The 144,179-nt window shown below is 41.0% G+C and overlaps 5 protein-coding genes across 7 annotated transcripts; 2 read left to right on the forward strand and 3 right to left on the reverse strand.

The window, feature by feature from the left end:
* Positions 1-10,226: 10,226 nt before the first annotated feature.
* Positions 10,227-16,598, reverse strand: LOC120728360 (glucose-induced degradation protein 4 homolog). The gene is made up of 6 exons (XM_040023195.1): positions 16,236-16,598; positions 15,788-15,847; positions 12,824-12,931; positions 12,627-12,728; positions 12,408-12,538; positions 10,227-11,673 (listed from the first exon to the last, which is right to left on the reverse strand). Exons 1-6 carry the CDS (start codon positions 16,425-16,427, stop codon positions 11,610-11,612), a joined length of 657 nt encoding a protein of 218 aa, XP_039879129.1. The 5' UTR covers positions 16,428-16,598; the 3' UTR covers positions 10,227-11,609.
* A 162-nt stretch (positions 16,599-16,760) lies between these two features.
* On the forward strand, positions 16,761-24,861 carry atpaf2 (ATP synthase mitochondrial F1 complex assembly factor 2). 2 transcript variants are annotated; one of them, XM_040023193.1, is made up of 9 exons: positions 16,761-16,981; positions 17,098-17,159; positions 17,252-17,296; positions 17,416-17,564; positions 17,804-17,901; positions 18,685-18,765; positions 23,236-23,348; positions 23,589-23,704; positions 24,050-24,861. In XM_040023193.1, the coding sequence occupies exons 1-9, from the start codon at positions 16,950-16,952 to the stop codon at positions 24,185-24,187; spliced, it is 834 nt and encodes a 277-aa protein (XP_039879127.1). In that variant the 5' UTR covers positions 16,761-16,949; the 3' UTR covers positions 24,188-24,861. The 2 variants fall into 2 exon arrangements, with proteins under 2 accessions (XP_039879127.1, XP_039879126.1); XM_040023192.1 differs by having other exon boundaries at positions 16,761-17,159.
* A 401-nt stretch (positions 24,862-25,262) lies between these two features.
* tom1l2 (target of myb1 like 2 membrane trafficking protein) lies at positions 25,263-39,476 on the forward strand. Of its 2 annotated transcripts, XM_040023183.1 has the most exons (15): positions 25,263-25,391; positions 25,794-25,878; positions 26,612-26,690; positions 27,006-27,155; positions 28,459-28,593; positions 28,723-28,869; positions 29,680-29,796; positions 29,983-30,116; positions 30,286-30,337; positions 32,520-32,688; positions 34,074-34,200; positions 34,310-34,385; positions 35,155-35,214; positions 36,624-36,660; positions 36,763-39,476. In XM_040023183.1, exons 1-15 carry the CDS (start codon positions 25,340-25,342, stop codon positions 36,909-36,911), a joined length of 1,569 nt encoding a protein of 522 aa, XP_039879117.1. In that variant the 5' UTR covers positions 25,263-25,339; the 3' UTR covers positions 36,912-39,476. The 2 variants fall into 2 exon arrangements, with proteins under 2 accessions (XP_039879117.1, XP_039879118.1); XM_040023184.1 differs by lacking the exon at positions 35,155-35,214.
* A 5,277-nt stretch (positions 39,477-44,753) lies between these two features.
* foxl3 (forkhead box L3) lies at positions 44,754-47,357 on the reverse strand. The gene is made up of 3 exons (XM_040023194.1): positions 47,108-47,357; positions 46,186-46,354; positions 44,754-45,880 (listed from the first exon to the last, which is right to left on the reverse strand). The coding sequence occupies exons 1-3, from the start codon at positions 47,212-47,214 to the stop codon at positions 45,407-45,409; spliced, it is 750 nt and encodes a 249-aa protein (XP_039879128.1). The 5' UTR covers positions 47,215-47,357; the 3' UTR covers positions 44,754-45,406.
* A 4,778-nt stretch (positions 47,358-52,135) lies between these two features.
* Positions 52,136-110,438, reverse strand: fam20cb (FAM20C golgi associated secretory pathway kinase b). Its single transcript, XM_040023182.1, has 11 exons — positions 109,134-110,438; positions 108,771-108,946; positions 104,209-104,287; positions 61,267-61,359; positions 57,244-57,359; positions 56,527-56,707; positions 56,115-56,224; positions 55,809-55,890; positions 54,750-54,809; positions 54,392-54,542; positions 52,136-53,958 (listed from the first exon to the last, which is right to left on the reverse strand). Exons 1-11 carry the CDS (start codon positions 109,643-109,645, stop codon positions 53,842-53,844), a joined length of 1,677 nt encoding a protein of 558 aa, XP_039879116.1. The 5' UTR covers positions 109,646-110,438; the 3' UTR covers positions 52,136-53,841.
* Positions 110,439-144,179: the final 33,741 nt, after the last annotated feature.

Consider the following 144,179-nt stretch of genomic DNA (forward strand, 5'->3'; position numbering starts at 1 on the left):
ACAGAAGAAAGCTAAGAGAGAGAAGAAAGCTAAAGGCAATGACCTCCAAAGGCTGGTCGCAGAATTGCAAAAACAAGAGACTGCATGAAAAAGAGAAAGCTAGGCTCATGTTTGCTTTCTTATTCACATAAATGAGGTATTATGAGCAACAGCAGGACTTCCCTAAAGTGGAATGCAGCACCATTATTGCGGTGAACAAGGAAAAATGTTTGCGTAAGAAAACGGCCTATGATTGAACAATAGCTCTTTGACTGATGATGACATAAAGCGATCACCTATTTTCTTTGGAAACTCCCATTAATCTGGAGGCTTCTAGAAAAACTTCCCACTTTTAATGCATTCCTCAGGACAGAGGCAGAGGTTAGTCATCACCTAATAATACCCATCGGCTTACAGGTGAGGAGTATTTTTGCAAGAGTCAGTTCATAGTTCAGCAGTGCCATCATCGTCATTATCAGCAATTATCGGTGTGCCGGGATTTTGAAAATGAGACGAACAGCCCATTCTCAGGAAAAGTGCTTTTTTTTTTAGCCAGAATTTTCCACACAGTGTCACACATCAGCATTTCCTATGAATTCGATTGGCGTCACAATCCTCTTTTTGTTTGGTTTTACTCTAAAACAGAGAATTGAAAGGAGAGAGCAAATAACCAGGTGCACGGCTCATACCTTTTGCTTTCCCCTAAGTTACTGGAAGACGTTTACCATGGTTTTTATGTTTGTGTGTTTTTAACCTGAGACATTCTTTCAATTTCAAACCTGTCAAATGTATCTTCACTTTAATTTCAGATAGTTTCCAGAGGGAAACATCTTATTTCAGTTTAGTTTTTATTGTTTGAAAATTATTTGTTTTGGTTTAGATTTTATTAGTTTTTTAGGTTTGATATGTCAGATGCAAGATTTAAGAAAATAGATACAAGTATTACAGTATAAAAACAAATAATTTTTCTGTAGAAGTTTCATAAAATCTCAAGAAACATGTCCATCAAGGCGAGTTAAAATGAAAATCCCCCCCCAAAACTAACAAACACTGATTTACCTCAACAGCCCACAACGAAATCTTTCCATAGCTGGATCGGTATTAGAACAGGTCACCCAGATTGAATTACTTGGTGTTACCATAAACCACCACCTTTCATGGTCTCAGCACATCAACTCCGTTATTAAGAAAATGGGACAGGGCATAGCTATAGCTAGGAAATGCTCTTTTTATATTACTTCTTCAATTATGAAAGATGTCATTAATGCACTAGTATTATCTCATCTAGAGTACTGCTCAGTCATTTGGTCAGCAGCTAATAAGACAGATCTGAACAGACTTCAGTTAGTCCAAAGTAGGGTTAGTGTTAAGGTGTTCATATTATACAAGTATTGATAAAATGCACGATAAACTTTCTTGGCTTTCTGTACAAGCTAAATTATACTATGGCTTACTTGTATTTTTAAAGAAAGCAATACTGGTAAACACACCACACTTTTTTTATGCTCAGTTGCAGTATCCAGATGAAATACATAATCATGCTACACGATTCTCAACTAACCACAATTTAGTAACTCCTCGAGTTAAAAGTAACTTTTTGAAAAACTCTGTTATATTTAGAGCATCTTTTCAGTGGAATAAGTTGCCTTATGCAATTAGAGAATTGGCTTCTATTCATAATTTTAAAAATCACCTAAAAGCCTATTTAGGCAGTTTTTAATTTATTTGTAAAAATTGTAGAGGGTAATGTCACTTGTAATGGAAATTGTGTATTTTGTTTGAGTGGGTTTTTTTTTTTTTATAATTTTTAATATTTACATGTTTACATTTTCAGAATTGTAAAACCTTATTGTGGATGTAAGAGCCAAATTATGTGGACATTTTGCATCCAACTCATTGCGTAACATTTTATTTGGTGGTATTTGATGGTTTGGGCCCCAGGAAGACTAGCAACCACTGTTGTGGAAGCTAATGGGGTTCCTTATAAATAAACAAATAAACAAATAAACAAATAAACCTCTTTATTTTTATGTCATTTTAGTTCACAAAATCATTTTAGTTGGTTTAAATTTTCCTCAAAAGTCCATTTTTTTAATTTTTATTTTTATGTTGTTTTTGTTCACCTCTCGTTTCAGTTTAGTTTCCATTAACTACAGTACTGTAATAAAATGCAGCACAAACTGAAATGCATGAAGAAATGCATCAACTGTCACACAGCCAGGAAACAAAGTGTGGACGTGCCAGTTGTCATGCTTTTATGACTTGCAGCACAACCGCTAACAAACACTGCCAAATTCTTCAAGCAGAGTAAACATGTCAGCAGAGCGAGGCATAAGAATGCAAACGCAACCTCAGGAAACAGCTCGACCTAGACATGCAACTTAATGTGAAAGCTGCTTAATGAAGAGCCTGAAACATGTTCGTGATGTGCAGCAGATGCTTTGTAGCTTACATTCAACATAAGAAGGCAGAGTTGGTTCATAAAAGCTTTTGGAAGTTCCTTACAATTGTTAATAGAGGAAGCTGCGCTGGAAGGAAACCCGTTACTGTAATTATATAGCCACTGCCGAGAAGTCACAGGTACGCCCACATAAGGCATTGTACGTAACATATGCTCTTAGGATAATGACTCCTCAAATGTAAGGCAATGCTGGCATTACCCATGTAACTCACAGCTCCCGTATTATATCTGTCTGCATCTGTCTCCAGGCAGAGTCATCTGTGAAAGCAAATTCCTCTGTTACAGCAACACATTAATCAACAGCCCCACCTTGTTTTTGTTTGACAGGCCAAAGGCTAAACCCTTCTTGTTTCAGGAGGAGTTATTTTAAACCACTTTTATCTCCATTGTTGTAGGCGTTTGGTTTAAGCTGAGAGTGCAGATGCTCTATTTATGGTGCATTTATGTCCCTCTGCTAAAAGGAGATCATGCTTACTTGCAAAGCTGCTGCTCTGAATGCAAAAGAGTAACACAGAAATCCATGATATATTAATACATCATGCAGTTTGCCTGCAGACATTTCATTTGAACATTTCATTTGTAAAATTTTAACCATTGTGAGCTCATAAAGGTGACAGGCAATAAAAAAAGTCCTTCTTTAGTTATTGTTAAAGACACCTCCGCTAATCTGGATTGTCAGTGCAAGTAGAGACATTATAACATAATCGGGCTTGTGTCACTTGTGGTTGTGCAAAGCAAAAATCATCAGTTGTCGTTTTATGAGGACGGCAACATTGCCTCGTATTGTTGACCCAGATGCTGATAATCACAGATGATTGAGCGCTTGGGTGTGGCTGTTGGTTTGAATGAAAAAAGAAGAAAAAGTCCAGTTACTTAGACAAAGTTTGGGTTCAAAGCCACAGATTGGAACTTTTGTGGATTAGTATGAAACTGTCCAGACGATGCTCACATTCCTGCCCTAAGACAGTTTTTTAAAATGCCAGGTAGGTCCAATCAGAGATGTCCTGGACTCTTAACTATACAGAGGAGTGACACTTTTCATAATCATCGTTATCTTCTCTTGCTGCCAACTTTAAGGCAGACTTTATGTCTGAGTGAGTGGGAAAAATCTAAGAATAATAAGCCAGTGTCACTGGCTCACATCCACCTACAGCATTTTTTGTTCCTGTCTTTGTAGGCGCTTCTTTTCCTAGAGTCACAACCACAATTGCGCAACACCAAGTCATTCAATATTTAGTTTAACAATACGCACAATCCTAAAGCCACTTCTTATCTCTGCATACATCACCTTTAACTTTTTACCCATTCAGTGTTTGCTTTTTCCTCACATTTTTAATGGTCTTTTTTTTAAGATTTTCTGAGAAAAGAGACTTAACCCTACTGCTTTACACCAGTGAGGCCTTCCAATCTGAACCTGTTGCTCCCCATGACAATGTCAGCTGCTAATAAACAACCAGCCACACTTTAAATCATGTCACCATGTACAAAAGGTGGCAAAAATGTGTAATGTGCAACCCGATTTGCAGAATTTTATTACTGAAACACTTATGAACATATGGATATGGGATGTTTGGCTTCTTTGGCCCCCCCGGAGGTCACTGCATTGGATTAAACATATGGGAACATGAACCTGAAACCCTAAATCACCAACCCTGAGTCCTCCTGACTATCTGCGATACTGTGGGGGAGCATACACGTTTTGGAGCAGCATTTCAAATCAAATCACTTTTATTGTCACATCACATGTGCAGGTACACTGGTACAGTACATGTGATGTGAAGTTCTTGTGTGCGAGCTTCACAAGCAACAGAGGTGTGCAAAAAATACAATAACATAAAACAAGCAAAATATAAGAATGGCTAAATCTGAGAGTAATAAATATATGTACAATATAAGAGTGTATGCATTACTGGATGTGTATACTAAAAATGTTTTTCTACGTGTGTGTGTGTGTGTGTGTAGTGTATATATATATACATGTTTTACAAATTAAATAGAGTAAACAATAAATAAAATATATAAAATATACAGCTACCTTTCAAATGCTGCTTTCTTATCAGAGAAGGCCTTGATTCATTTATCCAGCAAAGACAATACCAGGCTATAATTATGCATTTAGTGCAACATAATAGAAAACTGTGGGCGTTAAAAAGAATGCCTTGGATGATGACCAACTGCGAAACATTCAGCCAATTACGAAATAGTTAATATAACACGGGAGGCTTGTTGTAACATGTCTCAAAAACAAAACCGCATTGTTAATTGATTTAAATTAGAGAGAATATGCTGCAAAATAGAACGACTATGGAAGAAAACCAAACTTGACGCACACAGGCTCCATCTTCGAGATCTCATGCTCTCCTTAAATGACACGGTGAAAACTGTTAGATCAGAATATTTTTCTAGAGTCATAACAAAAAACAAGAGAAATCCCAAGTTTCTTTTTGACAAAATCAGTGCTATTGTCTCCCCAGATGTGGTACCTTAGATGTACACTCTAAAGTAGATAGTAACAAACTCCTCCGATTTTTTGTTGATAAGATTAAAAACATCAGTGCTAAAATCTCCCCAAAGCTTTCTTGTTCTCCAAGTCAGGCACTCCCTTTGTACTCCTGGTCGACTTTTACAACTGTGACATATGATGAAATAGCAGCCCTGGTTGACAAAATGAAGCCATCCTCAAGCCCCTCAGACATTATACCCACTAAGCTTTTTATTAATGCCTTTGACACCAATGGTCCTTGGGTTGTGAACCTTTTTAATGTTTCTCTTCAGACTGGGGTGTTCCCCAGCTTTTTTAAACATGCCATGGTGGAACCAAGGCTCAAAAAACCCAACCTGGACCCAACACGACTTCAAAATTTAAGACCTATGTCCAAACTCCCATTTATGTCAAAACTCCTTGAGAAGGCAGTAGCTGTCCACCTTACGGCATACTTGGAGAAATATAACATCCATGACTGTTTTCAATCTGGGTTCCGTAAATTGCACTCCACTGAGACAGCACTACTGAAAGTTACTAATGATATTATGATGTCAGCAGACTCCGGAGAATACAGTCCTAGTCTTGTTAGCTTTACCTCAGCCTTTGATACAGTCAACCATACCATCCTGATAAACAGACAGAGACCTGGTTGGGATGTCTGGCTCTGTTCTAGACTGGTTTTCATCTTATATATCTGAAAGGAGTTTTAGCGTGTCTGCAAACCAGATCATGTCGGAATCTACAGAGTTGTTGTGTGGAGTTCCTCAGGGCTCTGTGCTGGGACCTATTCTGTTTTTAATATACATTCTTCCTTTAAGCCAGATAATACAGTAGTTTCCTGAAGTATCGTATCATCTTTTTGCTGATGATATTCAGCTACCCGTATATTATTCTTTTAAACCTGCTGAAGCTCATAAGCTCTCCAATCTGATTGACTGTTTAACCAACATTAAACAATGGTTCAACAGTAATTGCTTACAGCTAAACCCAGCCAAAACAGAAACTTTGATTATTGCACCAGACAGTGCAATACCCGATATTAAACAGCAACTGGGTGACTTAGGTTCCTCACAGAAACATAACCTTAGAAACCTGGGAGTTATTTTTGATGAAGCTTTTTCTTTGGAGGGACATTTAAATCAGATAGGAAGAACCTGCTTTTTTCACTTGAGGAACATTTCTAAACATAGATCCATCGTGTCAACAAGTGAACTCGAGATGATAATACACGCTTTTATCTCTACAAGACTCGACTACTGTAACAGCCTGTTTACTTGTCTAAACATGAAAGGGCTAGCCCGCTTACAGGTTGTTCAAAACTCTGCAGCGAGGCTACTGACCCGCTCGAACAAGGGTGCTCATATGACCCCTGGTTTAAAGTTGCTCCACTGCCTACCAATCAGATTCAGGTTCGATTTTAAAATTTTAATTAGACCAGGGTTTTTATGATGTATTTTATGATTGTATTATGTTTTTACCTTGTAAAGCACTTTGTGACATATGTCTGTGAAAGGTGCTATATAAATAAACTTTACTTATTTAAATATATTCTGCATATTCTGATAAGTTGCATTAAAAAAAAGCTTCTGGGAAGCCAGAAATGTAGCTTTCACAATGCTAAGTGGCCTGTTGGACAAACCAAAATACTCTGCTCGATGAAATGAGTAGAGAAAGTGTGAAAGGAATAAAAAATGTGAAAGTGACCCAGCTCCACTCCTTCAGGGAAAGAATTCTGCACAACACATGCCGTAAAACAAATACTTTGATCGCATATTGCAAAACTAGAATGGAAATGTTATTTGGTAACAAATCCCTGCCACTATTCTCGGAATTCTCAGGCACGCAAACCGCCCACATAGGTCAGGGTTCTCAGCCCTGTCCACCCTCAGACGGTATGCAGTCTTGGTACCAGACAAAGGATCTACAGAGCAGAGCAAGATCGTAAGTCACAATTATTCCAGCTAGCAACAGGGATAAAGAAGTTTTTTGGGGGTTTTTTGCTTCCAAACAACCAGGCATTCATATACATTTTTAAAAAATGCACTTAAGTGGCAATTCTTGAGGCTTGTTTCCTCATTTTGGATCCAGTTCTTGTACCTAACCTCTTTTTTTTTTCATTTAAAATCAATCAAGCATAGAAAAGTCACCTACCTAACTCAGGGGATGAGCCAGTTTTAAATTGTACATTAAGGCACTTTGTTAAAGCAGGCTGTCACAAAAACACATCCATCCATCCATCCATCCATCCACCCTATCAAAAAATCTGAGAATGCACATTTTGTCCTTTAGTTGATTCTGTGCAAAAAAATTGGAAAAAAAATTGGCAAAGATAATATAGAGTGACAGCTATAACCTCGTATTTTATAGTATTTTTGCACCATCAAATAAAATAATTCCTTGTTGTCTATCTTGGCATAGTTCTGCTTAAAAAAACTGGGATGTAGCATGACTAAAAAGCTATCTAAACTATCTACAGCAGAAAACAGTGTCCGAATGTCCTTAAAAAGGGGGGGGGGGGGGGGAATCCACTAAAGACCTGGAACTTTTTATTAATGAATCTAAAGAAGAATTAGCAGGTATCGCGTCTTACAGTGACTGCAATAAATGCGCAAACAGCAAAATCAAGCTACCAAACTTCAAATAGGTCCTTTTATTTGGCACTGGTTATGGAAATTTTAATAATCTGTTTTTTTGACCTTGTTATGTAATTAACAGTGGTTTCCATTGTAGTGGCTAACTGCAAAATGGTGTCACTGGTATTAGGAAATGTTTTCTTACAACAAGATATTCATTGTCTTTGGCTGATATACAGCTTTGTCCATTGCTGGTGATGCTTAAGGCGAAGGAGCAGCAATATCTGTACCGGCTGCATAATAAATCACAGATGGGATGTAACGAATGTCATGCCGTGGAAGAAGAAGCAAAAAAACTGGATCACCTGAGGTTATGAAAACAAAAAAGGTCCCAGCTTCCGGATGACAAGAATTGGAACATTGCCAAAAAATGTAACATTGTCTACATTATTCTGAAAAACTGAAAGTTCAAAGCAGTGTGTTGTTTGGCTGTAGTCTGTAAGTATCCAAGGGCAATAATTAAAAGGTAATAATGCATTTTTTTTATTGCTTTTTGCCTATTGACATGTAACAGTGATCGCATTCAGCATTTCTTTTGCATGGCTTTTAGCACCATCCAGTGGCAGCTGTAATTAACAGGATGGGAGAGGAGTCGAGCTGGTGGTAAGGCGGTGAATACAGGGAAGGGTCTCTGAGGAAGCTTTGTTTGTGCTCGTGTGTTGATAGAGGAAGCATCACAGTACAACAATCCTTTGAATCTGTGCTCAAAACACCACAAAAATGGCTTCATCTGTATTGTCAGTTGCATTAACATGTTAGTTTATCCATTTTTGGGGCTTGAGTGCCTCTGATGGTGGTGGTCATTTGTATTATAAATATTTGACTATTGTAATAACACTTATCTTTTTTCATATTTTTGCTTCTGTTGACAGTTTGACAAGTGTTCGTATTTTTCTCATCTATTCTTTGAAGGATGCAATGGTGAAGAATATAATGTTTAAATCAGGTGCACTACATTACCTGTAACAACAACTTTAGCGAAAGCAAATCTTTTAGATTGATGATACTACTCATTATTTTATTTACTCTTAGGGGAACCTAAAACATGGTGTTGGGGGATAACACTACAAAGTGCTGATAGGTTAGCTATCTTTCACCATTTCTAGTTTATTCCAATGAACACCTGCTTCTCACTGCAGTCACGTAGTGAAATGCTTTTGTTTATTCTGGGATGCTGTGGCCTCTAAACTAAAGAGAGGATAAACTGGAAAATGCAGTCCAGCCTGAGCTTAACACAACTACTCAGTTTCCCCATTTCTTAACCATCCGTAAGGCTTTCCTCTGTGTACTAACTGGATTGCTAAATTGCAAGAATTCAGGCCAGCAGACAAGAAAAACAAACAATAATAATAATGAAAGGTGGGTAAATGTTAGCTAACAAATATATGTAATTAAAGCAGCTGCTTGATTCTCCTTAGGTGAGTAGAGCGTCTCTTTCTTACTTTTCAAACAATACTTTCTTTTTCAATAAAGGATGTGTGTTTGTCTCAGTCGGCTGAAAGCTGGTTTCTTTGCTGGGAAAATAAGAAATGAATACAGAAATGCATTCAAACATTTGCAAACATACAAGGAACAACATGTTGTGAACTCACTGAGACAGGTTTTCTGGTACTTTCTTTACTAATCTTGAGGAACAGTTCTCCAGGCTTTGTGTTCTTCATCCAGATGATCTCACACCGTTTCACAAATGTTGAAGTACAGACTCTGAGGAGGCCCATCCACAACCGACAGTGTTTGTTCTATTGTGTTTTTTTCCTATCCAAGCATGATTATACTGTGGAAAAGTTTAGGATCATTGTCACGCAAAAATCTATCATTCCTCCGTTTTTCCTACCTGCTTTCCTTTCATTGAGGCTTCTTCCACTGAGACCATTTCTGATGAGGCTTCGGTAGATGAAACAAAGGATCAAATGGATCTCTCAGATCCTGCGTCAGGTCTTTGCTGGATTGTTTTTTCCTGTTACTTACAGACATGACATTCAGATACTTTTCATCATCTGCGGATCTTTTTTAGTCCTGCAACTTCTTATTTTGTCCTCTACTTGCCCAGCTTAGTCAGATTTCTCACAGACACAATTTACACCATGCTGAGAAGTTTGTAGCTTTTTGTGAATCCTTTTGTTGGTGCAAAAATACGGTTTCCTCTCAGCCAAATTGTGTTTTAAATTCACATATTTATATCGATTCAACTAAAGAAATGTGACCAAAATGTGTTTTTTTAACAGACTGCCAGTAACAAAGTGTTTAAAGATTTTAAGTTGTCAACTGTTAAATTAACTGTGTTCGACACAACACTGGTTGATCCCTTGACTTAAGTGCCTTCTTTGTGCTTATGATTCATAGGCCAGTGGCTAAACGAACAAAAACAACCTTCTCTTAAAAATGGTTGTTTTTGCAGCCAAGCAGCCAACGTCCCAAAAAAAAAAAAAAAAAAAAAAAAAAACCTTTAAAAGACCTTTGCAAGTGCGTCAAGACCTTTGCACAATGCTTCAAAACAAAGTCAGGGTCGATAAATCCTCAGGAAGGCTGCAACAAGTGTTTAGCGACACTAGAGGGCACCAGAGGGCAAGATGATCTTCCAGTTTATCACACCTTTCATCAGAGTTTGAAATGAACACGTACCACAACTTATTGTAAAGAGGTCAAACACATAAGACAGAACAAAGGGTGTTTTGAAATTGTTTTTTTAAAATCCATATTCCACTCTTTATAGTCACACCACCAATCAAATCCAATGTTAGTCTCAAACAAACACGTTTTGTTATAATACAACTCTAATAAGCTTTAAAAAGATGGCACCATCAAATAGAAGGGGAACATGATTAGGCAGGAGAGTGTTGTCACATATATTTATAACAAAAATATTTCCTTTTAATTAAGATAGTTCTTTTTCATATACTCTAAGGATAGAATCAAATTTTCCCTCTCACATATCAGGGCCTTACTTTTGGGGAGTGCTATCTTGAAAGTGTTGCATAGTTGAGGAGACAAATGTAGGGTGGTGGGGGGGGGGGGGGGTCTTAATTTAAAACGACACACGGGGAGTAAAAAGCTTTTCGTTTGATGCAGAGTGCAGGATAAAAAAATACTCTCTTCTGAATACTGTTATGGGATTGTACTGGCTCTAAAGCCTTCATGTAATAAAGAAAAGGAAAAGTGTGAAACCTGCGGCCTTGAAGCTTGTGTACTGGGATGTAAGTGTAGAACGCTAACTGCAAGCATTTTAGTAACAAAAACAAAAGCTGTGCAAACATAACTCAAAAGAATAAGATCCACAGCAATCCTATGTGATGATCTCCCAAGCGGTTTTATAAACACAGGGGAAAAGCTTGTGTCTCTCAGATTGTATCCATTTTTAAAAAAGAAAGAAAGAAAAAGTGCCGCTCAGTGACCATCATTCAGAGTAAAACAACATATACTCTTGGCAGGCAAACAAAGAACCAGCTTAGCTTAAAAATACTGACTTTCTAGCTTATGAGCTTATTAAAGCTCCAATTGTAAAACCTGATAAACCTAACCTTCTGTGTTGGCTTTCCTCCACCGACATGGTGATTTACTTCTTTAGAGATTGTGTTTATAAGAACAGAGTCCTGCAAGGAATCCTTGTCCGACGGTCGCCGAACCTGTTTATTCTGCTCATTCCAAGTGAATGAAAGCTGGATACGTTTCGATTTGCAAAATAAGAAGGGGAATTCCCAACTCAGCTTAAAGTGTCTCGAGATATTGTGCCAAGCATTTTTAAAGCCAGACATTAAAAGAAATGAAGAAAGGGGCACACTATATGAACCGCACCCAGTCTTTGCTGCTGGTTCTGACTTTACAAGCTCCAACCAGGGAGCACACCTGCACTTTCTTCCTTTCCAGCATTTCCATGCGTACATTCATTTGTCCCTTATATCCTGTATACTCATCTTCGTCTGTCCACCCACTGGTTGAGAACATGTAAAAGTTTGTACTGCTCCAAGTCCAAATCCCTAGTAGCGTCTGCAGACCTCTGCTTTGCTTTTAAGTCTTAGTCCAACAAAAGAAAGATCCACAACGCCGACCAGGGTCACCGGAACTCGTAGATTGCTGCACTGTGCTCGGGAACATGGGTGAGGTTCAAAGACTGGTACCTGGTAGGAGATAGTATATGTCAGCATGTATATACATTAGCACTATGTGAGAAATACAGACATAAGAGTGAGAAGGCACATTTTTGTAAGTACAGGCTACAGAGCAGTGCTGCACTTCTGCGAATGCAATATTACAGCCAGACCTATATCAATCACCTATCTGATACTGGCTGGTCGCAAATATATTGGTATTGGCTTCAATTCTGTATAATATGAGGCAATATGAACATTTTTGCATAGGTACAACATACAGAAAGACTAAGGCAATGGTGCTAACAACCACAACTCAAAGACTTGGATGTTAGTTTAATTGGTGGCTGTAAATTGACTGTAGGTGTGAATTTGGTGAGATAAAAATGGCTTTGAGACTATTTTGAACAGCAACAGTTAAACTGCTACCACAGAATGCACAAAAACACTAGAGATGGAGTAAAAGTGGGGCAAAGTTTGCTTATAACCAGGCAGCATAACCACATAAATTAAACAGACCAAACTGCGGGTTGGACTCTTCTGCTTTGTGTATATAAAATTACACATTTTAAACTAGAGCTGTCTGCTAATTATCTGAGGAGCCACAATTGAGAAAACTTGAGAGAAGCTGACTGAATGAGTTTTCCCCAACCAGATTTTCAGCCAGTCTAGGATAAAGCAACTTTTCAGAGGTGAGCCAGCTGGTTAAAGCTCCTAATACAAGTCAACCTTGAATCACAATAACTTTTAGTGTGCTGCATCACCATTCGGAGCTCCTGTGGTAGTAGTAGCCCTCAATTGTTGCTGTGGATTTCTGGAAGCAGATGTAGTAGAATCCCGCAAAGGAAGCGCCGCTGATGTCCTTAATTGTGTGGTCAGGAACTAAAAACTGTTCCTAAGGCAGGCAGGTGAGAAAAACCAACAGAAATATAAGAGGCAACCTACTGCAGAATATAGTTAAGTTCACTGTTCGGTAATCGTACCTTCCACCTCATGAAAATATAGTCAGAGTTCTTCAGATCCTCGTAGTCAAAATCGTCAGAGTTGAATGTCTTTGCATACTGGTAGAAGGCCTGGAACTTGCCCTGGACACAAAAAATGTTTACAGGATAGGTCAGAATAAATCAGTCTGATGGAGAATAATTTTTGTAATTTACAAATAAATGCGGTTTCGCCATACCCAGTGCTTACGATCCACATCCTCATCTGCATCCCATTTCCGAGTGAGAAATGGCCGTTTCCTACTGATGATCTCTCCAGCAAAGAAAGTGGTCAGTGTTGGATATTCCTAAAACAACAACGAGAAGCAACTGAAGACATATCTGGTCACTTCTACTCTTTGTAATTAAAAAGAAAGTAACATTAAATGATAACAAACACATCTGTCTACTTAATGTTCAATTATATAAAAGACACTTCAATTCTAAAACACTACAGAAAGTGATCATTTAGAGAGTGACAAATAAGAGGTATGTGTAATAAGCCAACACAATGTCACAGCTAGTTCACCACTGCATTCATACAGTGGGAATGTTCTGGATGCTCTGTACAGCAGGAACACAAAGAAGTGAACTGTTACCTAGTAATTACTTCTGTAATTCACTCGACCCGCTCCAGTTCGCATACAGAGCTAACAGATCAACTGAAGATGCCATTGCTACAACGCTCCACACCACCATCTCTCACCTGGAAGTGCAGGGCTCTTACGCCAGGCTGCTCTTTGTTGACTTTAGCTCTGCTTTCAATACGATACTCCCGGACAGACTAATAGTTAAACTGCTGGAAATTGGACTTCCTTCCACCACCTGCCGCTGGATCAGAGACTTCCTCTCAGACCGTGTACAGAGAGTTAGAGTGGGGCCTCATCTTTCCTCAGCCCTCAGCCTCAACACCGGCTCTCCATAAGGCTGTGTACTGAGTCCCCTACTGTACACTCTGTACACACATGACTGTGTTAGTTCCCACCCAGACAACACAGTCATCAAGTTTGCAGATGATACCACCGTGGTGGGGCTCATCTCAGGGGGAGATGAGACTGCGTACAGAGCTGAAGTTCAGTGGCTGTCAGATTGGTGTGTAGATAACAACCTGGACGTCAATACCACCAAGACAAAAGAACTGGTAGTTGACTTCAGAAGGAGGAAGTCCGAGCTGCAGCCTGTCAGCATCAACGGGGAGTGCGTGAAAAGGGTCTCCAGTTTCAAGTTTCTGGGTGTGCACATAGACACAGACCTCCAATGGAGCTCTAACACCTCTGCGGTCTTAAAGAAGGCCCAACAGCGTCTCCACTTTCTGAGAATCCTCAGAAAAATGGACCTGAAGAAGGAGCTGCTGACCGTCTTCTACCGCTGCTCCATTGAAAGTGTGCTGACATATTGCATCAGTGTGTGGTTCTCCAGCTGCACCACAGCACACAGAAAGGCACTCCAGAGGGTCATCAATATGGCCCAAAAAATCATTGGACATCCTCTTCCCTCCCTGAAGGACCTGTACAGCACTCGCTGTCTCTAGAGGGCACGCAGCATCCTACGGGACTCCACACACCCAGGACACCGGGTGTTTAAGCTGCTGCCGTCTGGCAGGAGGTTCAGGCTGCTGAGGTCCCGAACAAATAGACTCAAGGACAGCTTTTACAACAGGGCAATAGCCCTGATCAATGTAAATAGCTGACCTGACTGGCTACCTCCCTGGACTTTTTTTTAGGGGGGAGGTAACAATGTTTAAAACAATAACAATAATAATATTTATATTTATAACAAGGTGCAATAATAATTAATGTGCAATAATAACAGTGTGCAATACACATACACTTATTCTTCTTTTTTATACTAAGTTAATATACTGTGTTGTGTTGTTTGTTGCGTTGTGATGTGTCATATCGTGTCGTGTCGTGTTATATGTAGTGCCGACGTAGGACAGTTTTCCAATTTCATTGTACTACTGTACTATGTATGACTGTGCAATGACAATAAAGAGTTATCTTATCTTAATAACCGAGGACACTAATTATAGCATGTATTGCGTTAGCTGTAATTTACTCTGTGAAATAGATTTTAACACACCTCCTGCAGAGATAGTGTTATGGCCATTTTGCCAGTGTGCTGATAACATCTTATTCACACCATCTTTAAACGTTGCTATTAAGGCATGATTAGTAGTATAACATCCACCAATCAGAAGAAAGTTGAATTAAAATGACAAGGAAGAAGCAGAGGATGAACTAAAAGCCTAAATATAAGTTTTCAGGAAGTCATTTAACTTAACTACAGTCTTGTTTTGACTGTTTGTTTTCTTCTGGTTACGTGTGGCCATTCGAGTTCAACCTGTGATAAACGTTGCCTTTCCCGACACCTAGTGCACACAGCCTCAACACAAACTTAAACTGCCTGTTTGTGAGCTCAAAATGTAGCCTACTGAATAACACATGTTGGGTGTCTTATATCTTCTCTACCATTGCCATGAATCTGTCTGTGGCCGATCCCGACTACCCGCTCATTTCTGTAGGTATTAAGGTGTTCTGACTTTAAGCCGTTAACAAATTAAAACCTACAGGATTTTAAGAACCTGTGTGACAATCTCAAAACTACTTTTAAGTATTAACCTAACAACATTTTTTTTATTGATGAGACATGCATATTAGAACAATGTGTTCTCGACAGGCCAATCAAAAAGGAGTCGCACGGCCACAATAACTGGTGCGATCTGCCTCAGGGGGAGGGTGCAGTCACTGATTCAACTATTTCAAAGAGCACTCAAAGAAAAAGGTTCAATAGTTGAAATTAAACTAGAAATGTATATTTTATAGTGACCAGCAAATGAATTAGTAGATGTTTAATGGAAAGTGTGGACAGTATGTGCAAGAAAACCTTTAAAAAAATGCAAAAAGCCTTCAAGAAGTTAGCCCTTCTACTCCTTTTGCTAAACAGCTGTACTTACGTTTCCCACTGTTTTAACATCAATTGATACTTTGGTTGAAAAGCCCAATAGTCTTTGTGTTGTCTTATGTTATTGCCTTTTTCTCTTGGCACTGTTAGACATGTTTGCTACTACAAAAATAGTCACAACAATTTCCATGACAGCTGTGGCCAGACATGGTATAAATTATTTATGCTCATGCTTTAATGAAGGGAATCACCTCTCTCACCTCTGTTAGTCCTTTTATCTTCAGGTAGCCACATAAGTAGGAATCCTCCATGGTCACATGCTTTAAAAAGAAAGCAAGACATACTATAAACTACATCACATTGACATCAGTTCAGATCAAGTTATGGTTTTACAAAGCCAATGCTAAATATTTAATTTCTAACAGCAACCTCAAATACAAATAATTTTCTACTGAGGTAAATGTTTGTGTAGGCCTTTACACCAATTCTGAATGTCCTTATTAGTATTTATAGTAATAAATTACTTCAGCTGCATTAAAACATTGACAACAAATTTAAAATGTTTGTTTGTATTCAGTCGTGGGCACTGCTACGGGACAGGACAGGCTGATTTTACCACCTGTCAATCATCATGCCGCCCGTTTGACAGATGACCAAATGCCTCTGACATCTCGACTGAATAACGAAATAGCCGCTTCACTGCCCCACCTGCAAAACAACCTCCACGTCATAAGAGTTTCCTTTGCTTTTCTGGTGGCCTCTGAATTTGGAACCGCTGTACAGGAGCGAAGTGACAACACCGGGCTGCTGCGTGTTTATCGGGGGCGGCGGGATAAGTGAGGCCGAGGATGTGAAGGCCGCGGCGGTGGAGTCGCTGAGGTATCCAGCGGGGACAGGCATGGCTCCCGCTTCGCTGACCGGGCACCGACCACGGGCAATTGCCGTCGAGGAGAGGTACTCTGTCGGCGTCTACGAGGAGGTGGCAGAGAGCCGAAGAGGTCCAACAACATTCAAATTCCACTTAATTCCGCTACAGTTCAGTTTACCAGCAACCAAGCTCCCAAAGAAGTGGACTTCGACGCGGTGTTTTAGCGAGAAGTATCCGCCGCTCTCATTGGTCAACTGAGTCTGGCTTTCGAACATCTTCGAAGCTCATTGGTTCGACATGCGGAAGGTTTCGTGGAAATATTTGGGTGTAGTTTTCCAACTGTTGTGTAATGGTGTGTAGCGCACGTATAGAAGCGCTTTTTAAACTACATTTCCCAAAGAAACTAGAAGCCTCTACGCTGCTGTCAAGCGCCGAAGGTCACACGCGTGTTTTTGAACACAAGCGATGCTTAAGAATTGAGCAGCTGATAAATGGATTAAAAATAAGACTTGATGCTAATAGGAAACTATGCGTGCAGTGCTAACTCTTGTTAAATGAGGACGTTTCAGACACAGACATCTCGCAGGTGTGTTTTCTTCTCAGTCAGCCTTACTTAAAAGCATCACATCTTCACATACTTTCCGCTATGCTTAGGTGTATAGTTAGACTTCAGAGTCAGGTTGGGAATGCTTTTTCTCTCAGTAAAGTGTGCCCGAGAAATCAGTACTACGAAGGTGTTGCGAGATACTCCGCAGCCACAGCAGGTAAGAGCAATAACCACATTGAATGAAAGCTCCCGTCATCTACAGAAGATTTGTGTCATTTCACCCTGATGTGGCGTTTTTCTGTTCACCAGAAAGGAAGAGATTTTATCAAGATGTCAGCATATCTCAAAGTGAAGGTATCTGTAGTTTTGTCATTAGTAATCCAGTCAAGTATAGTATTGTAGTAGCAGGTTTTCCTGCCCCATCTTTATGATTGTGTCATTCTGGATATCTTTTGAAAAATATCTCTATATAGGTGGTTTATATGAGATAAACCTGGACCAAAGGAAGCTGAAAACTCCAGGAGGGAAGCTGTTCACGGTGCCAAATGAAGCCTTGGCCATCGCTGTTGCAACTGAGTGGGATGCTCAAAGGGACACACTCAAGTTCTACACTATGCACTTGGTAAAGCATTTGACATGGAGTTGTAGCAAAGTACTGGTGGCACCTACGTTATATAAAATAATGTTCAGAGAAAAGGAAAATTTGAGAGGAGTTTTATGATTTGATAGGTCATATTTATAAAAGGAATGTTACCCAGATCTTCCAACAACTTGCAGGACGTGTACCTTTAAAATAACTTTGCCATGATATTTATACAAAAATTTCACTGTAATATTAAGTTTGGGAAACTCTTTCCTCAGACTACCCTGTGCAACACGGCTCTCGACAATCCCACCCAACGCGGCAAAGAACAAATGATCACCGCTGCTCTCAAGTTTCTGGAGACTGACACCATTTGGTATGGCACTTGTTTATTTCTATTTATTTTAGGTTTGTTTAATTTTCTGAAACTTCAAACATAAACTCATATGCAAATGCATGTATATACATCTACATAGTCCGTATATCCTGTGAACGCCCATGTGCATTCAGAGATCCACGTACGCATCTGATAATTATTTAAATTTGAATTTATACAAAATAAGACAGGAAATGAACTATTTTATGGTATTAAATACCATAAAATAGTAACACTTATACTCGCCTTTTTCATCTTGGGAAAAAAATGTCTCTTTGCAGAGTGCTATGATACTTTAAGAACAGTTTGATTTGCACTACAGTTAATTGTTGTTTCTTTATAGCTTTAAATATGTATGCTTTCCTGATCATAATTATGATGCTATTCAGGTGTTTTCCTTAAACAGCGTCACTTAAATCACAATTAAAGCCAACATTGTGTTGAAAGACAAATATGAAAAATTCTACAATTTGACTTAAAAAGAAAATTATTTTGTTACAGTAGCAGAATAAATGGATAGCTAACTCCTGTATCTGCTTATAAAATCTACTTGTGTTACACTGTTAAATATCACATTTTTAAAGCATTTTCCTCATAGGAGCCACTCATTTGTTCATTTTATTAATAAAAAATCAGTGTTTTAACACCTATAAAGAGACATTGACACACTGTAGACAAACTTAGCTGGTTATTTTCCGAGTTGATGTTTTTATGTTGCTTAGTTGCCACCAATTGATTGGAGTTATTGTGACTTTAATGTTGTAGGATTTGTGTTTTGTGTAGTTACAGAGTAGATGAGCCCCATGGTTTAGTCGAGCTGCAGAGGAATGAATGGGACCCTGTGCTGCAGTGGATTGAAAAAAGGTAAGAACAGCTTTAGCTCTTGTTGTACATGCTGCAGTTTTGAAGGTAAAAATTTCGTGTTCTTTTCGGGGTATCCTTTCTTTTCCTAATAACAATAATTAGGTGTAAAAGGCCTCATCTGTGGTGTTCACATTGCTGTACTTAATTCAAAATAGTTAAAGAAAATCGTGTGTATGTTCTCCTTATTTTAATAGTGATTTTTGTAGAAATACAGGCATTTAAAGATTTTGTGTAATATTATTAACAGAATGTTACACAGATGATGTTGTGCAATAACATAAGCCTTATAATGAGCAGCGTATCTGATACACATCAGTTCAGTTGTATTTATATAGCTCAATTTGTAACAGTTACCATAAGACACTGTTGTAAGATAAAGACCTTGCAATATTAGAAAGAAACCCCAATAATCATGCCCATTGACCAAGCTCTTGGCGGCCGTGGGAAGGAAAAACTCAGTTTAACAGGAAAAAACCTCCTGCAGAACCAGGCTCAGGGTGGAGCAGCCATCTGTCATGTCAATACTCTGGCTGTGATATTCAGCAACTGAATGACTTTTCAAGGAACTTTTAAGGCAACCTTATGATAATAATGAGTACAGTATCAATAATAAATAATAATAAATTTGTTGGGATGTTTCTAATTTTAGGAATATTGCACAAATAAATGAAGTCATTCCTACATTTTTGTTTAATGTGCTCACTGAAGCACATGCTGTGATCAACAATGACTCCAAGATTCTTCATAGTGTTACCGAAGGCCAAGTTAAAACCATCTCAGAACACAAAATTGGTCCAAAAACCTCTCATGTTCAGCTGGGGGTTTTTTTGTAAAAAGATAACAATGTTAGCCTTTTCTGCAGCTATAGGGCATATATGGCATTAGGGATGGGTATCGTTTAGGTTTTATCCGATACCGGTGCCAAATCGGTACTTTTGAAACGGTGCCGGTGCTTAAACGGTGCTCGAACCGGTGCTTAAAGAATGGAGAACACAAAACTTTGTCCAAAAACCTCTCATGTTCAGCTGGGTTTTTTTGTAAAAAGATAACAATGTGTGCCTTTTCTGCAGCTATGTGGCATATATGGCATCACCCTTGGCTGGAAGCAGTGCTTAAACAATGGAAAAAAACACAAACTTTGTCCAAAAACCTCTCATGTTTAGCTGTTTCCCCACTTTTTCTTTGGTCATTTTAGCCTTTTTGGCCAGGGTGAAGGGAGTATCTGCCATCAACAAGAAGACAGCTGCATGTAGCTATGATGATGTTTGCTAGTTCACCTTACATGCATTAATGTAATAACGTGTTTAGCCTACTCAACGTAAATTACACACGAACAACATGAAGCTACTCATGCAGAGAAGAACGGCTGCTGCTGCATCATCATCCTCATCATTTCTGCTACACTGGCAGGGCTAGGGGCCAGGACTCTATTCTTCGGGTTTTTGGGGGATGTTGCTCCGGGTCCGATAACTGGCAAACCCACCCGACGTGCACGTGTGTGAGGTCTCGCAGCAAGCTATCAAATAGGCGCATTTCTCGGCTTTTAAAAAAAACGCTATGCGTGGCCAGCTGTTTAATCGGATTCTTGGTGTTACCTCCTTTGACAGTATCACAGTATCAGCTTAAAGCACTTGTTGCAGGCTGCTGAGTTTGCATATTTTGCTGTGAAGTACAGCCAGACTTTTGACCGCTTCGCCTTGGACATTTTTAATCTGTAGCTCTGCTCTAACAGAACGTACGTACCTGGCCCCGCCTACTATCCTCGGAAACGTAAAATGATTGGCTAGAAGTGTATCACAGCTCAGGAAAAAAAAGCACCGAAATAAAGCACCGAAATGTGCGCTGCTTTTCGGTCTGGTTACTACCGTTTATGTCAGAACCGGTGCCATCATGGCACCGGACACCGGTACCCATCCCTATATGGCATCACTCTTGGCTGGAAGCAGTGCTTAATCAATGGAAAGGGTGAAGGGAGTATCTGCCATCAAACAAGAAGACAGCTGCATGTAACTACGACGGTGTTTGCTAGTTCACCTTACGTGCATTAATGTAATAACGTGGTTAGCCTACTCAACGTAAATTACACACGAACAACATTAAGCTACTCACGCAGAGAAGAACGGCTGCTGCTGCCATCATCATCCGTCATCATTTCTGCTACACTGGCAGGGCTAGGGGCCAGGACTCTCCTCTTCGGGTTTTTGGGGGATGTTGCTAACTCCGGGTCCGATAACAGGCACCACACCCGCAGTAGATGTGCTATCAAATACGGCACATTTCTCGGCTTTTAACGTCGCCAGGTGTTTCATCAAATTCGAGGTGTTGCCTCCTTTGCACAGTATCAGCTTAAAGCACTTGTTGCAGGCTGCTGAGTTTGCATCTTTTGCTGTGAAGTACAGCCAGACTTTTGACCGCTTCGCCTTGGTCATTTTCAATATGTAGCTCTGCTCTAAAAGAACGTACGTACCTGGGCCCGCCTACTACGCTTGCAAAGGTAAAATGATTGGCTAGAATCTAAAGTGTATGACATCTCAGGGAAAAAAAGCACCGAAATAAAGCACCGAAATGTGCGCTGCTTTTCGGTCTGGTTACTACCGTTTATGTCAGAACCGGTGCCATTATACCGGTACCCATCCCTATGTATCACCTGCATAGATAAATGAATTACTTGCTGTGGGGAGTAAATAAGTAAAGTAATGCAAAAAAGTCAACAGCAATTTCTAGTAATTATTTATTTATTTGAATACCAACCTGAACACTGGCCAGATTTGTTTCATGTTTCTTGACAGGTCTGGACTGTAGCCTGGCCAGTTTAACCAGTTTACAATCTTGCTACGGAGCCAGGCTGTTAGGGATCTCTGTGTTTCATTCATAACAAGCTGAATGAGCTTCTATTATCCATTTGGTCAGATTACAGAGTGTTTAGTGCTGTGATTTCTGGGAACTTTAAGCCATTTCATGTTGTTCTTTAGCCTTGTGCCATATATGCGGGTATTCCTTCTCTTCTAAGCAGAAAGTTATGCGTGAGAATGTGATATCTTTAGATACTGTAAATCTTTTAAATATGCTATATAACTGAGAAGAAATCCTGAGGTAGGTTGGCACGTTCGTCTGCTCTCTTATCTCCCAATGGCGCACCACACCAGATGTTAATTTGGCACAGATCTTAAATGGATGCTGTGATGACACAATACTCCCATTTGTCTGGTGTTGGGAGTGACACTAGGAGTATGTTAAGGGTCTCCTTCTGGTCTTGAAGCGGGGATCTTTTGCATGTAAGGCAAATGTGTTAACCACTAGAAAAATTACAACATGTTAAAAGTAGAAATTTGAAAATGAGTGCTGTTTTGTTTTTTGTTTTTTTTAAAGAACAATATTTTTTTACTCATGTTCAACACTCGATACTTTGTATTTGTTGTATATTTCAGTTAAATCTAAGGAGAAGTGATTCATATTTTACATTCTTTCCAACTTTTTAGCTTTTTCACCAAAGTGCCGATGAGCTTATGCTATGATGACGTCTCCATCTGTTCGTCTGTACAGTCATCTGCTCCCAGTTCACAAGAATCACTATTCCTCCCAGAGTGCTTGTTAGCATTTAATTGCTTGTAATGTTCATAAAATGAGTTTTGTCATCTGTAAATGCCCTTCTTCTTCTTCTTCTTCTTCTTCTTCTTCTTCTTTTTTTCAAAAATGTAGTCTTCTGAGCATGCTCAGACCACAAAATCATTGCAGTTATGTTTTAAAATGATAAATTATAAAAAACAAGCCTGATGATTGAAAACAAGAACTAATAGCATGCCATCTGGCAAATTTCAGATGCTCAATTTGGGATTTCTCCAGTGTAACCTTCATGCACAGTGCTTACAGTTTCGCTAAAATCTCACTCCTGATGTGCTGAACAATATTCAGTTCGAACCATTTAGCGAAGCCGTTAACTTAATATTAAAGAAAGGACTACATGAAACACCATGTGATGTAATAGCTTGAAATATTGCTTAGTTGTGCACCACTTGTATCTTTTTAGGTGGTGCTGATCATGATCTTGTTGGTCATGATCAGGGAGGGAGTTGGTCCTGTTGGCTGACTCCACTCGAAGGTGTGGCTGGAACCTTTATAACACCATAAAGTCAGCATTATGATTAAATCTATGACATGCTGATATTTAGTCATGCTTTTTGTGGCCATAGTTACTACTGACCATGTAGTCATGGTACTCTTGAGCTCAAACACACACATTTGGTGCAGAATGAGACAAATTTTCCCTGGATATGACTTTTAAAATCTCATTAGTTTGTGCAATAAAACCAACCAGTGATACAGAAACGGCATCACTTTCTCACACATTACACTGACCTATGACATGTGACGGCGCGTGAGCTTGATGAGCTCCTACATCATCGACGTTCTCGTTTGGAAACAGTTGAAAGTGCTTTACTAATTTTTATTTTCCCCACAACTTCGCTGCAGATATAACGTCACTATTGGCTCCTCAGCCAGTATTTTGGGCCCTGAGATTCCAGAGGCAACCAAAGACACCTTACGGCAACATCTCAAGTCTCACAACTTCTGGTCTCTGACAGGTAACACACACCTATATGCTTTTTTTGTTTTGTTTTGTTTTTTCAGGCTTTTGACCTTGTTTTAGATGGGATTTGCCTGTATCTAACATGTTTTGCTTGTTTGGTAACTGTAAATGGCACAGCTGATGATGAGGAAGGGAAATGCTGTTTGAAGTGGAGATGGTGTGATGTTTAAATCACATGGTTTGGTTGATATATGATTTGACTAAATTTTACATGCGTGTTGTTGTTCCTGTGCAGGACTTGAATATGTGATCACCCAGCTCAAGTCTATTGTATTGTCACTGGGCATGATTGACAGGCACCTGAGCGTGGAGCAGGCAGTGTTGCTCTCCAGACTGGAGGAGGAATACCAGGTAGGGAATTGCTGAGTCATATGCTTTTTTTTTATATTACTTGCATGAGGATTTTTGCCTTTTTCAGTCAGTTTATGTATTGGCTTAACTGAGGAGTTGGACAAAACTGGTTTTGAACCGGATTTGTCATTACGAGAAGCTTCTAAGATTTGTTGTTTTAGCTTCACTGACACTCTTACATGACACCTACCCTGGCAGTATATAATGTATAAAACGTGAAAGTTTTGCTTGTTTTTTTGCAAATGCCTTGATTTATGATGCTCTTCTGGCCAACACTCTTAACATATTCTCTATTTAATCCTATTAACGTATTTCTTTCTTTCTTTTTCTTCCCCCCCTTCACAGATTCGACGCTGGGGAAACGTGGAGTGGGCCCATGACTACGACATGTATGAGCTGAGGGCACGGACTGCTGCTGGTGCCCTTTTTGTTCACCTCACATCCGAGAGTTCGACTGTCAAACATAAACTTCTGCAGGACTGAAAAGGATTAGGATCAACTACTGAGAACATCCCCAGCACCTATGTTGTATAAATGTCTCTGCATTCATAAAAAGGCTGCATATTCTGTCTGTTCTGTTTAGCAGTGACAGCTGCTCTGTTGTGATCTGTTATGCAGTCATCTCACTCCAGTTAAACATGCTGGCTCTCCTTTTTGCAGTGTTTACATGTAGCAGCTGCCAAGTGTGACACCCTTCACAGAGTTTCCAGTGGGTTCTCAATCACCCGTGACATTTTGGACAGCGACACATTGCCTCAGAAGAATAGTGAAGGTTTTTGTTGTCTCTGTGGCAGTGGAGCAATAATTCTGCATTTGATTTTGTTTTGTTTTTTTTGCTTTCTTTGAGCCACAATGTCACTACTGGAAAGCAGATATGCTCATCTTAACTGCACACTATTCAGTCTGTACTGACTGCACTGTGTGCTGTCTGGCTCTGGCAATTACATGTGAAAAATATAAACTTCATTAAATTCTGAATTCTAATTATTTTTTGCTAATGAATTAACTATGTTCTGTATGTCACGGTATTTTTCTTTGCTGGTGAAGTGTAAAACTGAAAATGTAGAGAGAACGCCATTATTATTAAAGCTTCTCTGCAAAGAGCAGTCTTCACAGGAATTGTTGTTATTACAGTTGATATAAATCAAGGAATGACATCATGCTTGTGGATATGATTCATATTCTTTTTTTCACAAAACATTTTCCCTTATGTCATATTTATCTGATAATGAACTTTATATAACACTTTTATAGTGATAAAGATAACTAAAGACAAATATTTTCTATAGTTAACTAATAATTATCATCATAATAAATTAAAATAAATATATAGATATATTTTTTAAAAATACCAGGAATGGGTAAAAACGTAAAATAACAATTCAAAGTTCGCATTAACCAACAGAAGAGCTAATGCTACTTCCATAAGATATCAGTTTGGTTTATAAAGGGAATTAAAGGTTCCCTTTATTTACAATCGCCCAACTCTCATGATGGTTGTTCTTGCTGTCCAATCACACTGGAGCATAGGATTTTTTCACCCAATTACGTTGATGCGTAGGCGGGACTTGCTGGACGTTTCCTCAAGTATCATCGTTATCAACCCATGGACTGACTTGTTTGTTGTCGGGCAAGATGGAGTTCATTTTGGGAAATCCTTACACTACGCCAGTGGGACATTGCATTGGTACGCAAATAATTATTTAGGGGAGGACATTGTGGAGAGATGTATGTGTATATCTTAGAGAGGTGTCTATTTTATGTAATAGTCATTTACGGGTTAGCTACCTTTAGCATGCTAATGTCCCTGAATGAGTTCTCTACAGCTGGAAAGCCACCGTTAGCCGCCTAGCTAACTATTACAACATTTGCTGTCACTGTGTAAGCTCTCTCGTTAACAAATTTAATGTGTGCTTTGTGCCATTACGCCATTACCTGTGTCGCACAAGCCGTTTACGTGTGCATCTGTAATAATGACAAGCAGCTAAGTTAGCTAACAGCTAGCCAACAGCCATCGTCATATATTCGGGGCGCAGTTTTTAAGACGTTATTAAGATGATTTCCTTATGTAAGTACATGTGTGTTTTAGAGAGAGCCACTGATGGATCCCTACAAAGTGAAGACTGGACTCTCAACATGGAAATATGTGACATCATCAATGAAACAGAGGATGGGTGAGTACCTTGTGAAAATCAATGAATAACCGCATAGGTGTTGATTAAATTCTGTTTAAACTGTGCACTGGTTTGGTTTTACCGTTTTACCGGCCTGTGATTTTTACATTGTGGAGTGCTGCAAACACGATCAAGTACTTCATCTTTTCCCCTTTTCTCTACCATCGAATCATAAGTGAGCCAGTCTAGCCCTGGCTGCATGAGGAAGATTTATGCGAGGCCTCACTTCTTATCTCTGTGCTTCATTAACCTTGTACAGAACGTGTGCAACTGGTGTGTGAAGTCCACGTTTGATCAGTGGATTGCACTTAAGATTAGGTGGCTCTAACCTACAGAAGTGTACTGTAATAAGAAGTCTGTTTGTCTTTTGTCTATGAGGAATGCAATGGGTGTAACACATCCACTTATGCAAGGCGTGTTTGCTCTGTTGGAAGTAGAGACAAAGTTAATAATTTACTTCTTAGAGCAGAACAGCTACAGCATCAAAGAATTATTGGCTCATGCTTCTGATATTCAACTTTCTAATGTTTGTCACAGTATCTGACATCTTGTCAGTGCCACTGAAAATGGCAGCTAAAGCTTTAATTTATCAGCTTATTAGAAATCATGTGTCCTTCCCTGTGGGACATGTTTTCGTAGTCCATTTAAAAGCACACCAGGCAGGCATGCTATAATGTGGTATTTTTGTGTGTTTAATGTGGGTTTTGACTTGTGTCTGTATGTGTGTATGCAGGCCAAAGGATGCCATTAGAGCAATGAAGAAAAGGCTAAATGGCAATCGGAACTATAGGGAAGTAATGCTGGCTTTAACGGTAAGTTCACATGAGCAGGAGGAGAGCAGCTAATGTATGCTTTTTATATAATATATTAGCATATAACGTTAATATCAGTTTTCCTTATATAACAGTCAAATGAATTGGTCAAAGGTGCTTTGTTTTGGCATTTATCGGTAACATAAATAAAAGTATTATGATTGCATTTATCAGTACTAAGTTGATTGCATAACATAATTTGCATTTGCAGTTTTTAGTCCAACACATTATGTCCATTTTGTATCTTGGCTCCAAAACTTCTGAACCTCTCTGTAAGAGGAGCTATTTCAATGATGGCGTCTGTGCATCTGTCAGGTTCTGGAGACGTGCGTGAAGAACTGTGGCCATCGTTTCCACGCTTTAGTGACTAGCAGAGACTTCGTTGATGGCGTGCTTGTTAAAATTATCTCTCCCAAGAACAACCCACCTACCATTGTTCAAGATAAAGTACTCGCCCTGATTCAGGTAAGCACGGCAGAACTGAATGCACAAAATTTGCATTCTCGTGTATTTGTTTTTTTCCCCTGTTTTTATGACAATATATAACTTCCAGAGAGAGTGCACAGTGTATGTGGAGCTCTGCACAAAGGGAAAGTAGCATGTGTATATATGGGGGAGGACCAAATTATGTTTAACCTTGTTTAAATATTGCATTTTAATAAGATGACCTAGTAAATTCCCAACAAATATTGAGATTCACCTCAGCTGTGTTATATATGTAGACGCTATGTGGTAGAAACCCTTAAAGAAAACTAAATGAGCATCAAATTATTATTTAAAACATCTGTATCATAAGGGCCCAAAATTTCACAAACCACGCATCCTTAATATATTTGCTTCTGCAACGATGTACGTCACTGTGAGAGACCTAATCATTTGTGACTCAGTCGGTTTGTGGATTTTGTTGCGACTGTGGTGGCTGCCCAGGTGGTCTTTCATCCCCAGGCACAGTCTCGGGTAAGGCACACTGTCTCCAGGGCTTCAGCCAGTAGCAGCTCTAGTTACCTGTCAGAGCTCAGATAACCCAGCAAGGTTTGTGTGTGTTGCTGTTATTGCCATCAGGGATGCTGTATGACCACAGCTTACAGCATGGAGGAGGAGCACGAGCATACAGTAGTTGTGAGAGAGAAGCTTGATGATTTTTTTTTTATTATTTTTTTTATTTATTTAGTAGTCAGAGAAACCAGTTTGACTTGAAGGTCAACTGGGAAAAATGCATGGGAAACATTTATAGCGTAACACTCCCTTCATGCAGCAGCTGGAGTGTTGTTGACATTTTCATTAGTAAGAGAGGTAAAACCCAGCTGGGCAGCAGACTGTGGTTATGCTGGTGCAGCTCCCTAACCACCTGTTTCATCTCTCAGGGATGAATGTGTGCACTTTGGAGTTGATAAAAGTTGGCAAGTGTGGACATTTCATAGCTTTTACAAGTTTAAAGTCAAAAGCTCTATGATTATTTTGGTAACCTGCATTTCTTTCGGGCTGTTGTGTTGTCTTGTATTTAAGCTGTTGTAATGGCTCGAGCCCAATTTACCCTCTGGTAAGAGCGAAGCCAAACGCTTTGTAGTTTGTTCGCCGAATGTATTCAGGGAAGACAAACAAATATCATCAGAGAACAGACTCCTTTTACTGTCTGCGCATCATTTGCTTTGTTTGCCTTTTCAGCCTTCCCTTTTATCCATTGTTTAAATTTCTTTTTTTTTTTCAGTCGGTCACGCTCATTTCTCTTTTCTTTTAACTCTTTTTACTCTCTGTTATCTTTATCCAGGCGTGGGCCGATGCATTCAGGAGCAGTCCTGACCTCACGGGTGTGGTTCAAATCTACGAGGAGCTAAAGAGAAAAGGCATCGAGTTCCCAACGTCAGAGCTGGAGACGCTGTCACCTATACATACACCCCAGCGTGTAGGAGAGCTCATGCTTGGCAGCCTAGTTTGCTAAAGTTTCTTTGCCAGAACTATTTGGTGTGATTACGTTCCCAGGTAACATGTTGCATAATGATATGTTTGTTATCACCTTCTCTGTTGTTTCTAGTCAGCTACTGCTCCGGAGGGTGACTCTACCTTACACAAGCACAGCAGCACTACTCAGCCCACACAACACTCTGTGCCACCAGTCTACACCACCCCTCAAGTCCCCAACATTCATGCCTCCGGAGCCATTAATCCCACACCCGAACAGGTACAGTGGTAATCCTATCCTATTCCTTTTCCTTTTAATATCCGCTCTCAAGTGTACGCCATGAAGATTCCAAGAATCTGCCCAATTAACGATCTTTCTGTAATTTTGAATTGCCTCACCTCCAGTTTTCGAGGTCATCTTCTTATGCACCTCTGGACTGGTTTCAGTGCAGGTGATAAATATAGATTACTTCCTAGAAGTCCTTTTGTGTCCCTTTGACTTTAAGCCTCTGCTGGGCTCCTCCACTGTGTCGCAGTGGTCATCCTTAAACTTGATTGTCAATCACATGGAGGTATATCTGGTGAGTGATGAGTCATGAGTATGTGTGTATCCAAAGGTCCCCCCACCCAACTTGAAAGCACGTTCACCATCATTGCTGTTCAGCCTGTTTCAGCTGAAGGTTACTATGCAAGGAATTCCCTGTTTACAATCTAATGAATGTCAGAAAAACAAGCACGTGTGCTGCCCTTCAAATGAAAACCACTCACTCTTGAAACAGAGGTTGGTGTTTGCTTTCAAAGCCCAAGAGTGAACAGTGGAAGCAGAGTGCAGAAAGCAGTCCAAATGTGCACAAAGAGATGATCTTGAAGGGGACACACCTTTATACTTTCGCAATTATCATTCTCTGGTGGTTTTCCTCGCTACCACAGTAATACTTGTGTTTTAAATTAAAATGTATGGAAATAATATAAAATTGACTTTTACTTAAGGTAATTTATGCTTTACTTTTTTAGTTTTTTGTTTTGTTTTTTTAAATCACCCAGTTTCCAAGTGCTAGCATTTAGGCGAACTTGCACTGTTATCATGTAGATTTCCCGGCTACGCAGTGAGTTGGACATTGTTCGTGGAAACACTAAAGTGATGTCAGAGATGCTGACAGAAATGGTGCCAGGACAGGAGGATGCTTCAGACTACGAGTTGCTACAGGCAAGACACCACTTACTCACATAACACACAAATAAAAATGTATCTGTAAATTAACAAATGTAAAAACTTTATTTATTACATTTTTTTAGGCCGGCATGTACAAATGTGACTCAAAAGCAGACTGGGATCCGTTTGCATACGTGTGTTTTTGTAAGCATTTGTATTGTGTACATTTGTTTTGTGTAGGAGCTCAACAGGACTTGTAGAGCTATGCAGCAGAGAATAGTGGAGCTCATCTCCTGTGTTTCTAATGAGGCAGTAACGGAGGAGCTGCTGCATGTCAATGACGACCTCAACAACATTTTCCTCCGCTATGAAAGGTTAGAAAACGCAGGCAAACATGTTGCGCAAATGCAGGTGTAAACTTGTCTTTGGGTGCAAGAACGTGCACGTAGCCAAACCTGTTTTTACCCTCTCAGCACAAATTGAGTTTGGTAAACTACAGGTGTTTTGTTCCTTCCTTTCATGCTATCTCTTTGTTGCTTTTAGGTATGAGAGGTTCAGGTCTGGAAGGTCCTCAGCTCAGGGTGTAAACAATGGGGTGAGTCAGCTCATAGTGTGATCGCATCACACTTAAAATTCCTGGATTTCCTCTCCGAATGTTTTGAGCTAATTTGCACTGTTTATTTTGTGCATTCTTGGACATCCACACCTTTCAGTGTCTGCAGTGTGGATGTGCATGTTAACATTACCAGTCAGGCTTTCCTGTGCCGTCTTTATATGTCAAAACCTGTCAGCTGTTTACCAGATGTACATGCCTAATTAAATGGAAACCCAACAAAGACACATGCAGTTGGTTTCACAGTAAAATATAGAGACATCTTTGAAGACTTTTTATATTTAGTTTAGATTTTCTGTTCTCATTCGAGTGTCAGATTGCATTTCTACACTATAGTTCAAGCAGACCTGCTGTATTTAAGTTCTGCGGAGTAAGTGAAACAAAGACCATGATTATACAGCAGAGAATGCAAATTTAATTGCTGTTGCGCTGGAGCTGGGCTGCTTGTATTTTATTCATTGCACATTACAATAAAACAAGCAGCCCAGTCATTGCTTTGCAAGACGCAAAGCAGTATGTTCCAGAACAATTTCTAACAGCAGTGTGTTGTTTATTTAAAGCTTGCATGTGTCTATAAATTACTGCCTTGCTGTGTTTCAAACCTATCAGTAAAAAAACCCAAAAAAACCCAAAAAACTGTTTAAATAGCAAATTTATTTTCTGCTGCTTCCTTAACTTAATATGCCATCGATCACATGACTGGACCTGCTTATAGTAGAATGTAGGGTTGGGCAAGTATTGACACGATTGCACATTACGTTTAGAAACATCATAGATTTGTTCAGTTAAAACATTAAAAATATATCAAAGTGAATTAATAGACGTTATAAATGAACTGAATTAAACATAGAGCGAGTTTAGGCTTTTAAGGAGGGACACAAACAGTTGTAAAGGTGCATTTTTGGGGCACAGTGAGTTAGAACACTATTGTGAAACAGAATAATAGTTTATTTTTCATTAATTATAATCAATGGGATTCAAAATGAGAGCAGTGTGAGGCTGTAAACCACTGCCAAAGCTGGAAATTTCCTGCATAGAAGAAATCATTGAATTTGGATTTGTTTATGTTTTCTGGAGAATTTCACATGATGTGACTTGAAATATCAAGTTGTTAAAAAGTCCTTTTGAATTTCCTGGATCCTGATTTATCCCAAACCTTTATTACACCCTCTAACTTCCACGCAAATCCTACTACAGTGACTAACTGACAGATCTGATAACGTAATATTTTGTGCTTAAAAAAAAAAAAGGGAATCTTCTGTTGGAGAAGTATCACCACCTTAGTGGGTTTCAGATCGTTTAGGCATGATATATCTCCCACAGCCATCATGCCTTTACAGTCTGTCCATACACAGGCATGTTAATGGTATTCACTGTGTCTTCCTTTTCTGTTCTTTTCTGTTCTTCTGTTACTTTGGCTAGCTGAAACAGGCAAGTATGAAAATATTGTCACCTCCCCCCCTTTAAATGATCAGTCACCCAACTGTGACATTCAATACATGACTAAAGAACATGGGGCCAGCATTCAGCGGTACCTTTTTAACCATATGGTATGTTTTCAGTCTACAGCCAATGATATGTGAAACCTGGAGGCAGGCTGACAGCGACATGAGCTTAAGATGGCACCTAAATGAATGTATGCCCTAGAATCACTGTCATGTTGGCTTTCCGTCATCTCAGACCGTCAGGGTTTGAGATCTGCAAATTGGTCTTAACAGAGAAAGTTTCACAGAGCCCAAAGATTCAGTCTACCCTCCTCCCTGCCCGCTGTATTTCTGCCTTCTTAAGGGGGTTGTTTGTCATCACTCTAGGTTCATGATAAATGGCCTGATTGGCATTTGTCCTATATGAAGTGGAATTGAAGCATAACTATTTCTCTAGAATAAAACTGTATTGTTTTACCCCCTTAAGAAACTGTTTTGCAGAAATTGAGTTGATTTGCTGCTGCCCAGAGTCACAGACATTTTTCATGCTCTCCTGAAGCTAAACACTTTCGTTTTTTTTTTCTCCACATTTGTTCTGTTAAACTAAAAAGCTAAGTACTGAATAACCCTGCCTTTAATAGCCTCCCCCCCCAAAAAAATTATTTTGCTCCTCATATACGAAAAATCATAAATCCTTTGATTTTTACCTGAAACTGTTTCATCATTTCTCCTTCATCCAGGTCCTCAGTGAGGCTACAGAAGACAACCTGATAGATCTCGGCCCAGGCTCCCCTGCTGTGGTGAGCAATATGCCAAATGCAGCCCCAACCAGCTTGCCTCCCACTGTCACAGCCCCTGCAGGAAGGCCCTCCTCCCCAGCTACTCTGGCCTCCCGATTGGCTGGTCTCGGTATGCACTAAATCCCTCGAAACAGTCAATAGTTACATTTTTAGCTACAGCATTACACTGTATATTCAAATACAAACCTGTTCAGAACATATTGCTGAATTCATGTCAGGTAGTCATATGGGCTTGGATTGGAGCAAAACTCAGAAACTTAATTTCCAAGTTAGTGATTGGTAGGTGGTTCAGCATCTAAAGCTTGAAGTATGGGGGGGGGGGTCTGGATCTGTTAGAGTTAATGTTGTTCTTCAGATAAGTGCTGTTGATTAACAAACTCCCGGTTCTCTTGTAATAATTTACACAACCAAATACAGGCCAGCCTCCGAGCAAAGAACAGGTAAAGACATCAGTCTAAGGGCGATCGTGGCTCAAGAGCTGGCAGTTCGCCTTGTAATCAGAAGGTTGCCGGTTCGAGCCCCGGCTCGGACAGTCTCGGTCGTTGTGTCCTTGGGCAATACACTTCACCCGTTGCCAACTGGTGGTGGTCAGAGGGCCCGGTGGCGCCAGTGTCCGGCAGCCTCGCCTCTGTCAGTGCGCCCCAGGGCAGCTGTGGCTACAGTGTAGCTTTGTGTGAATGACTGAATGTAGTGTAAAGTGCTATACAAATACAGGCCATTTACCATATAGTTATTTTTCTCATGTTGTGCTTTATTTAAATTCACGTTGGCCTAGTGAAGTTGTGACACTGTGGGTGCAGTGGGTACCATACCCAGGGTTCCTTCAGGTAGGTGTGCAGAGAGTGACGCTCCCCTTCATTGTGTGTGCAGAGAACTTCAAGCTGTCTCAGTAATCTCTCTCTGGAAAGACTTGTAGCTCACCACAATGTTAACAGTGTAATTCAAGGAAAAGCCCATTGTGTAAACCACTATAATATGGAGCCGTTAACAGTGAAATTCAGTAACTCACAAAATTCGAGTTATCACTAATGTACCATATAACTCTTGTTCACTGTCAGTTGTTTTCCTGTACCTGCTGCTGTCAGTGCCACCACTCAGTCATGTGGGTGTCACTGAAGGCATCACTGCTGAGTCCACACACTCTGCTCTCCTATCTGCCTCGAAACAGAGGCAACTTTCTCCTTTATATCTTCTGCAGCTTTTACTGTGTATACAAGCTAAAGCTTAATTTCTCCCATAGCACAAAGGGGTCTGTGTGGTCTGATGTGATGGTACATGCACACACAGAACAGACAGTTAGTTTGATGTAAGACTGTCAAAAATAAATCAACAGATAACTTTAGTTCTCGATTGTTTGGATCCAAACTGTTCTTAAAATGAATCTCAGTAGAAACAACCTTTTTCTCTTTACTTTTATTTTTGTAAAGTCTGATTCTCTTCTGTGCAGTTTGTTAACTTGATGTTAAGGTGGTTTGTTTGTTTTGTCTCTTCCAGACATGGGAGCAGACAGTGTGAGCAGTACTCTGAGCTCCCTGTCCAGCTGTAAGCCTCCACCTGCCCAGGATGACTTTGATGTGTTTGCTCAAACCAGAACCGGAACCATGTCAGAGCCACAGAAGGTGTAAGAATCCAATGAGGAGTGGCAAATTTAGTTTGGCATTTAACCTACTTCCTTTTTATTTCTGTTAAAAGTGGGCAAATAACATTTGCTTGTATGTGTTTTGTCTCAGTACTGCATCAGAAAACACCCAGGCCGCTGAAGGCCTTCCTCCCACTCTGGATGTTCTACAGACAGCTGCTGGAGGGGTGAGTCTCAGTGACAATTTGGGTCTTAATTCAAAGTCGGTGTTGTCATAGTCTGTCGGAGAATTTTGATACTGAATATTTGTGTTTGTGCGCTTTCTGACCCTGACATGCTTTTTCATCCTTGCACTGTTGCTGCTGGATGCGACTAATCCCTTGATTAAAAAAATAAATAAATTGAGAAATATAGTTTCTTTGTTTATTTACATCTTACAGCTTAACAGAGAGGGTTTGAACACTGGAGCTGTGCATCGTCTTCTTAATTTCTTTGATAAAATCAATAATTTTTCAAGCCGTGCGTAGGGAGATGGATCTTGTGTTTCATGCAGTACTAACTAGAGTTGTAAGTTGTTTTCAGCTTTGTCATCTTCTGAGAAAAAGGAAAGAAATGCTATGCTAGCTGTATTAATAGCTATGCTATAGAGCTTCCAGTTTGATTTTATTATTATTATTTTGTTATTTATTTTATGATGGGGTTTTTTTTTGGCCATGGTGTCTCTGCACCGCGGCTTGCTTTATTCATTTTCACCAGCATGGCTCTGTCTTCCCAGCTTAACCTGCACTTAGATTTGTTTTTGTATGACTTGCGCACTCATAGCTTTATCACAAACACTGATTTCGGTTTATTCATTTGTTTTTCTCACAACTGTATTAAGCTGCATTTGAGTTACCACTGACGTTCACTTAAGTCATTTTCTGTTGTGTTTGGGGCGGGATTTCATTTCTGTTTTTGTTCTGGCCACCTGTGGCGGTCTCGATGCTGCCCCCATAGGTTGTCGGAGGCCAGTCCTCTGTCATGGATGACATAGAGGAGTGGCTGAGTACTGACGTGGTGAGCCCATCATGATTTTTTTTTTTTTTTTTTTTGGTTCATTTATGCTTGCTTCTTTACTTTTTTCACTCTGTCGTATCCCTTTTTAAAAATTTCATACTGGCTTTTGAAGCCTGAAATTAACACATTTACTCGATGGTGTTTTCCTGACTGATCAATCACATTTTAATTTAGTTCACTGAAATTTTACTAACAGCGTTGTGTGAGGGGTGACTGATATAATTATGGGAGACTGTGGCAAAATGGCATGAGGTCTTGAATGCAAATAATGTATGCAACATTTTGTTTATTTTGAGCTAAAGTGGACCTATTATGCATTTTCTTTTCTTCAGCATTGTTACTATACTTAAGTAGCTTTGCATTAGTTACAGTCACAAAATCCTTATTTAGCTTGGACTGGCTTACAGATATCTCCTTAGTTCATCTACTGTCCCTGAGAGCCCATCACCTGGCAGTGTGGCAGTTCAGAAAAAAAACCTGATATAAAAACAGTTTCTCATCTTTAAAGCAAAAGTCATGCTGTAATAAACATACTGCAGTCAACCCAGAGCCTTTTCCACCTTACTGAAGGTTTACTAGTGACATAAAAGGCTGCTTAGATATAAGCTCAAACTGTTTTGAAAGCTAAAATAGCCACACTAACAATACTGTTTAACTGCCTGAACAGTGATTTAAGCTACGTTGTATATGCCCAATTCAAATATTATTTAAAGTTTGGGCAACGATGAGGAAACAAAACCACAATCTTTGAGTCTAGCCGGTTGAAAACGTTTGTCAGGCCCATCAGGTGTTTGGAGGGTGCTGAGCTCAAAGCTTTTTCTTTGCTTCAGATGACTATATGAGGAAAACTGAATTTGTTATAGTGCAATCTGAAGCGTGAGCATTTGGCTCCAAGGATGACCTGTTTGTATGTTAACCTCATGATTTAAAAAACTTTTGCTATGCTATATATGACAATCCATCAGAATAGGTCTGCTTTAGCCAAAACATCTTAACTGCCAGAGCTGTTATAGAGCGATATTATTTATTTATCTAATCTGGGCGAGTGTTTGTGACCCAGAATGAGTAATAATGCATTCCAAGACTTTAGTGCTTATTTTGTGCAAATTTGTGCTTATGTTGCACAAATTTATCAGATTGTGTGCCGAGTGTTTTGGTTGGGGAGCAATGAGAGTGTATTAGAACTTCTAATATTACCTTCACAACCTTTGGTCCGTGCTAATGATGGGTAAGTGGCTCTTGTTATGAGTGAAATTTGACGGGTAAGTCAGTTTTGGGGTTTTGTGTTTTGTTTGTTTCTTAATGTGGTTTGAATCAGATTATTGGTAAAGGGGTCATAATTTGGCTTTTGGTTTGCAGTGGGTAATGTTTGTCACAGCGTGACATGATGGGTTTTCCTTTTTCAACAGAAGGGAGATGAAGGTGAGGAAGGCGTCACAAGTGAAGGTACGACACTGTGATTCTTCTCTTCTAACACTTCCAGCTCCCCCAGCTGTATTTTGAACACATTTTTTTTTTTTAAAAAATTTTTTATGTCTCTGCCCTCAGAATTTGACAAGTTCCTTGAGGAGAGAGCCAAAGCTGTTGAGAGGGTCCCCAGCCTACCGTCGCCCCCGAGTGGTAACCCAGGAGCAGTGCAAGGAACCCCTAGCCGCAAAAAGCCAGAAAGACCCGAGGACACTTTGTTTGCCGCGTAGACCTCCCAGCTTTGACCTCCGATTTCCCCTCCAGCCTTAGACCCGACCAGCTATGCAGCTTCACCTTAGGAGAGACCGACCCGACACTGAATCACACCCACCTCTGCTAACGATTGATCGCAGCGCTACTCGACCCACACTACAGGAAATTGCACATGAAATCAGTAGAATTATGTTAAGGCTCTCCGTTAATTTCTCACGCAAAGGGAAAAGAAAATGTCCTATTTTCATACGCCAAAATGAGATGGATCCCACTCGATGAGCAGTGTTAGAGACGGTGAGGCAGCAGGTCCCCCCCCCCCACCCCTCTTTGGTGTAAATTATCTCCTTCAGCCTGGTGTGGACTGCAGATGTAGATTTGTATAAAAAAAAAAAAAAGGGGGGGGCAAAAAAAGAATCCTTGTCATAAGTAGGAATTCGTTTCCTATCCAATCCCTCAACTCAAGACAAAGTTTGTACTGTTAAAGAAACCGCTGCAGAAACATTATGGATGTTGTTGCAGACTTATCCCCCTTAATTGCAGAAGCACTGATCATACCTACGAGGCTCTGGTTTTGGTGTTTGTATCGGTCCCTTTGCAAGTCTGTCTTAAGTTGAATTGTATATCTGTAAATGACAAATGTCGGGTTTATTAGTTGTGTGTGTATATTTTAGCTTACACAAGTATGTAAGAGATGGTAATTTAATGTAGTTTTTTGTTTGTTTTTTGAAAAAGGATATATGTTGCCCTTGCTTTGACAGTAGGGATGTACCTCATTGGGCTGAGCTTTTTCAAGAGAAGGGACAAAAATTGTACACGTGATTATTTACAAAAGCTAAAAGAGACGAGGGTTAAGAAGGGATGTTGTTTTTTGCGGATTGGCGTCGTGGCGCACCGTACCCAGATACGTGTAGTCTTACCTTGCCTTCTCATTCCCCGTGACAGACGTACGTGCAGTTTTTCGGTGATTTGCTGGTCACAACAGATTTATTGAGATTATTTTGCTGAGATTCATTAGCCTGAAAGCTGCTATAGTTTTGTAAACTAAAGTTTAATTTTCATGGATTCTTAAGGTAGTGTCATGGAGTTGTGGATGGGAGTGGTTTTCTGATGAGTGCTGTCCAAGGTGCACGCTCGGAGCTGAAGAGACGTTTGCTGTCGTTCAGGAGTTTTTACTCGCTGTAGGTTTTAACTGCGTTTTGAGGGAAGATTGTGCTGTATGTGTTTTTAATTTTATTTTTTTAAGTTGGAGCTTAGAGGACCAAGTTTGTGATCTCATTTGGAATGTGGAAGGAAGAATGTCCTAATAATTGTGTTCTTGTGTTTCATTAATTTTTAAAATCAAGGGTTTTTTCTTTTTTCCAAATTCACAGATGTCCTAAAGAATAAAAACAGAAGCAGTTTGCACATGATTTTTGTGCATTTCTCCTTTTTATTTCTTAACGCTGCCATCTTTAAAGGCCTGACCTTTCAAGCGTGATTTGTTTTTTCAGAAATGAGCTCGCTGCAGACGTCAGGCTACAAATTAGACTTTTTGCTCTCGACAATAACAAATGCAACATTTTACACAATCGTAACAAGTGTGCACTTTGATGGCCGCGTTTCAACTCGTACTGTAAATCAGCTGAATCTTAGCCTAATTTAATTAATGAGCATATGAATAATTTATTCAGCACTACTTCTTTTCCTTTGTTTTTGTTTTTTTTTTTTGTTTTTTTTCTTAAAGATCAGTATTTTAAATCACTTTATTGTGAAAATTTTAAACGGGAAATGAGCTGTGTTAAGGGATGAGATGGGAAATTGTGTATGTTTTAGTGTTTCTGGCTTCTGTTTATGTAGTTAAGTTTTTTTGTTTTTTTTTTCTTGGTTTGTTTTATACGTTGTTGCTGGCTTGTGTATTTAATTTGTCATGATTGGGTTTATTGGGTATGTGGATATCCTCGGCGGCTGGAAGTGGAGGATGGTAAACACATGGAGGTGTTTCATCACTGGTCTGTAGCCGTTAAAGAATTACACTACTTGTCTCATTTTGTTTCATGAAGGATACATATTGAATAGATTTTATGTATTGACCAGCACGTGGGGGGGGAAACTGACACAAAGTAACTTAGTTTGGACACTTTGAACAAAGCATCATCATTGCACATTTTGAAAGGGAAGCTTCCTTTCTCCCTCCTTTGTCTCCTTGTTTTAGTGTTATGTGTCTGTTGTGTGACGCTGAAACATTTTAATCTCAGTTAATTTTTTTTTTTTTTTTTTTTTTTTTTTTTTTTTTTTTTTTTAATTAAACTAAGAAAGCTCCAAATGTGAGCTCAATGAATACATGTTATTCTCCTGTTTGGTTTTTTTCAGCGTGAGCTCTGTCAGTGATTTGTAACTGAACCCCAGCGTACTGATAACGTTGCCAGAGTCATCTCAGACCTGCTTTGCAGAAGAACAACGTGTTTCTTAGTCACTGGAATATACGAAAAGCAATGCCGATAATGGAGGCTGTGCTGTACGACTGCTAATTTTCCTCAGTTGCCTCATTTCTCTTTGTGTTGTTTGACTTATGCATGATCTCTAATAAAAGATTAGCAGTGTGATCTGCTGTGTGGTTTTTGTGTCTGCTGAAAATCCAGCACCTCAATCTCTTCCTAGAGTGCAATGGGCCCCACACTAATGGGGCTTTACCGCTGTTCATAGGGAATCCCCTCATCCCAAAACATGGCCCCTCATATTCTGCTTCAGTCACTGGAGCATTTCCTGGTCAAGAAATAAGGGTGTGTCTGTCACACAGTACACTGAAATATACGGGACGTCTTTGTAGCATTTTTACAGTGAGTGGCTAACTAACAGTGGATTTCTCTCAGAGGCAAATGGATGTTTTTGTGTTGGAGACCTCTGGCTACACTTCACGACAAATTCACTGAAAAAATGTGGAAGACAGATATTCTAATATGGTGTAAATCGGTTATTTTTGTCAGTAGCACATACATGTGTTGGTCTCAGATGGTCATTTGTTTTGTGTGGAGACATGTCACTACTTTGATTATGTATTTGACTACCTTTCGAATACAAGCTAAGAGTTAATTATGCCAAATACCACATTCACTTACATTTTTTTCCCCACATGCGTTGCAGAGGCTCTGAGTGTGTACAGCCACTGGGTCGGAAAGCTGAACTGAGGATCCAGTTTTCTTGGACTTAGCTGGCGTTCAAATCTCCACAGACTGTTAGCTAGCACACCCTGGTGGCTGCACCATGGAACCTCATGGCACACATGAGGTCAGGGCACAGGCAAAACCACTAAACGTCCACTTACCAAGAAAACAAACGCAAACGGTGGTCTGTTTAGCCGTATAAATTGCAGGAAGTGCTGACACAGTGCTGTGGCATGTTGTAGTTCCACTGCACGTTACAATAATCTATCACAAACATGGTTATATGATAGCTCAGTCATTTTGCCAGCTTTATTTTAGTCCTCTTGGACCGTCAGCTCAGCAGCACTTTTGCTTTTTTTTTTTTTTTTTTTTTTTTTTAAACTCTGGTCCCTGCAGTGATGTGGTGTAAAGTTTATCTTGAGGACAAATTCAAAATAATGAACAACCTGTGTACTCTAGGTTCAGAATATATTGTATTCCAGTAAGCTGGTATTAATCCATTTTCTCTGTACAGTTTTGTTTCATAGACACTACATTAACAGTATTAAGTGGAAATATGATGTAATTTTCCACATTCTCAAATCCCATTAAAACAAAAGTTAATACTTGTCTACAGCTATTAAAAAAACATTACAAACTACATTGTTGCTCCTTCATTATCTGAAGAAGTCTGTCCCAGATGCTGCTGCCTTAACAGTCATTAGAGACTACTGCTGCTGAATATGGGCTCCGTAAATGCACAATTTACTCCCACTACAGTAACATTTGCTTAAAACTACAATGCCTAGCTTCTTTCTTAATTATCTCGCCCTTGCTAAAAATGACAAACAGCATCTATTTTTAAATGTCTTTAAATGCTTTCATTTAATGTTTATATGTATATGAAGAAAAAAAAAAGATTTAAGTCTAATTTAGCATGTTAAGGGCTGATGTTTGGGACAGCAAATTTAAAATAAAAAAGAGAGAAACATGCGTATTTGGAAAGGTTACCAGGAGAAATTAATCTTTTGAGCATTTCACCAAAAGACTTTGGAAACCAAAGTGGAAATGTTTGGCCATAATGCACAACACCACATTGGATTAAAATGCCTGATATTGACTGTCCAGCACGGTGATAGAATGGCCACATGACCCGGACACCTTGCCACACAGAGTTGACCGTGAACTCCTCTGTATGCTATAGTATTGTAGAATCAGATGTGAGGCCATCTGTCCAACAGCTAAAGCTCGGCTGAAACTGGATCATGCAATAGCATGGTCAAAATTCAGACCCCAACCTGTATGAAATTTTGCATTGGGGCATTTACAGAGCTGTGCATGAATAAATACCTGCAGACATCAATGAACTGAAGCAATGTTGTAAAGAAGAGTGGGCCAAAAATCCTCCATAGTGATGTGAGAGACTGCTAAAAGTCAAATCATGCAATCATCATGCATTCTGCATTTTAGCTCAGTTCTTGTGAAATAGATAATGATCCAGTGTAATATGCCATGTGTTGTTGTTCATGTGAGTTTCTGTTTAAATGTAAAACCTCATAAGAACCAGATGAATTTTTTTGTTATGTCCTCATACATAAAACCTACCTACCTAGCATACTTGGGTGCAATGCAATGCACCCACTTAGTGCTACAAAACAAGCGTATAAATCGGAAGAATTTAACTCATGAAAAAGCTTCCAAAGGGACCAGCAGCACTGTGGCTCAGCAACTGGAATAAGCAGAGGTGAGGCCTTGCAGACAGCAATCGGCAAAGAGCTCCCCGTGTACTGGCACACTTACAGCAGACACACCCCTAACTTGAAACCCTGACAAAAATCTGAGAAAGCGATTAAAGACACCCGGTGGTTATTTAACGGGGGCGGGGTGGATTAGGTATAGAAACCAAAGATATTTTTATGCAGCCTGAAGTTAGACGTTTAAGCCTGTGGGGATTGACTTACTTTTGGAGCCAGCCACAAGTGACACTTAAAGTAACTGCAGCTTTGGCCATTGCTTCTCTCTTTTTTTTTTTTAAATTTTAGCACAGGAGGTAGGTGTTTGGAGTGCTAAAAATTACAGCTTTAAATAGTACCTTAGTTAGGTTTAAAGTGTTGCTAAACCGCTGTATCTGAACACATTGTTCTCGGCTATGTCAAAATGCGCCCTGTTCTTTTTTATTTGTGCAATTTGTGCATATTTGTGCCTCCAACCAAACCTTTAACCCCCGCTGTCCCCAAAACTTCACTTAACTTGGCATGCATGCCACATGAGAACTGACATATTTAAACAGATATATGGAAGATTCATGGCTTGCATTTTCATTAAAATGTCAAGCCCTTTACTACATTAAATTGCCTATTTTCCATTTTCTTTCCAAAAACCCTCCCGGTCACTTCCAGTCCTCCCACTTCTGCTGTATTCCTAGAAGGGGCATGCAGCCGAAATATAAACACGTCTCCCAACTGCAGCTGATTGACACGATATGTTGATTTTCTCATTGCTGACACTCACTTGAAGACATTTGAAAATAATAGCATATTCCAGTCTTAAAGCAGCTCTGCACGCGTCACGAAACGACAGAAGGCAGAGGTGTGTGTATGTGCAGGTCCTCGGGCTATTTCACTGCTTTTCATTAGTTAGTATACCCTAATATGTCTTGGAAGTGTTTGCCCCACAATTCATTTGCACTTCTGCAACCATAGCTCAAGGAGAGTTTAGACAGCATGGTGCAAAATGCATTTAGATCAAAACACCTAAATTCATCCCCAATCCCATAATTCCCACCACAGCCTCAGTGAAATCCAGTCGCTGCGAACACTCAAGATTAAATGACCTATTTGTGTTTATAATTCACTTGTTACTGATGTTGCAGACCAGTGGTTTCCCAATTTCCTCTACCTGCAGTTCCACTGTTTCTTGCCCTCAGCTGCTCATTTCACCTGGCAGTATGGGCATAATGAAGTTTCAAACAAAATCGTACTTTGTAAATGGAAAATATTGTGGAATTAATTATAAATGACTGGTGCAAAATATTAAAAGGACTGAATGAGGCAAACAGACGGATTCAGATATTATTATTTAATAGAGGCCATTCATTGGGACACCGCGCCAGTAGCTACACTTTCATATATTCACTGACAACATAATATGTGCATTGACTTTTCGGGCCTCACTGGTGCCTTTCTCTTTCCTCAGACTCCCTTAGCCTTGAAGCACTTTATGCTAAGTTAATTTACCCAAATATATCCGCGGCATCACGGCAGCCGCCTCAACATCAACAACTTTGTTAATGGAAACTTGCTGATCCATAAACGTTTGTGCCGCCACAGACTTTTTGCTGGGGGGCAGCTCACGTATGAATGTTAAAAACCATACAGATCGATGAGGGGCATTTGCAAAAGAGGCATAAGGTGTGTTTAATTATAACTGCGTCAGGGGTTTGTGGGTGTGCGCACGCTGCTGGGGGTGGTGTTGCCGTTTAAGCTTCAGAAGCAAGGGGGGTCTGGTATTTAAATAGGGTCACTCCTGGGCCTCACCTTGCAAGTGTTATGCTATATTAAATGCCACTCATGTTAAGTGTGTTGAAACCCTCCTTTGATGTAGTCAAGACATAATATAAAGGTTAAATTGAAAAATGTCCCCTTCCACAGCGCAGGAACATGCCATGATTGATCTCTCTTGTACAGGAAAGAAATGTTAGGCAGACCTGTTTAGTTAGGCCTCCTTTAAGTGTATGAATACAATATGCTGTATTAAGTGAGCGGATTAGAATTTAAGTGTCAGTCAATCAGGATTTCAAAAGGTCAGTGAAAACAGAATTTGCAAAATGCAGGCTGAAATTAGGTTTAAAATAACTGAATTCCAGCAGAACAGGCTTACTTGACAGCAGACACTTATCATAGTTGGGAAACCTTAGCTATTACTAATTACATTAGCAATGGTGCTAATCTAGTGCTTGTTTTTAACCCTTAAAAAAACATTTAAAAAAATGCATATTAAATGTAAGCAGGTCTTGAGTGTACATACAGATAAACTGACCAATTAAAATGGACAGAAATCGGTGCCACGGATGCCAACAATCTACACAATGACTATCCAATGACCATCCTGTCTCCTGATAGGGTGTAGCATGTTAGCACGCTAACATTTAGCCTACTTAGCAACATAAAACTACGGAATACAATTATTATTTAGTGGGTATCAAAGCAATAAATGGAATATAAAATCAAGTTAAGTTTTTTTTAAATAGTATATGAATCAAATTTAAGTGTATGAAATTGGGTATTTGTAATCTGGATTTGTTTAGAACACAAAGGATCCTGAAGCTAAAGCTAATTTGAGCCTAGCACTTACTTATTTACACCTATATGACTTTCCGTGGTTATACTAAGGCCTGTTTGTAACTAAAAGAAAGACATTTTTTAGAGAGTTCACAACAGATTTTTTGAAAAAAAAAGAAAAAAAAAGAAAAGAAAAGATGCTCAAAAATAAATGTTTTTTTAATCAATATAAAATTAATTTGAAAAATGTTAACATTTCAACCAGAAATGTAATATACTTATTATTATGTTTTTACTTGGATGTTAGAGCTTCTCTGACCAGATCAGTTTTTATGTAGTAAATAATAAGATAATTCATTAATTGAAGGTATTAAAAAATACCTATATTAATAAACATTTTTATTATTATTACTGATTTCAAAATATTTTGGGGATTAGTATTATTATCATTATTGTTATTTTCTTTTTGGGTAGGGATTTCAGATTGAGCTGGGGTGTAAATAGAGAAAAACAAATTGTGTAAGCCACATTAAAGGGTGTAAAAAAAAAAAAGGGAAACGCTTCAAAGAACAAACCATACAATTTTGGGTTTTTTCCCCCCTTTATATCAACTTTTGATCTGAACATAATCCAATAATTTCCTTTGTCTGATCCATTTTAAAGCAGTTTTACACACATCATAATTGTGCTCACAATTTCTGTGTATATACAGACAGACAAAACTCTATAAATGGTAAATGGCCTGTATTTGTATAGCGCTTTACTAGTCCCTAAGGACCCCAAAGTGCTTTACACATCTAGTCATCCACCCATTCACACACACATTCACACACTATAAACCTAGTCTATGTCAGCACTAGACACCACAGACAGTATAATGATAATATCCTTTGCTGAAAGTTCAAAGTTAATCTCTTGGATGAATTCCCACATGTATTCTTAGACTTTTCGTTTAGATTCCACCACACAATACTGTACCTCCTTATTTTGTTTCTGCATTTACATTTTCAAGTAAAATTCCTCTTGGAATTCCTGTCCTCAGATGCCCTTGTACTTCCCAGTTTTAGACACAGACCGTGATGAAATAAGTTTAATGTCTGTTTCCCTCTCCTCTTACAGAGTCCAGAAGTGCAGGTTCAGGTGCTGTGGCTCCAGAACGTGTATCGGCGGCCCTGGGGGCCCTATATGCACGGGGCCATGGGAGGATCTAAGCCCAGACAGGGGCGGATCTGGAGTGGATAGGATGTAGTCAATGCTGAACTTGATCTCTGACTCTGGTTTCCCTTGCTGGGTGGGGTTAGGGATAAGGTGGTTATGTTGGGGACCGGGTCTTGGTCTCTCGGGGTTTAATGGGCAGAGGGTGGATTCGGGCTCAGGACGTCGAGCTGAGGGCGTGTGCTGGTTGCTGTGGCTCTCCAAAGAGTGGAAAGGGCTTTCTCTGGAGTCACGGAGGCCAATTTTCATGTTTCTCCGGCGTCTGCGACGGCGAAAGTTGCCGTTTTCAAACAAATCGAGCATGGATTCACAGCCAGTGGCAAAAGTCCAGAAGTTTCCCTTTCCCTTCTCATTGCCCTCAGTCCGAGGAACCTGCGGAAAATAAGACAAAATATGTCCTTATTTACTATAATAATAATAATAATAATTATAATGATAATTGCAAAAGTAATTCTGCTGCTGTAATAGGAGGAACACATCTTCTGTCCTTCATCAGGAAAGTAAAAAATATGTATACGGAAGCTTCTTAATCATGACAACAGAACTGAATACAACTAAAACCAATGATACAAATAACTGATGATTTCTTTCTTGAAAAAGCCTGATGGAAACTAAAAATCTGTGTGTGAGATGCACCATTTTTAGTTCTCCCTGCACGCTGTGCTGTGGGTCCTTACCTTGATGAAACAGCTGTTGAGAGACAGGTTGTGTCTGATGGAGTTCTGCCAGGCTCTCTGGTTGGATCGGTAGTAGGGGAATCTCCTCATGATGAACTCATAGATGCCGGACAGAGTGACCCGTTGGTCGGGGCTCTGCTGGATAGCCATGGCTATCAGAGCGATGTAGCTGACACACAAACACACACGCAAACTTTCATTAGGTGAAACGTAGTAAGACGAAAAGAGGCAATCAAATGGGGAGAAGAAAAAATATTGACAATATTTTGTCAATATGTAAAAAAAAAAATTTCAATATATTCAATATTTTATCTTTGATATTTTATCTTTGATATTTTATCTTTGATTTTGATTTCGTTTATTTTACAAAGATCAGAAAGTACATAGATCCTCCAAGTGACCCTTTTTAGCAATGATTCTGTTAAAACAACAGTAATTTATATTGGAGAATAATAGTACCGTAAGCACCAATCATAGATGGCTGTGAGCTCAACAAGACAAAATATAGTTTGTTTTTTCAGCTCTGCTGAAAAATAAATTTAAAAAATCCCCAAAAAAAGAAGTCTGGTTTATTTTTCTGAGAAACATTTTGAGTATTATAATGAATTTCACTTTAAAGTTGCAGTTCTAGTTAAATTAAACCAGGTTATCATCAGTTTTGTGTCAGATTCGTAGCACTGGGGAAATAAAAACAACAACAAAAAAACACAAGGCATTTTTCTAAGTAGCATTTTGTCTAACGCGCTATTATTAAACTGCTTTTCTATGACTTTACATTGTAAAGAGAGACAAAAAGTCCCACTGGAAAACTGAACTGGACCTAAATGTAAAATATGTCTTTTTGTGTGTATGATTGTGTGTATAATGACTAATACACAAAAAATGGGGGAAAAGAAAAAGATTTATTAATAACCCTCCATACCTGTACGCCGGTCTGCACATTTTCTTCTCTTCGTCCGTGCTGGAAGAAGGGTATCCGTCACCATCGTAGTTGAAACAGTTGAAGGGGTAGTGAGAGTTGTCAAACATATCTACACTTTGACAAGTTTGACGTGTAATCCGAGGTGTTTGGCTCCTCTGAGTGTCCTGGCCAAGGCCCAGCAGCAACACCCTGTCCTGCTGCTCTGCTCTGCCACCATGCTCTGCTCAGCCGGCTGACACTCACTCCGAGCCCTGCTGATGACGGCTGCCTCCAGCCCCCCCCCTCCCTCTTTCCCTCCCCTCCTGGTCCCAGCTGCTCTCCAGGAACTGCTGCTGATCTCGAAACTCGCAGCCTCCTCTTACGAGGTCTTTGAACCCTTGCGACCCTCCGTTGTAACACCAGTATTTTCGGCAACCTCTTGAAAAGAACGCTTTTCCCCACCTTTCTTGTTTTTATTTTTGGGTCAGGGCCTGTTTCTAAGTCAGTCCCCTACCTCTGATCGCCGTTTGTTTACACACTCTGCTTTAAGTGGTGGGTGTAGCACTCAAAATCTATGCAAACTCAGATGTAAATCATGCACCTGACTACACTGCAACAGTGTTTCTACAACACAGAGTAGTAGTTGACTTTTCAGAATAATGACTGGAGACTTGAAAGCACATGAAAGAGAATTATAGCTAAGGAGTTATAATATATACTATCTAAACTATATATTATACAGCAGAATGTTTCTCTGTATCAAAACTTGCACTCTACCTTTACCCCTAACCTCCACTCAGTTGTCCTGCATCTGGACACAGCCAGAGATGATGGATGCCCTGCAGGGTATTAAAATCTTTCAAATTTACACTCCCAGATTTTTCCTTGTAATCTCCAGCCCCATCTGACACAGACAGGCAGAATCTTGCGGCTCATTTTGGAGCAATGATACATATTCTCCATCACTTATTAGCAGACCGGTGTGTAAAATAAAGTTTAAATGTAACTCACTTCCAATCATGTAGGACAAATCGACAGCTCCTGGTTGGGGAACTAGTAAAGTGCAACTTTAGGTTTTCAGGTGAGCTTGGCTGTGTTTACTCACTCCTGCGCGCTCACGCAGAGCCGCCACGTTACAGTGAGAATAACGTTGCTGTGAGCGAGATTCAGAAGAGACCGTCAGCTGTCACTGCAGCTTGACAAGTGTTGCAACTCGTACACAATCATATAAAATCAGTGCAACCTTCTGCTAAGCTCTTGCTGTGCTGATGCAGTCCACCCAGCCTCTCGCTGTACCCGGAGAGAACATACACAGGACAGACTGCTCCTCTCCCCCCTCCCCACCTTCAGCAGGATTCTGGGTGGTCTGCAGGGCTCGAAGGCCGCCTTCATGTTTTATTTTGCTTCTTTTTATAGCTTAATCTCTCCAAATGTACTTAAAACAGCAAAGCCCAAATCAACAAACAAAATCCTTTGCATCTTTGTTTTCTTTTTCTCTCCGTTAACTCTTTAGGGTGCATGTGTGTGTCCACTCTGGCAGACTTTTTAGCCAACAACGGGAAGTATTGTAGATGCTATCTATAATGTTCTTTAATGGCCATAAATTGTTTCCGTGTCTTTAAAACAGGGAGATGTGTATTCTGAAGGGCTCTTAACGGGGCAATTGGAGCTCTCCTGTGGGGCGACAGAGGCCGGGAAAACAGCCCCAAGGTCTGCCAAGCCTCTGTGTGTGGCCTTTCTGCTGCTGGAGTCACATATAGGTACGCTGGTGCGTACGCACAGACGTTAAAGCAGTGCTTGTGTTTATTTCTGCCGGCTGATCGAGCAGCTGAAAGGTCAAAACCGTGCTTAATTTTCTTGGGAAAAAACGTTGTTCTTTAGTCTTCATCCACAAAAGGATTCACAGTTTTGAAGTGAAGGTAAAAGCAAGATTAACCCTTGACGGTCAGTGTAAGGTGCTGAGCAGCAGATGCCAAGGCGGCACCTTTGTCTCATTAACAAATGTCCTTAAGCAAGTAAAGATATTGCTCTAAAACTTTTTTAATGTCCCCTCGTGTTTTTTTTTTTTAATTGTATGACTGATTTGAGCTCATTCAGGAGTAGAGCCAAGAAGAAAACACAGAGCAGTTCAAACATGGCTGTAAACAGGACCGACAGAAGAAAAGGGGCGCAGAGGAGGAGAAGGAGAGGTCACAGTATCAGGCTGGTTTGAACTGAGATCTGATAAGCACCTCGTGGCTCGCTCCCATGACTAGGCTTCCTCTGGCGTCCTGTCTGCGGCCGGCCGCGGTGATTACGGCCCTCAGTAGTTCTCCTCTGGTCACTCTCTGTCCCTCTGATGGTTGTCTCAGATGCAGCTTCCTCCATTCATCACTCTGTCTGCCTCGTTCTGAGTATCTGCGTGTGCGTGCATGCATTTATGTAAACCAACCGAAGAGCCTTTCCGGGGGCTGTTCTGTGAGGAAAGGTTATCAAAACACAACCGTGCACTGGGAACTGTAAACATGGTTATGCACAGATCTGAGGCTGAGGGCCATTTTCTTTTGCACTGCACTGTGCAGCCATCCTCACTGCCACCACCTGACAAATTACACTGGATGATGTGGAGCTCTTCAGTATCACAGGGGTGCCGATTTTCCCCTTTTTGCCTTTGTCAAAAGTACTTATTGATGGTATAAACTAGTTATTATTAATCATTTTTATTGATCATAACACTATATATTAGGTATTATTAATCTCTGGCTCTCTTCCATGGTGTGTCTTTTGTCCCATTTTCCTCCCCATGGCTGCCTCTAAGCCTGCTTCTGCCAGAGGTTTCTTCCTGTTAAAAGGGAGTTTTTCCTTCTCACTTTCACCAAGTGCTTGTTCATGATGGGGTCATTAATTTTTGTCTTTCTATGTATTATTGGTGGATATTTATCTTACAATATAAAGCATCTTGAGGCAACTATATAAATAAAATTGGATTGAATTGAATATTAACATAACTGGTACAGCCCTGCGACAGACTGGCGACCTGTCCAGGGTGTACCCCGCCTTTCGCCCTATGACAGCTGGGATAGGCTCCAGCGCCCCCCGCGACCCTGAAAAGGATAAGCGGAAGCGAATGGATGGATGGATAACTGGTACATGCATATTAATTATTTGCTTGTCTAAAGCTCTTGTCTACAGATGTGATGTTATTTACAAACAAACAGTTTTAAACTTTTAACCATAATTCCACAACTTCAACATCAGTTTGAGGGACCTCTTTAATACCTGGATGTCATCAGTGGAAGTTTTGGAAAGAAAAAAAATATTTTGTTGTAAATAAATAAATAAAACGTCATTGAAAGAAGGGTTAAGAAGAAGACAAAACACACACAAACACACACTTCCCCCGCAGACTTGTGCTCACACACTCACTATCACATTTATTTCCCTATAAGATAATTGCCCCACACTCAATTTGGGGCTTATGTGATCACAGAGATCTGGTGGCTGTAACAGCCTAACATCAATTTAGATGCTTATAAACACAAATGCTTGGAAGTGATTTTATTTATTTATTTATTTAAAGGAATAAGCCGATGGTAGCAGCCTAATCATCTGTGTACAAGAGGAAGACAACATGATTCACAACCAGGAAGGCTTTTTCCGTGATGATGTGACATGTCACTATCATGAGCCTTCCTGCCATTAAAGATCTACCTCCAGCAGTGCCTGCGTAAGGCCCACAGTATAATCAAGGATCACAGCCGTCCATGTAGCACACCAGCTATTCTCAGGCAGATGGTACCACCCACCCCATGTACTTTCAAGAATTTTTAATTATTGATTATTTTTTAAATCTTATTTATCTGACTTCTCGCTACTTTTCTCATCTTAGCTTTTAAACTCACACTGCTTTTGTTTTTTTTATTTATTAATTTTTACCTTGACTTGAGAGCCGAGTTATTATGGTTGTAACTGCTTTCACTGACGAGCTGTGCCCCTCCAAATACACGTCACCAAAGTGGACTCCTAAAACATGTTTGTGATGCATGTTGAGCATTTATTATTATATTTTTCAGAATTACTCTTGCCAGTTAAATGACAGGGTGCTCTGTGTTTAAATGCATTTACAAACTGCAATTATCCAAATATAAAACATTCCCTCCACTCAAAGTTGGAAGGAGGACACTAGACACAAGTGGGAGTTTGTGGGGATTGATTTCTTTTTACAGCTCGCCTCAAGCAGCATCTAGAGCAGGGGTGTCAAAAATAAGGCCAGTGGACCAGAATCGGCCTAGCCAAGACTCAAATCTGGCCCACTGGACGTCTTAAAAATTTGTATGACGATATACATTTTTTCTACAATAGGAAATTCGTTTTTTTACATTGAGTTTACAGTAAAATAAATCTTACACATGTATTTATGTTTTTTACAATTTAAGCTCAAATAGTCATGTTGATAGATTTCATTCATTAAATAGAGCAGCATTTCTTTTGTGTAGTAAAACTGAGATGCGCTGCTGAAATTGCACCTCTTTTTTTATATTGAGACGTTTCAGGGATGAAATATACAACTACACTTGTTTACACTCACAGAACTGTGTTTTTACTGGTCTGACCCACTTAAGTGTTTGTGGCACTTGATGTAAAATGAGTTTTACATCTCTGATCAAGAGGAACTGCAATTTACCCACTTCTGCCTTGGCTTCAAATAAATTTACTAACTTTCACAGGTCTCGCAGGTTTGGGGCATTTTCAGGTAAAGTACCAACCAAGGAACATTTGCACATTTGTAACGATTTCTGAAGATTTTTAAATGTTGTTGAACCACATTATGTGTTTCGTGTAACATGAAAAGGAACAGAAATGACTCCCACAAAACCAAAGGATCCACATTAAAGTTGAACGGGCCAAATCTAATCCAACATCCTATCCTAACTATCCTGAGGACTGAAGGTCAGAAGAAAAAGAGAGAGCTCAGAAAGCTGCGAGGCACTGAGACGGATGAGGAGGTTCACTCTTCTTCTTGAGCTGAGTCAAAATGATCTGGCTCACTAAAAAGAGGCGGAAGAGTGCTTGCATATGATTTGTTTAATGACATTTCACATTACGTTGCTTGCTTTGCTTTAGAGAATGAAAAAGACACATTGTTACTGTCAGGAAGAAGTGTGTACGGAGGGAAAAAAAGACTCAAATTATGCTGATTTTGTTTTATTGCACTTTTACCATGATGCAAAGAAATTCAAGATAAAATCCACAGAAACGATGAGCGGAATAAAAACAAAAAGAAAGAAAAAAAAAAGAAGCATTTTCACTTCAAGGACACCATCTAAGGTTCTCCGTTGATCCACCCATACATCCATACACACTGTACCGCCCTGACACAGGACTATGGAAACTTAATAAAAACCCCTTATGGAACAGATGGAGTCAGCACACATATGTAGACCTCTGTGTCTTATCTATAGCTCGTACCCAGGAGGAGCTTAACCCTTTCTGCTATGAATCCAGACATTCAAGTATTTCTATCATTGCACAGGCACTAGATTTTTCCTAATGTAATATATTAAACTTTCAGCCAGTGACTGAATCATCGACACCAACAGTTAAGCTATGAGCTGCTGGTAATGAATGAAATATACATCCTGAAAAATAATCTCTCCACAACAGCAACATCTGGACATCAAATATATATTACAAAGAAACATTAGTGTCACATTTGGCTTTTGGTACCGTAACTCTAACCGCATGTCTGTTGCGCTGAAGGCAATAAAGTTGGGGGAACAAAAAAAAATTGTAAATGCTGTAAACACAGGTGGCGATGTGTGGTGCCTGTAAAATGGGACTGCCAGTACCCGGCAGCTGGCCACCCTTTTCGCACGTGCTCAGGTTGCCCTCTTGTGGACAAATTAAGGAAATTCAGCTTTAAGACAAAGAAAAAAGGAAAAATATGTTACTGATTAGTATTCATTTTGAACAATAAATAATAAATACTCTCTTAAGGGCATGTAACATTTATGGGCAATAATTCATGGGCTAATCCAGGAGTAAACCTGTACTCCACTCCAGTCGAATATTTTTCATCGTCCAACTATGAGATGCTGAAACGGCTCAGCAGGAATAAAGTTAAAAAATAAAAATCGCAGCAAATCAATATCATTTTCATAATGACGATAACAGGAAGTCCCCTTCTACCTCTTCCAGCCACCCTGATTGGTTAACCATAACGCTTGCAATATTCAACAGCAGGTAGAAACACATAATTCAGCATGTGAAGAGGAGGGGGCCGGATTCTTTTACGAGTCCCTCGGAATTCACTGAATTCAAAAAAACGGGTCCTGAACCAGAAAGGCGAGAGAAGGCGTCCTTTGCAAGACTTTAGCGGTTTGGTTGGTCGGCGGGGTCGGCTGTGGTGGTACACTAAACTCAGGGTTGGATTTTTCAAAGGAGTCTAGGTGGTGGGTTCGGTTCTGCTAAGCCCCGGATCGGTCCAGAAATCTTCAGCATGTCTCGGGCATCAGTACAGTTACAAGTTATTGCACTGTTCTTTTTTTCAGTGCTATCCAGCAGGCGTCCTCTTCTGCGCAGCCTATTACCTCGGGCAGGTGGGCTTTCCTGTAAGTTCAGCAGAATTTAAGCCCTCGGAGAAATTAAGCACAGATGGAGTTCATCTGCGTTACAGGATTCCAGTTCAGTTTAAAGGTAGACTGGGTTTGGTCCGTCCAGCCTCAAATCTCCAGGTAGTCAGTCCAAGTCCTGCCGCCAAGCGCCCCCCGAGGCAGCTACCTCCTTCTCGGGCCGTTGTGGGCGTGGTCTGTCCCTTGGTATCCCTGGAGGTCGTCCTCCACCACGTAGCTGTATCCCTCCTTTTCGATGCAATCTGACAGCACATTTAGCACCTGGTGACGAGAAAACGCCAAGCTTTTAGTACACGGTGAGCTTTTTTGTAACCACTACGTACTGACTAGCTTTTCCAAGAACAAGAGCACAGTGACACCACTCTCAGACCTCTGTGGTACTGCTGATGACTCGTCAAAGAGCCGAGACTTCCAGTTCGTGATCTCTTATTGTTTATGAATGAAAAGAAATGAGGGGAAATCTGGGATTAAGAATTTGAGACTGCATTTAAGCAAATGTGTTCCTCTTTTGTCCTCCAAACACACTTTCTACTGGTCAATGACTCCCGGAAATCAAAGTCTTCAGTCACTTCTAGCTGCTGAAAAACATTAAGTAATTATCAAATGAATGTGTTTACTGACTGTTTATAGTTTCAATTTAATACATTCAATAGACAATCCCAAGCAAACTGCTTTATGAGTGTGAAGCACTGACCTGGCGCAGTCGTCGGTCCATGGCGTCCAGATGTGGCTGGATGAGGATGGGAGAGAGGCGGTCCCTCACCAGGGACTCTGCCATGAGCACAGACAGCTTGTATTCTTCCTTAGCCAGCAGCTGCAGTCGCAAGTGGGTAGATTTCCTTACCCTGCAGAAAGAGAACAGCCGGGGGAAAAAAGAGTCAGCCCGGCCACACGCTTTACATCTCTGCCTCTGCTCAGCAACACTCACACCAAAATACAACAACACCCCATGTGCACCTTTACTAGCCTCATACAGATTATAATTTTTAAATAGGTTTTTTTCCTTCTATATTACACTATCCTTCCAGAACTATCAAAAATGAAGACCTCACCTGCAGCACTGGTTCAGTGGCACCAGGATGGACAGCTCATCATGCGAGTGTTTTCCAAAGCTAGGATGGAAAAGCATAAATAAGTGTGCAAAATGGGATGTGGTTCCAGATTTCTGTGCATCATGTCCACAACCCCTGATATTTATTTTTTGTTTCACTTATTTGGTTTAATTTGAATGGCCAGACAAAATTAAACATAGCCTGTTGCGATTTTCCTTAATTTATGTGTATACTGTTGCAATGGTGGATGCTCACATTTCATATACGAGCAAGTTTTAAATATGAAATCAAGTCTTATGAGCCAAAAGACGAAACTTCAAAGCGATATAAATTTTTTCAGCTTACGACAGTTTTTTTAAATTACATTTTTTTGTTTTTTATGATGTCATTGAGAGCTGATATCCCTTATTCCTTATCTCAGATATACAGCGCTGTTTGTGGAGCTCCAGAGATGCTAACAGTTAATTATGCAAAGCTGCTCTAGTAGAGTCCAGAACTGAAATCATGGTGTCATAAATTAGTATAAGGACTTTAAACATCCATCCATTTTCTTCTCCTTATTCAGGGCCGGATCGCAGGGGGCCACAGCTTAAGCAAAGAAGCTCAGGGCGTCCTCCCGATAGGACATGCCCGATACACCTCACTCTAGAGGCAGTCAGGAGACATCATTGTTAGACAGCCAAACCACCTCGACCGGCCTACTGTGAGACCCTCTCAAATGACTGCACAACCTCAAACTAAGGGAGAGTTCAGCTGCCCTTTGGAGCACGCTCATTTATGACGCTTGTATCTGTGATCTCATTATTTCGGTCACTACCCAAAGCTCGTGATCATAGGTGAGGGTAGGAATGTAGATTAACCAATAAACTGACAGCTTTGCTTTTACGCTCTGCTCTCTCTTCACCACGATGCACCAGCGCAGCGTCTGCATCACTGCAGCCAAGCCCTCCTTCATGAACAAGACCCCACGATACTTAAACTCCTCTATTTAGAGCAACAACTCATCCCTGACCCGCAGCGGGCACTCACCCATTCTAAACTAAAGCTGCACTGACTCACCCTCTGCCATTGTCTAGATGGATGATGAAGGTCTCATTTCCAAACTTTTCAAATGTCTCATAATGGTGGCGATCCATGTTTCCTGTTAAGAAAGAGGAAAACAAAAAACAAATCAGCTAGTGGATGTTATGATATATGAGTAATATACCTGCTTATAAGGCTACATACTGTGTAAAAGTACGAAAAAATAAAAACCACTGATGGCAGTAGAGTCGTGGATGATAACGTTCGCTCGACTGAACACTAAACAATCCGACTTTTCGGTGTTGGTAGAAAACTGATTCTCGTCTTATGTCAGACACTCACCCATGAGGAAGTCAAAGATGGTCATGTCCATAATGTCCAGCAGTCGTGTGCCGCTGTCATAAGGTGGAGTCTGTTTGACCTCCTCACAGTAGTCTGGGTCCACCTCCCATCTGAAGAAACGTTTAATACTTTTAATTTTTTTGCATCTGATTTGGAAAAATGTCTTTTAAACCCATTTCCCTTTTATGCTATGTACTTTTAGATCTAAGCGTTTTTTTCCTGCGTCGTAATAAGATTGAAATTAATGCTGTATAGCCAGCATTGACCTCTTGCACAGCTCTCACGAATTCATGCTGCTGGTAACTGTCAGTGACTTCAATAAACACCCCCTGATGCAGTGAATCGCTCAGTATTTGCTTCTACTGAAAGCGTGCGAATGCAAGAGTGTCTGAACACGGGATCGACGTCTTACTCTGCCTTCTTCCGTTTGTGGTACGAGCGTCTCCATGGGTTCCTCCAGGTCTTGCGTTTGGCAAGGGCCAGGTCCGGGAGGAAGGCGGCCAGAGATCCTTCTATCTGGTCAGGTTTACCACACAGAGCGTGCTCAGTGGAGCAGTAGTAGGAACACTCTCCATAGAAGCACACATTGTTGGCTAAAAGTCAGAAAAATAAAAGCAAACACATTCATATACTAATACTCTGATCAGCCAGTCAGTGCTAAATACTTAAAGAGTCACTGCACTCTTCTTCTCTTTTTGTCAGTCGGTCCACATATATTTAAAGACCATTTTCCACCCGATTGAAATTACCTGGGGATGCTCGCTGACCTGTATTAATTGCTGAGATTGTCAGTAATTTTAATCCAGTGACAATTTTGCTCGTGTATAATATGTAAAGCTGCATTGCTAATTAACTGTCGTGCTTTGGCACAAGGTAAAGTCCCCTGATAATACTAATCCCATGCAAATGAATATCACAGCAATTCAGGCCAAAAGACTTGCTCTACATTATGATCAAGGAGGTGCTTGATTTTTGCTGTGCTTTTGCATTTTTTGAGGGGGGATGTTAAAAAATCTTTCAAGGTGTTCTTCTGACATCAACAATTCAGATCATCAGCAGACGTTTGGGAAACTGCACATGGACACGAGCGGTTTTTGGAAGAGAAGCTAAAAATAGTCTAGATGTGTACCTGGTGAAATGAAGAAGGTCCTCCAGAGCTTTTTATCTCGTGTAACATCGCGGATCTCTTTTGTCATGTTAGCTAGTCGGCCGGCTACAGGAGGGACACGACGGAAGTCCAGGATCCTACAGGATGGAGACAAATACTCAGGGTCATTTGACTTCAGTGGCAGCCCACCAAAAAAGTATGAAAGCGATGAGTGCACGCGTCCAAACAAAAGATGCATTAACCGTGGTTATTTGGATCTGGACCGTTCGTCAACAGTGTTGGTAGTTGCAGTAATTGCAACAAGACACAGGTCATTATTTTAACCTAATGTTTCACTCTATGCATGGACTATAATAATATAAGCAACAACTGAGTCATAATTGAGTAAAATCTAAAAGCACAAATGTGATTTAGTTAGTTTAACTTTTACTGTCAAACATCAACCTACAGGCCAGAATAGGGCTGCCAAAGGATACCAGATGACCCCTCCCTTCATTGTCCTTTGAAAATCTGCAGTGTATTGAACTTCTATGTGTGAACAGCAGCAACAGGGACCAGCTGTTTGTAATGCAGAAAAGCTTTTTCACACCAAATGGGAGGCGAACTTACAATCCCTCACTTAGAGGAATCAGTACTTCATCCGTTATGCCACTGGAGCGAAATACCTGTGCTGTCATAGTGAAACCTTATGTGATTGAACCTCACTACCAGAAGGGGGCACTGTGACACAAGTACCAGACAGTTAAGCCACATGCTGGTAAACCTCCCTGTGGTTTTCATGTGGCTGTGGTCCTACATGAAGCTATTTTTTAACTTCAGTGCAGCTTTTTATTGCCTTAATATGCTGAGAGATATAAGTTTCCAGTGCATTCTAATCTATTTCTGGGTTTGTGTTTTTGCATCATTTGACTGGAAACCAGCCTAGATACGCATTTGAGAAAGGTTTAATATGGCGTGAATGTCTTCCTGCATGTATGCAGCCACCCAACTACAGCACCAGCATGGGCTCTTTAAAAATTGATACCTCTGACAACACCTAATGGCCAAGGCCCGAGGGCAGGGAGACACGAGGAGACAGACTGATTAAATGAAATGAAGGCGCGGGAATGAGAGAAGAGAGATGCAGCGATATGGGAGAACAAGCCCATCATACAAATGATGCCATCAAGTGTGTTGGCGGGTGCAGTGACACAGACACGTGCAGTCTCTTTCCTGCTCTCTGTCAAAGAGACAGAAGGACACAGGATGCGGTGTTGTACGGTGCTGTTTGGCCTGCTGGGCCTGGGCTTGCTGCCATGCTAAAGGGAACAGCTAGTGCTGGCTTCTGCCTCTTTTATCGCTCACACACATTTTCTTCCATCTTCGTCCCCTCTGATAAGCCCAATTCCCACAGTGCCCATTTCAAACTTGCGTTATATTTAGCTTGGGTTTAAGAGAACCTGCTAGAGCCATGAAATGAACAACAGTGGGAATCGCTGCTTCCCATATTCCCAGCTGAGAAAATGTATAAGACCCAAGTGGGTCTCGTGAGATTGGGGCTTATATGGTTTAATATTTTAAGGTCACATTTGGTCTTGTATGACTTTAAATCTGCTGACTACCTAATGCAGCACTTCCCAGTTAAATCCAATCACATTATTAATGATGCCTAAAGCAGTTTAGCCCATATAGGAAAAGTCATTGTCAATGTTGGTGTGTGTATGCGTGTGCGCGGCTGTGCTAGTGATGCTTTAAAAGTGCCTGTGCGTGTGTGTGTGTGTCTGTGGGCCCCCCTGGGAGGCAGTGTAGCCTCAGCCTCTGCACCAGCAGCAGCAGCTGCAGCTCTCTGGACAGGCTCTAATTTAGAACAGACAAAATAAGGAAAAAAATTAAGCGCTGCTTTTGGCAAACCCTGCCTGGCTTATATTTAGAATGGCACAGGGCCTTTCGTGCCTTTGGTTTCCTCTTCTTCCCCTTAACCCACACATATGCTGGAGCATATTTTCATGTGTGTATGTGGAGAGGAGGACCAGATGTGAAGCAGACTGGTGAAGAACGCCACTTCTAATGCAATTCCAGATGAACTGTGTCATTGTGCCTAAAGGAAAAGCAGATTCACCATCACGGCCTTCTATGGCCCTATTGTGTGTAGACGTGTGTGTGTTTGTGTGTAGGTGCGCAAGACCTCGGTATCATCTCGTGTCAGCACAGAGGAGCACCAGGATTCAGACTACAACACAAGCCCTCTGCTCGTAATAGCAAACAGCCACAGTGACGTCAGCACGACTTTAACAGCAACGCACTAAAACTCATTGCTCTCGCTCGTCGATCAGAGGCCCTCGCGAGGATTTCTCTTTTCATTAAAGTCTCTCCAGCAGCCGGGTGGGCCGTAAAGTACTAGCCTGGTAAAGGCAGTGAAGTCAGAGAGCTTGGTTGTTAGCTAAGCAAGGAGGCTGTAGTCATTGTTCAGTCAGATGCTAGCTGCAGGAGTTCAGCATTCATCCGTTATGACTCATGGCCTCTCGGAGCTCACAGCTTCTGCTGGATGGGTCAAACTCGCACAATTCACTGTGTTTGGGTGAAAAAAAAAGAGTTTCTGAGGGACAGGAAGCAAATGTGAAAATAAGTGCAGAAGAATATGGAAGGTTTTCATCCACACAGCGTAAAGACTATGTTTTGCTATACTTGGGGTGACTTCAATCAGCTATATTCTTTTTCCTCATTCAAACCTTTAAAAACAGGTAGAATGGCAACATTTTGATCTTTCTATCCTTTGATATTGTAATAACCAGATTATGCTAATCGAGCAATTATGTAAGAGAATTCACGCATTAATTAGCAAGGCTTCGCACGAAATATGGAGAATATTCACACGAGCACACGTGTCTTAAAGCGTTACTGTAAGACACCGGTACACGGATCTGGTGTTCCTCCCAGGCGGTTAATGAGCTGACACGAGGACAGGCAAAAAAGAAATAGCAATCAGGGAGGAACAAAGCCCTGCAGGATGTTGGCCCTCGCGGGTGGAAAAAATACTTGGGAGGTTAGTGTAAATTTAAGAACATGAGCTTTTTTTCTCCCCTCCTTATTAAGTCTGAAGTGTTTGTAGCAACAGGGCTGTTTCTGGGTGTTATGGTGCTCAAGGCCAGACACCCACTGCTGCCCCTGAAGGAAGAGGCCTTTTCACAGCTAATTCTTTAACGTTGTTTCAGTTAAATTGAGCTTTTGCCTTCTGGTTTGTGCCAAGCTGCATCTTTCCTTGTTTTAGCCACGTTCCAAACATGTTGGACGCAGGGACCTGAATAAAAGTGTATTTTTATTGTATTTCCTTTTGCTTTTTATAATGTGTTTTAATGAAGACGTTTATACATTTTACAAGTAAAAATCTGCAACTCTGAATCCCTCTGCACTTTAATAAAGTTAAAGGCCTTACATTTGCTTTGCATGTCAGAATTTTTAAGCTAGCCACAGTACCGTTGCTCACAAACAAGACTGTATGTTACCCAATAAATTGCCCTTGCAAAAACAAAACAGTCTGCTTTTGAGTTCACACCAACTCTAATGTCAAAAACCAACAAATTACAAATCAAAAATGTTGTGATGTTGTCGATGAGGTGACTGCCTCATCGACGCATGTTTAGGTTCAATCTGAATTCATCAGCTGGGTTATGGAAAAAGAAAAAGATGCCATTGTTTTACATTTTAAAAGTAAATAGGTAAGTTGGAATTTCACTGTTTGAATTGCTTTATGGTTTTATTCACTTAAAAAAAAAACAGATATCTTGCCTGTTTTTTTAAGGTTTTAACTGAAATGACTGGTTGGGCATGTCAATCTAGTGACAGTGATCTGTGCCTATACAGGCACATAAAATTCAGAATAAAACATTTACATTGAAAAGGTCTATCTTCTCCTTTATGGTGATGTGTAGCTCGCCTGCGGCTGATAATCTTGTCCTTTGCAGCAAGGTACGGAAAAGCTAAAATCTTTTGATCTTCTGCTTTATATGAGGGACTGGTGGTTTTCAAAAAGTCTCAGAGTATTGTGACAGGCTAGTGTTCACCTACTTGTCCAGATGAAAGGCTGCAATTTCAGCATTGTGTCTTTCAAAGTCAGAAAAATAGAAGAAATCTGGCGGCGTTTCCTGCTCCCGGGTCTGCCTGCAGGAACACAAGAAAGAAAAAAAGCACAGTTAGCTGAGGGGTTACACACACACACACACACACACACACACACACACACACACACACACACACACACACACACACACACACACACACACACATATCTTATGCATAACCAGCAACCTTTGCATAACCAGCGATTTGACACTACGCATCAAGCTATGCATGCATTTCACTGTTCTCAATGATTAATTAGCATGGATACAGAAAGAATTGAGCTGCAGGCATGCAAAATGACCAGAATTCAGTGTCACAGTCTTTGACGGGTGCACTGCACATTAACCCATAACGCATTTCCACAGATGTCTCACTCCACAGCAGCCCAGTCAGTGATAATCCGCCCAGGCTTTACACCTGTGCAGCTAATACTACAAACACCATTTGTGAGTAATAACATAGGCACAATAAACCAGTGTCCTTGCCTCACAAAAAGACCCTCGTCAGAGTTACCCAGGGTGTTTTGTGGGGCAGCGAGAAGGCGGGGACAACTCAAGGTCAAAGACTTTCTACTGAAGCATCCGCTCCTGTTCTCACCCTGTACCTATTTCTGTCCAGCTCTGATCCTTCCCTCTCTTAAAAAAACTGCATTCCACACACATTCTGCCTTAAAGCTCTTACTGGAGGGAAAAGAGGCTCTTAAAGGCTTAAATCCAAGAGCTGATGGAACATGGGCCAGGATGGAGAAGGACAGGCTGGATGGCCGCGGTAAAAATAAGAGGGGGAACGGGGGTCAAAGGAAGCAGAGGTGAAAAGAATTCCTGAGAAGATGCTGCTTATAGAAAATATGTAAATATCTATAAAGAATGCAAAGAGAGCCATGAAACTTTCTTCTTTTATACACTCTGCCTTCTCTTTGGTCTTTTTTTTGTTATTGACAACAGTAAATACTTTCCAGGAAGGCAGCTGAGTGTAATGATTTGGACTGCAGCCTCTGCCATTTCTACTTCAGCTAGTTGAGGGAGGATAAGAATGGAAACTATCTTGGCAACTTCTCTTTCTCTCCTTCGCTCTCTATTCCCTCTGGATGGCTCTCTCTGTTTATTTCACTCAAAATCCTCTATCTCACCTCCTCTGCTTCACTGCTCTCCCTCAGAACTGTTTTCTCTAGTTTCGTGTGTGTGTGTGTGTGTGTGTGCGCGCATTCACGGCTTAATACTTTCTATCTGTCTGCATCTCTCTTTTTCTCTCTCCAGTCCATCCGTCACTCCCTTCCTCAGCTGGCTGGCTGATTGTAGCTCCACAGCTGCGTGGCTGACATATGCACCAGTCATTAACTAACCCAACATGGAGCCCAGAAACACTCTCATCCACTAAACCCCCCCCCACACCAATTTCCTCTCCTTCTTTATCTTTCTTGTTCTGTCTTTCTAAAATCTATCCCCATCCTCAATCTCCCCTGCGAACATTTGACAGGCAGCCTCGTGCAGATGGGTGGCCAAGTTTGACTGCAGCAAGCAGAAAAGTTTGAGAGTGAATCCTGCATCAAAACTGCCCAAAATACAAGAATATTGCTTTTTAAAAAGACATTCGGCTTGTGTTTTCGCATTAGACGACTACGTTCAGCATCTAAAGTTAACATAAGCAGTCAGTTATTCCTCCTTTAACATTCTTCAGTCTTTGCTTCCTCACTCTCTGCCTTTCTTTTACTCTCGGCCTCACTCCCGAGCGGTCATTGAGACTCTGCCAGTAAAGGCCAACCGCTGTCTCTTGATTGTATCGCTCTCTCCTTCTGGATAGCCTCGCTTCAGGGACACAGCTCTCGCTCCACACGAAGGAAAAAAATGAAATGATGAAGGCGGAAAGCAGTGTCTATTTACCCCCAACGCTGCTCAGCAGCTCTGCGACACAAAAAAATATCATTCACGCCGACACATTAAGCAGCTACTTTATCAACAGCGGCGTAAAGTCAGGTGCTGAATCTATTGTTTGCCAAAACGACAGGGGGACCGGCCTCCAATGAATAAATGAATTTTGGAGACTAAAATGTGAAGAGGTAACGTTTACATGCACGCAGCTGGTCAGCAAAGCTTGGCATACAGAAGCAAAGGAAACAGGAAGGAACAACAACCAGTGCAATGCATCCACCTACCAAAAGTAAAGCTCACTAACAAAAACTATCTTTTTTTTTGCAACTGAACAACAGAAAGCTTTTTAAATGTACTTCAAGCGCTGCCTTGTTGTCCAAGTTCATTAACCACAGAAAACCTATAACACTGGCACACTTGTAACTCAGTTAAACTGATGGCAAAACCCAAGCATGCATTTTCCATAAGAGGGATTCCAAACGCATTGCTCTTTTACAATTTTATATTTCTTTTTGTGAAGCTGATAAATCCTTATTAGCTGTACTGGGCCAACCTGTATTCAAGTGGGTGGAAAACTGACCATTCAAGGCTGGCTGACGTGATAATCACCTCTTTAAAATGTATCAAAGTTTACAGTTATCAGTTAGTTGCATGTCTGCTTTAGGTGACAGGCGGATGCACCTCCACTATATTGAGTCAGTACCAGACCATTCTCACCATGTTTGCGGTGCTGTTTAGTCTTTTTAATGGAATTACACGACAAATGTATCTATCAGTGCATTCAGTTGCCCTAGCAACCTCGTCAAGAAGCCTGTGCTCCAATTTTGGCAAGTAGATATTTATTCATATAATACTAAATGCTGATTAGAAGATGGGTATAGACGCACCTTGCAAACCATATTCTCTTGTCTTGGCCGATATTATCAGCTGATATTACAGAACTGTCGATATATTGGTATCACCAAATATAATTATTTGAAAATGAATATAATTTCATATTTCAGTTTTTAGCAGATAAAGGCAAATGGCTTAATTAAGAATTGAGGTGCGGTATGGGGAAGGCTAAGCAGACTGAAAAAAAGTAACCTGCAACAAATGTATTCTTACCTGCACTGCCACATTATCTTAGTAAGGACTTGTAAATAACCACAAAAAACAAGTGTAAGGGAAAAGAAAAAATATATCGGCTGATATATCAGATTTTTCAAATCCCCAAATACCTAGGCTCTAGTTCGGATGTAATCCTCTTTGGCTCCAAAGTTAACAAGATGGCGATGCCCAAAATCATAAACATTTTGAATGTTATGGGCACATTGTGATAAGATGAGAAAGCAGTAGATAAAATACCCCTTTAGAAGGAACGAAAGCTGATCCCCAGCCCTGTTTGGGAGACTGTTGTATAGTTTAAAACAAAGATAATGTAAAAGAAAAAATACTACAAGGAAACGTGTGTTACTGCAGCCCTAACTTGCCAGTGTTTCATGACTGTGCTGACCATACAGGAGCGTAGTCATGGAGATTTCTTGGAGGATAAGAATGAACAAACATTCTAGTGCGATGATTCATGGCCACTCAGCCTTAAAGAAACTCACTAAAATACTTCACGTAGTCGTGCTACACTCCTCTCCCTGTATAGGGGAAGAAACCACAATAAGGTGCTTTATTCGTGAGTGCTCCACAGACCCAACAATAAAGCTTGTCCAAGGTGCATATGCTTGAATCACTGCTGTTCTCTATGATGGTGCGAATAAGAATATAAGAGCCCAGCAGTATATGTTTATACTTGAGACAAATATCTCTGCCTGTGGCCTGGCTTGATATGTGGCTTCACTGATGCTCTCCTCTCACTGAATGCCAGCCAGGAAGCAGGAAGGCTGGATAATTACCACAGTCCACAACCAATTCAAATGTCAATAAAGTTATTTAGAGCATGTCATTTTGCCCCCCCCCTGCCCCGCCGCCGAGTGAGAGCGGGAGGAAAAAGGGTAAAGAGAGGAAGAAGTGAAGGAAGGACACGAAATAAATTGCGACGAAAGGTTAAACAGGCAGATTAGCAGTGATGACACGGAGGACGAGCTACGGTACGTCTCTCAGGTACCTTTGAACTCACAAATACGCAGCTGTTTTGTATTATGTAACATTGTGTTTGAGTCGTGGAACACAAGCACCTGTGTTCTGGAAAATCTGCGCGCGTCCTGATCAAACAAACCATTAAGGGCACGTTACGAGGGAAGCGTTCCATCAAAGCATGGTAGAGGCAACATACATATATGCATGACCACATAATAAAGTCTATAAATGTTTGAGTACACAGTATGCACTGAGTTCAAAGGAAACTGTGAGGAGGGCAGAGATGTCGGCTGCTCGAAAGCTACTCGCCCTTTTCATTTTGGACTGCCTGCTCGAGCCCAACCTTTAAAATATTTACAAATCCACGGCGGACTCGTGCTGAACGAATCGTAGATATCTACAGCATGCATTTCTTCTCCTCCTCAGCAAGAGAAAAGTAACAGTATATTTAGAACTAGCTGTCTTTCTACACCAAACATCAGCTCCTTTATCATCACAAGCAGGTGAGATGCACTGAGCCGAGCATGCCCACTGTGACCCTGGCCCTGCTGTAAACACATAGTTTACACTGAGTAGCCAGACAGTTTCTTGGCTCTGCTCCGAGGGGCCCCCGGCAGCCACCGGGGCAGCGAAAGTCTATTAGCAAACACACAGCAGTGTGAAAACATAAAGGTGAATGAAAGCGCTGCATCTGGAAAATCTACCTGTGCATACAGGACATAGTTGACCTGTGAAACACCAGCGAGACACAGAGGGGACCAAGGAGAATGGGGGGGAAAGGCGTTTCCATTTGACCTGCTATTGACATCAAGTCACAGTATTTTAATAAGATCTGCAAATAAAAATCTAATCATTAGATTTAATGATCAGTTGAAGCTGAAATACACACACCGAGTAACCTTGATGTGATACACTATGACTATTTTATTGTACCCTTATGAGAATTTATTTTTCAGTAAATTTCCCTAAGGGTACAATAAAGTATATAGTATCGTATCATATTAGATCTCCTGCCCTGTGTAAAATTATCTCAGACCAGCCACTATTGCAAATTGTCTGAATGGCCACATGAGTGAGCTATTACAGGATTCCCTAAATTTCCCATGGTACAACTCAATACCAGCTCTCTTTTTAAAAGTTCTTCTGCGTGGTTAGAACCACGCAACAACCTCAGGGGTTTAATAATAAAGCCAGCATGAAGGCCCAAAACTGCAGTTCCTTAAATGGCCACTTGAGGCTGACATTAAAAGCAAGCCAGTCATAGTAGATTCACGTGGTAAAATAGCCATCTTGACAGTAGATATAAACACACAGTTGTCAAAGTTCATGAGAGTACACTAACAAAATTAATGTGTATGGTGTATTCAAAAGGAAAGGGGAAAGCCACATACAACAAACTTGCATCTGAAAAAAACCACCAGCCTTATGTAACAATATCCTTTGGACAGTTGGGATGAAAGAGGAGATGGCTGGCTATAATGTGCAGTGATAGAAAAACCAAACACAGCATAGCAGAACAAAGACCTCATACCTGCTGTGAAGCACGGTGGTGCAGGGATTTTAGCTTGTTTTGCTCTGTATACTTAAGTATACAGTGGTCCCTCGCTATGATGCGGTTCACCTTTCGTGGTCTTGCTGTTTCTCAGGTTTGTTTTTTTTGTTTGTTTTTTTACAGCGCATTGTGTTCTGTGTCCTGATTGGCTGTAGACCATTGTCAATCAATCTTGTGCCGTGTCTTCTGTACAGTACAGCATGTGTTCAGCTTGTCACATTTACATAAATCTTCGATTGCTAGCAGTGTGACTCTGAAGTGCTGTACTGTATATTTGTTTTTTCTCCCCAACAAACACAACAATGTCGACGAAACATTTTGCACCGTCAAAGGCAACCACAGGTGCATTTAGTTTCATTCTATAATACAGGGAGTGCAGAATTATTAGGCAAGTTGTATTATTGAGGAATAATTTTATTATTGAACAACAACCATGTTCTCAATGAACCCAAAAAACTCATTAATATCAAAGCTGAATGTTTTTGGAAGTAGTTTTTAGTTTGTTTTTAGTTTTAGCTATTTTAGGGGGATATCTATGTGTGCAGGTGACTATTACTGTGCATAATTATTAGGCAACTTAACAAAAAACAAATATATACCCATTTCAATTATTTATTTTTACCAGTGAAACCAATATAACATCTCCACATTCACAAATATACATTTCTGACATTCAAAAACAAAACAAAAACAAATCAGCGACCAATATAGCCACCTTTCTTTGCAAGGACACTCAAAAGCCTGCCATCCATGGATTCTGTCAGTGTTTTGCTCTGTTCACCATCAACATTGCGTGCAGCAGCAACCACAGCCTCCCAGACACTGTTCAGAGAGGTGTACTGTTTTCCCTCCTTGTTAATCTCACATTTGATGATGGACCACAGGTTCTCAATGGGGTTCAGATCAGGTGAACAAGGTGGCCATGTCATTAGTTTTTCGTCTTTTATACCCTTTCTTGCCAGCCACGCTGTGGAGTACTTGGACACATGTGATGGAGCATTGTCCTGCATAAAAATCATGTTTTTCTTGAAGGATGCAGACTTCTTCCTGTACCACTGCTTGAAGAAGGTGTCTTCCAGAAACTGGCAGTAGGACTGGGAGTTGAGCTTGACTCCATCCTCAACCCGAAAAGGCCCCACAAGCTCATCTTTGATGATACCAGCCCAAACCAGTACTCCACCTCCACCTTGCTGGCGTCTGAGTCGGACTGGAGCTCTCTGCCCTTTACCAATCCAGCCACGGGCCCATCCATCTGGCCCATCAAGACTCACTCTCATTTCATCAGTCCATAAAACCTTAGAAAAATCAGTCTTGAGATATTTCTTGGCCCAGTCTTGATGTTTCAGCTTGTGTGTCGTGTTCAGTGGTGGTCGTCTTTCAGCCTTTCTTACCTTGGCCATGTCTCTGAGTATTGCACACCTTGTGCTTTTGGGCACTCCAGTGATGTTGCAGCTCTGAAATATGGCCAAACTGGTGGCAAGTGGCATCTTGGCAGCTGCACGCTTGACTTTTCTCAGTTCATGGGCAGTTATTTTGCGCCTTGGTTTTTCCACACGCTTCTTGCGACCCTGTTGGCTATCTTGAATGAAACGCTTGATTGTTCGATGATCACGCTTCAGAAGCTTTGCAATTTTGAGACTGCTGCATCCCTCTGCAAGATATCCCACTATTTTTGACTTTTCTGAGCCTGTCAAGTCCTTCTTTTGACCCATTTTGCCAAAGGAAAGGACGTTGCCTAATAATTATGCACACCTGATATAGGGTGTTGATGTCATTAGACCACACCCCTTCTAATTACAGAGATGCACATCACCTAATATGCTTAATTGGTAGTAGGCTTTCGAGCCTATACAGCTTGGAGTAAGACAACATGCATGAAGAGGATGATGTGGACAAAATACTCATTTGCCTAATAATTCTGCACTCCCTGTACTAGACTTACTTTTCTATAGTAGTGAGGGGTTTTGCAGCCTTAAAACATCTGTAATAATTGTAAAAAATAAAGTTGGCTACTTCGCGGATTTCACCTATCGCGGGTTATTTTTGGAACGTAACGCCCGCGATAAACGAGGGACCACTGTACAGCAAAAATTGAGTCATGCAACAGGACAATGATCCTGAGCACAGCAGCAAATCTACAACAACTGAAATCAAGGTGTTGGAACGACTCAGTCAAGTCCACACCGCAGCCTTTCAGTCAGGCTGCGGTGTGGACTTTAAGAGAGCTGTGCATGAACCAGGGGTGTCCAACTCCAGGCCTCAAGGGCCGGTATCCTGAAGGTTTTAGGTCTCACCCTGGGTCAACACACCTGAATCAAATGATTAGTTCATTACCAGGCTTCTGGAGAACTTCAAGACATGTTGAGGAGGTAATTTAGCCATTTAAATCAGCTGTGTTGGATCAAGGACACATCTAAAACCTGCAGGACACCGGTCCTTGAGGCCTGGAGTTGGACACCCCTGGCATGCCCACAAACCTCAATGAACTGAAGCAACATTGTAAAGAAGAGTGAGCCATAATTCAGAGAGCGATCAAGTCATCCAGAAAAAAATTACATCAAGTTATTGTTGCTAAAAGTGGTTAAATCATGTAGTATACTTTGGTGCATATATAGGAAAGTATAATCCCAGCCTACCTGTTAGGCATCACCTCTGAACTAGACTTTTCAAATGCAAACTTCTGACAAAGAAATATGATTTCCTGTGCTGTTACCTGCATTAACAGCCTGTTAGATGTCTTTGTTCTATTTATAATTAGCTACGTTACAGTATTTTATTTGCATGTCAGGCTAAATTCTGTGATCCATTCATACAATCCATAGATTGTAGCAAAGCAAAGGTGCTAACCAAGCTAGCATTAGCTGACAACTGAGAAATCTATCTCGCTGTCCATGTAAGGCCTCTCAAGGCTTTAGGAAGCAAAAGCTGCAGTTTTTAGCAAGTTTATATATAATATGCATCTTGTTTAAACTCTGTGTTCTGGAGTCTAATACAAGCTTTGAGCTCCAGAAGAAAGCAGTGTTTACCGCAGTGTATTTCATCTGCTCCTTTATCTTTGAGAAGGTAAGATGTAAAAAACCAAAAAAAACCCCAAAAAACAAAAGTTACTCTCTTAACTATTTGTTCACTTTTGCGTTTTCAAAGTTAAAAAAAAGGTTCTCCTTTCTCAGAAAGTTCCCTCGTTGAGTTTTTCCCCTTGCTCACAATCAAAATCCTTTTTAAGACATCAGCAATGCATCTCAGTGGCTTAAACGCATTCATTATGGAGAAAAATTCAAATGTGGTGACAGTCAAAATTATGCACAAAGCCGTTCACTGTGAATTCCTTCCACACAAATCACAATATATGCTTTTTTTTCATTTGCATTTCATGTTTTTCATGGTCCAACTGCTCACTTTTGAGCAATTCTTGCTCGTGCTGCAGTATTGTTTCATCTGCAGCTGAGCTGAATTATGGAAACAAAACATCCCTAACATATCGTTTCATCTGACTTTACAACCGAAGTGAATATCCTATCCAAGGTGATGTGTAATAACCCAGGTGTCACCATGTCATGGTGCGTTTGGATATAGACCGGAGAGGATATTTTCTGTTGTTTCAAAGTCAAGCGGCCAATCGATCACCATAAGCCCGCAGCTATGGTTGCAGGCCAAAGCATAAGGAGAAAAAAAGCAGACAGGAGTAAAAAGATATGCTGCAAAATATAAAAAGACAAGGGCATCTTCCAGCCCCAGCGGGTTCCCACCAAAGGGCTGACTCCACACACTTGTCACACATCATCTGTCAAACCCACGGGCATGGCGGGGAGAGCGCAAGATCGCGTGCACAAAAACGTATACGCTCGTACGTACACATCTGCACAAACAGAGCGTTAACATGCATACACACACATTCATAGAAAGAAGACGTAGCAGCTTAAATGATTTTCTAAACCCCGAGAGGGAGGAGCTGAGCGCCAAGGCAGCAGGTAAGCTTTAAATGCATAAGAGGGTAAGATAGCGAATACCATTTATGGGTCAAAAAATACCATCAGAACCACGCGGAGATTGGGGATGAGAGGAGGCGGTGCATTGTTTTATCTCAAGCATAACACGTGTGAAAGCTGACCTTTCGCGCAATGACATTTGATAAATTGAGAAAAAAGGCTTTCACCAGCATATGAGACAGGCGCACCTGCGTGTTTGTATCTGACGATACGTGTTGCTGTTTACTGGCCTTTGCTGCTATAACCCTCTGCTGTAATCTTATGTCTGAGCGCAGGTTTTACCGCACAAATGGGAAGATGTGACATCTTATTTTGTATGAGTAAGTGCTCCGCTCTGTGGGTGGTGCACTGAGAGGACATTTTGTGTGTGTGAAAGAAAGAAAGCTAGAATGCAAGAAAGAAAGAAAGATGGCAAGGGAGGAAGGAAGGAAGGAAAATGACAGAAAAGGGTGCAAGACAAGGAATGGAAGGCAATGGAAAGAAGGAGAAAAGAAAGAAATGAAGGAAGGAAGGAAGTGGAGGGGAGAAAGAAGGAAAAGGTCCAAAACATTTTCTGTTTTTATATTTCCTTATATTTTAAGGAAGGTGACAGAAGGAAATGAAACCAAAGGAAAGGAAAAGGCAGGAAAAAGGTGCAACACATTTGTCTCTTAATTTCCTTATAGTTTAATGGGGAAAAGAGGACTGAAGGAAAGAGAAGAGGAGGAAAAGAAAAGAAATGAAGGAAGGAAGAAAGAAAGGAAAAGGGAAAAAAGCCTTTTCATGTGACGTTAATGTGTTTTTTCTTTGAAATTCAAAATCATGATTTGACCTGCTGCACCTCGGTGCGCTCTCTTCTTTTAAAAGCATTTCAGGGCACCTCTTGAGTGAAAGGCCTTAATACTCCCATCACTGCTGAGCCCAACAGAAACGCCGCCTGTTTTTTTTCACACTCGCAATTACAAAATTTAAAAAATGAGCGTTTATAAAGACACAAACTGATGTGAGCTGAAAAAAAATCAGCATCAACCTTCAACACCTCGTAAAGTCCAAGCGCAGCAGCCATAATGAGTCGGGTAGTAAAAATTTCACTCAAGGATTTTTAACTAGCACACCGCAAACACTCAAGGGCTCTCTAAATAACCTTCACAGACCAATCCAGGTGCGTGTGTGTGCGTGTTTAACTTGTGTGTCACAGTTTCTAAGTGTGATAGCTGTCATGGCTCCCCAGGCACTGCAGTGCTCTTCATCCTCCACCTCCTCCTCCTTCTATACTCCTTTACCCCTTCAGATCCCAGGCCTGACATACAGAAAGACAGCTGCTTCCTTCTGGCAAAGCTCACTCTACCCCTCTCTCTCCGTAACACATTAACACACGCACACACACACACAGAGGAAGGTGTGTAAACACACATTTTTGAGGGGTTTAGGTAGAATGAACTACAAATAGGCACATATAGGCTTCACAGAATAGGACACACACACCCTTACGCACACACTGCCAAGTGATGAAAGTATTGAGATAGCATGATGACAACTAGGTTAGCACACGCAAACAGTGCAAAAATCACTGTTACAGCTTGAGCTATTCCCTGTGGAAAACAGCTATGCGTGCGTGTTAAATGCATTCTCAACGTGTGTGCATGAAGCTAATGTCAATATAATGATTTATGCAATAAAACTGATTTTAAAAGAATCTGTATTCAGCTACGAATTGAGCTTCTGTGTCCTCCGGGGCCAGCACCATGTAAATGCAGTCATCCTGAATAAATAGCCAACGCCTTTAGAACACAACAGCTTTTTTTTTCTCCTTTTTTTTCCCGGTGCCACTTCAAAGAGGCCTGTGCTTAAGCAAAGAATAGCCCTAAATGAAAATCACTGAGCAAAACACAGCTATTAGAGGTTTATTGCGTGGCATGACACCATGAAGTCTGTTAGCTGTGAGAGGACAAGGAGGAGGAGGAGGAGTAGGAGGGAGACGCTGAAAGAAGGATGTTCAACTAGATTGTTATTGAGAGGCTTTTTTAGACTATGGCAAGAGACAAGGGACAGAAAAAGGTGAAACGTGCGCGCTATTAATTTTAAGACTTCTACTGGGATTATCTTCGCATTAATCCGTCATGGTAAGTGTGGATATTGTGCAAATATTCCATCCAGATAAACTGGCCATAAAGATGAAGTCGTCATTTCAGCATGACCCGAGAGAGATACTCACCACTCCCTCTGAGCAGGCATCATCTCCTTATCTGTGCAGGATACAGCAACAGCACACATCCTAATACAGCACCAGCGTTTAGCTCAACACCTCTACTTATCTATCGCTTTCTTCATTAGAGACAAAAAAACATGCCTTTTTCTTCCTCCTCTGACAAACAAAAAAAGAAAGTACTATTTATGGAATGGCTGTGGATAGAAAACTGCCTGGGAGACACTTCCAGGAGTTGTCCTTTCAGTGCTGCAGTATTCCTTGGAAATAAACAGTCGGTTCTTACTTGGTTTTGAATGCGCCAAAGCCAGCAGGAAATCAGCAAGGGCTCCGACTTAATTAAATTGGCTTCGATTAAAAATTGAGTGAAATTCAATTAAGTATTGCAAAAACGTCTATTGCTTTTTCCTTCCACCTGGAAGCTGGAGTCAGAGGACTTAATCATAAAGAGTGAAAGGGAGGATGGATGGATGGATGGATGGATAAATTCTCTCCTTATGAAATCCTGCTTTCTATGTGAGAAACATAACATGAAGGCATAGTAAACATTCACAAGATCTGATTTTCAAACAAAAATGCAAACATGCTTCAGTGAATTCCCTTATAAACCATATAAGAGCAAGACTGAACTGTTTTTAATTTCCATTTTTAAAGCAGGGTTGGATAACGTGTGTGTGTGTGTGTGTGTGTGTGTGTGTGTGTGTGTGTGTGTGTGTGTGTGTGTGTGTGTGTGTGTGTGTGTGTGTGTGTGTGTGTCTGCAAGTGGGAAGGAGAGATGATGAATTTCCCTGTACGGCATAAAAGATGATCCTTAATCTGCCGCATTCATTCAGCTTTCAAAGGAACAACATCAGTGAAGCGCTGCCACCATCAGTTGGCTCACACGGCGCTGCGTGAATGAGTAACATGCAGGGCCACATATTGACCAAATAATCACATTATGTTACACAACTGTACAGACTGCGAATATATCCGTGCCTTTGAAATGTGACACTTTACAGCGAGGATATGCTACGACGTTTGTGGAGGAAATAAATGAGTGCAGCTTTTGTGATTTGCACAGTTGGAATCAGTGGGAGATTTCCACCCTTGCTTTTATTTTTTCAGTAAACCTTAGGTTTCTGATGTACTCTGTCTCTATTTCTAAGGTTCTTCGAGTTCTGGTACTCCAGGTACTTTCAAGGAAACACAAGTGTTGCAAGCCTGGCGGGCTAATGCGTCTAAGTGCCCCCCCACTAAGCGTAAGCATCAGGGAATTATAACTTGCAAGTATTAAGTTACCTAATGTATCTTTATTAGCCTACTGTTACAGTTAATTATTATTACACATATAAAACAGCTTGAAAGACAGTTAAATTTCAACCTAACTGGAACACAACAAACAGCCTAACTGTGCTATTTCCACTGAAGGATACTAAAAAAACCCAACAAACTAAAGGGAAAGGGCACCACCTGCCATTTCTGGGGTTTCAATTAAAAATGATATGGTCTTAATGATATAAATCCAATCTGAGACGAACAACAATACATATTATATTATACTGTGCCATAATTCATTTAACAAAACTGAGCCAAAATGGAGAAGCAGTTGTAGAAAACTAGACTTCGACTGGACCATCTTTTTTCCCCAGTCATTCTGTTGTAGATTTGTTGCTTTGATTGGGATCACAGTCCTGTTGCATGACCCAGTTCACACCAAGCTTTAGCTGTCAGACAGATGCTCTCACATTTTACTTGAGGATACTTGGATATATGAAGGAGTTAATGGCTGAAGCAAAAAAAGAGTCAAAATCATCATCCCTCCGCCACCGTGCTTGACAGCTGACACGAGGCATTTACGCTAATATGCTATCTCTAATCGTGTCGCTGTGATTTAGCGCCAGACATCTCCACTTTGGTCTCATCTGTCCAAAGCTCGCTGTTCCAGAAGTCTTGTGCTTTGGTCACATGTAACTCTGCAAACCTGAACTGTGCTGAAATGTTCTTTTTAGAGAGAAGAGGCTTTCTCCTGGCAGTCCTTTCAAACAAGCCATACTTGTTCAGCCCTCTTCAAATTGTACTGTCATGAACTTTAGCATGCTAACTGAAGCCTTTTTGTAGTTGCTCAAACATTGCACTCTCTGACCTTGGGAGGAATTTGCTAAAATATCAGCTCCTGGGAAGACCTGGAACTGTTTTGAATGTTTTCCATATGTGAATATCTTCCTCACTGTCGACTTCAAATTCTTTGCAAATGCTCTCATAACTCTTCGCAGGTTGATGACCACTAGCAGGTGCTTCTCTGAAATGATTGCTGATGTCTTTTTTCCTTGGCTTTGTACTAAGACACACCTGAATGCTCCAGACCTACAGCTGCTAAAGCCTCTGCTTTTACAGAGGTCCTCAAACTTGCTGATGATCAATTAATCAAATGCATTTGATTATCAGCACCTGGCTGCTACTTCTACTCTTATTTCCTGTGGAAGCAAGAAGGGTGAAAGAGTTTTTCACACACTGCTTCTGCATTCTAGCTTCTTCTTCTTCTTCTTTAAAGAAGTAAGTAAAATAATAAGTGCTGTTGTCCAGGTGAAGCTCTTTATTGTGTCCTGATATGTAAAAAAATTAGAACTGACAGATGGTGTACTTTCCTTTCATAATAACTATCTAAAATCTGTGATTCTTCTGCTACACACTTTTGGTTATAAAAGGCAGAAACACTTATTTATTGAGTGTGAACATCAAACGATGACAGTTCAATCTCAAGCACTGGGATTATATCTGCTGTTAGTCTGACCTCGAGTCTGATCAGCTGCTATAACATTTGTACATCTCATACGTAGCACAATAAACAACCCGGACTCAAGTCCGATAAGGAATCCCATTCACTCACCCGTGTCTGTAATTTTTGCATATTTAACTTCATTGGAGGCACTTGACGTGGCAATTTGTAAAAAATAACCTCCATTCAGAATAAAAATCTCCACTGGATGATTAGAAGACAGGCTCGGCTAAGACTGATTGCCGTGGCCTTTCCAGAGCTATTCTGGCTCTGCTGAGTGCGTGCCTTCCACTCACTATTGATCTATCGACCCACGGTCCAGTAAAACCTTGCTCAGACCAAAAGGTGAATCGGACACACACACACACACACACACACACACACACACACACACACACACACACACACTACAGGCACGACCAAGCGTGCATATACACTCACACAGACACAGACTAACAGGCATGTTGATTTTTGATGACAAGATTGATGTAGCCTCTCTGAATTATGCTCACGTCAACAATAGTCACTCCAGCTCGCTCACTGTTTGCGATTCTTTAGTGTGTGGCGGCGGCGGTTAGGTGCCATTGACCAGCCTTTGTAAGCTTTTGTCACAGTGATGCAATCACCACAATGCAAATGGAATTGAGCAGCTCAGTAAATAGGGTTAGCAAGGTAAGAAAAGGATCGGTATTGTCTGCTGTAATAAGATGCAGGTGGATGCACTGGGGGTGCAACAGAACATATTGCCATATATATAAAAAAATTAAAAGTCAGTGCAAAGAGTGCAGAAAATAAATACTGCATGAATAAGGGAAGGACTCTCACTACTGAGAGGAGTTTAATCCGAAAGTAAAAGGAGTCGGTCTCTTAAGTTTCAAGTCTTTCTGCAAGCCATTGTGACTATGTGAGTGGCCCTCTCAGCTCAGCACTCGAGCCCAGGCTCACTCACCCACACTGAACTTTTCTCTCCGGCGTGCAGCAACAAACGCTGGCGACTGCAGCTTGTGTGTAAGTACATAAAGAGCAGCTCCTTTACAGCTCTGTCATGGCCACTCTTTCTCTCCCTTTGTGTGTGTAACCCCACACACACACTCCACCCCACCTCACCCTGTGCACTCAAGTGTGCAGAGGGAAGCTTGCTTTTTACAGCTCTACATTTACAGCGCAAATGTGGCAGGCTCACATGCCAGTGCTGTACACGGTGCTTGGTCATGCGCTTTTGTTGTGCGGCGTTTACTTCCTAAGGCGTGCTTTTGATACGCTCACCATCAATGCAAAGCAGCACTTAAATGACAGCAGCTATCAAGTTTATTTCTCATACATGCAATCTACAGAATATCTAAGACATTAGGTTAACACCGTATACACCTATCAGGCATAGCATTCTGACCACTGACAGGTGATGTGAATACCTCTGATTATCTCTTCATCATGGCACCTGTTAGTGGGTGGGTTTGTTAGGGAGGAAGTGAACATTTTGTTCTCAAGGTTCACGTGTTAGAAGTGGGAAAAATGGGAAAACACAGGGATTTAAATGAGTTCGATAAAGGCCAAATTGTTATGGCTCCAAAACTGCAGCTCTTATGGGGTGTTCCCAGTCTGCACTGGTCTATATCTATAAAAGGTGTCAGCAGCAGGGTCCCATGTGGCTATATTCACTCTCACTGAAATCACTGAGACCTAAAAGCAGAAAACTGCCTGAAACCAAATATGTAAAGCAATCTGACAACTGAGCTTTTGGCTTTTATGGATTAATGAGACATGGACTCACCTCATTATTTGAAGCTTTGGCTTTGAAACAGCACACATATGACAGACATTCCCCTTTAATAACACTAATAACACGTTTTATAATGAATACCCAGGCACCAGTTTAGTCTCTAGGAAGAAGATTTAAAAGAATATTTAACTACTTATTGATGTTTAACATTTATAACTGATCAACTGAAAAAATAATAAGCTGATGTGTTCATTGCATCTGTAATAAGAAAGAAAATCTTTGTCTAATGGTGCAATCACATGAAATATAATATGAAATCATTTAGAATAAACAAAGCGGGGAACAGAAGCACTGTGAAATTCTTTGAAACGCCTGATATGAAACCCAAACCAATTGCCTGATTTCCCTCCTGAACAACAATTACCGCTAATTATCAGCTTCTCTGCTCTTCTCCGCCTCTGCCCTTAGCACTCAAGGCACGTAACACATATCCATCCTCTCACTTCTTAGGCCATTCTTCTTCTGTTCCATCTCCCGCTCCCTTTCGCGCAAACAGCCTTCATCTGCCTGTAACCAAAACAGACGAAGCCGGGGTGTCGCCGGGCCCTGATGGGACAGCGTGAGCTCTGGCACTTTTCATTATTCATGCCCGCCTTCTTCCTCGTCGCAGTTTCCCTTCTTCCTCCCTCAATCCCCCTCATCCGCCCTTTTGCTCTCACAGCGTGCAACGGATTTATTAGAAGGTATTACCAAGAAGGCCCGACGTTACTGCGCTTACATCCCAACAGACCCGAAGGATGGGGGAGAGGGGGTGGATACTGGGAGAGGGGTGGGACAAAAGCCAGAGGAAGGGAACAAGAGGCAACACAACAGCAATACTCGTGAGAGGAGATGTTCTTTCTTTAAAACGCATATTTTATAATCGGTGCCCGCAACAACAGACAGTTTTAATGTGGCTTCACTGAAACTGTCTTTTAAACCGCATGCATTGTTTCATGCTCTATGGACTTGCATGTATACTCAGCATCTATTTCCTGTATCAATCGTCAAACGTTTTTCTTTTTGTTTCTGTCTGTTGCGTTTTATAAATTGACACACACACTTAGACACACACATACATGTACATAAATGTGCATGTGCACATACTCCCAGAGGTGATTGTGTCACAGAGTGTGCAGGTGCACAAATGTATAAATGTGCCTTTTTGCATTTGCAAATATGTCTACCAGTTAACTCGTTTATGTCTATGCAAACACATTTTAATGACATACACGGCCACAACACGTTATTTTGTGTCATTTGTTGTATTAGAAGCAGAGCATGAAGCCCCAACAATGAAAAATAAATACAGAAAACGGGGCTCTCCTAAGCTCATCAAGTGCCTCTCAGAGCTGATAGACTTCGGCTTACAGCACCAGCGGTAGCTGCTGCTAGAGGCTACAGTGCAGAGAACAAAGCCAAGGCTCTGTGAAACATCACACAGGCCGGCGCCATCCAAACCCCCGAAGAACCTCTCCATCGCAAAGTTCATTGTGCTGCAGACTTATCAGGCCATTCCTGAATAGGACCCACTAATAGAATTATGTGGAGGGAATGAAAAGAGAGGAGAATGGCAGCAATGTTTCTGTTGAGAGGGGATTCATTTCCAAAGGAGGCGACGCTCTCATGGACATGTGTTGCAGATGTTGTCACGGTCAGTAACGCCAAAGCTGACACGGAATGAATTCTCGGGTGCAGAGTAAAATAAACCCAGAGAAGTTACATCTACTTCTCGGTTTGGGTAGCAGGCAACAGATAGAAAAAGAGGGAGAGATGAGACCTGCAGGCAAGACTGTTTCCAGTGAGGTCTGATGCTGAGCGAGCAGGTGGAAAAATAGAATCTCAAGTCTCTCTCTCTCTCTCTCTCTCACACACACACACACACACACACACACACACACACACACACACGAGCTGATGTGTTTGATCAATGCTACTGCACAGCAGAAAGTCTCACTCTGGAGTCAAATCAGCACTTTTTTATGTCTATAACACACGTTGGTGTCTCATTGTAATTATTTTGTAATAAAGTGCACGAGGTTATTAAAAATTAATTCACAGTGCTGAATGAATTCCCCAAAAGCTCACTGAAAATCAACATTTAGGAAGTGTTTATACTTTTATCGAATTAATTGCAATTCACAAATTCGACTTCTACTGTAGCAGGAAAATTGGCGGTTCAGAGGTCATTGCTGAGTCCCTGCTACACAGTGCAAGCTGGCTCCTTTTATAAAGCCTGCTCTGTGATTCGCTCTCGGGTTTTCATTCATCTGTCATGCACGCTGAGAAGATTTCTCGCAAGCATCAATAATTTGGGCAAATGAGGCAAATTACCAAGTGTCAATTAGAGGGGGGACAGCGTGCTTTTCTCACTTGCAGTCATAATTTCAGTCTGATAAGATGGGTACATTTTCAAATAAAAAATTAAGTCTAGTCCATTTTCAAAATTCGCTGCTTTTTCCCCCCCAAAAATTGATTGAACCATTTTCATTTAAATTTTGTCATTTCTTTGAAATTGAATCATTTAGAGATAACTGCAGTAGTTTATATGCAACCCCGTGTTTCCATGTGCCAGCAGAGGTTGCCTGCTGCACTTGTGTTACTCGAGCTGACAGGCAAATGGCTGTATAAGCAACGGAAATTGTGAAGAGGATGGATCACCACATGTCTGTGCTTTGTGCACATGATCAGGTTTTATATGACTCACCGGTGCTCTTGGGCACATGCATATGGTAAATTGAAAATTTGGTTATCCAAATATGCCAATGGCCAGAGCGTCCGTGAAGGCTAATCTCATTGGAGAAGGCCTCGGCGAGCAGAAGGAGAGTGCAACATTTGTTGAGCTGATACATTACGTTGTAAATTGAAGCAAAGAGTTTTTGTTTGCTGGAGCAAAAATTTAGTTCATCTATTATTTGACTAATTGTTTTGGTCCAGAAACTATGGTGGCCCTGAGAGATGTCATGATCCTGGGTCTTTTGACCCAGCGTTTTAAGTTTTGAGTTTATTTTGTTCATTAGGTTTTGGGTTTACTTTTCGTCTCTGCGAGTTTGCGTTTGGGTCCTACTCTTGCCTGCACACAGCCTTATTGTGACAAGAGATCAAACACACTCCAACTTATGGAAACACCAGCAAACACAACGTGGATGTTTTTCCGGCTTTTTCCAGCGTTGTTTTAGACGAGTTCGTCAGACTGACTGGTGCATTGAGTCAGAGCCAGAGTTATTACAGTTTTGTATTTTCTAATTCTCTTTTTCATTTTGTTTTTGAGCTTTATTGTCAATTCGTTTCGTTTCGGTTCATTTTCAGAGCGGGGCTGAGGATTTCACTCTGCTTTTTATATTTTGAAAATATTAACTTTTCATTTGTTTCAGTCGTTTTAGTTATAATACGAAGGGCATTTGTCAGGGGCAAGATTTCAGAAGTTGAGAACAAATATTAAAAAAACAACACTTTATTAAAGTAGTTGACTCACGGTCATGCAAACACTCATGCATATGCACCTAAGCCTCCTCGGGCTTGTTGGCTTGAAAAACTTAACCTAATTGAGAAAGACTAAAACCACAAACATTTTCTCCTTATTTTCACTTTTAGCTGAATATAAATGTACTGTGCAGAAGTCTTAAGTTATCCCTCATTTCCTTTTATTTTGCTTTCAATGAGCCATTTAGTAATTTTCCAGTAATAGTTTTCAAGGCTTTCTGACGGTCATCAGATTTTTGACTCATTTTCAGTCCAGTCCTTGTACCTGATTTTCAGATGTTTTTTTTCCTTTGTTTGTTAAGCCACTTAAAAACTGACCTACAGTATAAATCCTTCAATCTCAAAAACAGTACCTACCTCCAGTGATGTATCTAGCAGCAAAGCAACTTTAAAATGGATCTTTTAGCACTTACTAGCAGCCTGTCACAAAACTCACAATTTGTTCCCATTTCTTTAGTTGAATCTAAAAAGATAACACCGTTTGACGGGCATAAAAACAACCTTTTTGTATCACTGCAAATTTGGCACATCTCAGCAAGGTATGCAGCGTGTTCTTAAAAAATTAACTGGACAAGTTTAGGACAAAAGTAGAAGCGGCATGCTGAAAAAAAAGAAAAAAAATCTACAATCTACAGCAGATGAACAGTATCTGAAAGTCACGGCATCCGACCTGAGAGATGAATCTGGACCTTCAGTTGATCCATCTACTGTTCACTGAAGCGTCATGAGAAATGGTATCAGCAGAAAGGTGACTGCCAAGAAGTCATTCTTAAAGAAGGGAAACAGGGAGACATGGCTGAGGTACGTAATTACACTAGAACTGGACTGAAAATATGTGGCGACCTGTCTCATACAGTGTTTCTACAAATATGTGCAAAACATGGTGGAGGCTCTATCACGGAACGAAAGGCCGCCAACATTCAAGGAAGGGTTTTGGAGTATGGACCTACCTACTCAACCAGAAAGCTTGCCTGCAGCTAAATATTGACTTTTAAGCTCGTTAGAATTCTCTATTTTACTTTGGTGCTGGATCAAGACTTTTGCACAGTCCTATATGTAGAGTACTGTTGTTGGTCAGACAGTCCAAAAAACAGCCAAGACACATGCCGAGCAGCAGCCCTCGCCAAAAGAAAAAAGAATCCTATAACCTCGCTTTTGTCCAAACCTGAACATTTTGTGCAGTTTGTATACCTCCCAACGTTACTGTGTGATCCAAATGGCAGCATAAGTGCTGGCCCGGATACACGTAGATGCCATCAGATTGCCTCTCATTGGGGATGAAGTCATCCTCCTCTTCTCTTCTCGTCTTTCATGTTTGCTACATTAGTGACAAGAGAGTAATCAAAGCAGCCATTAATGCCTGGCCATTTCCTCTGCCCTTGCCACGCAGGCCCACGGGGTGTGATATGCTTCCACTGGACTGGAGTAAAGACTACAGAGTGTGTGGGTGTGTGTAGGAGTGGGGGGTGAGTGGGTGCAGCTAAAACCACCACCCTAATGGATTTTCCTCATTTCCTGTGGCTTTAGTCTTAAAAGAACAAGGAAAAAAAAACATCTGAGATGCTGCTGGTGGTAAGACTTGTGATTTGTTAATGGTTCAAATTTAGAGATAAAAAGGGGGGGGGGGGGGGGGTCTATGTTTTAATCACAATTAACCAAATTCAGAAACATTTAGAGAAACAGGCAAGTCAGTCTTACAGCATGGTTATGGGTTTTTAATGGGGAATGCTGGAGGATAATTAAACCCTCTTTGTGAAGTTTTCCGTCTTAATTGACCACTAAATAAAAAGTAACACCGGTTAAAACTACAAATATAAATCTTTGTTTAATGACTTCAAATAATGTTTTTCTGTTCACTATTCAAGAACAACAAAACAGCTGCTTCACTGTGTACACAAGACACATTTTGATTTTCCCATCTAACTCTTGATAAGAGTCCGAAACATAGTTTTCCGAAATTGCTGCATAGAAAATAGCACGGCCAGCTGCTTATGGAGTAACATTATTAACTAAATCAGCGGTCCCCAACCTTTTTTGCGCCACGGACCGGTTTAATGTCAGGCAATATTTTCACTGGTGGATAAATACAACAAAATAAAATGATCCAACCAAGACAAAAACGGTGGTATTTTGCAAATATATTAATAAAGGGTAATTCACTGTGTAATTGTTTAACTTCATTAGCAGCGTCCTCCTGAAATGCGCCAACAACAGAGAGTAACATCCTCCTCTCTGCCCCTTAATGCTCTCTGGTCGCTATGGTAACGTGTAAATATTTCTTTCAAAATAAGACGCGCAACCACAACACGGGAAAAGACCGAGTTAACGATAAAAACCCTGAAAACCATAAATTTCACACCCGAGCCTCAACTCTCGCGGCCCGGTAACAAATGGCTCACGAACCGGTACCGGTACCAGCTGATTTATTTCTTAGGAAAAATTTGGGAACTATATAATGTCAAGCACGTGACTACTTTCAATAAAAGATGTCACCAAATCTTCTCGTGGCTCGTCCCCTTCTGAGAAGCCGAATTAGGCGTGAGGAGACAAACAGTTCATTCTGTCTACCTCCCAAGTCGTTTCTATCTCTGTCTCCTTCTCTCACTACTTCCAGCACACAGCGCACTACAAACAAACAACAAGGTTTTTTTTAATCATGTGCCTGCTGTGCACTATTTAATTTAACTCTGCCTCGACTTGTGAGTTTCTTTAATCAATTCTAGCTTAAAATTACCCACCATCCACCACTACGCCAGTTCCTGACATTAAAGCTCTGTCTCTGTCCCAACACTCTGCAAACTATGCCAGTAATTAGTAATGCAGCCCCCTCCAAATTCTTTCATGTCTGAATTGAAATTTATTGCTGAGACAATTAGTGTAATTATACTGTTTGCCGCCTGCTTAAGTTGGTGGTGGCATGCCACTGTAGCAGGATCCAACTTGTGCGCTTATGTGCGTGTCTCCTCTTTGACTAATGTGTTGTTGCAAAATCATAAACATGGGAAAATGCACACTGACTTGATTTAGCAGCATGCAACATGGTAGCTGACTAGCACGTGTGATTTATGGCACCCAAATCTCTGTTGATCACAGCTCACACCTCATACCTAAAGCAATACGTGGTCGACAGGAATAGAAGAGCTGAGCGCTTAAGCAAGTTCTTTTCTGTAGTTCCTGGCAAAAAAACAAAACAAAACAAAAACAGGGGCAGCAAGGGATTGGGAGTCTGAGAGCAACGAACCTCTGTGAAACAGCAGAGCAGAACACTGACTAAGAAGGGAGAGGCAGAAAGCCAAGGAAGTGGGTTAGCAGGGAAAGATGGTAAAAGAAAGAAAAGTAATAAAAAAAAAAATGGGTGTTGGGAAAAAGCATAAATAGGTATGGCACAAATCAAGGGATTTGGGAAAAGTTTTATTTATTTATTTTTAAATGAAAGACAGAGAGAACGGGGATCAAGGTCTGAGTGGCTGCAGCCAGGGCCTGTGGTGCCCTGAAATCCCAGGGCTGTGTCTGGTAAATTGGTGGGTGGGGTACATGGTGGCTGTTGATAAGCAGATAGAAAACAGTGCTCAGTGCCTATAAATACATAATAAATACACATAGGAAAACCCTGGAGCCATGGGACTAGCATGGCAAGGGTGCACAGGGAGGGAAGATGGACTCCCTACATAAAGATGTGGAGCACTGCTGCAGAGACGTTCAGTGAAAAACACAGAGATGGATACAGAAATATAGAAGAGGGTGAGAAACAGTGAAAGGGAACAAATTAGATGGAACGAGGAAATTATCCTGGAGAAACTGATGGGATCTCACTAACACGAGTCGTGTTGTTCTGTTTCATAAGACCAGAAAACAAAAAGAGGATGCATCTTACTCCTTCAACCTGTCAGGTTTCAACTTGTTTTTGCCATTGTGCCACCATTAAATCCTCACAGATACAAAAGCAAGCCACAGAAATGAAAAATGGTGGAAAGCAACAAAACTGAGCTCGTAAAGCATTTATAGGGGCCGTCTGAGAGGCTTTATGAGCAGAGGAAAATAAGTTTTTGCAAAAAGGAGGAACAATATATGACAGATTCAGATTTTCCAGAGATGTGAAAGCTGGGAGGGTAAGTGGGTCAGGAAACTCACAGGAGAGGAGCAGAGGGGCAGCAAATACGGCACACTGAGCCGTTTCCTTCCAGCTGAATCACTCATATTATATCAGGAGAAAATGAGAGGACGGAGGTGTTGTTGGAGGGAGGGAAAGCAGGGCTCGCCTCTCGCTTTCAGTTCTCCCAAGACCAGAGATTGATGGGTGTGGCTGGAGGAAAGAGGAGTGATGGTTAAAAGAAGTGACGGGAAGAAAAAAAGGGACAGAGAAAAACAGGAAACAGCCTGGGGAAGGTTAGATACGAAGCAGAAGAGAGGCGAATGAGGAAATAAAACTGAAAAAGCTGGAAGAGGAATGAAGAGGTAAAGGAGAAATGCCTAAAAAGGTGCTGTCAGAGTCCAGGTGTGGAACATCACGCTTACTGATTTTAGCATACCAAAGATATTAAAGGACAAAGTTAATGATATTAGTCATTTAAATATTAAATAAAAATTAGTAATAAAAACAACTAATTCCGTATTCAAACATTAGGCTTCATGGATGAAGTTTAAGTCGCTGTTTTCCTTCCTCCTCCTTTCTCATCAATCGATCAATCAATTTATTCATATTGCACTTTTCACAGGATAAAATCCACAAAGTGCTTCACAGTAATATAAAACCAGAAATACATAAAATACATCAAAAATCCAACATACAGCACAAATCTAATTAAAAGCCAATCTAAATAAATGAGTCTTAAGCTGCTTTTTAAAAGAATAAATACGATCAAGGCAACGTAATGATGGAGGGAGAGCATTCCACAACCTGGGGGCCACCGCTCTAAAAGATCTATCACCTCTGGTCTTAAAACGAGTTCGTGGGACTACCAACAGCCTTTGATTAGATGATCTCAGGCTGCGAGAGGGAGCGTGGGGTTCTAAAGATCAGAAATGTAGGCAGGGGCATCACAATTCAAAGCTTTAAAAGTCAGTACTAAGATTTTAAAATGAATTCTGAAATGTACTGGAAGCCAGTGTAATGAACGTAACACTGGTGTAATTGGCTCTCTTTTTCGTGCCTTGCAGCAGCATTCTGGACTAACTGGAGACGGTCAAGATTCCTTTTGCTCAAACAAAGAAAAAGGCTGTTACAATAATCTAAGCGAGATGAAATAAAAGCATGAATAACCATTTCTAACTCAGATTTAGACAGCAAAGTTCGCAGTTTGGAGATGTTTCTTAGCTGAAAAAGGCAATTCCTAATTAACTGGCGAGAGTGTTGTTCTAGGGACATGGCAGAATCAAACATCACACCGAGGTACCTGAGTGAACAGATGAGCCAAGAGAACCAAGATGCTGTTTGATTAGAGATATCTGGTTGTCGGGGGAAATAATTAATGTTTCTGACTTCTCAGAGTTCAACAGTAGTTGTCACCAAGCCACTGTTCAATGGAAGCTAAACATTTATTAAAGAGGACAGTTTATGGACTTCCATCGGCTTAAAAGAGCAATAGAGCTGAATATCATCAGCATAGAAGTGATAAGACACCTCAGGGAACTGCCTAATTATAAGTCCTAGAGGTAACATGTACAAAAGAAAAAGAATAGGACCCAGAACTGAACCCTGCGGTACCCCACATGTCAGATCCTAGAATGTAACATAAACTGATTTGCAAAAACACTAAAAGATCTGTTGGAGAGGTGTGACTGAAACCACTTCAAAGCCAGACCGGACACACCAACTACGTCCCGGAGCCTGTTAATCAGGATGGTATGTCAATGGTGTCAAAGGCAGATGTCAAGTCCAACAAAACAATGACTGAGGATGCTCCGGAGTCAGCTGACATCATAATGTCACTAGAGACTTTAAGTAATGCGGTTTCTGTTGAGTGACTTTTACGGAAATCCGACTGAAATTTGTCATAAATTTCATGTTTTTCTAAAAAAGTGGAAAGTTGATCTGCAACTACTTTTTCCAGAACTTTCGACAATAATGGAAGCTTAGAGATAGGCCTATAATTCTTCAGCTGAGCTGGATCCAAACTGCTCTTTTTTAATATCGGCTCAACAACAGCATGCTTATAGAACCTAGGGACCACACCAGTTAAAAGAGAGGCATTGCATATCTCTACAATAGAGGGGCCAATGGCAGAGAGAGCATTTTTAAACAGCCCAGCAGGTAGAATGTCATTTGCACAAGTGGTAATTTTCATTTTATCCAGCAGGAGTGAAAGGTCATGTATGTTCATTGGGTTAAACACTGACAGTAAATGAGGGGGAGGTGGCCCAGAGACACAAACAATATAGTGAGACACTCACTAGTTGCACTCCATATGACAAGAAAAGCAAACAGTGGATGGAAATGACCGTTGTGGTTACCTGGTGGGAAATTAGGACGAGAAAGCTCAAGCCAAGATGTTACAAAGTTGTGCAGGCTCCACGTTCTGATCGGTTCCAAGATTAAGTTGCTTTTTTTTACTGTTAAACTAAAGCCTTAAGCAATTATTTTACATTTTTACTGCTTACATTTGCCTTACTCTATGTCACTATGATTGCACTATAATGCTGCTGCTGCTGGCAACTTGCTTCAGTAGATTCACTCTTCAAATTAGGAAGTGTGTCATCAGTGATAGCAGCTCATTGGAAAAGGATGGAAAAAGCCCTTCCCTTACATACACTTAAAAAAAGAATGCACTCTGCGAGCCACAAGCATCAATAAAACATTACTTTTTTCAGTATTTTCTTTCTTTTAGATTATCAGAAATATCATTTTCACAAATCTTCTTGAAATATTGTATATATATTATAATTTTAAGGTATATCACCTACTCCTTCTTGGGAGTCCCTGGAGTGCCACTTGTGGGGAGCATGTCTGTTTTCATGGTAATCAATTGAAAATGAGCAAAGCAACCAACTGACAGACCGGCGTTGCTAACATTAGGAAAAGGCACTCAGTGTTAAAACCTCTTATTAGTTTTAGCTGAACTTTTGGGGTGCATTAGATTTAGTTCTGCATCTCCTACATTTAAATCCTATTATTAAGAGATCTCCAGAATCATGTATGGATAGGAGGAATGACTACAACAACCAAAAACAATTGGGAACACTGTCACAAATGGACCAGATAGACAGTTTCTTTATGAGTTAGTTTTACATTTTATATGTAAGCCTATCTCCTAGATTCACAAAGAGAAAAGGAAAAAAGCTGAAAAGTGAAGAAGCCAAACTGGCCACTGAGACACAAACTGCTGCTCAGTTCCTCGTGTACCGTCACGCATTTTCCTACAAGAGCACCGAGCAGCAAATCTTCATGTAACATGCCAATTTTTTTCCTTCTTTCTTCTGCCTCGAGAAAAACTGGCTTCAAATGCAGCAAGCTAACAGTAACTAATGATGTACACAGCATGACAGATGCATGCACGTTTAATTCAGCGTATAAAAAATACATAGGGGGTGGGGGAAAAAAGGAATCTGTGTTTATTTGCATATTTAATGTGAAGCCTTTTCTTACATCTGCTGCACTTAACTGCAGCTTTTTCCATTTACTGCACAGCTGAATAAAGGAGTGTATATTCAGTGAGAGCGCAAACAAACTGCTTTTAATGTTTCCTTACACACTATGAAAGATGCGAAAGCCTCTCTTCAGACTGACTGATAAATTACGAGTTACACTCTTACATTTAGAGGAGGGAGTGTTGCGTGCTGCATGTTTAAGCGGTCTCCCTGCTTGAGTTGTTCATTGACAGTGAAGTAGGGGAGGACATGTAGAATTAAAGGTGAAAACCCTGCCTCGATTTAGACTCTAGGCTATGATTTTACTGGACCATTACTTTGAATGATGAGTCAGCCACGCCCCCTCTGAAGTTAGCTCGTGCGTGGGCAAGAACTGAAACTCCAAAGCTCATATTTGAATTGGCACTAGGCAAACACCGTAAATGCCCCCACCGCTACCACCACCCCTCGCCACTACCACCTCCCCCCTCCTCCATAGCCCTACACTGAGTTAAGCGAACACACAGCACATCATCACAGTTGGTAGAGAAGCACCATCGCTCGCAGCACACTAATCCGTGCAATTTTGCCAAGCTGCTTTCTCCTCGCAGGGCCTAACAATGCTGAAGTCACTTTTCCTGCCTCTCCCTCTCCCTCTCTTTTTCTTTTTTTTTTTTTTTGCAAACAACAACAAATCATAATCCTTTGGTGAGCTCAGCCATATGGTCTTTTCTTTATCCTTTCTTTATCCACACCCCACTGACATTAATAATCTGTGTGGCTGGGGAGATGGTATAGGGCCAAAACACTCCCAACATTCAAATAATCTCACTGTCATTTTTTTGTACTTCTTTTGGCTGAAAAAAACATTTGCTTTGAAACTGATGGGTTGATGTATCGTGATTCTCCTGCAAATGATGAGGACACAAAAAAACTGTCAGACTGTAAATCATTCACTGCTCAACTTCTAAATATATTTACGTTTTATAGCAACTGAGTTGTAAAGGGCAACAGAAAAACACTGACAACCTGAGAGGACTTGCCAATAAATCTATAGTGCTTCGTAGCTTTACAGTAATTTCAGCTCTTTGTTTAGCTGACTGCTGCAGGCGGCGGTTGTTTTCACAAAAATCTTTAAAATCAATTTGTGCTTTAACTGTTCAACACCAGCACAGTGAACAACTAGCTGGTGAACACAGTGGGGCCTTTAGTTATTAAAGAGATATATGTTTCCTCCAAACCGGCGCTCAAAGTAGAGGAAACGATGGAATTTTCATTGGGTGACAAAGAACTACATTTGTGCAAATGCAGACTGTAACATTTTGCAAACATTTTGTTAGCCAAAGGAGATTTAGCCGTTCTGTATACACATGCATGCAAAGCTGCAACCTAAGGCCCCAATCGCACAGGGCTAGAGACCAGTCAGTCACCCATAGCCACCAGTCTCTATGGCAAAAAAAGTGTATTCTTTGACTGGTTGGTGAATGGTAAATGGAGGTTTCTACCAGTAAAACTTGCACCAAGAAACTCTTTGCGAGCTCCAGTCAATAGCAGGTTCCCAGTAGTTAGCATGGCAGACAGTGACTTGTCTTGCTAAGCAGCAGTCAAACTGATAGCTAAAAACATTTTTATTCAAAGTTAAATTTGTGTTGTTTGTAATGTGCTGTTTGCAGTGGTAAACTTTCAGTTTGAAAGCTAATATTCTCCATTGCAAATTTCAAGCTTCACTACAGCTTAGAGAGTTAATTAAAGTTAGTTAGTTAAAGTTTTTCTTGACAACTCAACTGCATCTTTTATGCAAACTACAGGCAACAGTGACACTGTGTTAGTGAGGAAACAATCACGACGAAGTATGCAGCGCAACCAGTTTTGTTACCAGTTTCACTTGGCAGCTGCCAGCAACCTGAATCAACCACTCGACAACCGGGAAATACTTATTTTTCCTTAGCAACCAGTGGCTGCCAGGTATTCTCTGACTAATCTTTAGGTCTGTGTGACTGAGGCCTAAGCAGAAGTTCCAAAAAACTGCAATTCACTGAATGACCACTTCAGGCTCCCATCAAAATGTTTGAGTGAAGATTTTGTTTATAATTCAGCAGGTAAAATTTGACTAAGGCTTAAAATTTACATTATAAGAGATGTGGCAGATTTGACTGGAAGGCGGTCGCCAATGCAAATACAGCCATCTGCTAGGCCTTCACTCATTTGGTTGCACAGCTCATTCAAGAAGTCTTCCATTGCAATCAGTTTTTGCGAGTGAAATTGTGTTATTGTATCTGTTGTATCCATGTAGCCATACAATGCAGCTTGCAAGCATCAGCCAGCAACAACAACTCCACACTTTTGTCTAAATATCTTCAAAAATAAAAGATATGGGCATGGTCATAAAAATAAATTTAAGGCATCAAAATGTGAGTCTGCATACCAGCCGGTCATGTAACTGTGGCTGCATCCGTCTTTTAAAATCTATGCTTGGTCCCTCCAGCACTAATGCCGGCAAGCAAGTCTTTCTTCCAGTAGATTTGTCTATTTTCTGAATGAGAAGCCTCCAAAGTCACATTACCGCACTTGTTGTCACTTTGTCAAATTATGTAACGATTGTCTTTGTTGTTTTTATTTCAGCAGAGAGCGCTAACATGCCAAGAGGGCCCCTATAAACTGTAATGAAACTGAAGTGTGGCCAGTAAAAAAACAAAAAAGAGCAACTGAGAATATTATTGTGCCACTAAATCAGCACATCCCAGTGGAACAAATTACATGCTGTCATCACTTGTAAATTATGATCAGTTCTTAGACATCCAGTCCTAAAAGGTGGAGAGAAAGACTCACAGTTCAGTATAGTTGTACGTTTTTTTTTTTCTCATTGCGATTCATGTTAGGCATCTATTCATGTTGAGACACGGGTGCTGTGTTTGACTTTTTAATCTTCCCATCTGAGACTGGCTGCTTCACTTGTTTCGAGTACCCACCCTGGATTTTTCTCCCCTCTTCCACAGGACGTCCACGGCTAAAACTGGGGGAATATGCAGATATTGAATTGTGAGAGCAAAACTTTCTACTTTAATCGAGCTCGTGCGGTACGCAGCGGTGCGGCACAGATGTTTAATCTACATCTATACCTTAGCAAGTGCACTCTTTCCCTCTGTAAACTTAGCTGCCACTCCGCTGGTTGCTAATTACGTATCACAACATGCCCTCGTAACACCACGCTCCTGAATGCTTCCCTTAGAGGGTGACTCTTCAGGGGGAGAGAAGGCCTAATTAGACCAAGTGTCCAAGAACTGACACAGATGGCTCTAGATGGTGAGCTCAAGAAATGAGATAAATGCTGCAAAAAAACAAAAAAGCAGCCAAGGACCTTGCAGTGCTATAATTAAACCTGACAATCAGGAATGCTGAAAAGCGATGGTTGAACATGGTATTTTACCTCCTGCTTCATTACAGTCTAAAGGTGTTTTTTCCTGACACTAACTGCAGCTTACAAAAGGGATCAGTTCCTGCTGCCAGGACAGTGTGATGAGACAGTGAGCTTTAATGGCTATTGAAGGCGAAGCCAAAAAAGCAAGAAGGAAGATCACAGAAGAGGCCTTGAGCTCTGCTGCAAACCAGAGCGGAGCTCCAACACACGATAAAACGTTGGAAACTTTGCTAAAACCGGAGCTGTCCTGCACCATGGCAGGAGAACAGATTATGTTTGTTTCCCCCCTTTAGAATAAGTCCAGAAATAAAGACTCCTTCTCCTTTAATTAAAACGACTAGCAACGCTTTCACCAGTACCTTGGCTTTGTTCATCCTGAGCACACAGGCTCAACTAACTGGACCGAGGCGTGCCGTGCCGCTCCTTAGAAGCGAAACTGCATCTAGGCCGATCGCTGTAAACAGTCCAAATGTGCAAAGACCAAATTGCGAGATGAAGCTGAGCAAAAGGAAAAAAAACTGCAAGGACTGATCCTCAGACTCAAGCGTTTTCTCCACACGCTCCTACGCTGGTATATACAGCACAGCAAGTAAATTAGTCCACGATTCTTGGCTGGAGTTAAAGGGACTGAAGTTAAGATTTATTTAAAGTCGCCCTTCTGCCAGAATTTCTGTCTTGACAAGATGACAGCTTTCTAAAACTCTGTCCAGTAAAAAATGAGATGTGAGGAAGTGTGACTTTTGTTTACAGGTCCTGCTTGATTTGTATCTTGCGTCCTGAAAGCAAACGAACAACGAATACAAGCGTGGAAGCTTTAACGTGGATTGGCCCACGGAAAGAGAAGCAAAATCAAACAAACAAAATCAAAGGTGCGAAAAGCTTCTCTGAAGTTTATGCTTTGCATCAGTTTGCAGTCCCAGATTGTAAAAGCGCGTGCTCGACTTTCTACCCAAGTCGAGTACACAATACCAAACACAGGACACATGACACTGACTCTCAGAAGACATTAAGGGCTCATTTCCAGCCACCGTCTGTGCCTCTGCTTCCAGCATCTGGCTCGCAGTAATAGCACCGTGGAGGGGCCGGACTCAGGCCAGATGAATCAATGCCTGCTGCCATTGTCACGTCAGCTGCTGAGGTGTACTGTGTCCAGACAGAGACAGAGTAAAGCCTGCCTCTGAGTGACAGTCCCTTCAAAGCAAAGAGACAAGATGACAGATGGTATCAAAGCCTGCTTTCCCATAGAAATACAGAGCAGGATCAGGTTTTCTGAGGAGTTTATTCCCGAGTAATTAACTGCTTTTTTCTTCTTTCCCCAAAAACAATGAGTTTATCAGTGATGAACCGCAATTGTGACAGAGTCGAAAAAAACTTGCTTTTGAGACCGCAGAAAAATGGCAGCGCAGCACGCATTTAAAATGCATGTCTGTGCGTGAGCATGTGCAGCTCTGGCGATTGCTCGAACACACATACACACGCACACAAAAGCACACAGATGGCAGAGGAATTTAGCCGAGGCTTTGATATGCAGATTGGATGCTGGCTTGTCATCTCTGCTGGCTGCAACACTGTGTTATCGTTTCTTCAGCACAACATTAAGGCTGATAACATTTACCTGAAGGGGGCAGTTGACTGATAATATCGTCAAGACATTCCTGCTCCTGGAAGGCCTGGGCAAGCACTACGTGGAACAGTATCGCAGAAGAGCAATGCTGTATGCACAGGGGCATGAGTAAAAACATACACACACAAACACACACAGACGCACATGGATCAGCACAAAAAGACAAAGAAATAGGAGCACACTTTTCTCCTTCTTGTCTCCTAGGCACCGACAGTATGAGTACTGTGACAGCTGGGACGCCTTCATGTCCAAAGTCATCAGAGGTGGCAGTAAAACTGTGACACACACAGACACACACACACAGTGAGATTTCAATTGCAGCGACAGCAATGTATAGTGTGGAAGATGGGAGAAGAATGGATGCTGATGCTGGGATTGCTGAAAATTAACTGTAAATTACATAAAAGGAGTGAATGCCAGCGTCTAACAGATATGTCAATAGAATATGTTAGTGGAGGATAAAAAAGTATCTCAGGCTCACTAATACCTACATTCTACATAAATCATGACGCCTGATTACTGTAGGTGGCAGAATGCCAGCAGTACATTAGTAGATTATTACAGTGGGACACTTGCTCATGTGCAGCTTCCTGCATCCCCGCTAGACCATAGATTAGTTGCGTAAGCTTCTGCTGCTGAGTACTCATAGCAGGGTTGGCTATAGTGTAGCCTCTATGCTGTCTATGACATTGGCCCAAATTAAGAGATTATTTCAGAGGAGAGAGAGTTTATCCTTTAATTTTAATTATAGGGAATTTCACAGCAGATAAACCGAGTAATTAAATAGATTTAGTGGCATTATTTTTTTCTAAACTTCTTTTTATCACTGTTATTTTTTTCTTTTTGGGTTGATAAAACCAAAATATTTAAGGTGATTACTGATTACTCTCTACTTAAAGGTATGGGATTACTTATATCTACTATGTGCGTCTTCTATAGTCTGTACTTTTCCATTAGTATTAATATACGTGGTATACATAGAGTGGAAGTTCCAGGTTTGCAGTAGCAAATTACAGAGATTAGCTAAAATATTATGGATGCTATGATAATGAGTTCTTTTACAGCCTCTTACTGCCTCTAGGAAGTGGGTAAGTGGCAGCCAGGTGCTGTTAATCAAATGCAATTTAATAATTGATCAGCAAGTGACCACATCTGTAAAAGAAGTGAGTGTTGGTGGTTGCTGGTCTGAAGGACTCAGCTGTGTGTGTTACCACAATGCCACAGTTTTTCCAGGACTGGACGTCTCAACAAGATGTGAAGCACGGTGGTGGAGGGATGATGATTTGGGCTTGTTTAGCAGCCACAGCACCTGGATGCTTTGCAGTTTTTACGTCAACCATGAACTCCAAAGTATTCTAGAAATGTGAGGCCCTGTATGACAGCTAAAGCCTGGACAGCACAATGAACCCAAGCACAGCTGCCAATCTACAACAGAATTGATGGAAAAGAAAAGGATTGGGGCATATCTCAAAAAAACTAAAGCAATGCTGCAGAGAAGAGCGGGCCAAAATTCCCCCTCAAAGACGTACAAGACTTCTAAAGTCACACAGAAAATGATTACTTCATGTTAGTGCTGCTGAAGGTGCTTTTACAAGTTACTGGCTCATAGGCTGTACTTAGTCATATGAAAAGGAAGTTTTTCACAGCACTCTATGCAGTGATGTGAACATTTTCTTTTTCATATGACTGCATTTCATTCGTTCAGCTGCTCAGGTTGTGTTTAATTTACCATTAATGTCATCATAAGTGGTAACTATAACCTTAGATTTGGTGAAGGCCAAAGTTGTTCCTGTTCCTATTCTTCCCGGGGTTAGGGGTAAGGTCAGGGTTAGGGTTGGCACTCAAAGAGTTAATGTTTATCAGAAGGGTTGTGAGGGTGAGTTGCTGAGTTAATCATTCATACTGTGGTAGGACAGGGACAGGAATATGAAGACTGCTGCTCTGCTCATTGTAAAAAAAAAGTACATTTCAATCTGCCAAGCTGATATTTATCAAGAATTCCAGACAAAATGAAATATGATTGCATTTAATTAGCGGTAATTGCGGTATGTAATTTGAGAAGGTATAGTTAGATTACTTGTGCCTGCTGCATTGGCTTTGTGTAATTAAAATGAAAAAACAAGTGACTGAAAACTAAGTCAGTTAACTGGAAATATTTTAGATGACTTAATAAGCATTCCAATGTAACTGTAATCAAACTGCTGGTATACTTTCTGCTGACTGAAATAAACTGGGGAAGTGGGACCGGTGTATAGATTTTGGAGGGTTATTCATCAATAAGAATAAAAGCTGAAGGGGATGATTTTTCCCATGGAGTTAATTTTGTAGCCTCAATGAGCCAATAATGTTGAATAAAAAGCTCTTAATGTAAGCTATTGCTTTGCTTATATGCTTATATAAAGGAAGGGAAACTGAGTACATTCTTAGTGTTTCAGGGGTTATAAAAATAAAATAAAAAGCAGTGATTTACTGGAACCAGGCCGCAGCTGAACAGCACAGTGTGCATCACTGCCCCGCGGCACTACCTTGTCCAATATCGATCATTTCAGCCACGCTTCACTCTAGCAACAAAAAAAATCAAAAGTTCAAACATTTTTTTTCAGGGCGTCCTGTCGACTGCCTCGTCTCTGTTTTGTGATCGGCGCTGTACTAATGCACCCAATCTTCTCCCTTCCCCTTATTCACCTGGGGACAACTGCAGGTGAGTTATAACCTGGCATCCCTGGCAACACTGAAGAAGAGTGAGATTATATTTGTAAGACTCCATGGCATCAGGGTGAATTACACCCAATTAGTTTTAGTCAGATTATTCCCATCTCGCTACATGTAGCAGTCAGACTAACACATTTAGTGGAAAACACAGTGCAGCTGCGTGATCCTGGCGCACAAGCGGCCCACAGTGTGTCACGGTCTCAGTGGGGAAGACAGAAAGGGGGTCAGATTACTAAGCCTAAGGGTTTCATTTGATCGTATGAATCATTCCGCTGCAGCGTACACTCAGCTACTGCAAATTTCATCTACAGCACATGCAGAAGACTGGTGTGTGCGTTGTCCCTGCTTTGCTGGCGCGAGCACCTCTTTTAAATTGAGCACTCGTACACACTTTAATTTCAGCTTCGGCAAAGGCTGCACAATAATACCCTGGTGAAACAATTATAGCACTGGGGAAACAGTCAAAATATTAGCCAGAGAGAGAGAGAGACAGAGAGAGAGCAGCGAAAGGCAGCGAGTGCTGCTAAATCACACATCGCACTGTGGCTATAATTTCAGATTAATTATTTAACAATCAAACAGAACCAGCGGTAACGCACAAAATGAATAGGCCTCAGATATTTCATAAGGGCGGTCATTGCTTTTACAAGCGTTTATGATATTCTGCTAATATTCAGGAAGGCACGCGTGCTGCGATGCATTTACAGTAAGCTCGGATTCTGAATACGCTTGAAGCTTGAATGTGTTATATAGGAAGCTGCCTGTGATCATAGAGCTGCAGAGATATGCAAGTGCTGATCACTTCTCCCGTGATATTCCCATTGTTGGTCATTTGTGCTCTCAAGCGTTATTTTTAGGTGTATGCAAACGGATTCAGCTTAAATTAAAAGTGTGTATTACGTGGAAATTCTGTACACTCACAGTTTCACTGCAGCACTCTGTATGTTACAGGGTTTAATTGCTATATATGCTGCATGCATTTCTTTTGCGCTACTGTACAAATATCTTATGCACGGTTAACTGCGGGCGCCAAAATATTGCGTTGCACCATTTCCAGACACGTTTCCCAGCAGTTTGGGGGTTAACGTGGAACTTTCAGCCCTGGTGTTGCTTCTGTGCTGCTATGAATTTCCTCTGTTTCCAAACAGAGCTGCGCTCATCATCCACGCTCTGAATGACTTGTCCTCAGGCGCTTCATCCCTTTATTTCCTGACTCAAAGTCAAAGCACAGGCACAGAAGACCTTGTGAATACAATATCATACAGTAAACAAGAGCGCATGCACAAACAACCAAAAACCCGACTATAAGTCAAAATATATATAACAAAAATTGAGGGACAAATACAGAGCTTGGTCCACGGAGGCGTTGTGTTTGCTTGGCACTGTCACAGTTTGAATACATGCTGGAACAATCGCTGAACTGTCCTGCTCCTTTTTTTCAGTCTTTGGTCATTTGCCTCTTTCAAGGACAAATCTGGGCAGCTTGCAGGACAAGGATAATAAGGACACATGCCCTTATTAAACAAAGCTCCTTCAATTTTATTCTTTCGCCCTCCACAGCTTACGCACCTTGATGACACATCCTCCCCGCACACACAGGCAATTTCTCACTAATATTTCGCATTTTACACAGACGTTTCCTGCGCTCTGTTATTTTGCGCTGCGGTCAATATGTTATCGACACAAACGAGGTGACGTGTGGCATCAGTCTCTTGTGTCCCCGGCGTGTCAATCAAAAATTACTCACGGACCCCGACTCGAGACAGATATAGATCTCTCGATGAGGAGGAGCAGCGGAAAGAGCGGATATCTCTTCGAGGAACACTGGAATTGATTTGTGTGCGACTGAGCCAACAGCCGGGCTGATTGACAAGCGATACAATTAAGTGGAAGCAAGAAGGAACGGAAGACCATCATTATATCAATCATCAGTCCTTCCCCCGCATCCCTTCGTCGATCATCTGCACTCATCATCTAATGGGCTTTGTGTGCTCTGAGACTAATTTCAGTGTAAATATTACAGTCACGTCTTTGCCGTTGACACTAGCACAAAGTCATGGTGACAGAAAGACAAAAGATAGGGGGAAAACACAAGAAGAGATGAAGATAAATAGAACAAAAGTGCTTGCTTTCGTTACCTAGTGCCTCAGGTTCAAAGTACAATCAAGCCCAGCAACAGCTGAACACACAAGTACTTGTACCAAAGGTCACCCAGTCCATAGAGTATAACCTGCATACCTCTTTTTTTACTTCCACTAACAGGTACATGGACATTTGTGACAGGAAAAGGCATTATATGTATTACTGTTATTTGAACTTGAACGTAAGCTTTTGAAGGTACAAAATGTGTCATTGCTGGAGTGTTACTCCCAGTGAGACTGTTACCTTTTAAATGGGCAATTTTTTGTTTTTTTGCCACCATGTACTACCAGTTCAGTCAACTGCAGTCTTTTTTTGCAGTTTCTGACCAGAACAGCTGTGATTAGTGATCCTTTGGGACTAATGTGAGATATTACAGAGCAGGACTTCACAGCTGCCAGTCCATCAAAGACAGAAAAAAATTGTTAAATTATCAGGGAACACAGGCACCCCAAGTGGTTTTTGGATTCATACAAACCCGGGTTGAACATGAAGTTAAAAAAATAAATCACAGTTTTCTGCTACCTGTTGGTGAGCCCCAAGGGCCTATCTGAGCTTGTCTTTGATGTAATACTGCTGCAGAAGCTGAAAATGTGGTTTGTATACATGGTAATGGTAAATAGCAAAAGTCAGTTTTTGCAGTGTTTTGATCAAACGTGTGGATGGGAGGCTTTTCTGATATTAAAGTATCCTACGTTTCACGCAAAGGTGAGCTGAGCTAGGTTTGAGCATGGATGGATGGTTTGATGGTAAAAATGGACGATATCAAAGTTTACTGTAGTATTAAGTATAGCTCACAGTTACAAATCATTATTATTAGCTCAAAGCAGCTCGTTTCGCCATTTAGACTATTTTTCAAGATTCTAGATCCTTTAAATATCACGTAATCCTACTCAAACAGGTCAGCTACACTTAACATACTAGCATTGTTTGGCTTGTTCGTGCTGTTGGCTGCGAATTGAAAACAATATAATGTTTTTATAGGTGCATAAATGCTAAAAGCACATCATTTTATCCTGTTGCTATGTAGTTGCTTGGCAACGTGATGATTTCTAATACAGATTTAGAACCTTCAGGGGCCTAAAATGTACCTGTGTGCCACACTTTGGTTAAAAGATGTCATTTCATATATAAAACAACAGGGCAAAATGACTCAACCAGTCCTGGTGGAGAGGTTATCATCTCATATGCAGAAGCTTTTGTGGATGACTCTACCACAGTGCCACAGAAATGCAGTCCATTGTTTTGTTCAAGGCCAGCACGGCTGTAAAACATAAATAATAATAATAATGATAATGATAATAACAATAATAATAATAATAATTAAAAGAAAAAACAGCTCACTGGTTACTGGTTGATGTTAACTGTTAGACAACTTGGCATAATCTCCACAAACCTCCAACTTACAAGTGCAAAAGACACACCAAAAGTCTGTCTTTGTACCTCTTTGGAGGTTTGAATTTTATGTGTTTGAGGTCATTTTTCATCAATTTGCAGGTACCTCCATCATCTAATGATCATTTTGTGTTTCTTTGCTGTTATTTAGCATCTGTTTGTGCTCAAATGCATCTTTTTAAGGCTTTCTTGCTTTTGCTGATGTTTTGCATCTAGAAATGGTTTGCAGTAATTGTTGGAATGGTTTTGCATATAATACAAAACCAGTGTGACTATGTCTCATTTTGCTTTGTTCTACCTGTGAGGTGTTTATTCTTGGTTTTAAAAATTCTGATTTTAAAAACCACTTTACAGGAACCCTACAACATAACATACGATATAACCTTATGTGCTCCTCCTGGGAACTGTAACTACACGTCGGTTTGAGGAATGCGATTAGCCTGTTCAGCACCCTCGATTCCTGCTGTACATCTCCAGCTACTTTTTTTGCTGCAGTTTTTTAATTTATCAGTGAGAGAAAAACAATCAGACCTCGGGATGAGAAATAATAATCATAGGTTCAATATAAGGACTCGCAAATTTCCTGAAATGAGATGTTAAGAATATTGGAATGGGGAATGTCCAAAAAAGCAGAAAAACTCGAGTCATAATTATATGTGCACCCCAAAACATTACCACAACAAAAGGGAGGGAATAAAGTCCTAGCATGTTATTTTTTCCTATCAGCTTCCATCGCATGTAAAACAACAGGACATAACGCACTAATTAACACATAAAGCACCAGGACAAGCATAAATGTAGGCAATTGCCTACGATGTAATCACTTACATAGGCTACACTGTAGACTCTAGAAAGATTCCCTATGAGTCTCAGGACCACAGGACCAGCTTTTGGCTCCTCATCCAACTTGAAAAGTTTTTTTTTCTTTCTTTTTTTGCCGCACTAAAGGCAGAAATTGTGAAATTGCTGTAAATCAATGTTCTTTCAGTCCAGACCACAGACATAACGAAAGCAGAGGATGACAAAGATGATAATTGAGCTTACTCATCCAGCTGAATGGTGCTCAGGTTACAATGCAGTTGTTGTTACAGACATTGCACAAAGATGTTTTCATCTGTCTGCTTAAGCAACACAGGGCTGGGCATCAGCTGGGATTTTAGCCACATCCCGTGAAGCCTCTTCGATCCTCCAAGAGAGCACAGACTTAACAAATATTGCAAAATAACCCTGGAGTTAGATTAGACTAGTTAAGACTGGGTTTATTTCATGTCTGGAAAGCTGGACCACAGACAGCAGATTTAATGGTCTGATTCATCCCTATTGCATCAGTACAGACAGATACTGTAGGCCACTGTGTGGTGACCCAGTACAGCAAGAAGCTAAATAAATATCTGCCACATTCAAGTACACACTGAGGCGTACTTTGCTTCTCCAAATGCATAAAGAAATACTGACCGTGGCATCTGATATTGACTCTAACTGAGGGGAAAAACAGGGGAAAGAATACCTAAAGGATCGATACAGAAGGCCTGTTAATGGATTTCTGCATTTCTGCTGTTCAGTAAAGAGAGAAAAACACACAGCAGACAGTGTTGCATGCACAGAGGAGGAGAATGATGGAGAATACTAAAAGTGAGAAAGAGACAGAAGAGCTGATAACCATATAGAGAAGAGGAGCGAGAGTGCAGTTTTACACAGATATGGATGGTTGGAGGGTCGATCGTTACCCATACACTGCATGCATGCCTGCCTGCCTTTCGCTGCCTGATTGCCTGGCACACATTTGCATTAGAGCTGAGAGGAGTCAGGCAGAAGCGCACAGCCAGAGAAGTCTTTGATCTCTCAGCCTCTGTCTCTTTGATGCACCGTGTGGAAACACACCAGCAGATTTGGGAACGACGGGATGATGTTGGGTGTTAAGTGGATGTGTGTGTGGGTTTTTTTTGAGTGTCTGTGTGTGTCATGTGTGATCTCTGCGAGGGAAATGATGTACATAGCTGGAATGACTGTGCAAATCTGTCAAGAACTTGATTGCAGCCCAAATGAGTACACACACACACACGTACATGTCTGCATGGGTTGCCCTATTTTGTTAAGGACAAGTGCATTCAAGTTGGAGGAAATGAAATAGCTCCCCTTTGCTCCTGCCGTTCTTCGGGATTATCAAACATCACAGCGGCTCCGACAGCCACGAGTGTCAAGCAGCAGATTTACATCCAACACCATCGGCCCGTGCTTTTCTCGGAAAATGTCATTTCACATTTTGCGCCTGGGTTCAAATTCGAGGCAGTGCACCGAGATAATCTGTGGATTTGGACTCCGTGCATGTATTGACAACGCTCTCTCCCCACGTCTCTTCATCTGTCTCTCCTTCTACCCCCTGTCTTCCCCAATCCGCCCCACCTCACCTCCCTAGACTCTCTCTCATCCTTTGCTTCCTCTCTCCTCATTCTTATCTCTGCTTTCCCCCCGCCTGTCAAGGATGATTTCAGGCTTGTTGCGTCTGGCCTGACTTTGTGGGGTGCGACCGAAACAGTAATTACAACAGTCTCTGAATAGCTTTTCCTCCCTCCCTCCTACCTATCATCCGCGGGCTTAACCCTGCTCTCCAAACTGACATGCAGGGGCCAGAAAAACAGCCCGCGTAGAGAACCATTAACCCACAATTAAATCACAATCACAACAGCAAAGGACGGGTGACATTTAAATCCATCAATTGATGTGGAATTAGGAGCACTCTTCACAAGATGCATTCTCTTCTAAATATGATGGTGCAGACGAAGGAAAAGTGAATTAATAAAATATTTCACAGTATGTGGGCCAAAGGGGGCAGCTGGGAACCACTGGGTAGACATTTACAGGTTAGGCCAAAGGGGTTTAAAATTGTCTGCACAGGTAAATACAGGTTACTGTAGTTCACTGATTCACAAGTGGAATAAGATTAAAAACAGAAATGAGGCAAAGAACAGAGGCTTTGTGCCTGAACCATAAGGCTCACAGGAATTGTGGCACCACTTCACATGGGCATGAAAGCCCGTCGCCTTCAGTTTTATGATAGAAACATAAATATCTTCACATATAACCTGTTGGGTAGGTATTCAGCTTACAGTTTGGAGGTTATGATGTCATTTTTAGCATGTTAGCTGACTTTTTCTACAAAAGAACCTAAGGAATAAATCTATGGACAGTACTGCTTCAAGACCGGCCTTGCTCTCAAGAACCAGTGAAGACGGAAAAGTGGTAGCTTATAACTTTATCACCACCCTTAAACTTGCTACTGGTATTAGTCTTGGAACAAATTGAAAAAAAGTTCTGACCTAATGAAGAAAGAAGGTTATCAAAGTAATTAAAGCTCATCATCAAAGAGAGGGGAGTGTCTGTACCCGCTTCATGGAGAAGTTAATGTGCACTTCAGTCTAAGAAGAAAAGAAGATGTCATGCAAACATCCAAAATATCCATCACGCTTTCTCTTACACGAATCATGGCAGTAGGTTCTGTGGCAATTCAGTTAGTAGTTAGTACAAAAAAATTGACCTGCTGGTGTACTTTAGTGTGGATTCGTCATCTGGGAGCCTTGGATGTTAGTAGTAGTCTTAGTATTTACAAATGCCTTGTTTAACCTTTGCTCTGGACCAAAGTTTGACCAAAAGGTGAACCAACCAACATTACCACCCCTACAGCCATGATCCTGATCCCTACCTCGATCTTGCCAACAATCACCAACAATCTATTAAGATGAAATAGTCTAGACAGGCAAATATCAGCAACAATACATTTCTACTGGATTATGATAAGCTGGATCAACGGTGTCTGCTTACATGTGGATCACATGCTGAGAACAAGATAGGGGCATTTAGCTCGAGTAGATGGTGCGATAATATCTGGACACGGAAAACTAATCAGATGGAATCAGTAACAAAATGTCTCAGGCTGAGAGCCGAAGGCCTCCAACATGGCCACTGAAGAATGTGATGTGTCATCCTAAAGCTGCGAGAGGTGAAATGCCTATTCAACATTTGGCTCTGACACAGCAGAATGATGTCGGCCTTCAATCTAATATCAAGGTTGTGCTGAAATGAAAGCAATTTGATATTGCCAGAAAGGAGAATGAGGAAATGAGATTGATGTTGTGAGGAGAATGGGTAGGTGGTGAGATGAGGAAAAAACAGGAAGTGAGCCAAGGCAGAAAGCTGCACAGTTCGTGTTTTATGCTGAAATGGCACTCAAGCTTTAATACCATATGAAGAAGGTCGTTTTTTTGTTTGGTTTTTATTTTCTTAAAGAGAGCAGGGTCAACGCTGCTTCATGTGTGGTCGAGCAGGAGAAATGTAAGTTTAGCAGGAACGCACATCTCAAAATGAGAAAAAAAACTTACTTCATGGGTTTGAATAGTGCCTGTCCGTAGTTCTGGAAGGTCATGATGAGCTTCAGCTGAGTGCCTCCAGATTTCATTGCTGTTGGAGTCAAACAGACAAGACCGCTATTAACTTCAACTGATATTAGCTGCACATGTTTTGCGGGTATGTTGAAGAAATGAGTCGTAATACTGTAGATGTCCTGCCCTGAGATAAACTGACCCACTGTATATCGGTTTTAGTTAAATCAAAAATTTCTCCCATTAAATTTCTGAATCATACCTTCTTGCTACTGTTTCTGAGTTTCTTTCTAAAATTTATAGCCCACATATTATTTATTAATGTTGTTTGCACTACTTTCTGGCACAATCTCACTCTTACTTTTTACTCTTTTTTTAACTTAACTTCACTTTTATTTTTTATTTTGGTTTTTAATAATCATTGTTGTGTATAAATAAATTTTTTTCAGATATCTCACAGTATAAAGCGCTCATTAAATGCCTGTGACGCTTTCACTATAACTATATTGTTTATTTATTGTAGACTACACTATTTTGAATGATCTACTCTGCTGCCGTAACATAAAAATTAACCTCAGTAAAGTATCTATCTATACTGACTAGCCAATATCTCGCTTGACTAGCTAGATACTAGCTAGTGGTGTTAGCTACTTTTGCTAGCTAAGCCGCAAAATTTTAACTTAAGCTAGGTATAGTTTTTAGGTCAGCTAATTCGGTAAGCTTGCATATCACAATGAATAAATACATAAATAGAATAAGTCACAGCCAGTGTTCAACTTTTGCCCATTCCAAGTTTGCAGCATAGCTAATTTCCATTTGATTATACTGTACTTGTTTTGAACTCTGGCTCTAAGAAAATTTAAATCAAGTCTGTGCTCACTGTTTTCAAAGTTTACTGAAAAACTTTCTCCCTAAAGCAGCACAGTCAAAGATTAGTCTGCTCATTATAGGAAACTGTTTTAATGTCTTTTACACTGCCTTATGTTTTAAAGAGAGAATTTACCATTGTAGGGGGAAAAACTCAATATCACTCTCTTGTCTAAAAATTAAGACTAAGCTATTTACACATCAACAAAGCTAGTAATGAGGGCTCACCTAAACACACCTTCATACAGCACTTTATACACTTGAAGCACATATACCTCACAAATGAATCTAACATACATGCCTTTGATTTACCAAAGGAAACACAACAAAAGAGAACATGCAAACAAAGACCCCAGCCGGGGTTCAAACCAGGAACTTTCTTGCTGCGATACAACAGTGTTATCCACTTTGCCAGCATGTCTCTCTTTATGCTATAGAACCAAATGTCATCTTTTTAAATGCATATAGTAAACTTGCATTTAAAAACACTTGTCACCTAACTTTATTTAGTCATTTCACACATAGTAACACTAACCATACATGTGTATTAATGCAAGTCCTTAACAGCAACAGACTTTGCACCCTTTGTTCTCATACATCATAAATTTGAAGTATGTTCTGCTTACATTTAGCAAACCTGTAGATGGATTAGGCGTGATCTTGTTTTAAATGGGAATGATTTGATTTACACTTGAGCGACATCTCACAGCACAGCAGAAACATCAATCTCCTCTGCTATTTAAGTGAAGAGCCCCGCTGCATATGTAAGCTCATACACAAGTGGTGGCAATGTGTCTTTTCTAAGCCAGTTATGTTTGTGTGTTTGAACTCCAAAAAGACAGAGAGCTGATGTCACAGTGTTTGTTTGATGGCAAAGGATAGCGAGAGGGTGAAGGACACCCAGTGCGCATCCAGCGCTCGTTGCTCCTCTGCTGTTTACTCCCTCCCCAGTATTCTCCTGGGGGTCTGTCCCTCTGTTGCTGTTTCTGTGTGTGTGTGTCTTTGTGTTTTTTTATTCATCCTTCCATCTTTCATGTTCTCTCCCTTTTTGAACACGATAATGCAGTCTAAAGGCCCTCATGGGACTAGCTGGTGCCAGAATGACAGGCAGAAAACCGAACTGAAATTCACCAAAAAAAAAAAGGGAGCAGAGATGACAGAGTGCCCGTTATTTCCTACACACTGATCGACTGGAGGCTGTTTTTCGGTGGCGCGTTGCCAGAGAACGACCTCCTCTATCATTGTGTTCATTTATGTTTACATACATGAATCATGACGACAAGCAGACTGTTTACAGAAAAATAGAGGCAGAAAGATCAGTGTCCATCTGCCCCCCCACCTGCTGCTGTGCAAAGCTGTGTGTGTGCTTGTGCAGACATTTGGGATATCTCAAATAATGGATACCCCTGACTGTAGTCGCTAGGAACTCATGCATGCAAGGGGCCATGAAAATAATGTTTCAGCTTCCACTCTCAGCGAGCAAACCGTATTCACCGAGCCTGCCGTGTTGCAAAGCGTTTACCTGTGTCTCTGCTCGGGCTGTGAGCTTACAGGTTCATCCTATCAGCTTCGATATTGTCTTCTTTTCCATGCTCGGTCTTCATATAATACATCCAAGATCTCCTATGCCGAATTTGAGATAATAGATGACTACTGTTGGCTTCTATTGGTAGCCTGCCTGAGGCCTGTGCTAAGACTCTGTAATTACTGAGCCACCATGTATTCAGCTGGCAAGAGATGCTGAGAACTGCTTCCGCTATCCACCCAGGCCGACAGACAGAAAGCAAGAGGAAGAAAAATCTGAGAAAATTAGAGAGCGTCTTGACTAGAACAACAGAAAAGAAGGATATTCCTCTGCTAGTTATGCTGCATGAAGGCTAGTTTCATAAGTATACAGCATTCCCAACAATTTTTTAATCTTTGCTGCAGACCACTTAGATTTTAGTCACTGGCAGAAAAACCTGAAATCTGGGAATCTACCTTTTTACAGCGAGCCAATGATAGGAGACCTTAGGTCAACAAGCACTCTTGGAATGAGGAAGCTAGACTGAGCCAAGAAGGAACAACAACAACAAAAAAAACAAAAAAAAACAAAGAAAGAAGGTAAAAAGAAAGATTTAGGTTCAGTATAGGCAGATGACCCAACACATTATCACCTCTATCAGGTATCTACTGACACTTTCTTCAAGTATTTAGGGGTTCTCTGCCGCTTGCTAGGTTTATGGCCCACCTGCCAATCAAATAAAAAGTCTGAGTTTGATTTGATTCAAACGGCAGTGTAGCTGTGTGATTTGCATCGAGACCAGGTGTTCTCTCAGGCTTGATGTATTCCACTGCGACGCTTTTGTGGAAATACACGAGAAGAGACCGGGGTGTTATATTATACCTTCAGCCTTGTGAGGCGGGAGCGTGCGAGCTGATCGGATTCAGCGCCCGCAGCTCGCTTCCATCTTCATGCGCGCTTGTGTGTACAACTTTGAGATCGAGGAGCACGCTTCGCAGTCAGTTAGCAGCCCCTCCTCACAACCGCCGGCCCAACTTGGGCTGCTTACGCGAGCGTGCAGAGGAAATTTGTTTTGTGCGGCTTGCTGTACTTTGGGCCTCGCCGATGAAATAATTTTAGATACAGTCGTCCCTTTTTCCGCTTCAGGTGGTGTTAAACAGTTGTTCACATAATAACTCCACCCAGTAGTGTAGAGGGAATCAGAGCTGAGCATTACAGAGCAGTCAGTTCAACAGGCTCAGCATGCAGCGACTGAAAAGTGATGATCAATAAAAGGCACTTCAGTCACAACTAGGCTTCGTTTTTATCCCAGCAAGCAGCCTTGAAGCTTTATCTGCTCCTGTAAGATTATTTTCTATCCACTGTGATCATGGTTTTGGATTTCCAAAACTTAAACATGTATAATAGAAGTCTAGAGGATCATCACGCATACACTTAAATAAAAATTTAGAAAATGTGCACTCTTGCTGAAATAGAGGTTATTTAGGTTAAAGCTCTGTAAATGTTTGTGGAAAGACATCAGCATCGGTCGATGTTGGCCTTCTTAACCTGAAAGCAAAAGAGTTTTCTTGATTCTAAACATATCAATTTTTGTGCTAGCTTAACATTCAGAAAGGAAGGACTTAAAAACTGTACTTATAATTTTCTCTCCAGCAATATCGGCATCTGTTGTGTTTGCTTATCGGCATTGGCCACACTAGTTAAGCCATTTAATAACAGGTCATTATTTTAAAATGCCAGGAAAGAGGAGAACTGTGTAAACTGTAATTAAAAATGAGACATGTTTGTGATGATTGGGTGAGCTGATCCAGTCATCACAAGCGATATCTTTATTGGATTGCGCAGGTTTTAAACCATGAGCACAACAATCGGTATCTGTGTCCATCAGCAGACACTGGCCTGTTCTGAAGTAAGACACCGCACTCCCTATAATCTCGTTTTAGCGGTTCACCAAATGACACCGGAAAGGTGGCTGAGGTCTTTCACCTTCAGCTGCAAAATGCACAGATTTAATCCACACACGCTGCAGTGACGCATGTCAGCCCAAAATAAGTGAGAAACGTTTTCTGCAGTGTCAACATGGTGTCTTCAGACCAAATGTAATTTTGACCCTCCATCTGTTCACTGAAGCCCACCTGCTGGTTTTTTGTTTCGATCAAACTGCCCCCCTGTGCTGATTTATATGACTCACCCACGCTGGTGATCCTCTGGGTAGCCAGGTCCTTCAGAAGAGCATCGATGACCGGGTTGTGTCTGGAGTACAGCTCGTATCGATTAATCCCAATGTGGAAGCGGAGCCAGTTGGGGTAGGAATCGGCTGTCAGTTCCCCAGTCTGGCTGAACTCGTCTATGTTGCTCTCCCCAGCCCTGGAGAGAAGAAGAGGGACAAGGAGAGAACAGAGAGGTAGAGATTGTTATTATTAGTATTCCTGTTACTGGTAATGTTATTACTTTATTATTGCACATGACTGAACTTTACTGTAATTTTCAAATACATTATGAAATATTTATTTGTAGGTTTTGTTGCATTAAAGTTTGGCTTTAAACACTTTACCATGCCTGATCCTCCGCTGCTTTGGGGTCAAATCTAATGTCCGTGTTGACGTTGAACAGCGTGTCCTCGTCTGTCAAAGGCGGCAACGACGTTTTATATAAAGGATGGTCATACAGAGCTGACAGCCTTGAACCTTTAGCCGGCACGTTCTTGTCAACCCCGGCGTCCTGCATGAACTGCCTCTTCCTGTCACCACGTTGTCCGTGATGGTCAAGTCTCCTGAAAGCTTGGGATTTATCTCCTGCAACCGGGACCCTCTCCAGGGAGTGCAGGGAAACATTTGAGCTGGGCTCGTTGCTGAAGTCCTGGAGGATCCGCAGACTGTGTTTGTTAGGCCAACCCTGCTTGCCCCAGCTCTTTGGCTCCTCGCTCGGCGTGTGCGAGCAGGAGCAGCCGGTGCTGCCGTGCCTCTCCAGCTTTGGTAACAAGTCTATCATGATGTGCATGGAGCATGCAATTAGGAACACCATGAGGATCAAAACCCGGAATTTGCGCAGGAGAATCATCTTCATGGTCTCCCTTTTGAGTAGATGTGAGTACTTACTGCAAATGATCAGCACGCAGATGAACAGGCTGACTACATCGCTGATGATGTTTATCAGACTGGACGCCAATCTAATGAAATACACATTAAACACGTAGGACCCATCTTCGCTTGCCGTCTTGAGTAAAGGATTCAGTGTTCAGCCTTTGTATTTTCAACATCAGAGTCCTGCTTGTGGGTTTTAGGCGAGATCCCCGAAGCGCCAAACCATCCGCAAGAGTCCAGGTAAAACAGGTCGAGTCGCTTCAGACCAACGGCCGATTTGCTCAAGCCTCATCCTCTTCGCACTGGCCCCGGTCTCCTTTCCTTGTCAGCCAGTAAAATTATCAGAGGGAATGCAGGCTGCAAGACGAGTGAAGCAGCCGGGACAAGAAGAGAAAACGATCCGTTAAACGTCGGTGCCCGAGAGGTCCGACAGCGCGCATCGATCTCACCGACCAGCCTGCGCAAGGAAGAGTGGCCTGGGTTAGCCGGGACGTCAGCCCGGAACAGACACACGAGAAGTGCAGCTCTTCACATTTAAGTGTTGTTTCTGGGGGAAAGTCCCCGGGAAGTAGTCGACGTGTTTGCTCCAATTCACTTATAAGCGATCCGGGATGCGTAATTCTGCCACATCGAGAGCCGTCAAACCACCAGAGGCGAGCCAAAGGAGTAAGGTAACAGGAGACCGAAATCTCCCTCCCTCCCGGGGCCGGGCAACCTTTAGGAGTACAGCGGGACAAGAGAACGGACCTCTTGTAGAATGTGTGAATCTGGGTGGGTGTGTTAAATATGATGATGAAGCCGAAGCTAGATCCTGCCTTTGCGCAGCGTCACAGTGCACAGATTGGCTGAGGAGAGAGAGAGAGAGAGAGAGGGTGAGGGAGGGAGGGAGAGCGAGAGAAGGGGGGAGGACAGTGAGACCATGTGAAGCATATAACTGCTTGTCTGTATTCCTCTTGGAATAAATCCTCATTGCACATCCCGGCTGCGCAAGAAGAGGGCGTCTTTCTCCTGGCCAATATCCAGGCTGGCTCACACGCAGCAGCAAAGTATTTTATTTTATTTATTTATTTATTTATCTTTAAATCTGAAATTCATCTGCTGGAATCCCTCTGAAATGTCTCCTCCGAGACGGCACTCAATCCATCGATGATACATTAGACAGGCCTATTAGACCGCTCATCAGTCTGAGGATCCAGTTCCATCCTCCACTGCTGCCACTCAGCAGCAATCGCATCTTCAATAATGTTTAAAGGCTGCATGAAATGAAAACCACAAAGCACCTTTCAGCGCTGCATTCTGAAGGCAAAGAAATGACTTTGGCAGCAAAGAAAAATGAACAGGCTCCTTGCTTTCCTGCTGCCCTCACCTCAGACCTATATAGCATACCACAAAAAGCCCATTTACTAAATACTGAAATGAGAGATTCTTCTTCTCTCGGCCAAACTATTTGGTCAGCTGGGTAATGTTTCATCCTTATGGCTAATTGGAGTGGCATTAAGGTCCCCCACACCCTTCCCAGTGGCTGTAAATAGGTTCAAAGAAGCAATAAACTACTATATGTCATATATGCATATGTTTATGAGTAACTAATCATGCTGTCTGTGATTACCTCTCTAGATTGGTTTATAATTAAAAAGGGCCCAGAAGACAGAGGGAGGGGGGAGGTTGATGGCAGTGGCTGCTGCACTAACACTGATTCGTAAGAAATGAAAGTGGAGATGACTTAAGAAAGACTCTGTACGGGAATTTACCCAGTGGAACAAAGCATTAGTTGTGAATGTTAATGAAGCTGCTATAGAGGCAAAATTAAAACAACAGTGTAGAGATCTCTGCTAATCTGATGTGTGTGTGTGTGTTTGTGTGTGTGTGTGCTGGAGATACACTGAGGAGGAAGCAGAAAGAAAGACACTAACAATGGATTTATCCACCTATCCCCGCAGCATTGTCTATTGAGTCACATATAAGATTGCTGTAATTCCCCTGGAGGACCCTAAGGCGAACTTACCCCTATATTAGTGAGTAATGGAGGGTTAACGAATATAAGATACAATGACCAGTGACATTTTGGGGGCCCCTTTAACAGTGGCTGATTCACAACAAAGCAAAAAGGTCCATCAGATTGGCCTCTGTGGTGTTTGATGTCAGTCACGGCGTCAGCGCCGAAGACAAAGTGATGCTTGTTGTCCGCCCAGATCTCGTGCCAGCCACTGCAGCCTGTGGCCCACTAGCCTGAGGTGAAACAAGCAGAGATGAATGTGTATCGATGTCAGTCAGACATGGATCGCGGCAGTCGATGGGTCAGTGGTTCTTCGCGAGGCCTGTCATGCGCAATCATGGCTGAGCCCTTCAATTGGAATCCAAAGGAATGGTTGATTCTCCCACTTTTTCATTTTGTGTTGGTGTGTAAGGGGGGGTGGGGGGGGGTGATGTGTCAACGCATTTTTCTTTACTTATTTTTGTGCTGTCACAGGACATTAACGCTTCGGCTGTGGTAATAGAAGTGGACTGTTGTGAGATGACAATTTGCAACACCCAATTATTGGCCGCACTCTATTATTGAGCAGAAACACGAGCTTAAACACAAACGAAGCGCAGCTCAAAAACAAGAAAAAAATCAACAACATAACAATAGCCAGACAAAGACACCTAAGTTTGGGGTTTCCAGTGTCAAATTTCAGCCTTTGTCTGGAACACCACGCCTGAAAAAAAGAAAAACAAAACTTGTTTTTGACTGGTGTGCTTTCGGTCACAACCTATGATGCAACAGACTGATTGAGAAACACCATCCACTATCACATGCCATGTGGGAACACTATCAAAAGCACCTAGACCTTGCACAGACAAGATCAGGAGAAGTAGAGGGGCTGGGTATCCTAACAGATAGCTGACTACAGCAAAGGTCGTAAATATATAAGATTTATGTCCTCTACACTTCACAATGTCTCTCAGCGAGATCACTCAGAAGATACTGAGATAGCGTGAGCCGCGCTCCTATCTGGACTATCACAGTGAAGAGTGAGCTTCGCTACTGTACAAAGTCTGCCAAATCAATTCAGGGGAGAGGGGATTCAAGTCGAAATGATGTTTTCATTTTCTTAGCAGCTCTACCGTTTTATCGATTTCATGTAAAGAAAAAAATTAATAAATAAAATAAAACAAAGATCTATATCAAAACAATCTGTGTTGTTAGGTTTTATTGCATTGTAAATAACAGAGACGCTCAAAGAATGCTGAATAGCAAAACAACAGCCAATCAGCTGCCACCTGAGGAAAATTATGAGCATGTCGTGTTGTTGTGCTAACACCTGCATGTTTATGAGGTTTCATTTATCTATTCATCATCTTGCTAAAGATGTTGGCAAGTGTATTTTGTTTTTTTTACCATGGCCTGTGACTTTAAGAGAAATAAGCACGGCATTTTGATCTAGATTGAGCAAATTTGCACATTTGCAGTAGCGCTCATGGGTTTGGCACACTTTTTAAGTAGTTTTAAGTGGTATAAGAAGGTGTTATGTCTGCCAATATAAATTATGTGTTTCTTTCCGTTCATTTAAGTACAGATTTGGCCTTGATAACCTGAAATAACTGCCCACAGGCGTTGCCAGGATGTCTGCCAGGTGCAAGACTTTCTTCTAGAAAGATTTTGTTCATGGTACACTAGATTAAACGAAAGTATTTTAAAACACTTTTGAAAAGAAGATATGATCCACGCGCCATGCTGGATTATGTCTCACACTCTTACAGAAAAGGGTGTATCAAAGGAATGGAGCCATTATAGGCTGGGAACTTTTTTCTTTTTAATTAATAATAATTATTTTTCTAGATTTCTATACCTGTTAAATCCAGAATTAAATTTAAAATCCTTCTCCTCATATACAAGGTCTTAAATAATCAGGCCATCATAGTACCTTTTGGTACCAAGGGTATTTAGAAGTAGAATGGGAAGCAGAGCCTTCAGCTTTCAGGCCCCTCTTCTGTAAAATCAGCTCCCAGTTTGGATTCGGGAGACAGACACCCTCTCTACTTTAAATATTAGGCTTAAAACTTCCCTTTTTGACAAAGCATATAGTTAGGGATGGATCACGTGACCCTGAATCCTCCCTTAGTTAGGCTGCAAAAGGCCTAGGCTGCTGGAAGCATCCCATGAATCACTGTATATTTTCTCTTCACTCTCTATGTGTTTATACACCACTTTAAATTGAATCATTAGTTATTATTAACCTCTGGTTCTCTTCCACAGCCTGTCTTTGTCCTTTCTTACTCCACTCAATTCTAAGTTGCTCACAGCAGGGCTGCCTCTCCCTCAGGGTCTCTTCCTGTAAAAGGGGGGTTTTTCCTTCCCACTTTTGCCTTCCCCAGTGCAGATTAACATGCAACATGCAGTATGCAAGATTTGTTATCATTTGTTATTGTTGGCTTTAGTTTAGTTGTAGTCATTGTGTGATTTTCTCATGCCAGGAGCAGCCAAAACATGAAATTCACCCTGAAGCTGCACGGAAATGAAATGCTGACAGTTTTTTAGTTTTATGTGGACAGAAGTGAGATCAGGTTGAATCACAAACTGACAGGCGGATCTCTCAAATCCCACCACTCTTTCAGCCATTCGCACGACCCTCTGTATCATCAGCGTTGCATATGTATTGTCTGCATAAATTCATTTGTCTGATGCGCCCTTGGTGTGACCAGGGCTGAGTGGGGAACAAGACTAATTTCCATCTCTGAGAAGCGCCGCACTCGCTGCATCTGATACAGCACATGTGAATGGATATTATAGATAACAATGCCCTCTGTTGGCCCCAATAAGCCTCACGACATCTTCGCTCCTCTCGCTCCTCAACCCTCCTCCTCGTCTTCTTCCCCTCCTCTCAGCCCCCACCCTCCTCATCTTCCATTAACAGTTGCCCAGCTTGGGAGTCCGATGTGTAAACACAAACACTTTTAAACTACTACAATAACATCTTAGGTTAGAAAAAAATCCCAAGAGAGCTGGTGAAATTTTTAAAATAATCAGATAGCTTCTGAATGGCTCACACCCAACGCAGCGCTCTCCTTTCAGTTTCAATACACTTGTGTACTCGGTGCGGGTTGTATTCTTTTGTTATCCCTTTTCATCTATTTCGCTATAATATTTGAATGAATGATGAGCTTTTTGTTTACACAATTATCACTTGTGGGTGTCAGCACAAAGCAAGCTTGACATTTTGCTTGATTGCATATTAAGGGTGTATGCGAGATATGTGTGTCCTCTTTGTGATCATCACTTTGTTCTTAGTTACAGAGGGATGGAAGTTGTTGATAAAAAATAATAATTGGCATCTCATTTGTAAGAAATGTAATATTCATAGAGAATTCATTGTTCCTCAAGATGATGCCTGGGGGCTTTAAAAAAAGCACATCTTGGCAGCCCTTTACAGATCAGTACCTCTACACAAGCATTAGCGTATTTACAAAATATGCAGTGTATTCCTCCATGAATAATTATGACAAGATGGTAAACTAAAGTGGGCTGGGTTTTTTTTCTCATATTTAGCACTATCACAGTCACTGACCTGACAGCTAAAGCTACCTGTTGTCCTCCTGTTCCATATACAAAAAGCACCATAAATTAAACTAATAAATGAAGGGCTGTGTTTGTGTGTCATGCGTCTTGCCGGGGACACGAGGAAGTCCAGCACTGGGTTTGAGCTCCTCGCTTAGAGGTGTTCGGTCATGCTTCAATAACAGTCAGATGTGAAAACATTAAGTGACCCTCGAGGGCTGACAGACTTTACAGCTGACCCCAGCCATCTCCAGCTTAATCAACTGATGGAGATTTTTTTTCCAAAGATGCTGCAGATCACCCTGCACGCTGGCCTGCTCTTGTATGAGATCTTTACCTGTGACTGCTAAGCAATCCATGCAACAAACACCATAAACATTTTTTGCAGAGGGCATTGTTATGCCCTCAATACCAGAAGGAACAAGTGGATCGCAGTGGCAGAAGAAAAGAACCGATCTGAGTCTCCAGCTTTAGATTGCTGGTAGCGAACACCACTGGAGTGCACACAGCTAACAACAAAACCTTTACTTGAATCAAACTTTCATAAGATCTCCTCCTTAATTTCTTCCAATGCACAGCGGAGAGCGTGCCGACTCAGGACATCACTGCACTGGTATACGGCAGCTGCACTGAGCAGGCCCACAGGGATTTGCAGTGTGGTGCACACAGCTGCCTACAGTTGAGGAAATCTACTTGTCTAGATGTCAGAGAAGGGGACTCTAAGATTACTGGAGACCCCACTCATCCCCACTCACCACCCGCTTTGAACTGATCCCCTCTGGCAGATGTTACAGGACTTTGCACTCACACACCACAAGCATGCTGAGCAGCTCCTCTCCCCCCCCCCCCCAAGCTGTTAGGCTCCCGAATCAGTGACCACCCCCCGTGTATTTATGTATTTATAGTTTACTACTGTTCAAATTTTTATTGCTACTTTTAAATCTCTCTTTTTTTTGCCATTTAACTTATGTCTCTTTTTATTTTGTCTGCTTTTCTTTTTTTTTAAACGGAGAACCACGGGATGCCTACCTAATTTTGTTGTCTCTGCACTGCAGTACAACGGCACTAAAGTCTTTTTGAATCTTCAATCTAGAGATAGTGACAGCATGTTCAGTGAGCTGCAGCCAACGTCCTGTTGGTGTGTGTGTGTTCACAGACTGCAGTAAAACTTATTATTGCCCAATGTGAAGTTGTTTTGTACGCTGTCTTGCCTAAATACTGTTTTTTATGTGTTTTTGTAACTGCAGTTGTAGTGGCAAAAAAAGCAACTAATAAAAGTTGAGCTTTCCCTTAGTGTCTTTAACAATTCATCACACACACACACACACACACACACACACACACACACACACACACACACACACACACACACACACACACACACACACACACACACACACACAAATAATGTTATTTCCTAGAAGAGGACCTATAATAACCCATCACAGGACAGGGCAGGCATAAATAACAACAGACATGAGACAGCATGAAGGGAGGAGCTGGGGTGGGTTGCAAAGCACCTTGCAAAAGCACAGTGAATGTGAATGAATCAGCCTGTCAGCTGATGTGGATTGGCTGAGCTCAATTTAACTAACACTTTGCTCACTGTATTTTTCTGATAGCTTTGCTTTAAAATTTCTCTTTTTTGCACTGGAAACTAGACTAGAGCCATGGCAGCAGGTCTGTGAAGCTAAGAATGGACATTGTTTAGATGTTAGCATCTTAGTATTTGCTAATTAAGAGCTCCAGGTTCTTATGTGCGCAAACTTTAATAATTTATTTCACATTACTGAAACCTAACTGAAATTTAGACTGAAGATGATGCACAATGAAAACAGTGAAAGGCTCACCAAAGCTGCCATCGTTGATTCTGAACATCCATACCATGCCAAATTTCACCACAAACATCTATAGGAATCACCCCGTTTAAACTACTGAAGTACAAAAAATATTGTAAAACATACATGATCTTACAGTGAGATACCAACCAACATCCCAAACACGCCATCACTGTCGTGTTTGTATAAAAGCTTAGAACCCATGAAAGTTTAAAGTCTTTGATTTCTACCTGCACAAACTGCTCAGTGTGAATAATCAATGAGCCTGCAGCTCATTTACTTATCTGACCCCTAAGGGATGAGTCAAAAATGAGAGGAAGAAGAAATAAAAGAAGTCCCTAGCGGGCTAAAAAATCTGGAAAGTAGTAAAGGGAGGATGCTTCTTTCCCCTTTAAGACTGGTAAATGGTGACACCTCTACTCTGGGGGCATCACTTAAAACATCTTAAAAGCCCAGACTGTCTGTGGCTATAATAAGATGTTATTGAAAAGAGATCTTCTGACCCAGTCTTCTACCCTCTGCTATCACACTTTGGTACTGACTCTCCTTGCTTGCTCTACCTTTGGGGTTATTTTTAAGTATGTTTAGGAGTCACACAGTCAGCACTATACTTACCAGGTGTATGTCTTGTTTGGTTTGGGTGACTTCAGACTCCCGAGTCCTGTGGAGAGGAGGACAAAAATGGGTAGTGTATAAATGAGTGTTTTGAGCAGGAGTGTGTGTATGTGTGTGTGCTTGTGGGTGGATACCTGGGTCACTAGGTACAGTGATCTGGCGGCATCCAACCAGAGGCCCTCGCTGTGTCCTGCTGGCTGCTCTGTAATCCTATAATTAGAACTTGGGTGGACCACTTTAATGAAGGCTGGCTTGGATGGATTGCTGTTGCTGTTTGGATCATTTTGGTACGAGCGTGTGTTTATTTTAGAGCGTGTGGCTCTGTTGACTGCCAGGCCTCCCCAATATAGAGTTCACTGCTCGGGTCCAGATATAGTAGCGACCCTCGGCGCCCTTCCTGCTCCTTGTTAAAAACAGTCATCTGTGGGAAATTTGTTTGTTAGCTTTCGCTCTGATTGCCCGAGGTACTCCTTGACCTTAAGTTTAACCAGTGAAGTTGTGCTGCATTACAAAAGAGACCAGTGCATTTTGCAGGAAATGATCTCTCAGTCTGGGCAATCATGTTTCACTGCTAATGTGGCGAGTGCCAGATGAGAAGATTGTCACTGCTTTCATAGCTTAGCTGAGCTTAAAGACCAGGCCTCCGAAGATAATGAAATTCATTTACTTCTTGTGGTTTTATGGTGATTAGAGTTGAACTCTCAAGAGTCAACAAGGAACCACTGCATCACTTTGCAGGGTTGAATTAAACACCTCTGCTTAGCATTTTCTTCATATTTTTGAGAAAACAATATGGTGATAACATTTCAGCATCTGGAACTAGATGCAGTGATATTATTGGTGCAAACAATATCTTATTGTACCTTCTCATATATGATAAGCATTCCCTCTTTATTGGTGGTTCAGCCTCTATTCTTCCATGTTTTGCTCTCTCATAAATCTGGGACTTTAATCCCATTTATTTCTACTAAAGTATTACTTTGTACAGTCCTGTGCAAATGTTTTAAGCATCTCCAATTTCTTTATATTTTATAACAAATTGGAAATAAGTGCAGCAATTTATTGAAACATGCAAAGATTCACAGAATACTGTATATACTGAGTTTGAAATTCAATCTTTGGTATGACCACCTTTATTTTTCATCGCAGTCTGAGCTCTTTTCAGCAACTTTCTTGCAATTTCTTTAAGTAGTCTTCAGGAATAGTTCTCCAGGCTTCTTGAAAGACATTCAAAGCTCTTCTTTGGATTTTGGCTGCCCTTTTTTCCCCCATTTTCTGTCAAGATGATAACACACTGCTTCAATAATGATGAGGTCCGGGCTCAAGGGAGGCCAGTACATGACTGATAGTGCTCCACTGAGTGTTTTTCTATCCAGGTATGCTTTTACTGCACTAGCAGTGTGTTTGCGATCATTGTTATGCTGAAAAACGAAGCTGTCGCCAATCATATGGGTTCCACCAGTTTCAACAAGATCAACAACAGCACAAACTATGACCGTTGTACCTCTCTCTTGTCCTCCTCTGTCATTCTGACAATTTGAACCAAACCAAAAAAATCTAATTAGGTTCATCACTCCATAAAATCTGTTTTCATTACAGTTCTTTGTAATTTTCTCCCTGTTTCTCCTACCTTGAGTGTGTGTGTGTGTTTGTACATTGAATTTCAGAAGTCAGATATTCGTTTTTCATATTGTTTCAAAATTTAAATAAGAATTTTCTTATTTTTACCTATTTAGAGTTTTGAACAACTTTTCCTAACTTTAATCTAAAATTTAATTTAAAGTTTTAAACATTGCTCAGTATGACTACATTTCCTCTGTGGTACATGGCACTTTTTCCATCTGCGTTAAACTGCTTACCCTCACTCAAATGTCTGTACCTTTCATTCTGAATCTTATTTTTCCACATGCCCACATATTCAATTTCATGCAAATATTTGAATTAATCACCGTAACTACCACGAGAGTGAAAAACATTCTTATCTTATGACATGCTCTTTTTGATAAACACATTTTTTTTTTACAGTGTGCTTTTACGTGACCTCTTTCACAGATACCATCTCCTAAAATCAACATTTATATTACAACATTTTCTGAGTTTAGTGCCGACCGCCTTCACAAGGAGGTGGGCGTGCTCCAAGGGCAAAATTCTCATGTTAGGACATCAAAATAATGTAAACATCCAGATGGCTTTAAAACACTGAACTCTCGCTATTAATCCAGCCTTCAGACACATGTTTGTGTTTCTAATTGCAGCGGGAGTGAAAAAAATGGTTCTGCAGTAAATCTCAACAGTTATGACAGCTGAGCGAAAATAGTGCTAAATGGAGACAGATCCTGGAGTCATTAAGTCAAAATGAGAGAGAAAGAGATATCTCAAAGATTTGACTCGCAGCCAATACCGTTAGGAGGATGATATATGAACCTATTCGATCTGGGATTTTCACTCATAGTGGATGGTGTACAATGTACCCACAAGCATGTGCGCATACACACTCAACTCGCTGCCGAGTCCACCTGCTCCCTGCAGCCCTACCAAGAAGCTTCCACACAATCACCTATCTCCTGACTGCTGACTTTGCAACTCATCCCACCCTCTTCTTAGTTTTTCTCTAACTCTTTATTTTGTTCTTCTCGTTTTGGCACACTCCTATAGACCTGTCATACAACTCCTCTCCTCTCCTCTTTGCTCCTCTCCTCTCCTCTCCTCTGACTTCTCCTCTTTGTGCTCATCTCTTCGCTGCTGTCGTGGCGTATCAACAAAGCCCCATCACTGTCAGCCAGCGAAACTGCCTCTGCTTTTCAGTGTGTTGCTTGTGTGTGTGTGCACATGTGTACTGCTGAGACACTTGTCTTTGTTTCTCTACAGGAGGTACAATCCTGGCTTTAGACTCACACAGTCTAAAGTTCGTAGGGTTATCGAAATTGGGCTAGCTGCCGTATAATCGTGTGCTACCTAGAGGCTAGCTATAGAGCTATGGCTAGGCTAGCTATGGCTAGGATAATATAAACACATTAGCAGATCAAAGATTGAGGGCAATGCTAAATTTTTCTCCTCAATAAAAGTCAAACTTCTGTCAAAAGACAGAAATGATACATAAACAACACAAGGTTAGTCATTAATATGTTGCTCGCTATGAAAAATTCCTCATCCTAAGCTAGTAGCCACAGACATTCCACTTAGCCTCAGAGTGATTCTCTGTTCTCAGATTTTGTTTCTTGTCTTTTCTGAAACGTTCAGATATTTTGGTTTCTGGCAAACTGAGCCCATGGTCTGACGTTACATTGGAAGATTTAAAAATTGAGCTTAAAGACAAGCTGCACATAAATAGTGCTAATAAAAAGCCAGAGAGGCTGACAATGATCACTGATTACTTTTAGGAGCTTGATTCTAATAAATAAAATAAGATACAAAGCCTTGTAACATGGTAAACAGACAACAACCTTAATGAATGCAAAGCTTGGACCCAGAAGCAGGGCTGATACGTCAGCACTTAACAAGCAAAAGGAACCTTCTACTGGCTGCACCAAGCATCAGCACCCAGGGTTTAAAAAAAAAGTATATTCGGGAAGCACAGTGTAGAGTTAGGGTCATCAGTGATGATGACTTAGGCCTCCCAGGGTTAAGAGAAAAATATAAATGAACCAATCAAATGATCTTTGAGTGAGTGCAATTATTCCTTACTAATTACAGTGTTTATAAATGAGTAAAGCGCCAATCTATGTGGTGGAAGTTCCTATTAGTAATGAAGAGGGCTTTCATTACACTCTCATTTACCTAAGAGGCCAATTTCATGGAAGCAAGCAAAGTCCTTCTCTCTAGATTGTATCTTGTTTGTTTGGTTTTTTTTTTCATCATATATTGTTAAGCAAACATTTGGTTGACATAGTTTGGCATGGAGCAGTAATACCCTTGGATGCCAGGCATTACCATCAGCATTTGTGGGTGTATCTTGTGTCTGTATACACTGTGGTGTGAAAAAGTATTTGTTCCTCTCCTGATTTCTTGATTATTATTTTTTTGTCACACTTACTCGTATCAGATCATCAAACTAATGTTAATATCAGACAAAGATAACCAGAGTAAATACTAAATGCAATTTTATAAACAGTATTTGTTCTTCTCATTTATTAAGGAAAAACAGTTATCCAAACTTAAATGAATTAAATGTGATTAAACACATTTATTGGAAAGCCGAGTTCAATTTCACGAGCCACACTCGGGTTGGATTACTGTCAGAGTTGCTGAGTCAACAAAGCACTTAAATAGGACCTGGTTGACAAAGTGAAGCAGGCTAAACGATCTCAACAAGCAACACATTGTCACAATCTGAAAAGAAGAAGCTAAGAAACAACGTTACTGGCATTTATTGGTCTAGAAAGAAAAGTTTAACTTTTGAAGGTTTGAGTCCCATTACATCTGGCGTAAAACTAACATAGCATTTCATAAAAAGATCATCATACTAAACCTCAAACATGGAGGTGGTAGTGTGACGGTCTGGGGCTGCTTTGGTGCTTCAGGACAACATGCTGTAAGTGATGGAACTGTGAATTCTGGTATCTGTCAGAAAATCTTGATGAAGATTTTCAGCTTGTGTGCTGAAGCTCAAGAGCACTCAGTTTACAGTGATCTGACTGAAAGAAAACAAAATTAAGTTATCATGAATGGCTGCATGCAGTTCTTGCTGCCAAAGGTGGCACAACCAGTTATTAGGTTCAGCAAACAATTACTTTTTCACACAGAGCTGTAGGTTTGGATGTCTTTTTTCCTTTAATAAATGATGTTTGATGATAGGAAACACACACACACACACACATACACACACACATATATATACATAGAGAGAGAGATACTTAAATGTTAAAATTGAACATGTTACAGAGAGACACGCATGCAGCAATGACACAGTGAAAGGGCACTGTAAATGTGAACGACACAGGTTATATTCCTGACATCAACAGAGTGTTAGATGCCCATCTGTATTCACAGCGATTAAAAGGTCAGAGCGTTGTCCTGACATTCTCTGCACCTCTGGAGCTCATATCCCCCCCCCCGCCAGGTCGTGGAAATGTTATTGTAACTGAGATGCTAGCTGGACAGGGCCCAGTACGACACAGGAAGTGTGTATCCTAAATGGAGTTTCCATGAGATTCGGAGCGGCTTGACCTTTCAGTGATGGCCTCAATGTGAAGTACCTTCCCCTCAGGGTAAAAAGAAAAGGTGCGTCTGCTGTTTTCCTTTCCTCAATGGGAGCTTTATTGAATGGGGGAGTGGGAGAAAGAAGGGCAGCTGTTTCTCCTCCGCTTTCTTTATCGAATGTCGGACAAAATTGTGATAAAGTCTCCTCGCATTTCTCAACCCTGAAAAGCAAAAAGTTGTTTGTTTTTGTCTTCCTTTACAAAAACAGGTCTCTCTGTGCAAATTCAGTAGGAACAGAATAGGTATGAAGCCAGAGAGTAGGGGACGTATTGCAACACACTCCTTAATATTGGGATTACTGGCCGTGAACCATGCCTGGCTTTATGTCTTCTCTGTCTGCATTTATTATTACATAGCTTTTTGTGATTTGCAGGATTTTGTTTTATGATATCTGTTGCAGCAAAGGCAGTATAGGATATTATCAGTTGTTGTAAAATATCACATACCTTGAAATATTACAACCTCATAAAATATGCTATACATCAAACTCTATTACTGCGAACGCTGTCCAATAGATAGCACACACAAGACCTCTGTCGCCTGTGGTTTTGTCATTTAAAGGATATATTGATTTGGCCTTACGCCAAACCATTTCTGTGTTATTTCCCTTAAGGCTACAGTGGCTAAAGCACCCGTATTAATTTTGTAGATATTGATACTCTTAATAGAGCAACACACACAGGCACTCACCTTTTGGCTTTCTCTACTTAACAACCCATCTGTGAGATGTTTTAAGTTATTGTGGGGTTCTCATATTATTCTCATATTAAACCAAAGGAAAAACAGAGATCATTTAAATGTGTGTGTGTTTGCATTGGAAAGAATTTCTTTCCTTCAATCTAAATTCAGTTGTCCTTTCCCGTAAAAGGTGTTAGTTGGCAGGTGGCTGGCCTTGATTGCATTAGACTGATGATGTGCTCAAAGCGGCAAAGAGAGGGAAAAAAGGAGAAGGTCTGTTTTCTTGCCAGAGGTATAACAAAAAAAAAGGCGAAAACTCTTAAGTATGTGTGATACAGCAATCTGTGAGGGAGAGGATAGAGGTAGGATTAAGGGTGCAGACTGAGTAGAGAGCGAGATATGGCCGTGATAGAAATGATGATGTGAGAGAACACGAGCGGTGGGGGAAAAGCACCTTCACAAAATATGAAATCAGTATCAGCATCTCCCGATCTCTTATTCCAACATCAAATAGCGGCGTTCCGACACTAATTTTCTGAACACAAAACAAACATTAAAGCCCTGGTTTTCTGTTTCCCTCAGATTATAGTGCCTTGGTGTGTCTCAATGAATTCCCCTCTATCTGATTCCCTGTTGTTCGCACTCCCACCTGCCTGCCTGGGCTTTTTGCCTGAGCTTTGTTGGGCCCTGAGAGCAGCTTAATACCTGTGGCTGATCTTAAACCAGCAAAAGGCTTTCTCTCAGGCCTCCTGCTGCATCTCATTTCCTTCTACCGGAGGTCGTTTGCAGACGCAGAACACTAAAAGACAGAGGATGAAAACAAGGGATTGCTGTGTGTATAGGTCAGATGGGTTTTTGTGAGCCAACAAAGGCTGTATTGTTAAAAGACTGATTTGAATCCTAAGTAATCGCGTGGGGATGACTGTCGCGTCGATGTCTAAATATCAGTGGTCTGACAACTGGTATGGAGCTCCTTGTTCTCAGTCAGCACAGATATGGACAGCAAACAGCGGCCCTGTTTTGTTTGGGTATCACACATTTTCAAAGAGGCTTGAATTCAGAGGAAGTGCCTACAGCGTCCAGTTGGTTTCTTGGCCAGTGGATTTTGTGCCAAGATAAATACAGTAAAAAGCCAGCTGATTTGTAACAGCACTTGCCTAAATGGATACCACTCCAAAGTCTTTGTGACAAATTCAAAGCAAGTACAAATATACTCTGTGGCCAGTGATCAAAATCAAGCCTAAAGATACAGACACAGCCTCTCTCTATCCATCACTTAGCCCACTTAAATTAGGGAAAGCAAAGGAAAATGGTTCCTGGTCTTTTGGTAGATCTTAGTCAAATGTAGGGGGGGGTATCAATGGGATTAGTGGTCTTCAATCATTCAAGCTTATTGATCCCCAGTCTGAGGAAATATCTGGAGGGCTAGTGCAGTATAGCCAAAGTGGGATTGATTGGGAAAATGGGACGGGTGATTTAGTTGATGCTTTCAATCTCTTTGAAGTTCAACAAACACACAACAGCCTCCATCACAAACACACATAGACACATGCACTACATTTAAAAGTATAGTAGCCATGCTAACAGCTCTCTCTAACAGCAGCAACAGTGTGAAAAAATGGGAGTTCCTCTAATGGCCAGCATAGACTTGTTCCAGAAGGTACTCAGTCCGTTTGGACACCCATGGAACAATGGCTAACTGTAGTGATTAGAATTAAAACCAAGAATACCAATCACAAAACAGCTTTTCTTTATTTCCCACTTCAACTCTATAACGGGTGAATTTCTTTTACACTCTATTTTGCTAAGACGCTAAGTTAGTGTGAGCCGACACAGGCAGCTCACACTAACAGAAACATCTAAGTGTGACAAAATCTGCAAAAATAAATAAATAAATAGAAAGAAAAATCAGAAAGGCGGCATTTAGTTTTTCACAGCACTGTAGTGCCACTCAATCCTGCCTCCAGCATGAATTACAATGCAAAGATCAATAAAACACCTGCATGCTGAACAGTGTGTCGATTTGTTTGTATCACGCCGAACCTGTCTCCAGATTACAGCTCTGACAGCCTCCAAATCAGAAGGATGTCAAGATGCAAGCGAACACACCATCTGTGTGCTTGTTTTTAGCAACTGTGTAGCAGCAAGGGAGTGAAGGGCTGGGGGTAAACACAGGCCTAGTGTGTTTACCACCTTAAAGGTGTTACCACCTTAAAAACCAACCTAAAATTTGATCATAATGCATTATGAATGATACCATTTTTCTCCCTTCACATAATTGTCAGCAGAACAGAAAATAATAGTATTTAAACACCTACTATAATTATCTCATCTCACTTTAACTCAAAGGTGGGTTTTTAAGAAACGTACATTAACTCCAAATGTATCCATTCTCAATGACTTGCAACATACAACACGGAGTACATACACTGTACAACGTGATTAAAAATATGAATAAAAAATTTGCAATATTGTTCATGCTCATTTCATTTTTTAACTGACATTAGATAATTACAGAACACAGTTTAAACACAGTGAATTTCTGTTCTGTTTACAAGTTTGTGATGGAGAAAAATATTGCTTTTCATAATACATTATAATCATCTTTTCATAGTAATTATAGAATCAGTGCCAATAATAAATATAGTGAATCCTTTCAGGATTTATTGTGGTTTGACCTCCTTCACTTCACTAACCACCCACAGAACTTATATATAGATTCGTTAGGCCGTGAAATATCAACATGCACAATATCGGCTTCATAACTCTGCCCCACTTTGCTTTTTGGCTGGAGAAGAAAAGCTTCTTAGACTTTGCGGTTGAGCAGTCACTGAGTCACTAGTATTGATCAACAGCCTCTATCGACCTCAGTTCATTTTGTTCTATGGAGCAATAAAAGTCTAACTTGTTAATCCTTTTAAGTGGAACTAAATGATTTCAGGAGGCATCTCGCAGCAGGACAGATCTGCTATTTGTGTCCAAGCATTGCAACTTTACGTGGTGGGACGAGATGAGCTGCGGCCACTGCAGCCGTCCTTCAGTCTGCCACATAGTGTGTAATGAAGCCCAGATTTTCATTCTTATTTGTCTTAGTTGAACCGCAGCCAGCGAGCAAGTCAAACGTGCATCATGTGTCCATTGGTTAAGGTGAATAAAGTCTTTAGTATTCCTGGCGTGAGTCTTCTCTGCCCGCACAATTATGAAAGCCTGATCCAGTGTTGAAAAGAGAAAAGGCTCAGTAACTTGTCTGATTTGACTGTCAGCATGTTTGTCCAGCAGCTGGAGGGACACAGTGAACAGAGCAACAGAACTTCAAAACGCGTATCAGGTTTTATATCATTGGTTAGTCCCTGTTTTATAATTTAATTCAATTTTAAGGCCTCTGTAGCTACCGTGTTGTTTACATCGGCCCCTCCGTCTTCTGTTCGGTTTGTTTAGACTGGACCTTGGTGAACGCTCTCTTCATCATATAACTGAAGCGAGCCATTTAGCACACATTTGTAAGGTTAATGTAGTCAATGTTCGGTTTTCTTTATTATTTAGAGGGAGAGATTATTACATTTTTCTTCTAAACTTAAAAAAAAATAGCTTCCAAATCATTATGCTTACTTTCAGGAAAATGGAAAGTAGACACATTAAACCTGTGGCATCTGTTATTTGATAACATACATGAAATATCACCATCATTATTGGCCACCCAGCACATCTGACAGATGGCACCCATCTCAAAATGGCTGTTGTTGTCTTATCTGGGCAGTGGCAGACTGAAATGTTAATGAGGCCTTTTGATCAACAGCAGCCCCGTCTGTCAAGCTAGCCTTTAAACTGATCGGTTTGTTTGTCCAGAAGATTACGGGAAAAAAAAAGAAAAATACAACCTTCAGTCCATTGACCTCTTTGCTGAATTAAGAGATACAAATAGTTTTGTCTTTACTGCCAGTGATTGGTTTCATGGCCCCTGCTGTATCCAGGTATTGACTTGGTCTTAAAAAGAAAGACAGAAGAACAAGAAGTAGTTTGATGGGGAAAAGGATTTGTACAAGAAATCCCAAATGGAGATGAGTACCGGAGAAAACTCCAACATCGGCAAGCAGAGAGTGACAGAGATTTAAGCCTGAAAGAAAAGCAGGAAGGAGAGAGGAACTGCCAAGAAAGAAAAGGAGGAAATTGAGAAGGGAATGAATATATTCATCTGAAGTTGCGAAAGAACAAAGAACACATCTTTGATGTTGCTCGTTCTCCACTGTGAAGATTATAACTTCATTATGAATCACAATAGAGATAGGGATGAACGGCTCTAGCTACGTGTCTGTCATCATAACTGAAACCCCCAGAGAGAGCATCCGCTGGTCAGTGTTAATATCAGAGATGATAGCAAATTGGTCCCGTGGGACGTTTTTAGAAATCCTGTTTAAGCTGTTCTGTTTAAGCTATTAAGTTTGTAGAGTCAGGTGAAAAAGAAAGCTTTCACAGGACTCGATGCAGTGCAGGGACTCAAGTCTGGATTTTGACAGCAACTTCATTTCATTGTCCTGTTTCATGACCAAATTCGGGTCAACGTATGGTTGTTTGACTGATGGCCTCACATTTGACTACAATACTCTACAATACAGAGGAGTTAATGGTTCACTTGAAGTCTTCAAGGTGTCCAGGTCCTGTGGCTGCAAAACAAGCCCAGATTGTCACCCATCCACCATCGTGCTTCACAGTTGGTTTGAGGTATTTGTGCTTATATGCTGAATTAATTTTTCTCCATGTGCTGTTGCGCATTACTGCTTTTCATCTCATCCAATGTCCAAAGCACATTGTTCCAAAAGTCACACCAAGGAAAACTAGATCTCTGTGCAGCTGCAAGGGTAATGGACAATATTTTGGGGCTTCCTGCCTGGTTCAAGATATTCTGTTCAGTCCTCCAGCTCATTTAAGAAAAGGTAATAAACTGACAATAGTAGACAATAGCTAGTGGTTTTGAGACAGCATTTTGGCAAATGCAACTCTTCTAATTCTCTCTGCATGGACTGTTTACCGGCATGCAAACAAACCCTGATCAAATGTGATGGATCTATAAAACTGGGTCTACAAGTAGGCCACATTATAAACAAAAAAGCTTCCATACCCAAATCTTGTCCCTCACCTGTATATTCCACATACTCATATGAAAATATCTATTTATAGAAATGAGAAAAACCAAGCAAGATTAAAAGCCAATGCCAAAAAACTAGTGAAGAATTTTCAGACATCTGCATAATCTCCAGGAATCGTTAAAGACGCATTTCCAGTAAGAGAATAATAAACTTCCGTGACCAGCTTCCAATTACAACACCCAAGATGTCCTCGTAAACTGAAAACCAAGTCTGGAAATTAAATTAAGAAGAGTATTTGACAAGCTTCTAATTGAATACAAAAATATAGTGGTGGATTGCCTCCAGTGGAGCCAGAAGAACAAAGCCTTTTCAAAGCTTTAACAGGACCTAAACCTCAGAGAGAAAAGAAGATTTTACTGTGGGCAGAATACATTTCCAAAACAAGATTTGACATGTACCCAAGCATTCACCATGATGTGCAACAACAGAACGTCACAGGGAGAAAAAGATGGTGCTACTGTCTAAACCACATCATCAACTTAACATCTTCTCTCCAGAAAAACACAAGTATGAACTCGCACTGGAGACACAGTGGAATTGGCTTCGCCTTGCCACGCTATCAGAGAGCTCAGCTGCCCAAGCTGTCATTTGACAACATGCTGAAAAAGAAATTCAGTAAAACCTCTCACTTTGGGTGTAAGGTGAGTTACATACATTTCATTTACAGCTGAAGTCACAATAAATACTGAATGCAATCTTATTTTAACCACCAGACTAGCTGTGGTTCCTATGCATCCATCCATATTATTTTATTTTACAGGCACAGGTTTGCTTCATAGAATCTGATTTGCTTCTTGCAACAGAAATATTACAACATCTTATAAAATAAAATTTAACTTGCGCTAATTTAGCATTTTTCATGGACGTTGATCCAGTGGCTGAATGAATTTGAACCTTAGGTCATATCTCTGTGAACCTCTGTGCTATCTAAATATTTCAGTCATATTTCATCAAGCAGAGTGCATTTTTCTAATTTCATTTACAGTCCCTCTTGTATATGCATAATGCATGAGCTCCTATCCTTCACTTGCATAGACCGTATACAAAGTCCATGTTCATGTTGCAGGTTTTGAGAGCCCTAGTGTAGTGATTCACATATGAAAAGATACACCTGCCTCCTTTGGAAAAAGATCTCACAATTATTCCTATACTAAATAAATATAAAAAAGGTTTTCTATCTACACTGTTACAAAAAACATCTTAAAAAAATGATAATATTCCGGCAGCTGGGGCGCCAAAATACTACTGTAAAATAACAGAAAATAACTTCCTCATGAAAATACAGTTATTTACAGTAATGAAAATAGAGTTTGTTGCACTAATTTTACATGGGATTCTGCCTTTTCCAAGTGCTTTTAGACATTAAATTAGGAACATTTTAACGTGATCAAACAATGAAATTACCTATAAACAAGGTCAATGAATGTGGCAATATGAATCATAATACGTAAATGTACAGACATATACAGTTAACAGTTGGTTTAAATAATAATGGATTGCATGCCCTGGGACAGACTGACAGAGGCGAGGCTGCCATATCGCACCATCGGCCTCTCTGGCCATCACCAGTAGGTGAAGAGTCTTGACCACGGACACAACACCGAGAGTGTCTGAGTCGGGGCTCGAACCAGCAACCTTCTGACCACGAGGCGAACTGCTAACTCTTGAGCCACAATCGCCCGAAATAGCGATGATAATAATACTCATGTGATGTAACACAAGCTTATAGGACTCATGTTATATACTTTTCCATAGCATTACATTTGAATTCAACAGTTCAATCTTTCAAATAACGGACAGATATTTGTGAAATTATGATACATTTGTGAATGTATTTTAACAATCTAAATATGCATATGTACAAAAAAATATATTTAAAAAACAAGTAAATTGTGTTTTACTATATGTGCAGTGATGTTATGTTATTTTACCTTTGACATGTAAAATCACAGTCAACTTATGTAAATTTCATGATATTCTAGAAAGACAGTACAAAACTGTAAAATATACAGTAAGATGCTTTGACATTGCTATTTTTTGGAACAGTGTAATAGTACATTTTCAAATTCTGTATCCTTCTTTAAATATGTCCTTAAACTAATGCCTCAGTCAACAATAAAATACAAGGTTTTCTCAGGTAATTTTACTTATTTCCACTGCAAATTCTTCAACTTCATTTCAGACAAATCCTGTTTTGTCCCTGAACATAGCTGGTTTTATAGATAAAGCCTGTCAGAGGCACGAGGCTGAGCAGCACAGATTAAAAACACTTCGTTGTTGAGTGTGTGAATAAAACACAGTGTCACGGTCGCTGGATTTCACACACACACAAAAAAAACAGAATCCAGAATGTACTGAAAATACAGGTTGTCATCGCTTTTTTCAGCATGGTTATGTTCAGCTTTAAGCGTCCTCCTCATTCTATAATAATACTATCTTAAGCTTTCCATGTTTACATTTTTTGCCAGTCTACATGACAGTGAGTTTAACACATTTAAGCACATTACACATCCCTCTTAGGGTTTTATCCAGTTGTTAACATTTTGCACTAATGATTAAATCAAGAGAGCTTCATTTTAATTAAACTGATACAAGTACTCAGTAACTAGTAATGTAATGTTAAAACTAGCTGAGAACTTTAGAGTTGTTTGCTTCTCCTGAGGTGTCCTGGACGCTGATGATGAACTAGCTTGGCTTGTAAGGTGCATTTATAATTGCTGCAACTTTGGCAGCCGAAATTTAAAACACAATGTAATTACTGGAGATATTGATACACTGACTCTTTGGAGTGCAACGAACAGCTAAACAACACAATGTCAAGTAATATAATCTATGGAGAAATAAATGGGAATTTTATTTTACGATCAAAAGACCCAGGGAGGCTGAGGAGTGTGATCCCCCTGTAGTTTAGTTCAGAAAGTAAGTTTTGTTATGATTTGGTGAATTAACACCCGATGGTCCGCATCTCATCTCTGCCTCCAACTTCAACGAGCCAGTCACTTCAGGATGGGCAGTCTCTACTTTCTTTGTCTTTCATTGAGTTTTGTTAAAACGAAGCAAACCTCAAGTGCTCGCCTTACCACTATGGGGCACAGAGCTTTCAGTCGCTCTTCTCCTCGGCTCTGGAACTCACTTCCTTCAGCCTTAACCCTGGAGAACCCATGGGGTCAGAGCCGACCCCATGGGTTCTCCAGGGTTAAGAAATATAGATCACAACACAAGTTACAACTGAAAAGCTACTTTTTAAACTGGCTTACTCTCTTTAATATAAATTTTACTTGCTGTCAACTCTTGTTTATTTGTTGTTGTTTTTTTGGTTTGTTTTTATTCATTGTTTTTTGTATTTTGCTGTTTTTTATATTTTAATTGATTAGAATCTGTTTTAATCTACTGTTTTATTGATATCTTTTTCTCTTTGTAAGGTGACCTTGGGTTTTAAAAAGGCACCCTCAAATAAAATGTATTATTATTATTTTATTATTATTACATATGACAGTAAATGCAAACATTAGTAAGAGAAAGCTCACAGCCTTCCTTATTAACTATATACAGTCATGTGAATGAAAAATGTTTGACAAGACTTGCAAAAAGCTAAGTCCACCAACTAAGTAACTAGCAGCCAGGTGTTGACCATCAAATGTACGAGATTAACTGATGATCAGCAAGTATGACACTCTCTATTTTGGCAGTTTGCTGGTGTGGAGCAGGAGACCAGGTATCTGCCACAGTTTTCAGAGGAATCAACATCCCAGGAAATTCACCATAAGCTCAGCAACATCGTAGACTCTACAGAATTTAGGTGGCATGTTAAAAAAACAAACATGACTTAGATTATGCAGAACCTGAACGAATTCTGAGACTTCTAGAGCAATGTCCTTTGACCAGATGAAACCAAACCAAACATAGGCTCTCAGTACAAACACCTCATACCAACTATTAAGCACGGTAGTGGAGGGGTAATAATTTGGGTTCGTTTTACAGTCTCAGGAGCTGGGCGCCGTTCAATCACTGAACTCATCTGTACCACAAAGTAAATGGAGGCCATCTGTCTAATAGCTAAAGCTTTGCCAAAATTGGGTCATGTAACAGGACAGCGATCCCACACATTGAAGCGAAACAGAGTGGCTGAAAAAGTCCAGACCACAACCTGAAATCGGAAATAAAATTCTGTGGAAGGACCTTAAGAAAGCTGAGCATATACGAAAGTCCACAAACATTAATGAACTGAATCAATGTTGTAAAGAAGAGAGGGCCAAAATTCCTCCCTAACAGTGTGACAGGCTGGTGAAATCATATAGAAAGTGATTAATCCGAGTTATTTGCTGCTAAAGATGGTTTTACAAGCCACTGAATGATGGAGTGCAATAGAGTCCTGTGAAACCTCCCATTTCACATAACTGTATATATTGTAAATGGACAGACATCTCAAATTTGCATTACATGAGGTTTGAAGGTTTTGCAAGGCTGTGTTAATACGGTTTCTTTTTATTTACACCAGAAAACCACTGAGGAGAGAGTCCAACAGTCCTCCAAAGTATTCCCAGCAATAAAATCAAGTGTACACATGCTATTTGTGTGCTCCTGGTGTAGAAACTGGTACTGGGTGTTAGATTAAAGGGTGAGGTGGCAGTGTCACAAGGTTATCAAAACTGACACCGTGATTCATTGAATTAGCCACTGATATCCCCCCCGAGGGTGCGACTGTACATTCTGCCGGCCCGGAGCTGCCACTGTCCCTGCTTATTAGACCTAGATTATACTCATCCACCACCTCGGTGACACGCTGCACCTATACATAGCCTCACCATGTGTTTACGCAGTGAGCAACATGACTACCTCGTTGCTGTTGCCCATCACATTTCCTGCAAAGCTAGAGAATGCGCAGAGACATCCATAAATAGTAGCTTTTCATTACTGTGAAAAGCATCGGCCCATTTGACTGCTGTTACTAATGCTGTCGCCAGATGAGTATATTATGACTTAAAATTAAAGTGACATCCAATCTTTTTCACTGTCATTTGGTGACATTCCTGCTGCAGCTGGTGGGTGAAAAACCATGAGGCCATGAAGCCTGAGCTTTACAATTCCTTCACACTCCACTATATAAATATCTTACGAGCAAGATAAAGAGAGAGTGGGAGAGTTATTTTTATGTCCCCGAATCGAACTTTTGAAGCCGAAAGATTTTCTTTTCTCATGATGGTGACAATCTTTTATGTTTAATTGAAGGACTCTATATTCCCCCGAGGGTCCTGAACTTTGTTGAGCTCTTGGCTTTTGAAAACATTGATTCCCGGGATTGTTTGAAGCATGAGCTGGTTTTCACGATAAACAGAGAAGCGAGTAGGCCATAGTACCTATCGCTCGGGTACAAAGACCTAATCAGCACTCGGGAAAGGGAAATGATAACCTCTATTATCCCCATTCAAAAAACATTTTTAGCGATACCTCTTCAGTGCTGTTGGGATGGGTGGAGGGGTCATGGGAGAAGCAAATGCATCAAGTGCCCCTCAACTGCACATCTAATGTCACTCTATCATTGTTCCAACGTTAGATATACAATGTCTCATTTATCTCACTGTGCACTCCTCATTAACCATGCTAGATTCTGAGATGGTCTCTGGAGGCCTAATAGCTGCAATTAGCAAAAAGAGCTGCTCTGTAGCTCGAGTATCATGGTGCAGAACACCCAGGTCCTCCTCCATGGACACACACACACACTGAGGCTGGAAGCCTGTCACTGGGAATTGTAGCCCTGGTGTGTTGAGTGAGAGTAAGACGAGAGCGAGAGACATATCCAGCAGGCTAAGGCAGAGTTTCTTGTGCATTTGCTTATAATGTTGGGCTGAAGGTGCCAAGCTCGATTTCATTGGCTGTCAGGATGAGGAACACCAGGCCTGGATTAGCAGTGGGTGTAGAGGGTAGGAAGAAAAAAAAAACCTAATGATTAATTAAAGCCTTTTTTTTAACAAGGGCTTTTAAAATATTCACTTAAGTGGCCCCCATTAAACCGCTTTATCCGTTTATATATAATCTCAGCCCTGATGGATAAACAATTGACTTTGTGAAGGCTGCTGGCACAGATTTTCCACAATTTTAGTTTCATTAGTTAATCCTCATTTCATTAAGTGCTTCTAATTCACAATAAAGGGAAGTGACAGGTCCGGGTGAACAATATAATCCGATTATGGAAGCCATGACCTGACTTTTAAGTGATCAGCATAGTTCCAATGTTTGGGATCATTGATTTTTGATGCATTATTGGAGGTTTTTTTTAAAAAAATGTGAATTTATGTGTTTATTTGTAGATTGATCAACTGAAGAATCGGCTATCAGGCATAGCTCATTTATTTTACCTAAAACTGTGCAGTGAGAAGCACGGCAGTGTTAAACCCACAAACCAGTGTCTAATTAATGTGTTTCTAGCTATAGAAAATATTTACTTGGACAGCATTTGGACAGCATTAGAATTTTTGTAATTTTCCCTATATTACACCACTATAGTAGAATTTAATGAAGAACAATGCAGATGGGATTGAAGTGCAGACATTTAGCCTTATTGCGGTGCATTTTGCTCTCTTTGAAGGGAAATATCAGCATGCTCATGTTCACAATCATGATGCATCAGAAGGATACAAAGTGATCTTCCCATACCATCAGAGATGCAGCCTTTTGAACACTAGCGCTGATAAGAAGAGGGACCATCTCCTCCTTAGTGTGGAGGATGTGGCATTCATGCTTTCCAAAAAGAATTTGAAATTTCGATTAATCTGACAGCTCTTCTGCGGTCAGATGAATCATTTTGCCTCAGTCCATTTTAAATGAGCTTTAGCCCCCAGAGGACGGCAGCTTTTCATTTTCACATATGGCTTCTTTGCATGATCGAGCTTTAAACTGCATTTGTGGATGGCACGGTGAGTGTTCCTGAACCCATGACTATATAGAAAAAAGGGAAAAGCATAGTAGGTCCCCTTTAAATTTTTGAATGAAAAGTTGAGCTTTGAAAAAAAAAAACTTTATATGAATTCAGAACATCAGCATCCCAGAATAATTTTACAATATTCTAAGAAGCTTCTTGTGAAGTGCGATGCTAGGCCTCCTCAGTTTGAGGTCAAGTGACTGTGGAGGAAAGTTCGTAACAGTCTGCACACGTTGGTGTTCTTTAGGTCTGAAGAAATTCTTGTAAACCTTTGAGGTGGGTGAGAACTCATTATTCTGCACCACAAAGATGCAAACCAAAGGATGAAGCAAGTGTCTGAGGAATACAGTTCTGGATCTCCTTGATCTGAGTCGGGTCAATTCACTGTAGGTGTCCAACTCCAGAGTCACAAAATCTGAATATTTCCACCACTGCGGTTCGCTGAGAGTTTGCTGCGATATCATTTTCTCTGGTCTTAATCCCCTTACATACACCTTTCTGTTGCTGCCATGGATTGCAAACATGGATCAGTTGATCATCCTTTTCTCTGGCAATCCACTGTAAAATCCCGTCATGTATAGTCTTATTTCCCCTCCTGAGAAAGTGTTTTATAAACCATGGCTCATGATTTGAGACACTCTCATCTCCTGATTCAAATCTTGGATTGGAATCTTGGGATGTTCTGGGTTTTTTTGAATTCAGTAAAGTCTGTACCTGTGATGAAGTTGCTTTTCTAACTCTCAGAAAACAAAACCCATCTGCTGATGGTGCCCTCACTTTTGGTCTGCTTGATTGCGCTTTGGATAAAAGTGATCCAGTTTCCACAAAGTCTTTTAGAGGTCCATGCGCTGCCTCCTGAGAAGACCCTCACTTAGCCATGATTTGACACAGAGAATAAAATGTTGACTTTTGATACTTTAACGGATGCAATGCCGTGTTTCTCACTGTCACAATGCTACTTAGTGAGCATTGTTCTGCTGGAAACTTGAGGCGCAGCCAGGTGAACAATGGCGGTTGATTTATTTGAACAAGCCTTTGATGAGTAGATCTGAACCCCATTAGTCTCAAAATGTGAACTTGTTAACAAAAAAGTCAACATTATCAGTGGCATACATGAAATTAAATGTGATATTTCTTCTTCATAATACATGTAACTTTCAGCGAATGTAAGTGTGAGTGTTTGTTTCAAAACTCAGACTAATGGTGTCAAAGTCTGAACTTGAGATGATTATTCATGCTTTTATTTCCTCCCGTTTAGACTACTGTAACGGTCTTTTTACTTGTTTTAACAAATCAGCCTTAAATCGTCTTCAGACTGTGCAGAATGCTGCAGCACGCCTCTTAACAGGCACCAAGAGAAGATTGCATATTACTCCAGTTTCAGCCTCCCTTCCCTGGTTGCCTGTAAGTTTTAGGTTTCATTTTAAAATTTTAGTTCCGACCTTTAGGGCCCTACATGGTCAAGCTCCCAATATTTATCTGACCTGCTGAAACCACATTAATCTTCTCGAGCTTTAAGGTCATTAGATCGGAGACTGCTGGTGGTACCGCGCACTCGTTTTAAAACTCGTGGTGATCGGGCCTTTCAGGCAGTGGCACCACGGTTGTGGGATTCTCTCCCACTGTCTCTTCGCTGCACAGACTCCATTGATTCTTTTAAAAAACAGCTGAAGACATTTTTATTTAGAAAAGCATTTGCCTAATTTCCCCTTATGTTGTTTTTATCATTTTATCTATCTGTTACATTGTTTTATATTTCCATTTCTTGTGTTGTAAAGCACTTTGTGTTTTTTATCTGTGAAAAGCGCGATATAAATAAATTTTACTTTACTTTTTTTTTTCTTTTTCTTTTTTGCCTGTCCCATTTGGTTCTTTAGCCATCAGAATTGTTGTCTGAAGACCAACAAGGAGACCCAAAGGATTTACTTTGCCAAATGGATCATCGTGGCATTGCCGTATTGGTCCATTTGATCGACCTTTGTTTTTATTATTTATTATGTTTTATTTTCAGATGTTACAGACGGGACAGACATGAGTGAGGGATAGGAAAGGGAGAAAGAAATAGGAAGGAAAAGAAAAACAGAAGGGGAGAGGGACAGTGAGAAAGGGTGGGAGAAAAAAAAATCTCCTGGATCACCTGTTGAGAGAAGAAGAATAGAAAACAAGCAAAAAAAACAAAAAAACAGAGCAACATACTAAACACAACACCATCGCATTAATCTAGCTAAGCGTAAACAGCAGTAAATACTAAATATTCAATGTTGTTGTGCAGCACGCAGGACAGACAGCGCACAATGTGCTTTGAAGTAGCAGCCAAGAAAGGTGTAATTTAAGTCTACGAACAGTGAACACCCGTGTGCATACCTGTGTGGATCAGCGCGCTTGTATTCAAATGGTTTCCACATGAAATGGTCTGCAAGAGGATGTAGCGAGCCATAGCCCTGTCCCCCAAGGCATGAAGCAGGCATGGAGGAGATCCAGGCCCCAGACATCCAGAGGCCCCAGAGTGCGAGAGCCCAAGGAGGACCACCGGAGGGGCATCCGTGCCACCCTCATGGGAAGGGCTGAGGATCCCCAGACGAAGCGTCACCCAGTAGCCACCAAGCAGAAGCTAGAGGGGGCTGCACCGGCGTGCCCGCCGGTTCTGCCGGCAGCCAGCTGTGCCAGAGTGAACCGAGCCGCAGGCCCAGAGGCCGGAGGCCCGAGGGCCCCCCGCACCCCGGAGGAGGCCTGACCGAGCAACAGGCGCCAGGCCCCGCCAGGTAGCCACCGGGAGTGAGCTGGTACATACCTGAGTGCCCAGCCCCGGACACCAAGAACCACCAATGCACCGACCCCTGAGGGCATCAGTTAACGGCAGGGAGTGTGGTGAGGGGAGATAGGCCTTGGAGAGCCTGGGAGTTCCCAGAGAGGTGGAGTCTAAGACCCGACCTGACATATAGACACAGACAAACAGGCACACACAGACACAAACATGCATTCCCACCCTCATGCACACATATACAAACACTCAGCACTCACCCAACGTAAGGATTGACATAAATGGACATGTACACACAATCACACTCCCCAAACATACTCTATACCCTGGGTCCAGGTACCCTCGCCCTCAGAGGGGGAAACAGAACCCAGACCCAAGAGATGTTACCCTTCCCCCCGGGGTGGAGGCAAGCAGACCGTCCCAATTTTACTTTACTTACTTTACTTTGTTTGTCTTCCAGATGACAGCTGAGATAGGCTCCAGCTCCACGGTGCCCAAGTTGGATAATGATGGGTGGAAGTCTTCAACCTTTCTGATTAGTCTCATCTTTATACGACAGATTGTTGATGTGGTCTCAGACACTATATATGATACCTTGCTTAACTCTCGTAATCACTTTTGTGCACACCATAATATGTAAATGGCCTCCACAAATTAGGGAGAATTACACAAGATTAAAATTAATCTCCTGTCTAAGTACCGTACGGGCTTAGAGGTAGGCGCAAGTTAGCTTAGCATAATGCCTGGAAGCAAAGTAACGTGGCTCTTTTCAAGTGTCTTTTAGAGGTGTCTTTTTTTGATGGTGTTTTTTTAAAAACAAGTGGCTGACTCCTGGGCTGAAAAGTGTAAGTCAGTGTATAAGTGCCAAAAACTGCAGTTCCTAGAGTGGCTCAAAGAGCAAGTCAGTGCCCAGAGACTCAAATATCAAACTGCCTGATTTAACAGCATTAAAAAAAAGCTGTTTGCATGTTCTTAGTACATAAAATTACCTAGCACAAAGTAGGTAGCAGGTACACAGTACTGGGTCAACTACACATCACACCAACCAGCTGCTCAGCTCTCAGCACATGGTTTTTGCACTGATTTTAATGCTAGAGAAGGTTTGGAACGCTGCATTTATTGCATCATTTCTTACAGTTGATTGTGGAAGAAATTTCACAAACTCACGTATTACAATGGTGCCATCCTATTACAGTACATTCAAAGTGAGTGCGCTCTTTAGAACGACCTGTTCTTACAGAAATGTTTGTAAAGTCAGACAAGGCTAGGTGCTTGAGTTCATATGCCTGTGGCAATCGGACTAAAAACACTTTAATTAAAGGATTAATAGTTACTCAATACTCTTTTGTCTGTATAATCTATTTGTTTCTGCATGTTTCGCTAATCAAGATTGCTAACATTAGCACTACACCCTCTTGTTTTAAGATTATAAGGTTGGAGTCTTACCAACGTGGAGTCCACAAACCCCTGGTGGTTAAAAGCTGACCACAAATTTTATAAGTTGTTCAGTGTGTTACACAAATACTGAGCTTTTTTTAAGTTGTGCTTTTTAAACTTTAATATATGACCTAGCAGCAGTGGACATTACCAGACAAGCTAGTTCCCTGATCCATTCTCTTCCACTATCCTCCTGTGATATTTGACCCATGCAGCTGTGATCAGTCAGGTAATCTCAGAGTCCATCAGTATGAGTAATATCTTTCACATGTAGTCATGTGACTAACTGAAAATGTAAAATTATGCATTATAACTACTACTTTGCTAGTCTGAGCATTCCCCAAAAGCAGCAGAGTAGCAATTCATGGGGTCCTTTTGCTTTAAGTCTTAGACACAAAGTGCATGATGGAAGTTACCAGCATGTGTATTTGTCTCAGTCTAAGCTGCAGCTCTTTGTATGAGGACAGCAGTCACAGTCTGGCATAAAGGAGAAGGATAGAGGGGGAGCGAAGGGAGAAAGGGATGATAAGAAAAGGCAGAAGAAAAGAAATAAGATGAGAGACTGATGCCCAATTTCTCTCTATCGGAAACCTTTGCAAGTCTGTACACAAGTCCTGAAACTGGAAGAAGGGAAAACGTGGAAGGGTGAGCAAAGGGAGAAATAAAAATAAAGGTGACAGAGGCAGTGACAGGAAGGGGATTTAATTGCTAGGACAACCTTACCAGTCAGGTTTAAAGCAGGAGCTGGAACAAGAGGAAAAACTAAAAGCTTGATGGGGACAGAACAAGGCCCAGTAATTTTCCATAGAAGCTCCTATTATCTGCCATGCTGTCTCAGAGCCAAGAGTCCAATCCCTGGGGTATAGCTTGTGCCTCCCTTTAGACACACATGTGCACACACCAGGAGAAAACTCGCAAGCGGACAGACAGATAATCAAAGAAACACATGTGCAGCCATACAGAGAGACAGGCAGGCAGGCAGGTAGAGGCGGGCAGGTGGACAGACAGACAGGAGGGCAGGCCGGCAACGCTCAGGCACCCAATGTCCCCAAGCAGCTAGAGATATTGCTGCTCCACTGAACAGCATAATGACAGTCTCTTCTACTTCACATGGGCTGGCCGATGTGAAAATCTACTCATAGTCGTTCTTTGCTTCAATTCCATCAGGAGAATAGACTGCTGCTGCTGGCCCCTGAAAGGAGCAAATACGGCAGCATATGACTGTATGGCTAAATAGAGGGGAGGGGGGTGCCTAAGTAAACTTATTTGACGGCAGGTTAGTTTGGATGGTATCTAGATTGGGTTAAATGAATAGACAATTTTTGTTTCTGTGTTTGGGCAGTACTGCTGGCTGGGTAGCTAATAAAGGATGAGGGTTTGTGTGGTGCAAATGAGCTCGAGAAGCACACTGCTCTCCACGGGGAGCTCGGAAAGCAGAGAGCTGTCTGCTAGTGAGGCCCCGCCACTACACGGCACACACACACTCACTGAAAAAACAGAACTCATCCTCGATTAAGACTAATGGGTACTTTGTCAAAGCAGAGGTTTGAATCACAGCTCGAGATTCCTCCTGCATTCCATCGTACACGTGCACACACCCACTCACATTTATGTCAGTCACTTCCTCGTTTCGTTATCCAGATGATTCACAGGGAAATTATATCATCTGACGCAATGATGCAGACTCCAGGGTGCGATAGCGTGTTTTATTTGGCCTGATAGGGTGGCAATTAGCCGCAAAATTGATGGGCAGCCGATCATACAAGGCTAATTAAACAGGCATTCACAGTATAGAAACTGGGCTTTGAGTTCACAGAGCTACCCAAACTGGTTAGCGCTGGTGCAAGGTGGAGGCTTTCATCATTTTTTTCATGTCCTTTTGCAGTGTTTTTACTTGCGGTGACTTACCTGAATGCAAACTAGTCACGGCAGCCCTGTTTGATTTGCTCCTGCCTGCTGCTGGTTCATGGTAATTTCTGTTTACTTGGACGTATATTTGCTTAGAGTATGTTTCTCCGAAGGTAAGCGTGAACCCGCGAAATGACTGAAGAAGTGTGAAATGAATCAATTAGGCTGCGACCACAGATGGGTAAATGTTACTCTTTCTTTGCCTTGTTTGAAGAAAAAGAAATTTTATGCACACTGCCCGAAGGCCTTTATTTTTCATTTTCAAGATTGCATAGAGGCTATTGTGGTTTTTAAATTACAGGAGTTGCAGGATAGTGTGTGCGTGTGGGTTTTTTTTTTTTTTTTTGTGCAGAACAGACTCAAACTTTTAATGCACTATTCATTAATGTGCTTCTTCAGCAGATAGTGCGCTGAAGATAACCTCAGTCACTCACAGCTATGCCTCCTGCTTTTGGGAGGGAACCGAAAAAGACAAGAAAGCAATTATATCAGGTACTCTCTCTCTCTCTCTCTCTCTCTCTCTCTTTGTTCTCCCAGGCTGATGACAAATGGAGGAAGACGAGCAGAGCTGAAGGTGATGGTGTGCATGTGTGTGTGCTTATGTGGGTGATGGTAAGCGGCGGTGGTGGGGATCATGCTTCATTTCAGCTCATGTTATGGTGGGGGGAGTAGTGCTGACCAAGAGCACTGACAGTTTTTAGGGCTTTTAGCTTCCTCTCTTCCCCCTTAAACTCAGACTTAATGGCTACATTTTAGAGTGATGTAATGATGTGGGGGCCGTCTCTGTTTGGTGGTCAAGCTCTGCTTCCTAAGTGAGAACTTTTTCTGGTTATGCCGTGTACCGTTTGTGCCTTGCATCCCTGTAGCTGTGACTGCTTATCCCTGGAAATAAACCAATTAAAAGCAATGCTTGCCGAGAGATTAATATGTGCAGTGGATAAGAATTACACACCTACACGTGGTACTTAGGTGACTCCACTGTTGCCAGTTCACAAGATGGCATTACTCAGGCATCGTGTTGCACCTGCCAAACAAGACTGACCAGTATGAAAAAATCTGATGTGTAATCACATGATTGCACAGGGGACACAACCCTGACTTTATTATGACTCTGTTTCCTCTTTCGTTTTCACCTAGTATAAAGCACTTAAGTCAGGACAGGTCACTCAAACATGTGAAGGCTATGCAGTCTTCACAGAGTAAGTCTTATGTTGTGTGCATTGTAATTCCCTCTGAGAGGATCTTGTGATCTGAGCTGCAAAACGCTGACAGGTGATACTGTGTGTGCAAAATGCTAGAAAAGCAGAACAGACAAAAAAATGTTCAATGTTGTTTTCAAGCCTGGAAAAAGTATTTCTTTTTTATTTCTACGTTAAGCAGTTCCTGACACACTTTAAATAACTATTCAAGTCCTTAAAGGTGCAGTGTATAAAATCTCACCACTAGATGGCAGATTGCAGTCAACTGATTTCTATCTGGTCTTTAAGTGATGATGTGATGAATCCTGCTTCTGGGCCCAAACTACCCTGCGTTTAATAAGGCTTTGTGTTTTTAACATGTTTTAATGCTTTGTGTCTTGTTCTATTTAATCTCAAAAAGCCTCTAATTACAGTCAGTGAAGTCAAGTTCTTACCGCTAATCATTTTAAAGCTCAGTTTTTAAAACCTTACGATGTAACAGCCCAGCCCATGCAGCAGTATATGAATGACTAACCTCTTATTGTGGATGGATTATCTCAGTTATTCTCCTGACTGAAGTTCGGTCCATTTACAGCATCCTGCCATGCGATGCGATTGCATTTGTCCCTGACCACCGAGAATCCTCACGTTAACTTTTATCGAGTGGTTAGCGTTCATCCTCCAGCTGCACTGTGTTTATTATGCTAACATGGCTGTGTCACTAGCGATCACGTAATTTGTTTCTGAAATCCCACAGTCAGGACATGCTATATTGTATTTAGATGAAAGCTAGCGAGCTAACTCCTGCAAACTTCTAACTCCGTTAAATGTCATAAATTCCATTTTCATGGAGGCTTGGATGTTAAACTTAATTGTTACACCTGTTCATTTTATTACAGATGTAAGAATTTAGACAGTTTTTCAACTCTCAGTGATGCCACAGTGATCGCTTGACTTATGGACCTGCAGCGGAGTTTGGGCCCAGACACGGCTAATGACGTCAGACTGGATTGTTTTTACCCCTCTCAATTCAAGAGCATAATCCTAGCTATGGTGACCACTGTAGCAATATCAGTTGGTGTATTTTAAATAGCTTATGAAGGCTTAAAACAGCTTTTTGTTTTTTCTATAAGCCCACACAGGGTGACTCCTGTAGCCACAAAAACTTCTCAGTCGATCTATGACCTATGAATTCTCTAATTAAGCGTCCTGTCTCACATCGTAAAACTTTTTGTGCATTATATAAACTATATATAGGTCAATAGATAGATAGATAGATAGATAGATAGATATGATATGAA

Source organism: Simochromis diagramma, unplaced genomic scaffold (assembly GCF_900408965.1).
Source record: "Simochromis diagramma unplaced genomic scaffold, fSimDia1.1 OVJJ01000208.1, whole genome shotgun sequence".
Lineage (NCBI taxonomy): Eukaryota > Metazoa > Chordata > Actinopteri > Cichliformes > Cichlidae > Simochromis > Simochromis diagramma.

Excerpts from the sequence above, each read along its gene's own strand:
- LOC120728360 (XM_040023195.1), bottom strand. The coding sequence starts at position 16,427 with ATGCCTGTCCCCGCTGGATACCTCAGCGACTCCACCGCCGCGGCCTTC. Across the intron at positions 15,848-16,235 it reads ACGTGGAGGTTGTTTTGCAG|CATGTGACCATGGAGGATTC; the intron begins GTGGGGCAGTGA and ends TTCTTTTTAAAG. Across the intron at positions 12,932-15,787 it reads AGATAAAAGGACTAACAGAG|GAATATCCAACACTGACCAC; the intron begins GTGAGAGAGGTG and ends TTGTTGTTTTAG.
- tom1l2 (XM_040023183.1), top strand. The coding sequence starts at position 25,340 with ATGGAGTTCATTTTGGGAAATCCTTACACTACGCCAGTGGGACATTGC. Across the intron at positions 28,870-29,679 it reads TTAATCCCACACCCGAACAG|ATTTCCCGGCTACGCAGTGA; the intron begins GTACAGTGGTAA and ends GTTATCATGTAG. Across the intron at positions 34,386-35,154 it reads TACAGACAGCTGCTGGAGGG|GTTGTCGGAGGCCAGTCCTC; the intron begins GTGAGTCTCAGT and ends CTGCCCCCATAG.
- fam20cb (XM_040023182.1), bottom strand. The coding sequence starts at position 109,645 with ATGAAGATGATTCTCCTGCGCAAATTCCGGGTTTTGATCCTCATGGTG. Across the intron at positions 104,288-108,770 it reads CCAGAGGATCACCAGCGTGG|CAATGAAATCTGGAGGCACT; the intron begins GTGAGTCATATA and ends TGACTCCAACAG. Across the intron at positions 54,543-54,749 it reads CCACTGAACCAGTGCTGCAG|GGTAAGGAAATCTACCCACT; the intron begins GTGAGGTCTTCA and ends CTCTTTCTGCAG.
- atpaf2 (XM_040023192.1), top strand. The coding sequence starts at position 17,042 with ATGCTTAGGTGTATAGTTAGACTTCAGAGTCAGGTTGGGAATGCTTTT. Across the intron at positions 17,160-17,251 it reads ATACTCCGCAGCCACAGCAG|AAAGGAAGAGATTTTATCAA; the intron begins GTAAGAGCAATA and ends TCTGTTCACCAG. Across the intron at positions 17,297-17,415 it reads CAGCATATCTCAAAGTGAAG|GTGGTTTATATGAGATAAAC; the intron begins GTATCTGTAGTT and ends ATCTCTATATAG.
- foxl3 (XM_040023194.1), bottom strand. The coding sequence starts at position 47,214 with ATGTTTGACAACTCTCACTACCCCTTCAACTGTTTCAACTACGATGGT. Across the intron at positions 46,355-47,107 it reads ATGTGCAGACCGGCGTACAG|CTACATCGCTCTGATAGCCA; the intron begins GTATGGAGGGTT and ends TTTGTGTGTCAG. Across the intron at positions 45,881-46,185 it reads TCAACAGCTGTTTCATCAAG|GTTCCTCGGACTGAGGGCAA; the intron begins GTAAGGACCCAC and ends TATTTTCCGCAG.